The following is a 144,179-nucleotide window of genomic DNA, read 5'->3' on the forward strand; positions in this document are numbered from 1 at the left end:
GGCATGAGTGCTGAGCGTGTCTTTACCCTAAGAGCTGGGAGGTCATACAATGTGCATAATGGGCTGTAATTTCGGACTGATTGCCGGAATTTATATGGACACTCTTAAATGTCTGCACGGAATATAATTCATGCGATTTATTCACATAGTTGTTCGTGGCCGCGCCTCTGTGTACTAACGCGAGCACTCCAGGTGAATGTGATCAATGCCTTACATGCTGTATCTGTGCATTCACCAGGTTTTGAAATTGGTAATGTCGAAAGTGGGTAGCACGTATGGTCTTGGAATTCAAAATTTGAACCATTATAGGATGCAATAGGCGAAGAGATGAAGAGATTACAGATGGTTTCATGTACTTCTTTCTCGATGCTGGAGATGGGATCCGCAGGTTGGTGCATGGTCTCTGCCCGCATGACACAGCCTGTTTAAGGCGACGTTTTGGGTTGATTTCAGCTACTATGTGACATGATTGTGTGGGGGTTGCTGGTAGAATGAGTTTGCCGGCATTTTATTACACATGGCAACCTCAAGGAGGGAGAAAGGGCGGCATGTTTTTTGTTTTGTCGCTCAGAACACAGTAACGCGTGTCGCTTAATAATTTAAGAAATGTACAAATTACTTTGAATTGGTGCAGTGTTTTCCGGCATACCAGATGCTCCCAATGGTATGCCGAGTGTTTAAAGGGAGCGTTAATTTGTTCTCATACTTGCTTTACAAATAGCGAGAATTCAATGTGAACTTCGATTCGGCGCGAAAAAGTAACAGATCGGCCGTTTTGAACCTGCAATTTTCCAATGGGGCTGTTGATGGCCGACGTCCCCTTTTGTTGTTGATACGTAATTTAAACAAGTGGATGTTCGGAATTATGAGTAAATTGGTTCATGGCCTCGGTGCCGCACGTTCCCTTTATGGTTCATGGGAAGGTAAGCGCATCTGGGCTTTCAGAGGAACAAGCAGGTTTGTTCACGGCGCCACACCTGTCGGTGCATAATTTGAGGCGTTGTTCCAGAACAGGTGTATTTAATTTGAATTCTACGCCCAACTGTTCATGGCCCTGTGGCGCAGTAATTGAGGTAATACTGTGGGATTAAGTGATTTAAGGAATGATGAATCAAGGGGCGCATGTATGCTTGCGCCATGAATTAATGGCCGCAGTTTTTAACCAGCGGATATGTGCAAGGAGAAGTCCATGTCCCTTAAGGCAACAGGGCAGCATATGGTGCTTGAGAAATAAACATGGAGGCCGTGATTACATAAGGAACGGACAACCCCTAAGGTTGGTGTGGCAATGTTGTGCCTTTACAAGTGAGGTCTAGGTACGGCCGATGCTTTAAAGAAGTGCTGCAATACTGGCGGGCGGAAATGAAAGGGGGTCAGTGGCCGTGTTTAGGAGTTTGCGTTTAATGTTTCGAGCCAATTTTGGTGTATTATGGGAATTGTAGTTGGGCACAGGATTGATATCAGATTGTTTTTTTATTCTGTAGATTCAATTTATTCCAGACGCAGTCATGCCCCTGGCCGGGGTTTAGTTCCCCGTATACCTGCAAGACTATAAGTCCCAGAATGCGTTTAGGCATTTGCCACGTGCATTTCTAAATAATGCGGCTTTCATGTAGCTGCTACGCATTGGTTAAAGTGCTCTCTATTGTTAAAAAAGGGTTTGGAAATGGAAAAATGGCGGCTTTACAGTGAAGACATTTTCTTTCATTACACATGAATGGGATTGGTTTTTCCAAAAAACGAAAGTAATCAGAGTTGGTTTCCAGTAACGTCCACACGAATAATAGGGAATACTTTCTACGAATAGGGATTTTCTGACCATTGATGTTAGTAGGTGCAAACATGGTGTAAGTGCATGGCCATGGGATATGGTTTCCTGTGGTATTACTGTACATTGATGGTAACAGGTGTAAGTGCATGGCCATGGAATATTGTTTTCTGGGGTATTTACTAGCCATCGATGGTAGCAGGTGCAAGAAGGGTGCATGGCCATGGAATTGTGCCAGGCGTATCCCTTAGGCTTATACACAGCCCAAAACTGTTGGGTTTGAGAGATGGGTGCGTGCATATCTCCTGGGGTGATCGCCTTGCCTCGGGCAGGGGGGCAGGTGCCCAAGGCATTTGGCGGGACAGCCCCGGGTAGTGTTGCGTGGGAGGGGCACTGCTGTGCGTAGTGAGTCACTGGTCCATCCCGCGGGAGGTGAATAGTTAAGTACATTTGCCATAGCACAGCAACGTGCAGAACTCGCGTGTCTGGACTTTTATGAAACATCCAAGGAAAATGTTAGGATGCATCTGGACCGAGTAATGGTTTCTTAAAGTGGGTTTCTACGTCTTTAGGACAGGATAGCGTGCCACAAGACTTAACATTCTTTTAAGAGGCACAATTACTGAAAGATTAGCGGAAACATTGCTGGTGGATAATAAAATTATGGCTAATAGTTTCGGTTGTATGGATACAAATAAGCCCCACTTCTGGATAACGAGACTACAAATATCAGAATGCAATTCGGCAGAAGGCGGTAGCATGGCCTGAAGTTGTTTAGATATTGAGGAATGTTGATGGATAATATGCTGGTTGTTTTTCAGGAGCCATTAGAAAGGGTTTTCCAGGAGGCATTACTTGGGGGAGATGATCCATACGGACAGGTAGCGATTGCACCGACCAAGATTTCTCGGAAATGGCAGGGTGGTTAATTATTCACTCAGCTGATGAATGAATTTATGTATCGGGGAAGGTACCTATCCACAAGGCAATGCTTTTGGGACACAACCTACAAGTCCAAAAAAGGTGTCCACGTTATGCCTCATGTCTGCATTGGGTGGATAACAAATTGTTTTCTGTTCAAATACAGGCCGGGGTGTCTGGTGTGGCAACGTGGGCTCCGCTTCCCCAAACAAATGGCGCTCTCTCAGCCCAAAAACACCTGCAAGGGCAGGGGGTATCAGGCACGCAGGGTTGAGAGAGTCGTGCCTACGAAGGAGATGGTTGGACAAGGCAAGGAACAGAGTCGGACCAGCGCCCCTTGGGAGCCTGAAACAGCAGGGGCGTCTGGTGGTGGCAACGAGGGCTCCGCTTCCTCGAACAAATGGTGCTCTCTCAGCCCAAAAACACCTGCAGGGGCAGGGTGGTATCAGGCATGGAGGGTTCAGAGAGTTGTGTCTACGAAGGAGACGGTTGGGCAAGGAAAGGAGTCGGAACGGCGCCTCTTGGGAGCCTAAAACGGCAGGGGCGTCTGGTGGGGGCAGCGAGGGCTTCGCTTCTCGAGCAAATTGCGCTCTCTCCGTCCAAAACACCTGCAGGGGCAGGTGGGTATCAGGCATGGAGGGTTGAGAGAGTGGTGTCTATGAAGGAGATGGTTGGACTATGCAAGAAATAGAGTCGGGCCAGCGCCCCTTGGGAGCCGAAAACGGCAGGGGCGTCTGGTGGTGGCAACGAGGGCTCCGCTTCTTCGAACAATTGGTGCTCTCTCAGCCCAGAAACACCTGCAGGGGCAGGGGGATAGCAGGCACGGAGGGTTGAGAGAGTTGGGGCTACCAAGGGATGGTTGGAAGAAAGGGGAGGCAGTTGGCCTCAAAGCGGTGGTCGAACCGGGAGCAGGTTGTGCGAGAGCAGGTCAAGGTATGACGGAAAGATGGAGGGGACTGAAGTATGCCTAGATCAGGCACAACCGGCAAAGGTGAAATCCCTGGTTATGGAGGATAGACGGAGCTGCACTGGGCAGCAAGGTGTACTCAGAACTGCTAGAACTACAAAATAGGAAAAGGGGGATCCACGGTGGGCGGTAACCCACCTTTGGCGTGGCGGTGTTGTGGCGACCAATGAGAAGAGAAAGACTCCGAATGTGTCAAAGGTTTCCCCCCGGCTCACCTGAGTTCTCTTCTTGTGGCGTTCCGCGGAGGACTCCTTCTCCCGGCCGGACCGGGACTTGTATAAGTGCGCGTGAGTCGAGTCTGACTCCAGGGCGAGCGTTCAAAGTTCCAGGAAGTCGAGAGTTCCAGGACGTCCAGGAAGAGGATCGAAGAAAGGTAAGAGATACTGGAAACAGGGGAAAAGGGAAGAAAGAATAAGGGAGTTGGCCAGGAACTTGGAAGGGTAACGCTGAGCAGCACACACACGACCAGACACTACCTAGAGATAGCGTTGAGAGGTGCGGGGGTGCGGGGGCGTGGCCCATTTATAGAACGTGCCGTGTCCGACGTACAGGCTAGTATGGAACACGGCACTGGGCACGGCCATGTTGGAAGTATCAAGGAGCACACTCTCCGTCTGTACCAGGACCAGGAAGACCAGAAGGGGCTATGTCCAAGGTTCATGACAGCATGTCTCCTCCGAAATCCCATCCCACCAGGCTTGCCAGGGTGTATGAGATGGAATCTTCTCAGCAATCGAGGGGTGTTTAGGTTGGATAGTGGTTCCCATGTTCTCTCGCTAGGAGGATAGCCTTTCCACTCGACCAGGTATTGAAGCCAACCCCGTTTGTACCTGGAGTCACATATTCTGGATACTTCATATTCCAGCTGATTGTCCACAATCACAGGACTGAGTCTGCCGGTTTTCCGGGTGGAGTGGATGTAGGGTTTGAGTAGAGAAGTGTGAAAAACTGGATGTATTCTCTTCCAGGAGTCTGGTAGCTTGAGCCGATAAGAAACAGGATTGATGATTTCTTTTATGGAAAATGGACCATAATATCGGGGGGCTAACTTGTTAGGGTGTAGATGTTGTGGTAATAGTTTCGAGGAGAACCAGACCTGGTCACCAATAGAATAGGAGGGTGCTGGTCTTCTTTTGGAATCAGCATATCGCTTAGTGCGAATCTGGGCCTTTTCCAATTGTTCCTTGGCGTCCTTGTGGATGTTGAGGAGAGTTTCAATCCAGGAATCAAGTGAAGGTACTGGAGTCGGATGTGGTAGAACTGAAGGTAACACGGAGGGATGAAAACCTTGACTGCAATAGAAGGGGCTAACGTTGATCGCTGAGTGATCTGAATTGTTATAGGCAAATTCGGCCAAGGGTATAAGGAGGGACCAATCATCCTGTACCTTGGTTTGCGAAACAACGAAGATATTGCTCCAGGGTTTGATTAACACGTTCTGTGGCCCCGTTGGTCTGTGAGTGATATCAAGATGAAAGAGCGCGTTGAATCCCTAGAACACGACAGAGATGTTTCCAGAATTGTGAAATATATTGCGGTCTTCGGTCCGATATGATCTTGGAAGGGAGTCCATGAAGACGGAAAATGTGTTCTAGGAAAATTCCTGCGAGCTCTGAAGAGGAAGGAAGTTTATAGAGAGGCGTGAAATGTGCCATATCAGTAAACAAGTCTATGGTTGCCATGTGTAACGCTCACCTGATTCCCGTAGAGGCGCCGGTCTTGACTGGGCGTATACCGTATCTTCAAAGGTGATGTGTAACACACGGCTGGCTCTTTGGGCTGGACCTCTGTGCACTGTATGTTTGACTCGAAGGGTAAGATGTCTTAGGTAAGTGAACGCCGTGCTCTCCATCTGCCTCGGGGCAGGGTGCTGTAACCAGTTTCTTCACTGGATAAGGGGAGCAGGCCTCTTGACTTCAGAGGACTGCTGTCCGTTGTTTACTGCACGAACGGTAAGTTTCGAGTAATTCTAATGTCTTTAAAGTCTTTAGTAATGATGTCTCTTGTTTTGCAGGGTTCCGGCGATGGTGGATGACGGGCTGAAGTGAGTTGAAGATGGAGCCCGTGTGATGAATAGAAGCGCCTGGAAGCACGTAAGTAAGCGCTTGTTGCCTGCTTCACAATGCGCTCTAACTGTCTTTTTATTTTGCAGGTACAAGTTCGGAGCGGCTGCAGGGTGCCGGAATACCCACTGGGTTAGATGTGGAAAGGAGTAATGGCACGTGAGTATTAAAGTTCCCCAATGTCTTTAAACGCACCTTGTTTTGTCTTTCAGATGCGGGATGCAGCGCCGAAGGCCTCCGGAGCGTGCGAAGAGTTGGTAAGCTTTTGTCTTTCAGATGCCGGAATGCAGTGTGAAGACCTCCGGAGCGCACGAAGAGTAGGTAAGCCTTTGTCTTTCAGAATGCAGCGCGAGGCGTTGGTGACAGCCGATGGCCCAGGTAAGTGAAGAGCTGTCACTGAAGACCGTAATGCTAACCTGTTCTTTCTTGTCTTTATAGGTGTTGCTGAAGACTGGATTCAGGATGGTAAGCCTTTTTCCTTAGGCCCAGAATCAGATGCAGAAGACACGATGAGCGTTCTGCTGCAGAGGATGCAGAATAACACAAAGCAAGATTCATCCATCGGGTGTGGTTTAAATAGCCTCCTGTAGTGCTTAGGTGTCTCCTTCCACAGCCACGCCTAGGTAAGAAAAGAGTTCCTGCTTTCCAGAAGAGTTCCAGTGTTCTGAACCTAGGGAGTGGCTCCTGCCCCACCCAACAGGAAAAGTAGTTCCAAACAGAAGAGGATCAGAGGCTCAACTGGCAGGCAAGTAAGCAGCATGGTCTGCTGCAGGTAAGTCCACCCAAGCATTATGAGCCCGGCACTTCCAGCGCTGGGACTGGGCATATTTATGAGCCTGGTGCCACTGGCGCCAGGACTGGGTCCAAAAGGTCCCAATTGGGACTGGTTGGCACTCGGAACCTGGGTTATGAATCTGCTTCCAAGGGAGTTGGGAAAACCCTGATCTTTTGGAAGCAGAGATCATGACAGTACCCCCCCTCAAGGCCCCTCCCAAACCGGGCTTCTCCGGGGGTTTTGGTTTGTCAGGAAATGTTCGGTGAAATCTTTTGATTAGGCGAGGAGCGTGGACATATTCAGCAGGTTCCCAGGATCTCTCTTGGGGGCCGTAGCCTTTGCAGTCAATTAGGTAAAATAGTTTAGATTTGGAGATCTTAGAGTCCAGAATGCTTTTGACTTCAAACTCGAGTTCCCCATCAACTAGGATAGGTTTTGGAGATTTAGTTAGTCGGGTTTGAGGTTGCACGGGTTTTAATAGAGAGACGTGGAAGACCGGATGTATCTTCATGTGCGGGGGCAAGTCCAACTTGACCGCTACTGGGTTTACTATGGTAGTGATGGAATAGGGACCAAGGTATCTTGGGTTGAATGTGCGTGGCCCTTTTAGAGGTAGATATTTGGTGGATAACCAGACTTGATCCCCTACTCGATATTGAGGGGCTTCCTTCCGATGTTGATCTGCTCCTTTCTTGTATAGTTCTTTAGCCCTTTGAAGGTGAGAAACAGCTTCCTTAAAGGCTTGGGTGATTGTAGAATGCAGGTAGTCTACTGCTGGTGTTTCAAGATCTTGGAGGGGATCCAACTCCGAGGTTCGAGGGTGACTGCCGTACAAAAGAAAAAACGGGGTTTTCCCAGTTCCCGAATGGACAGAGTTATTGTAGGCATATTCGGCTATCCAAAGGATGTCTTTCCAAGTTTTTTCAGTTTGTTGCAGCATGCAGCGTAAATACTGTTCCAGAGTTTGATTGGTCCTCTCGGTTTGTCCGTCGGTCTGAGGGTGGTGACTGGTCGATAGTCTCACATCAATTTGAGCCGACCGACAGCAACTTCGCCAAAAATGAGAAATAAATTGACTACCTCGATCCGAAATTAGAACCGAAGGAAAACCGTGCAGTCGGACGATGTTTTCGAGAAATTCTCGGGCCAGAGTTGCTGCTGTTGGCAAGCCTTTGAGCGGAATGAAATGCGCCATCTTGGAGAATAAGTCCACGATTACTAGAATCGTATTGTATCCGGAGCATGGAGGTAGATCGGTGATGAAGTCCATAGAAAGCGTATGCCAAGGGCGAGGTGGGATGTCAATAGGGCGTAAGAGGCCTGCTGGTCTGACCTTTTGACTCTTGTTTTGGGCGCATACTCCACAGGACATTATAAAGTCTCTGATATCTTTTTTCCAAGACGGCCACCAGACGTAGCGCTTGATCTTTTCTGAGGTCTTGGCTATACCGGGATGTCTTTCCATTAAAAAATCATGATAACAAGAGATTACTTCTTTCTGTAAATCTGTGCTGGGTAGGTATAATCGTTCTTGGAAATACAATAAGTTGTCCTTTACTGCAAAGTCCTTTCCTTGCAGATGCCAATTCTGTATGTCTGCTGGAGTTACAAGTTGCCTGGCTTTATCCTTAACTTCCTCTATGGATTGTGTGGCGATTACACCCAGAATTCTTTGTTCGGGAATGATTGGTACAGGTTTAGGGTTGATCAAGTGTTCTTCCACTCCCATCCGAGAAAGGGCATCAGCTTTACCGTTTTTTGTACCAGGTCGGTAGGTAATTATGAAGTCAAACTCGGCAAAGAATAATGCCCAACGGAGTTGTCTAGAGGATTGGGCTTTTCCGGTTTTCAAATATTGCAGGTTTCGGTGATCCGTAATCACAGTAACGGTGTGTCGGGCCCCCAGCAGATAATGCCGCCAAGCCTTAAAGGCAGACTTGATAGCCAGAAGTTCCTTGTCAGTAATCGTGTAATTGATTTCAGGAGGCGAGAATTTGCGGGACCAAAATGCCACGGGATGCAACTGATTGGTTACCGGGTCCTTTTGTGATAGAACTGCCCCCATGGCAAGGCTTGAAGCATCAGTTTCCACGATGTAGGGGAGTTCGGGGCGAGGGTGTTTTAAGATTGGTGCAGAGATAAATTTAGTCTTCAAATCCTGGAAAGCTTGTTCCGCCTCGGTAGACCATTCAAAACATTTGTTTTTCTTTAACAAGGCAGTGATGGGCTGGACTATTCGAGAGAATTCGGGGATAAACCTGCGGTAAAAGTTAGCGAAGCCTAACATGCTTTGCACACCTTTTACGGAGGATGGTGATGGCCAATTGAGAACTGCATCGACCTTCTTTGAATCCATACGCACTCCGCCAGGTGATAATATGAATCCCAAGAATTCAACTTCAGTCACGTTGAAAACACATTTTTCCAACTTAGCGAAAAGTTTGTGTTGACGCAATCTTTCGAGGACCATTTTCACGTGTTTCCGATGTTCAGATTCCGATGAAGAATAAACGAGGATGTCGTCAATGTAAACAACAACACACACATCTATGAGCTCTCTGAGGACATCGTTCATAAAATATTGAAAGGCGGCCGGGGCATTGCAAAGTCCGAAGGGCATGACCTGATATTCAAATAGCCCATACTTGGTGCGGAAGGCCGTCTTCCATTCATCGCCCTCTTTTACTCGTACCAAGTGGTAAGTTCCTCTAAGATCCAGCTTTGTATATATGCATGCTTTTCTGACTTGGTCCAGGAGTTCAGGGATCAAAGGTAACGGATATCTATTCTTAACGGTGATCTGGTTCAGGGAGCGATAATCTATACAAGTTCTAAGGTCTCCTTCCTTTTTTGGAACGAAGAACAAAGCTGAAGAAGCAGGGGACTTGGAGGGACGAATAAACCCATTTGCCAGGTATTGATCCAGGTATTGTCGAAGGTGAAGGTTCTCAGGCTCGGTGAGGGCATAAATTCTACTACAAGGAGGAGTAGATCCAGGTATCAGGTCTATCTGGCAGTCATAAGACCTATGAGGAGGTAGAGAGTTAGCCTGATCCTTCCGGAAAACATCTTGGTATTCTAGGTATTCGGGAGGTAACTGGGGAGTCTCTGAAGAAATTGCTGCCAGTGCAACACCAGGTGGAGGGTGACAAGTAGAGACACATTCTGGAAACTGGACCGTTCTTGCTCGCCAATCGATCAGAGGATTGTGTTTTTCTAACCAAGGTATTCCTAGAATAATCTGAAACTGAGGGGCCTTGATCACATCGAACACGATCTTCTCATGGTGTCCATCTTGACTTATTAGCGTCACTTCTTGAGTGGTATGCGTTACTGGCCCGGAGGCTATCTCCGTACCATCCACCGTAGTAATGACGTCCTTTACAGCCTTGGGACAAAGAGTTAGATTCATCCTCAAAACCATTTCATGATCCACATAATTGCCGATGGCACCGCTGTCGATGTAAGCTTCAATTGCATGTAATCGATCCGGATTATCAGGGCTAATGAGGACCATAGGTATCACGAAATGCGAGGTCACGGAACTGGTTTTCACGCTCGGCAAGAGGACCTCTTTTCTTGTCGGGCGAGGTCGTTTCCCTGCTCAGAGTTTGTAACTTTGGTAACTGCAGCTCCTACTGCCTTCTTAGCAGGTTTCACCGGACAGTCTCGAAGAAAGTGCCCTGAGTTTCTGCAATAGAGGCATAATTGCAACTGTTTTCTCCTTTCTCGCTCCTTTTGTGTTAGAGGACCTTTCAGACCCCCTATTTGCATGGGTTCCCCGGAGTCTACTCCTTTGGAAGGAGTTGGCGGTTTGGAAAATACTCGAGCATCAAACTTGGAACGATCGGCCTTCCTGTTCTGCAGTCTGTGATCTATTTGAACAACTAAGTCTATATAGTCCGAACAATCTTGTGGGGGATTCACTACTTGGGCTAACACATCTTTGAGCTCTCCACGTAGACCTCTATAAAACAGCGTAATCCTTTTGTCCTCAGGCCATTGAGTTTCCACTATCAGTCTGTTGAAAGACGCAATATAAGCCAAAAGGTCCTGATTACCTTGTCGCAACGAAAGAAGCTCATTGTCCAAGGCCTGCCCCTGTGAATGTCTTGCGAACAGTTTTTCCATACTGAGCTGAAAAGCTTGAAAATCATGGAGGACCGGATCATCTTGATTTACTAGAGGGATCGACCAGTCTGCCGCATTACCACTAAGGTACGAAAGCACGAAAGCTACTTTAGCTTGATCAGTTGGAAAGGCTGCTGGCCGGCATAAGAAATGCAACCGGCACTGATTGATAAATACTGCAAACCTCTTTGGGGCACCAGAAAATCGTTCGGGCGGAGCCAGAGGTACATTTCCAGGTAGGTTGATCTGCACTGGATTCATAGAGGATGTAGAAGGAAGATTTCCCCCAGAGGCGGGTAACGGGGTCTGTCCGGCTTGTGACTGTAGCAATTGTCTAGCGAGATCATCTGTTCGCTCCTTGGAAATAATCAGTTCCCTTCTTAGAGCGTTCGTTTCCTGACGGGCTGCATGCACTTCTGCCCTTAGTTCCCCAAGTAACTGGGCTAGTTGGTCGGTATCCGAGGTTTCCATAGCGCCTGGACGGGAGTTTTGTGGTAGGCTTTGTGTTCTGTAACGCTCACCTGATTCCCGTAGAGGCGCCGGTCTTGACTGGGCGTATACCGTATCTTCAAAGGTGATGTGTAACACACGGCTGGCTCTTTGGGCTGGACCTCTGTGCACTGTATGTTTGACTCGAAGGGTAAGATGTCTTAGGTAAGTGAACGCCGTGCTCTCCATCTGCCTCGGGGCAGGGTGCTGTAACCAGTTTCTTCACTGGATAAGGGGAGCAGGCCTCTTGACTTCAGAGGACTGCTGTCTGTTGTTTACTGCACGAACGGTAAGTTTCGAGTAATTCTAATGTCTTTAAAGTCTTTAGTAATGATGTCTCTTGTTTTGCAGGGTTCCGGCGATGGTGGATGACGGGCTGAAGTGAGTTGAAGATGGAGCCCGTGTGATGAATAGAAGCGCCTGGAAGCACGTAAGTAAGCGCTTGTTGCCTGCTTCACAATGCGCTCTAACTGTCTTTTTATTTTGCAGGTACAAGTTCAGAGCGGCTGCAGGGTGCCGGAATACCCACTGGGTTAGATGTGGAAAGGAGTAATGGCACGTGAGTATTAAAGTTCCCCAATGTCTTTAAACGCACCTTGTTTTGTCTTTCAGATGCGGGATGCAGCGCCGAAGGCCTCCGGAGCGTGCGAAGAGTTGGTAAGCTTTTGTCTTTCAGATGCCGGAATGCAGTGTGAAGACCTCCGGAGCGCACGAAGAGTAGGTAAGCCTTTGTCTTTCAGAATGCAGCGCGAGGCGTTGGTGACAGCCGATGGCCCAGGTAAGTGAAGAGCTGTCACTGAAGACCGTAATGCTAACCTGTTCTTTCTTGTCTTTATAGGTGTTGCTGAAGACTGGATTCAGGATGGTAAGCCTTTTTCCTTAGGCCCAGGATCAGATGCAGAAGACACGATGAGCGTTCTGCTGCAGAGGATGCAGAATAACACAAAGCAAGATTCATCCATCGGGTGTGGTTTAAATAGCCTCCTGTAGTGCTTAGGTGTCTCCTTCCACAGCCACGCCTAGGTAAGAAAAGAGTTCCTGCTTTCCAGAAGAGTTCCAGTGTTCTGAACCTAGGGAGTGGCTCCTGCCCCACCCAACAGGAAAAGTAGTTCCAAACAGAAGAGGATCAGAGGCTCAACTGGCAGGCAAGTAAGCAGCATGGTCTGCTGCAGGTAAATCCACCCAAGCATTATGAGCCCGGCGCTTCCAGCGCTGGGACTGGGCATATTTATGAGCCTGGTGCCACTGGCGCCAGGACTGGGTCCAAAAGGTCCCAATTGGGACTGGTTGGCACTCAGAACCTGGGTTATGAATCTGCTTCCAAGGGAGTTGGGAAAACCCTGACCTTTTGGAAGCAGAGATCATGACACCATGATGGTTGTGTAACCCCGGGAAGGTGGTAATTCCACGATGAAGTCTGTAGCCATACATTGCCATGTTCTTGTTGGCAGTGTAGGTTGCAATAGAAGGCCCGCCGGTCTCTTATTGTCGAGCTTATTCTGACTGCAGACAGTACAGGTCTTGATGTCCTCTTGTACCTTGCATTTCATTTCCGGCCACCAAAACTGTCTTTGTATAAAACGGAGCGTGTTGGTTACACCACGATGTCCAGAATGAAAAGTATCATGGCAGAGAGTTATTATTTTATGTTGAAGTTTCGGTGTGGGAATGACCAAGGCATTGTCCTTGAATAAGTATCCTTCCTTGATTCTTAAGTTCCAGGGATTCTTCCTAGAGACGTCCTTCCAGAGGTCAGAGGACTGGGTTTTGGCTCGAATCTCTTCCAAGAGGTTGATCGCTTGAGCTATAAAGATTGTGTTGGGAAACATTGTAGGATAGGTCCTATCTTCAGTGGTTAAATAGTCAGGACATCGGGACAAGGCGTCCGCAATCACGTTTTGTGATCCAGGAACATGAGTGATTTGGAATTGGTACTGGGTGAAGAAGTAGGCCCAACGCGCCTGACGACTGTTCCTGCACTCCATAGATTGGAGAATTTGTAGATTTCGATGGTCCGTACGGACCTGGACTGGATATCTAGCACCCAGGAGTAAATGTCGCCATTCTGTGAAGGCTTGGCGGATTGCCAACAGCTCCTTTTCCAGGACGGAGTAATGGGTTTCGCTGGTTGTTAGGGTTCTAGAGAGGTAAGCCACTGGGTGGTCCATTTTGTCCTCAAGCACCTGTTTCAAGACTGCTCCTATGGCATGGTTGGAGGCATCCGTTTCCACTATGAAAGGGCGATCTAAGTCAGGCTGAGCCAGGAGGGGGGCTTGCGTGAATCTTGTCTTCAAGCGTTGAAAAGCCTTCTCTTGCGAGGAAGACCAGATGAAGGGAACATCCTTCTTCAGCAGAGCAACGATCGGTTGGACGAGCTCAGAAAAGGTAGGAATGAACTTTCGATAAAAGTTAGCAAGTCCCAAGAAAGACTGAACCTGTTTCACTGATGTAGGAGCAGGCCAGGCCAGTATGGCCTTTACCTTTGAAGGGTCCATTCCAACTCCTTCTGGGCTGAGGATGAATCCAAGGTAATGAACTGAAGTCACGTGAAAAAGACATTTCTCAGGTTTGACCAAGAGCTTGTTTTCACGGAGCCGTTGTAGTACCGCCATGACATGTTCTTCATGTTTCAAGGGATCCTTGGAATAAATCAAAATGTCGTCTAGATAGACAATAACAAAGAGAAAAAGCATGTCAGAAAACACTCTATCCATGAAACATTGAAAAACTGTAGGGGCATTAGCTAATCCAAAGGGCATGACTAGATATTCAAAGTGACCAAAGGGCGTTCTAAAGGCGGTCTTCCATTCGTCCCCTTCCCGGATACGGATTAAGTGATAGGCACCCTGCAGGTCCAACTTTATGAATATTACGGTGCCTCTGACAGCTTCCAGGATATCTAAAATCAGAGGCAGAGGGTACCGATCTTTGAGGGTGCATTGATTTAGACCACAATAGTCGAGGCAGGGTCTGAGTTCCTTGGAATCCTTCTTAGGAACGAAGAACAATGAGGCACCCGCTGGAGATTTTGAGGGTCTTATGGTGCCATTTTCCAAATTGATGTCCAGGTATTCTTGGAGGGCCTTTTTCTCAAGTTCTGAAAGGATAAACATTCTGCCAAAGGGAATTACTGCCGAGGGATCTGTCTTAATGGCACAATCTTCGGGTCTGTGAGGGGGTAAAGCCTGGACTATGGCAGTCGAAAAAACATCAGTATATCCTTGGTAGACCTCTGGGATTTGTACAATGTTGGAAACCATGAGTGAGGTTTTTTGCTCTCCTGAATGTTCAATAGCTGGTGTTAAGGAGAGATCCAGGGATAAACAGTGCGACATACAAAACTCAGAGCCCAGAAACAATGACCCTGCTGTCCAATTAATGTACGGATTATGTCTTTGAAGACAGGGCATACCCAGAACCATAGGGTAATGGGCTGATTTGATGATGTTGAATGTAATCTGCTCTTGGTGGTCGTTTATCGAGAGACGGACCTCTTTTGTCTGTAGGGTTATGGGTCCTGAAGAGAGAGGTCTCCCATCAATTGCTTCTACCGGCTGTTTAATGTTCCGTGACTCTTATGGTATTTTATGTCTGATAACCCAGTCTTGATCAATGAAAATTCCCATAGCTCCACAGTCCACCAGGGCCAGTATGGGATAGGTCTTGTGCTTGGAGGGCGATAGAAAGGCCTGTAGAACCACCAGGTTATTCTGTCCAGGAGAGTTCAAGGATGTGATTGATGTGGAGCAGACATCTTTCTCCCGAAACCTCGCTCCATCTAGGGCCAGGAGCTGGCGTTTCCCGAACGCCGTGGAGGGGCTAAAGGACATTCTCTAACGAGATGCTTGTCTGAGGCACAATACATACACAGGCCGTTGTGAATTCTTCTCATCCTTTCTTGTGGAGTAATTGGCCCACGAAAGGCGCCTATTTGCATTGGTTCGGAGTCGTTATCAGGGGTTGAGACAGGATCGGATTTCACAGTCGACTCCGGAGGGGTTCGTTGAAAGGCAGTCTTAGCCTTTTTCCTTTCAGCCCTTCTTTCCTGGATACGAAAGTCTATTTGTAAGGCTAGATCTACCAAAGCCTGAAACGAACTGGGGCGAGCCACTCTGGCTAATTCATCCTTGATATCGTCATTTAGACCCCTGCGAAATAAGGTGAAACTCGCTTCAGGGCCCCAATCAGCCTCTTTTACCAGCTGTTTGAATCTGGTAACAAACGTTAGCATATCCTGGGATCCTTGCCGAAAATCATGTAGGCGTTCCTGGGCGCTGAACACTTGTTCGGGGCGGTCAAATATAGACTTGAGCACCTGGATAAATGCATCATAATCGTCCAGGAGGACGTCTCCAGAGTTCACTAGGGGAGTGGCCCAAGATAACGCATTCCCTGTAAGGTGGGAGATTATGAAGCCCACCTTGGCCCTGGAAGTTGAAAAATAATAGGGCTTGAATGTAAAATGCACCAAGCAGGAATCCAGAAATCCACGTAAGGATTTTGGCGAACCATCGTATTTGTCTACCACTCCACCCAGTATCACGCTTTCCTTATTGGCAGAGTCACGTGAGAGCACTAATTGTTTCAAGGCTGCGTTCTCTGCCTTTAAGTTCTGTACCTCGGTTGTTAGCTCCTGCATGCCGCGCATGAGGTCCTGGACCGCTTTCTCCATAGTGGTATCAGTGTTGATCGTTTGGCGTCTCAATCTGTCAAAGGCTTCCCCCCGGCTCACCTGAGTTCTCTTCTTGTGGCGTTCCGCGGAGGACTCCTTCTCCCGGCCGGACCGGGACTTGTATAAGTGCGCGCGAGTCGAGTCTGACTCCAGCGCGAGCGTTCAAAGTTCCAGGAAGTCGAGAGTTCCAGGACGTCCAGGAAGAGGATCGAAGAAAGGTAAGAGATACTGGAAAAAGGGGAAAAGGGAAGAAAGAATAAGGGAGTTGGCCAGGAACTTGGAAGGGTAACGCCGAGCAGCACACACACGTCGAGACACTACCTAGAGATAGCGTTGAGACGCGTGGAGGCGCGGGGACGTGGCCCATTTATAGAACGTGCCGTGTCCGACGTACAGGCTAGTACGGAACACGGCACTGGGCACGGCCATGTTGGAAGTATCAAGGAGCACACTCTCCGTCTGGACCAGGACCAGGAAGACCAGAAGGGGCTATGTCCAAGGTTCATGACCGAATGAGCCATTGCTAAACCGGAAGGGGCTTCGCCCAGTCTGGACAGCGCCTCATGGGAGCCTAAATGGAGGGGGTGTCTGGCGGTAGCAATTGGGGCTCAGCTTCCCTCCAACAAACAGTGCTCCCCCAGTCCGCAAATATCTGCAGGGCAGGCGGTTCTCAGACTCGAAGGTCTTGGGGGAGTTGGGCCTGCAATGGACATGGATAAAAAGGGGGAAGCAGGACAAGGAGCAGTCGCTACATCTTTGGAACTATTTTCAAGATCTGTTTGCTGTGGTTGTTTATATGTGAAAATAAATCTGTGGCCTTGTTACGCCAAACTAAAAGAAAATGACTCATTCAACACCTTACTAGAGGGGAAAGGAAAGGGGCTGGGAAGAATGAGAAATGGGTGATACACTGGCCTAACTAATGGACAAATGCCCAGGTTATGAAGGTGACGACGGAAATACAGAAAGAAAATGGAGGAGGCACCCCGATAACCGGGGCAGGGGCCTTCCTCCTTCCGCTCTCTCGTCCACCCTCGCTCCCCTCGGGGCAGGGGAGAGGGCGGCAAGAGTCCAAAAGAGCGCCAAGCGCAACAGTAAGCCCGCGAAGGGCAACAATGGAAAGGGGAGGAGCAAGGGCTTCATATGCAGCGGGCGCCCGGCACAGGAGCACTTGCAGCTCTTCCAGCAGCCGGGTGCCCGTCAACCAGGAGAGGATTTCGTTTCCCCACCCACCCACCCTACAGCTATGGCAGAGCCTGGACGTCATTGTCGCAGGACGACAGTGCGGTGTTGTGGCGACCAATGAGAAGAGAAAGACTCTGAATGAGCCATTGCTAAACCGGAAGGGGCTTCGCCCCGTCTGGACAGCGCCTCCTGGGAGCCTAAACGGCGGGGGTGTCTGGCGGTAGCAATTGGGGCTCAGCTTCCCTCCAACAAACGGCGCTCCCCCAGTCCGCAAATACCTGCAGGGCAGGAGGTTCTCAGACTCGAAGGTCTTGGGGGAGTTGGGCCTGCAATGGACATGGATAAAAAGGGGGAAGCAGGACAAGGAGCAGTCGCTACATCTTTGGAACTATTTTCAAGATCTGTTTGCTGTGGTTGTATATATGTGAAAATAAATCTGCGGCCTTGTTACTCCAAACCAAAAGAAAATGTCTCATTCAGCACCTTACTAGAGGGGAAAGGAAATGGGCTTGCAAGAATGAGAAATGGGTGATACACTGGCCTAACTAATGGACAAATGCCCAGGTTATGCTCGTCGATGTTCATGTCTTCAAACTTCTGGAGTTGAATACATTTCATGAGCGGTTTCACTCTTGAACCAGGGCATGGGTACAGCATGTCCACGCCTCAAGATTGTCCTCACATGTTGGCCTGTGCCAGTGTGCATCCCAGGTACCTCACACTGTGTGCCTTGGCCCCAGGGCTATGGAGAGAAGTTTTGATAAGAGCTGCTAGGCAAGGGTGTGCGTGGTTGGCGAGTTTGTAGATCGTGGGGGATATTTATTTTCTACTGTATGCAGCCAGATACAAAATGGTTTACCTTAAGAACTATCAATGCATACGGAAGGCATCCCACTGATGAGCGGTACAAAAGAATAATTCAATGCTAATAGCTATTCTATGCTAATAATATAACAAAGAAGGAGGCAGGAGATAGTGTAAGAGCACACTTTCTCATACCAATGACGAGAATGTACAGAAAACATGGGGGAAGTGGGTGAATAACAGAGCATTCACAGACATCTTTTCCAATTAGTTTTGCCTATTAGATGGTGATACTGTGACACCTATAAGTTAAAACTATTGCATTAGAGTACAGCTGGGGAGAAATGGCAGATGAGGAGAGACACACAATTTGCGGCAGTTGTTTGGTTATTTATCCCCCCATTTACTGGCCATGGACATGCTAATTCCTAAGGCCAATCCAACCCCCTTATTTTCCCTCCCCTTCTAGAGCACATCCTTCGGAGATCTCTTTGAACTTGCTTTATCAAGCCTTACCATCAAACTGTGTACCTACCAATGTTTTTCAAAGCAGTATTCTGAGAGTTTATGATTTAATTGAAGCTGTAGACCTGATACTGGTGTAAAACAAATGTCTTAACGAGGTCTGCCTTCAGAGACTTGATTTATATGCACTATTTATTTATTTATGTATTTATTTATTGTTTGCTTGTTAGGCGCTTATACAGGAAATACATTATATTTCCAAGCTCCCACAGGGCAGCAAAGAGGGCGCATAGGATAGCAGTACAATTAGTTACAAAGAAAATACAGTGGGGGAAGGTATGGCCGATCCTACTATGCCTTGTGAGTATTCAGAACATGCAAGTGCTGCAAGGAAGAGGGTAGTGGGGTGGGTGCTGTTGTGTCCGTGCTCGAGGGTGAGCCACAGATGAAGTGCAAGATATGGTAAGTGCTATGCGGCCAGGAGCCGCCTTGGGTGGAAAGTGCAAATCTCCATTGCAGAGGGTGTGCCGAGGCAAGTGCTGAAGGAAAACAGAAGCTGAGGAGATTGGGTGCGAATGGTCAGAGGCCCCGAGGATGCATAAGGGTCCAAGACACCTATCTCAGCAACTGTGAGATTAGCAGAGAAAGGAAGAAGGAAAGGAAGAGGAAAAGAGGAGAGTATCAAGGTGCTTTTGGAACTTAAGAAAGTCCTGCTCAAGACGCAGAGGGAGGGAGAGGCTGTTCCAAAGGAGGGAATCAGCTGAGGAAAGCGAGTGGCCTCCTGCTCTCTGTTTAGCGAAACACTTTACACACAGAGTTGGTGCCAGAGGAGAGGAGAGGTCTAGATGCAGGGTGTTTGGTAAGAGTTGCAGATAGTGTGGTCCCCAGCCCCAGACAGCCTTGTGGATGATGCGGGGGGATTTGAATTTGATCTGTGCAGTAACCGAGAGCCAGTGGAGGCTTTTTGTGGCAGGAGAGATGCGGTCCCCGGGCTTATAACCAAGGATACGTTTTGCTGCCCTATTCTGGATTAGTTGAAGGGTTCGCAGAGTGGAAGAAGGTAGATTGAAAAGGAGTCTGTTGCAATAGTCAAGCCTGGAGCGAACCAGGGCTCGGGAAACATTGAGCTTCCGGTGGAAGGTGAGAAATGGGAGGATTTGTTTGAGATGGAAGATTTTGAAGTGGGACTACTTGGTAATGTCCTGCGTGTGAGGGAGGAAGGATAAAGAGGGGTCAAAGATGACGCCAAGGTTTCTGGCTTCAGAAGAAGGAGCAGAGGGAGAGCCCAAGGTGGGAGGCCAGAGAGAAGGAAAGAAGTGGGGAGTAGGGGTCCCAATCGGAAGGATCTCAGTTGGTTTGTATGTCTTTCAACAAAGTTCTGTTTAACAACAAGCATTGACGAAACCAACCGTTTTGGCTTGTGTGTACGTATTAGGCATTTGCCAGATACTGCTATTATATACGCGGGTGCTGGCACCATTATACAACTACTACCATGGATGGCCAGTTAATAACATTATGGCAGTGCCTGGCAAATGCCTTTCCCATGCCCGCACAAAGCCAGAACTGTTGCCATTATCAATTCTTGTTTTTCTACTGTTGCCTAAACTCACGTGCATTTAAACACATCACATATACCATTATGTTATGAAACTTGGGTGGACGCCATGGGTAATATTTGAATGGATATAGCTCTATTTTGGTAATTTGATCCAGACATTGCCTCTTGCCCAACTAAACACACTTGGCACCTGGGGGCAGAAATGCACTTGCCACTACTTTTCTGCTTAGGTAATACGGGATGGGGGAAATATGTTTTGTTCCAGTCCCTATTATCTAAAAAAAAATAAACTTGTTCAGTAGGCCAAAAATTAACTGGTTTATGTTTTTGTACTATGAATGCTGCACACAATAAAACACATTTGTTATTTAAATGTCCTTTTATGTTACAGTTGAAATGTAGTACACATATCAGTCTACTTCATGTTTGTCTTAATGAAAACACTTTTAGTTATTATTGATAGGGGCGGCACTAGTTTCCTTCTTTCAATTTCATCTAAGTGGCAACACTTGTGGTAAAGTTATTTCCTCCATCGTTTGTGCACAAGGGTTGGCTTTAGATAATCTCACCACGGGTGTGAAATCTCGTGGCTCATTCTTGACGCTTGTCTGAAAATTAACCCCCTCAGAAGCGTTTTCCGCATTGTGTTTTCCGCTATCATTAAAAGTGCCTGCACCTTGTGGAGATGGCATCAACTTTATTTGTGCACGATTGGGAGTTCATTTTCTGCCTGCCTTTTCATCCGCTTTCTAGAGTGATTAAGACAGAAAACGGAAATGTGTCCCCTTCTGCTCACCATTAAACGAGTCATTCTGCTTTAAAATGTAGGCATCAAAATGGCGGACAGTGACTGACGTGTAACTAGCACCGCATTGCCTGACAGAACTAGAACACGAGATGAGTGTTCAAATAAAAAAAATAAAAAAAAACAAATCGTGGTTTTAGCGGGCACTCGTCCACCCACAACGTATTCACCGCGAACCCAGTGCACTGCAAATACTTGCGGCGCATTGGCTCCATTTGTTTTGTGGGATAAGGCGGAGATAAGGGGGTCATTTGTAACACCGCCTCTAGACAAGAACTATCTTATCGTTCCTTTGAAAAATTGCACGTCAGAGCGAGTTATCAGGCATCAAAAGACACCTGTCTGCTCCAGTCACGCGTCCCCCCCGCCTTGGGGTCATGGGGAGAGTGAAGGAAAAGCTACAGGAGGATGGGTAAAGAGCGGGCATTTCATCACCCAATATCTGGCGTTAAAGAAACACGCCCATAAAGCTTACCCTGGTCGGTTGTTCATTGTTGCGTTCATGTTTGAGATGAAAGCAAACGCGAAGAATAACAGCGCAAATAGCAAACAAAAGTAGTAGGTCACGTAGGAGTCAAAAGTTGGGAATTATGATTTTCCACAACCTTAAAATCAGCACCTGGGAAATGCTCCTCTCCATCCCTTTCATGGCCACCGTATTGCATGCTTCTCGCATCTTCCTTACAGTTCAAACTATTCCCCCTTGTATCTTAAACTGGGCGCAAGAGAGGGCTCACCGATTATTGTTATTATCAGTATTATTATTTATTTATTGTAAAGCGCAACACGCCCATAGGCCTCAGCTCACTAAATCCATTCAGACGCACCACAACCACACCTGCATTAGTGTTACTATCATTTTGGGCACGATTTGTATCACCTGTGCCTGCTGCGATTGCAGTGCACAGGGTCTGCACTGCATGACAAGTTAATGTGCTACAGCTGCCAGACTATTGTGACTTGCACACAGTTTGTGACACGCCATAGCAGTCAGAGTGACAGGTAGCGGCTCCCCTAAAACCCTTGAGGGGGTCAGAAACGCGATGACAGCATAATATATACTGACGCCACACTGCCTCCCCAATGCTCTTGCATTGTGTCACACTGGTGTTGGGGGTTTGTCCTTGGCCCCATGCGTGCCCGCATGCCCCCACCCTGAAAGGACCACACTGCTCACACGTCCTTCCAGTTCGGGCTTCCCGGTCGCTCTGCGGCGGCCGGGAACGCCCCGTTTATTTATACAGCACGCGGAGGCGTGCAACGTCACGCCGCCGCGTGCGCATCCCAATCAATGTCACTCATGGGCTTGAGCGCACAGGTACCCCCACCTAGTGTCCTGAGGGCGCAACTCAACCACCCACCACCACCATGCAGACAAAAAGCCTCCCCCCCTATTCCAGGCACAGCAACAGTCCAACCTGGGGAGAGGCGGTGGTGACTTGTCCCTCGCTCACCTGGGACAGCTTCCAGCCACAAGACCACCGGAGGAGAAGAAGACACTCACTGCAGCCAACCTTGTGATGATGAAGGGGTCAAAGAAGAAGCCACAGCGTCCTGATGATGAAGGGGACAAAGAAAAATGCTGTGTTTCCACCTTGCCGTAGTCCACAGGGGTGTGGATGTTCCAAAAATTAGGCTACAATTGTGGAGTGGACTAGAAAGGCCCTGCCATGTTAGTCCTTCCCCTAGCTTTCACTCGACGTAGGAGTCCCAAAACTGGAGTAAAATTCACAAACCAGGCATGGGCGTGCAGGTTAGTCTGCCTGCAAGCATAATCTCAAAAAATTAGACCTGGATCACCTTCACCCTCCAAACCGGAGCCTGATGAAGTTCCGCGGCCTCAGAGACAAAATGGCCGCCAGCCGCGTGTACGATCCGCAGCCACGGCGTGAAACGAAACATCCGAATGTTCCGTTTCAGGGAAAAATTCCAGAATGCCTTCACCGCCGGGCCAGGGCATCTGTTGACACTCATCACCACTGTTGGGGGTTTGTCCTTGGCCCCATGCGTGCCCGCAAGCCCCCACCCTGAAAGGACCACACTGCTCACACGTCCTTCCAGTTTGGGCTTCCCGGTCGCTCTGCGGCGTCCGGGAACGCCCCGTTTATTTATAGAGCATGCGGCGGCGTGCAACGTCACGCCGCCGCGTGCACGTCCCACACGGCGCAGCGCCACAACTGTTATGGGACCCCATTAAGCCCCATAGCTAATGTACGACAGGGAGTACGGGCAGCCAGGGATTTGATGGGCAGGGCCGAGCCTGGGGGTCGGGCCTGGCTCTAGGAGCCCATCACGGGCCGAACCCTTGAAATCCCTGCCCCCCCCCCAGAAAAAAGGAAAACAAATAACACGGCTCAGGCGAGCCACCGTCAGGGCCACACTTTTTTTTTCTTCCTGTGTTGCACATGTCTTTCCATATTGGCCGCGCCACAGGCAAAATGGAAAGAAATGCAGAAAAAGGAAAAAAATAAAAATAAACGCGGCCCGGGTGCCCTTTCGGCACCCAAGCCGCCATCAGGGGCATATTTTTTTTCCTTTAAATATTTGGTCACTTCTTTCCATTTTGGCGCCGCACTGGCAAAATGGAATGAAATATCCAAATATGAAAAAAAATGTACGCGGCCCTGGTGCCCTCTTGGCACCCAAGCCGCCACCACAGCCGTTTTATTTTCTTCATATTTGGGCGTTTCCCCACCATAAAGATATGGTGGGGAGTGGGGGGTACGGGCCTACCTCGCTCGTGGGTCTTTGCTGCTGCAGAGTGACTCCCTGTTCTACCCCGAGCCAATCGTGGTGTCACATATATGAAAGGCATGCTCTATGCGATGTAACTGCAGCGTTAAAGTCTGAGGTTACAAAATCAATGCCGCCGACACACACACATACATGATGCCCATCAACAAGAGGTCCATGGTGGGTATTCCTGCGCTGCACCTCTGCAACCACTTTACATACCACCAATGCACCCTAGCACCACGAGGACGCAAGACTCCCACCTGGTTGCAAATGCTATTAGGGCGAACTTCATGCAGCAGCGCAGCAGGAAAGCTTACTTGCATTTTTCCACTCTTCCCACTAACCCTAACATCTGCTTCATCCTTTCCGATTCGCTAGAGCACACGGAAAAAGCACTGGTGTGCGTAGTATACATGTGAGTAACCAGGGCTTTAAGTGGGCCGGGGCCTGCCGGGGCTGGGCCCCGGCAGGCTCCGAAATTTCGTTTTGAGGCGGGGCCCTGCCGGGGCCCACTAATCTCCCCGGGCAGCCCCGGCCACTACACGAAAAGGCATTTTTTTCTACAGCCTGAAGCTCTCGCTCGTGTGCGAGAGCTTCAGGCTCCAGAAAAAAATGCCTTTCAGCTATAATGGTGGCGCCGCACCTGCGAGGCATCCCTTTAATCAAGGGATGCAACCCTTTAATCAAGGGATGCACGTGGGCCGGCGCCACCATTATGGAGAAACGTGAGGCCGCTGGAAGCAGAGGCCTTGCTTTCTAAATACTGAAGCTCCCGCGGATTCACGGGAGTTTCAGTCTTTAGGAAAAAGGCCTCTGCTTCCAGTGGCCTCACCCTGTCAGCCTTAATGGTGACGCTGCCCCTCCCCAGCTGGCGAGGGGCAGCAACACCATTAAGGCTGAATAGGCGAGGCGCTGTCCCCTGCCAGGCAAGCCTATACAAAATAAATACCGAGATCAGCACCCTCTGCCCCATAGGGGAGAGGGTGCTAATCTCTACAAAAGGCTGCCTGGCAGGGGTGCCAGTAGCCCATTGAGCCGGGGCTCGTCAAGGGGGCGTGGCCTAACGGCCCATCAAGACCCCGTTGTTAGGCCACGCCCCCTCGATGGGCCCCGGCTCGATTTGTAGTGCCACTTAAGGCACTGTGAGTAACCAGTGCCTTAAGTGGCACTGCTAAATGAGCTGGGGCTCATCAGTGGGGCGTGGCCTAATGGGGGGTCGCCTGCTTGTCCGTTGGGCCACGCCCCCTCGACGAGTCCGGCTCAATGGGCTACTGGCACCCCTGCCAGGCAGCCTTTTGTAGAGATAAGCACCCTCTCCTGGTAGGGTAGAGAGTGCTGATCTTTGCATTTATGTTCTATATGCTTGCCTGGCAGGGGATAGCGCCTCCCCTGTTTAGCCTTAATGGTGGTGCTGCCCCTCGCCATGTGGGGAGGGGCAGCGTCACCATTAAGGCTGGAAGCGAAGTCCCATTTCCTAAAGACTGAAATTCCCGCAAATGCGCAGGAGCTTCATGATTTAGAAAACAAGGCCTCTACTTCCAGTGGCCTCAAGATTCTCTCATAATGATGGTGGCGGCCCACGGGCATCTCTTGCTTGAAGGGATGCCTTGCAGGTGCAGCGCCACTATTATGGATGAAAGGCATTTTTTTCTCAAGCGTGAAGCTCTCGCACACGAGCGAGAGCTTCAGGCTTTAGAAAAGAAAATCCTTGTCATGTAGTTGCCAGGGATGCAAGGGGAGACTAGTGAGCCCTGGCAGGGCCCCGCCTTAAAATGAGATTTCAGAGCCTGCCGGGGCTCGGCCCCAGCTGGCCCTGGCCCACTTAAAGCCCTCTGAGTAACATAGCACAACCTTAGAAGGGATAGGAATAGCGCTAGGAAGAGATGAAGCAGCGGAAATGGGCTCCCCTTAAGAATCAGGGGGAAAAGGCCCTGATTTACAAAGCGATGTTCAAAGGGATTGCGCCAACGTAAAACACTTTTGTAAATTAGGCCCGCTGTCTATGGAGTTTAGCGTTACATTTGCAATTAATTCACTTGTTCTGGGATTTTCATCATCATCTGTGGTTCCTGCACCTCTAGTGAAAGGTCTAGGCTGCTTCTAGGGAAGGCAGTGTTGCTAAGGAAAGTGGCAGCGCTTAGATGTTTCCACTGGCAGGAAGTTGTGAGCAACAAGAGACGCGAAGGAAGGAGTGCATGATTCTGCATTGTAATTACATGCCCAGGGAACATGCAGTAGAGTGCTCAGTAGATTACATACACAGGGAGCCAGCAGTAGAGTGCTCAAGAGAGTACATGCCCAGGGAGCCAGCAGAAGAGTGCTCAATAGATTACATACACAGGGAGCCAGCAGTAGAGTGCTCAAGAGATTACATGCCCCGGGAACCAGCAGTAGAGTGCTCAGTAGATTACATACCCAGGGAGCCAGCAGCAGAGTGTTCAATAGATTACAATCCCAGGGTGTCAGCAGTAGAGTGCTCAGTAGATTGCATGCCCGTGGAGCCAGCAGCAAAGTGCTCAATAGATTACATGCCCAGGTAGTCAGTGACAGAGAGCTCAATAGATCACATGCACATGGCGCCAGAAGAAGAGAGCTCAATAGATTACATACCCAGGCAGCCAGCAGTACAGTGCTCAATAGATTGCATGCCCAAGGAGCCAGACTTAGAGTGCTCAATAGATTGCATGACCATGGAGCAAGCATTAGAGTCCTACACAGATTACACACCGATGAAGCCATCAGTAGAGTGTTCAATATGTTATATACCCAGGTAGCCATCAGTAGAATCGTCAATAGATTGCATTCCCAGGCAGCCAGCAGTAGCGTGCTCAATAGATAAAATCCCCAACAAACCAGCAGTAGAGTGATCAATAGATTACATGCCCAGGGAGCCAGCAGCAGAATGCTCAATAGAATACATGTCCAGGAAACCAGCAGGAGAGTGCTCAATAGATTACATTCCCACAGAGCCAGCAGTAGAGTGCTCAATATTATGCATGCCCAGGGAGCCCACATTAGAGTGCTCAACAGAATACATGCCCAGAGAGGTAGCAGTAGAGTGCTCAATAGATTGCATACCCAGTGAGCCAGCAGTAGAGTGCTCAATAGAATGCATAACCAGGGAGCCAGCAGTAGAGTGCTCAATATAGTGCATGTCCAGGGACCCAGCAGCAGAGTGCTCAATAGATTACATTCCCACAAGCCAGCAGTAGAGTGTTCAATAGATTACATGCCCATGGAACCAGCATTTGATTGCTCAGTAGAACCCACTGAGCCATCACTAGACTCCTCAATAGATTGCATTTCAAGGGAGCCAGCAGTCGAGTGCTCTATAGAATGCATACCCAGGGAGCCAGCAGTAGAGTGCTCTATAGACTGCAAACCCAGGGAGCCAGCAGTATAGTGCTCAAAAGATTACATGCCCAGGGTGCCAGCAGCAGAGTGCCTAATAGATGACATTCCCAGGGTGCCAGCATCAGAGTGCTCAATTGATTACATGCCAATGGAACCAGCATTTGATTGCTCAGCAGACCCCAATAAGCCAGCACTACAGTGCTCAATATAATGCATACCCAGGGAGCCAGCAGTAGAGTGCTCTATAGACTGCATACCCAGGCAGCCAGCAGTATAGTGCTCAATAAAATGCGTACCCAGGGAGCCAGCAGTCGGATGATCAAGAAATTACATGCCCAAGGAACCAGCAGTAGAGTGCTCAATAGATTACATACCGACTGAGCCAGCAGTAGAGTGCTCAAAAGATTACATGCCCAGAGATCCAGCAGTAGAGTCCTCAATAGATTGCATACCCAGGGAGCCAGCAGTAGGGTGCTCAAAAGAGTAAATGCCCAGGGTGCCAGCCGCAGAGTGCTCAATAGATTACATGCCCAGGGAGCCAGCAGCAGAGTGCCCAATAGATTACATTCCAGGGAGAGAGCAGCAGAGTGCTCAATAGATTACATGCCCATGGAGCCAGCATCCGATTGCTCAGTAGACCACACTGAACCTGCACTAGAGTGCTCAATAGATTGCATTTCCAGGGAGCCAGTAGTAGAGTGCTCAATAGACTGCATACCCAGGGAGCCAGCAGTAGAGCGCTCAAAAGATTACATGCCCAGGGTGCCAGCAGCAGAGTGCCTAATAGATGACATTCTCAGGGTGCCAGCATCAGAGTGCTCAATTGATTACCTGCCAATGGAACCAGCATTTGATTGCTCAGTAGACCCCAATTAGCCAGCACTACAGTGCTCAATAGAATGCATACCCAGGGAGCCAGCAGTAGAGTGCTCTATAGACTGCATACCCAGGGAGCCAGCAGTATAGTGCTCAATAAAATGCGTACCCAGGGAGCCAGCAGTCGGATGATCAAGAAATTACATGCCCAAGGAACCAGCAGTAGAGTGCTCAATAGATTACATTCCAACAGAGCCAGCAGTAGAGTGCTCAATATAGTGCATGCCCAGGGAGCTAGCAGCAGAGTGCTCAATAGATTACATTCCAACAGAGACAGCAGTAGAGTGCTCAATAGAATGCATGCCAAGGGAGGCAGCATTAGAGTGCTCAATAGAGTACATACCCACTGAGGCAGCAGTAGAGTGCTCAATAGATTACATACCCACTGAGCCAGCAGTAGAGTGCTCAAAGATTACATGCCCAGAGAACCAGCAGTAGAGTCCTCAATAGATTGCATACCCAGGGAGCCAGCAGTAGAGTGCTCAAAAGAGTAAATGCCCAGGGTGTCAGCCGCAGAGTGCTCAATAGATTACATGCCCAGGGAGCTAGCAGCAGAGTGCCCAATAGATTACATTCCAGGGAGAGATCAGCAGAGTGCTCAATAGATTACATGCCCATGGAGCCAGCATCTGATTGCTCAGTAGACCACACTGAGCCTGCACTAGAGTGCTCAATAGATTGCATTTCCAGGGAGCCAGTAGTAGAGTGCTCAATAGACTGCATACCCAGGGAGCCAGCAGTAGAGTGCTCAAAAGATTACATGCCCAGGGTGCCAGCAGCAGTGTGCCTAATAGATGACATTCTCAGGGTGCCAGCATCAGAGTGCTCAATTGATTACCTGCCAATGGAACCAGCATTTGATTGCTCAGTAGACCCCAATAAGCCAGCACTACAGTGCTCAATAGAATGCATACCCAGGGAGCCAGCAGTAGAGTGCTCTATAGACTGCATTCCCAGGGAGCCAGCAGTATAGTGCTCAATAAAATGCGTACCCAGGGAGCCAGCAGTCGGATTATCAAGAAATGACATGCCCAAGGAACCAGCAGTAGAGTGCTCAATAGATTACATTCCAACAGAGCCAGCAGTAGAGTGCTCAATATAGTGCATGCCCAGGGAGCTAGCAGCAGAGTGCTCAATAGATTACATTCCAACAGAGACAGCAGTAGAGTGCTCAATAGAATGCATGCCAAGGGAGGCAGCATTAGAGTGCTCAATAGAGTACATACCCACTGAGGCAGCAGTAGAGTGCTCAATAGATTACATACCCACTGAGCCAGCAGTAGAGTGCTCAAAAGATGACATGCCCAGAGAACCAGCAGTAGAGTCCTCAATAGATTGCATACCCAGGGAGCCAGCAGTAGAGTGCTCAAAAGAGTAAATGACCAGAGTGTCAGCCGTAGAGTGCTCAATAGATTACATGCCCAGGGAGCCAGCAGCACAGTGCCCAATAGATTACATTCCAGGGAGAGAGCAGCAGAGTGCTCAATAGATTACATGCCCATGGAGCCAGCATCTGATTTCTCAGTAGACCACACTGAGCCTGCACTAGAGTGCTCAATAGATTGCATTTCCAGGGAGCCAGTAGTAGAGTGCTCAATAGACTGCATACCGAGGGAGCCAGCACTAGAGTGCTCAATAGATTACATGCCCATGGAGCAGGCAATAGAGTGCTCTATTGTTCACCCACAGCGACTTGAATCTGCCAGTTTTCTGCAAACGGGTTCGCGTGACCGAACTCTGCCACTAGGCTTGACTTGTATTATTGAGGGGAAACATGGCCCTTTGTGTTGCTGTGAGGCTTGGTGCTGCATCTATTACCGTGCCACTACAAATCGGCCTCGAAACCAGCTATGAAAAGAGGTTGCATAAACTCGGGCTCGTTGTTAATAACATCCGCATTGCCTTACAGGGTTGTGTGTTCCACTGATTAATCTGAAATACATCTTTAAAACATCTTTGATAGTAATGAATTGGCAGCGAGTGTAAACATTGACTACAGAATGGTTGTCACGGTGTTGCCCTGCATTGTAGTCTTCTAGTCTTCTGGCGCCTAGTAGGATGCAGGCCACATTATTAAAATAGGGAACAGCCTCGGACCATGATTCAGGGGTTTATGATGCAAGGCGGTGATTGGTCTCTTATTACCCGCTGTTGGAAGGTGCACTTCTATTGGATGATTTCAAGGTAGGAGCGAGAATACTCCATTAATGATCAGATTGGTAGCAAAGGTATATTCTTTACTTCAGAATCCTCACACACCTATGCAGTGGGTGGCGTCTGTACTTGTCAATCAGATGTTTTATGTCGGCTGACATACAATGCACCTTTTATTATACCTTACCTTGTATTACAAACCAGACCCACTGCCTCGTTGAGTGTCCTCCCATCGTGGATGTATTATCGAGAGAGAGAAAAGACCTACTCCCTACTGCCCAGCAATGACCTGCTAGGTTTTAAAGACAGGACCGATGGCAGGACCTATGGGCATTCCTAAATGCTGTGGAGGTGGAAGCAAGGACCTGGATTGGGCTCAGATATGGCTGGTAACGGTGGTCTGGGAGTTTGCAATGCTCGTGGGCTGAGGCTGGGCTCTTCTGGGAGTTAGTCTGAACAATGCAACCTTGTCTCGCCCTCTGAATTTAGGCTGCAGTCACCTACTCCTGTAATGAGAGGGCAGCAGAGGAGTCATAGATTCATTAAAGGTTGTAAAGTCTCCATGCCAGCCTTAATTTGCAGGTTTACTTTGGGTGTTGTGGTCATGTTTCTGAACTAAATGACTTTAATGTGTATTATTTATTTACTGCAGAGTGTGTGGAGTGCTACATGTCACCTGCCTTCAACTTCGCATCCCTTGTCGATTTTCTACAAAGGAACATGTTATTGCTGTGAAACGACACAACAAAACATGACATATTAACATCCTGGCGGGGGAGTCGGGTGCCCTCCCAGCCAATCAGGAAGCTCAGGAACGGGGTCTTTACCTCATGTTAAAGCACCCGTTTTGAGCCTCCTCAGGAGGCCACCATCTTACTCAGTGGGACAGGAGGTAAGTGCACCCCATGCGCCCCCGGCGTCTGCTTACCCATATGCCCAATTTCCACATACCTCAGCAACCTCCACCTGCCCCACTTACCTGTCGCTTCTTTGTCCATCCCCAGTGCTGGGACCACTCAATGTTTACGGCGCATCTCTGTCACGGTAATGACCACCATGGAAAGGTTGAAGTGTCTATGGGGCTCATTCCGAGGTGGGCGCAAAGGGATACCAGGCACCGTTAAGGACAGCGGTGCCGGTAATCCCTTTGCGCCGTATTCCGAGGTCCCTTTTCAGCCTTAGCGGGAGCCGCAAAGGGTCCAGGGAGCAAATAACGGTACCTATGGGGGCTCAAATGGGAATGGTATTTTCAATGGGGATTATTATTATTAGCGCCATGGCTGCCTCCAATCTCGGAATGAGGCCCAATGTGTAGTTCCCTTCTCCCTTATCCATGGTGGCTGTCTTGCTTTGTAGTCCTTTCAAGTTAATAAAAGGAACACACGCTGTTTCTCAACTTAAAAAAATAACTATTAGACCCCTCCGGGCGGGGTCATTACCGGAACTGATAATGCCCGGAGTAGTTTATTGCTTACATGTAGCATGACATAACACAAAGCATAATAGCATGCTACTGTAATAGTACTGCCATTGTGTCAAATACAATTAAGGAAGAAAGATAAATAAATATAGAAATACTTAACATGAAAGAGCAAAAAAACCTGATAAATGAAAAACAGCCTTCAGTAACACAATCGAAATTTGGAAGGAAGAATTGAAATAAAACACAACAAAGGAAAGAAGTGAAAATCCAGCAGGAGCATGTGCGGAAGGAGAGAGCAAATAGGGGACGACCCCATCAATGCAAAAGGAAGCTATACATTAAAAAGCAGAACTTCATGGTAACGTTTAAGACTAAGGTGGATTTGGGAACACAGCACTGCACTACATGTCGCAGCCGACACACACACAAAGATACGGGAGAGGTGATAAATAAGTAAGTAATACATCCATAAAAACAAAAAGAACAAAATGCCCTAGAAAATAAAAAATAAGTCCTTTGGTAATAAAATCGAAATCATTTTTTTTTGTTGCCTGTCAGCCACAATCTTGGCAATAATTTTGTTATATGTGTGTATAAGTGAAACTGGCCACTATGCAGAGCACTCTAAAGGGTCAGTTGCTGGCTTGAGAGGCAGAGTGACGACTGCCTCCCTCATTGAGTCTGGGAGCAAGCGCCCCTCTAACATATGGTGATAAACTAAAAGTAGGCGTGGTGCAAGCTTTGTGGCATATGCTTTGTAAAAGTCTACCGAGAACCCATCAGGCCCCCGGACTTCCCCCACGCAGGGCCTGGATGTCTAGCCGAACCGCCTGAAGCTTAATGGGAGCATTCCGGACCTCCCTCCCTTCAGGGGAGAACCAGTATTGCACCACTTGATCAGGTAACCCTCAATCTGTTGTGAGGAGGCATCCAGAACAGAGGCATATTAATGTGTGTAGTATTCAGTTAGTGCTTTAATAATGCCTGCATCTGTACTCTGTAGACCACCCCGCAATCTCTTACAGTATGTATGTGAATCTTGGGGGCTTTATCATGATACGTTTTCCAGCAAAGACTAACACACTAATAGCTTTAAATAACAACACTGTATAATGAGACACTGTACAAACACAAACAGCGCGTGCACACACACAACCACCCCCCTCCCGACTCACCCTTCCCAAATGTAAAGGTATGCTCCTTTGCAGCTAGGCTGAATGTGTCCATTTTGCATTATTTAAGCACTATGACCCGAGCGGCAGGGTCATTACTGACTCAGGTAATGCCCCGGGGCCCATAGTTATAGGCCTGAGCAAAGCAGGCGCCTTAACGAAGGCTCCTTTCGCTCGGGCCTATAACTATGGGCCCCACGGCATTACCTGAGTCGGTAATGCCCCCGCTGCGAGGGTCATATTGCTTTTAGTACCCCGGCCCGCAAGATCTGCATGACCGGGGCACTAAAAGCATTTTTATCTGTCCCGGGAAAAAAAACGACCAAGAAAATGGCCGCCGGGAAAGGGAAACAGAGTCCATTTTCCCTTTCCATGGCGGCCATCGGGAGTGGACCCACTGGGAACACTCTGTTCCCAGCGCGTACGCTCCTGAAAAAAAGACAAGAATGTAAGTGGGGTTGGGAGGGCGGAAGGGAGGGAGGAGGAAGAAAATAAAATCTACCTGGGTCCCCGCCGGGGAATGAAGGGAGCCTCCATCCGTGTGGGGGCTCGGAGCGGGGATGGCCCCGCTCGAGACGCTCCGCATGGCTGGAGGCTGCCATCGTCCCCCACCAGTGACAAAGCAGGCTAAAGGTAATTGGGGTGGGAAGGCGGGAGGGGGGAGGAGAAACAAAAAATCTAAATTTAAAAAACGTACCCGAGTCCCCGGCGGGGAGCGAAGGCAGCTTCTCAGCTGTGGAGGCTCAGAGTGGGGATGGCCCCGCTTCGAGTCCCATCCTTGGTTGAGGGGCTGCCACGCCCCCGCCAGAAACAATGGCCGTGGAATCCAGTCGAGGGATTCCCGGCCGGGTAATGCCTCGGCAAGAGCCAATCAGAATGGTTCTCTCATTCTGATTGCGCCCTCGCTGGGTACTAATTAGCCTTATTTTATTGCTTTTGTAACAGTGAGTCTTGCATAGTACAGAGCAATGTGATTATAACTTAGTGTAATGTGTCAAGGCTCAATTTGTGGGAGGATGTCTGTATATGACTTTTGTTTATGTCCACTCCTACAGTATCGCTCATTCATTTCCGCCTTTCAATTTTGGGTTTGGGTTTCTGCGATGTGAGGGTGCTCCGTTGATATGGAAATGTTAAACTACTGCAGAGCACCCGGCAGAGGCATAGACAGGGTAGTGCCTGAGGGGGCAAGGCCCAACCACAATCTGTAAATGCCCACTCAGCAGTGTTATGTGGTCATTTATAGATGTTAATTGGGCTATGGTCCGCCCAACTACATTAGCTTCAGGTGGCACTTGTTAGACAATCCTTGCTACGCCTCGGGCACCCAGTACCACATTTGGCCTATTGTAAGGTGTTCATACTGTTTCAAATGGGTGATTTCTGTCTGCCTGGGGCAAAACATGTCAATAGGCACTGATTAAGGCACTATGCCTTCGTAAATTTACACAAGACAGTACTCCATGATACATGAAACTGCAGACTTTTGGCAGGCGTGTGTAGCGCTTCGTCAACCATTCTACAACATTTAAAGCACCCCATTTGGAAGAGGGACATTTAGTTATTAATTGTGCATTGCATCTTGTGAGCTACTTCGCCTGCCATAGATGCAATACCTGCTGTCCCTGCAAAGCCTACAGTAAATGCATCATCCCGGAGATGAATGCAAAGATGGGGTAACTTCTTGGCATGGGGCATTCCATTATGGATATCGAGCAATGGCTTGTCTTAGGTGTTCCCTTTTGTGGTTGGGCATCGCCCATCAAACCAGTGTGAAATTGCACACTGAAGAGGATAATTAAGCATCAGGGTGGATCATTGCTGTCCAGTGTTCTATACTGTAGCATTCGTGGGTACTGTGTGGTGTTGCACTCAGATTTGTTTTTGCATTTAGACAACATTTTTGGGCTTAGAAATGGCGGGAGAGTGACTGTCTAGTAGGGCATACTGTGGGAGGTGGGGGCATACATGGCAACCATTCCTATTTAGGGGGTATAGTCTTGATTTTTGACACTGACATGTTGCTACAGTGACTTTTTTTTGCATGCGCTTCTTATACAGCTGTGCAAGATAACAGATGGGCTTCTGCAACAAGCAGGCAAGAGGTCTGTGTGGCATCTAAAGGTGTTCCTGTTGTGAGATCCCTGGATGGAGGACAGCATTGGGTCAATTAACTTGCTCTGCAGGACTGAAAGTGGAGGAGTGCAAGGCAGTTATGTTTGGGTGGTAATCAGAAGAGAGTTAATTTCCTTTATTGAAAACATGCCTTATTCAAACTCCTATCGATTCTTCCCCCTTACATTACATTTGGGTGGTAATCAGGACTGTGTTCAATTCTTGCATTTCACCATACCTTATTCTGACTGGATCTGGGTTGTTTGACCAAGTAAAATGATTTGCGGCAGAATTGACCGTAGTCAATTTCGCTGTGAATAACTTTTTACTTTGGGCAAACAAATCAAATTTGGCTTTACTCCACCCCCTTTCCCCCCTTCTCCTACTTATCTGTTTTACTCACGGCAGCTTCTACTGCACCCTTGTGGCATCAGATCTGTCCCTCTAACATGGGTCGGATCTGATGCCGCAGGGTCCTTTTTCTTTTTGTTTAGTTTTTTTGTTTTTGGGTCCCCTGCTTCCATTGCCAAGGAACCCCTCCGCCCCTCTGCACCTTCCAAAGCCCAAAAATACCAAAAATGTGCAGCGGGGGACACCCCGCAACCCCTGCTCCACATGTTCGGTATTTTGGCGCTTTGAATTGTTTGTACTGGCCAAAATCGGTCAAATGGTCTGTACGACCATTTTATTATGAGCAATTTGGGTGTTTCATTCTGACCCTTTAGGCTTCCCCCTGCCCCTGTGCATTATGTCTGGTTGGTAACAGGTCATTGTTCAATCCTTTTATTATTCGGTAACCATACCCTATCCTACCTTTTCAGGCTATGCCCTATGATCTGCATTATTGTCAAAAGAAAAGTGGATGGCCTGCATGAAAGTCTGGATGGATACAGGTTACGCTTCAAGGGCATTCGTTTTTTTGATAAGAGTGTGGTTGCTCAAGCCTAGTTTAACATAATGGGCTTCAGGAGGAAGGGACACCATTCAAGCAACCTTCCCTGAATAATCCAGTTAAAATACATGTCTCGAGCAACATCTTCAAAAAGGGCCCATGACCCTTGATTTATTTTCAGGGAATAATGGACAAAGTCTTCTTTAAAGAATACACGATAATGCAGGGGCTGTTGCCATTTGAATTTTGCGAATTGGCGTGATGCCATATTGAGATTTTACATGTTGTTGCCTTTCAACTCACTATCAATATTTGATAAGGTAATTGGATCAAGGCTAAACATTACATGGAAGGCACGCAAATGTAGACTATGGGCCTCATTACGACCCAGGCGTTAACCATGGCGCTATTAGCGCCATGGTTGACGCTGGATTCCGCCATGGTGAATGGCGGAATTACCGCCCTATTCCACGGTTGGTGGGGCGGTAATTCCCCATTCACCATTGGCCCTTCCCCATTCCCATTTTTGCCCCATAGGGCTCAATGGGAATGGGGAAGGCGGCAATTACGGCACCGCAAATTGCGGTACTGTAATTACCTCCAAGGTCCCTTTGCGGGTCCTTCCTTAACGGCTGGTAAAACCAGCCATTATGGTAGGGACCCGCAAAGGGACCTCGTAATTGGGCAGTAAGGGATTACCGGCACCAGTGCCCTTACCGGTACCGGTAATCCCTTACCGCCCGGGTCATTATGAGGCCCTATGTAAATCAGTTTTGGAAACAACACACCATCTGGTATTGGAATGTACACAACTGAATTACTTTTACAGAAGCAATTATCCGGATGATCTGACGAACATGGGATTGCCTGATGTCCAAGGGCTATGGGAAAATATTGTCTTGGGACATTCAAAAAACCTTATTCTTACAGTTTGCAAACTGTGGGACGTTATTAGCATCATTTCTGTGTCAGACCTGAGATTATTCTTAGGTCTCTCAAGTTACTACTCCCAATATCTGGAGAACTATGCCACAATGAGTGCCCCACTCCATGTGCTGACGGGAGACAACCAGGAGTTCATCTGGTCTCTAAAGTGCAAATCCAGTTTTGTGTCCATTCGGACAAATATAGCATCTGCCACTGACATGGCATATTTCAGTTCATCCAAAGAAATGGAAGTCACTGTTGATGCCAGCCCGGTGGGTCTTGGCGCAGTACTGGCCCAATATGACCCCAAGATGCTGCATATCAAAAGGGTTGTGTCCTATGCCAGCTGCCGACTGACCACCACGGAACAGAAATATTTGCAGGCTGAAAAGGAGAGCCTGGCAGTCATCTGAGCCTGCTGGCATTTTCATCTTTTCCATTTCGGGAAGGCCTTTAGAGTCGCCACGGAAAACCAAGCCCTTCTTACCATCTACGCGAATCCAAACACCTACATGCCATCTTGCATTGCAAGATGGGGTATCCGACTACAGTACTACAAATTCACCATCTGCCACAGACCAGGGAAGGGCAAACACCCAGCTGACTATCTCTCATGCCATCCAGCAGAGATCCAACATCCCAAATATTCCATTGCTGACACTTATCTACACTATGTCATTCACCAAATGAAGCTGTTCCCTGTGGCATGGAAAATGCTCCAACAAGAATCAACAGATGACGTGGCCATAGCCACCATCACACAGTGCACCGACCAAGGAAGAATGAAGCATGCCAAGGACATGGCCAAACACCTTGATGCTGAAACCAAGATGACCTCAAAAGCATGTTACCGTCACAAAAGACCACATTGTCATGAAGGGGTGCAAGATTGTTCTACCCAAGCCACTGCAACAGCAGGTTGTGGACCTGGCACATGAGGTACATTGCTGGGTGGTGTCCACAAAGAAGCCGCTTCATCAAAATATATGGTTCCCAGGTTTTGACAAGCTGGTTGATGGAGCCTTGCAGAACTATACCATTTGCTGTGTACTAGCGCCACCCCTGCGACCAAACCCTCTGCAAATGTACCCTTTGCCGGAAGTAGTCTGGGAAGGGTTGGTGGTTGACTTCTTTGGGGCCCTCTGAGATGGCACATATGCTCTGGTGGTGATGGACGAGCATTCAAGATTCCCAGAGATACAGATCATATTGTCCACATGGGTGGAGGCTGTTATACCAGCCCTGGACCGCATACTGACGGCATACAGCATTCCAAAGGTCATTAAATCTGACAACGGCCTCCCATTCGCCAGCGTGGACTATGCCAACTTTGCACAATATATGGGCTTCAAACACCAGAGGATCACACCATTTGGACCCCAGGATAATGACATGGTTGAGCTGTTCATTGGAAATGTCAAGAGGGCCCTGCAAGTCACCCATGTGTCTCATATTCCTTTTGAACAAACATTAAACCAACTCCTGAGAGCCTACTGACACATGCCTTAAAGCACCCCAGGTGGATCTTATGTTTGGTCGGAAGCTGAGGACTCTACTGCCTAACGGTCCCCCCACTGTAGGGCCTGCATTTTCCGACCAAGAAATCAGGGAGAAGGACGCGAGAGAGAAAATGAAGATGAAAGCGGAAGCCGATATGAGAAGGTGTGCTCGAGAAGGGATTAGGAGACAGAGTAGTGAATAGCCAGACACAATGGCGGAAAGAAGATTCCAGATTTGCACCAGGATCCCTCACTGTCACACAAGTGAAAGGCTCTATGACCTCTGCTGAGGACATTGATGGACGTGAAATCACTTGAAATATTTCCCACTTTAGGGATTACAGAGGAGACCTGGAGGAGCATGATGGGCCATGGGAGGAGCCCACTGAAACCTGGTCTCAGGGAGAGTCAGATGATTCTTACTTGGAAGATGGGGAGGCATCTGATGAAGACTGGAGGGATGTGGGGTTCAGTCCCCCGAGAGCCAGCCCAGCTCAACCGCGAGAAGGAAGGCCAGTCAGGGCCAAGATAAAACCTGTAAGACTTATTCAGGAAATGGGTTAACCTGTTTAACTATTTATTTAAGAAGGGGGAAGGTGTCATCTTGTGGATATCTAGATTGTTATGTTGGCGGCAGGATTAGGGAGGGGGCAAAGGGAAAAGGGAGTGACATGTGGAGGCAGGAGGCTCAAGGGACAACTTACAATAAAGACTGAGTTGATGTCAGTTACACCATGTGGGCTTCCATTCTGTTTGCATACGCTGCATGCTATTTTGGCTGCGCTTTGGTGCTCGCCAGCCCCAAACAGTGGAACTGACAGTATCAATAAGTTATAAGCCAAAATCTGTAAGTAATTAACCATAGGTCCTATCATGATAAAAATTGCAACAAATGATTCATGCCACAGAGAAGAACTTGGTGAGCAAATTAGTAAACTCGTCATATGTGTGGAAATTTAGGATGCGGTAATATAGCAAGAAATCCCTGAGATGACCTCACATTAAATGGGTGGGAAGCTTGGTGCATTAATATGACCAATGACTGTGGAGGGTTATGTCTACTGTGATGTCACTTTTGGAACACTGTCCAATCACATACATTAACCAATTAAGTTGGGGAAAGCATACACACCTCAAAAAGGTGGGGTTACTATTCTATGTAAGTGTCATGATTCCTGCCCCTCATGTCCCCAGCCCTCCAAGATGTCAGGCTGGAGCCAGGCCACGATCACCTACATGGCCCTCAAGGGCCTCTCCATCCCTCCAAAGACCCACTTGGAGTCAGACTTGGCGCTTGTGGCACCAGACTCACTCACTCCCAGAGGATAACATTGGGGATTGGACTTGTAGTGCATTGATGGGGACAAGATGGATGCCCCCACATATTTCAGTTCCCTGAACTGCATGTGCAGTCTAGTCTTTTGGGTGTGGTTCAGCCCAGAGACACCTGGGATACCCAGAGACTATTTAAGCCATGCCCAGGCTGAGAGACATGCTTTGTGTTTTCTGCGCCTGCAGCATGACACTCCCCGTGTTCGGATAGGTCTCCAGTAGGACTGCCTCTTTCTTCTAAGCTCAGCTCCTGCAAGAACAAGAACACCGTTAGGAACAGCCTTACCTTGCGGCGCTTCTGCCCATCATTCATCGCTCCTTCTGTTCTGCGGGCATCTTCAGCGGTGTAATTCCCATCCTGGCACGCCGCTTCCTAAGGAAAAGGGAAAAGAACAGAAAAAAGGCATTAGTAAGCATTCTGCAAATCTTCGCTTATTTTTAAATACTGTACGAGCTTCAAACGCTTACCTGAATCACAGCCGCTCTGGGGGAACTCTGTCTCCGGAACTTCTCATCCATCTGCAAGAGGGAAAAGACACTCCAGGTTAGTATGGAAACATCTAGAGGCCCTGCATACCGTGCTTACTCACCGCATTTGTTCTTCATAACCAGCATCCATGCTGAAAACGTCGCGGCACCTAAAAGACACAGGAAAAGTACTCAGTTCAATACAAATACGAAAGGTGTGCATCGCGCATCGCGCTCTCACTCAGCTTCAGTGCTACTCATCTCAGCAGCATGCCGCCATCCCTGGATGCCGGCCATCATCTAAGGAAGGAAAGGAACAAAGTTAGAGAACTGTTCAAAAGACTCATTATACTTACCTGTCGGACTCTTGCCAGTGAAGTAACTAGGCACCAACGACCCTGCATCAATCAACGTGCCCCTGCGCTGAAAGCAGGACGGAGAGCACACTATCCAAGAAAACAAGGCCCAGTCTCCAGTCGAATAGCCTCCAGGGAAGGGTTTGAGGTCGTAAGAGGTCAAAACAGGCTGAGTGACGTCCCTGTGGATACCAGGGGAGCGTTACAATAAGATTCAACACAAACTCACTCAATAAAAGGCACTGACAGGCTCACTGGCTCACTTACTGACCGACGGAGAGAAAGAAGGATTGATAACAACAGGATGGAGGAGGAATAGATTGCTCTTCTTTTAGACCAGTTTTGGATTATCACCAGCACCCTGAAAGTGAGCTGTAGCATGACTTAAAGCCCTCAACAGGTTATGGAGGAAAGCTGATCCCAACTTGCTGACCGATGTCCATCTGATCCTAGAGTTGTATAATTGAACCAGTGCTTATGAGGGGTCCCACCCAGCTGTGATACAGCCAAAAAGAAAGTCATATGTCAGGATGCTCTAAAGAGGAAACCATCATTAGGGGAGTGATACTATAAAGGGAATCAGAATAAATCCTGCCCCTGATATTTTTGTGTATTTAGGGGTGGGAGTATCGAAACTGACTGTACATCCTGGGAAATTAGTAAATATTTAATACGCATATATGCTTCTGGAATTTAGATCCATGAAATAGTGAGATCCCCAGAATCCTTCTCTGTGCATTGTGCATGCAGAGAAGAGCAAAGGACATCTCACAGTGTGCATGCCTAGAAAAATAAAGTAAAGTCGCTTCCCGGAAACACGATTGAGTAGTATACTGTTGTTAAAGTGTTCGACACCAAAGGGAAAGGGTGATTATTTCCTACCCTTTCTCTCGTTTTTCCAAGTTGCCCATTGAAAGTCAGAACGGTACACTTTTACACAGTGAAATATAAATATCATGGAATGGAATCTAGCCTACATACATGTTGAACATATTTACCTTTCTACAAACCACCTACATACATGAAGGTCTAGTAGTCTGTTGTTGCAAATGAGTCTAAAATTCTGTTGAAATTCTGACCTGTCTAATGAGTAAGGTGGTGGTGTCTATTTCGAATAAAGGGGAAGTAGCAACAGTTGGATAGGTAGGGATACTTTAAGTTAATGTGCATTTCAACAAATGCAAGATTCATCTTGAACTCTTGTGCGTTCTTTCCATGGTGCATGCACACTCAGGGTCAGTTAAATACATAGATACATATGGTGATGTGTGTGTGTTACAAAGTCTCTATTTCCATAACTGTAGCATTGAAAAGCGTAGAGACTAGTGTGTTGATTATTTCTTATCATTGGCTTTTTATGAAGAAACAGTTCGTTTATCTTTAATCTTTTTCAATTATTTCTATTTTGTTAATAGATAGACCTTCTGTGCAACACTGTATGTTTCATGTCCCACAAGGGGAGGGAAGTTGTAAGGAATTAATGTTATTAAATAGCTCAGCTGAATTAGATGTTAATACATTCTCCAGGGTATAATCGTGGGTTATGTCTGCCAATGGCCCTGACACTGATCTGGGGGAGAAATTGAGAGGACTGTGACAGGAGAGGGGAGAGGGATACATAGGACCTCATTACGAGTTTGGAGGTAGCCATGCCCTTAATAAGGTCCCTTAATAAGGGCATGGCTACCCCCAAACCCGGGTCTGGGTCCAGGTTCCCTGAATGGGGAAATACCGGGCCATTCTGACCTTGGAGGGCCTGGTATTTCCCCATTCAGGCAACCCAGACCCGGTCCATCCCCATTCCCATTTGAGCCCCAATAGGGCTCAATGGGAATGGGGAGCATGCTAACAACGGGCCCGTTAATGTCGGGCCCGTTGTTAGCATGCTGGGCCGCTCGTGGGACCCGCTAAGGACGTCTGGTAAAACCAGGTGTCCTGAGCGGGTCCCACGAGCGGACCTCGTAATGGGGTGGTAAGGGGTTAACGGTTCCGGCACCTTTACCGTCACCGTTAACCCCTTACTGCCCGCCTCGTAATGAGGCCCACAGTCTCTGCCAATGCAGATTCAATAATTCATTCATTTTTGGCTTACAAAGCTGGGCGTCTTTACCCATGAAATGTGCATGCACAAAGGTAATGATTGTGGGCCTCAGAATAACAATAAGGTCAGCATTGCTGTCTGATCCATCAATTGATCTGTTTGTACAACCACTTATACTACACAAAAGTTAGCAAAGGTTTGAGCAGTACGCGGACCCTATCTTTCAAGGGTATTACTTAAAAATACTAATGATCACCTGCTCGTTTATCACGTAAATTGATTTCGAAAGATAATTGGGGAACATGGTACCGAGATTCTTCTTCCTCACAGCCATGGGGAGGGGCTGGTAAGCCGGTGGCAATTAGGCTATAGAACATCAACGGGGATGGAAGTTATTGGCGCTAAAATTCTGATGATGGAGCCATGAGCCCTTGAGGTCCACATGGGTGTTGATGATGAGAAACTATAACCCAAATGACGCCATGGGTAAGTGGGTGGGCATGGGTGGGAGGAAGGAGGGGGCCAGTATGGGTTCTTTTGGACATGGCATCAGGTCTGCTACAGCTCCCGCTCTGACATCACCTTCCTGAACCTTTAAGCAAATTCTAATTCAAACTTCAGTGCAAGCCCCATCCTGCAGTCCACCGCCAGTCCTGGGTTCAAGTTGTAAAATGAATACATTTTGCAACCCCTTTGTGCAGGTATATCACCCACCTCGCTGTTCCTCGCCTGCATATTTGGGGGAAACAGCCAGAACCGTCACCCTTTCTTTTACCCTTCCTCCCCACTTGCCAAATCCTGGGATGCCCTCAGAACACTGAACTCTCCTCTCCCACCTCTGCCCTCCACTCCCACGCTGCTCCCACCACTCTATGACCCATATCTCCCCAGCCACCACTTACCTAAGCCCTGCCTCCATTGTCCCAGCCAGACATGTCCTTTTCTAACTCTCCATGCATTCCACAATGGATGTTTCACACTGGATTACATGACACCCCCTTCAGAATACATGGTGTCTGTCCCAACCGCATGTCCACAGTTGTACTCAGTTGGTATACTCGATGGATGAGAGAGAGCTAGAGAGAGAGAGAGGGGGGGGCAAAGAAAAATAGAAAGCGAGGAAAAGAGTGAGAGAAAAAAGAGATACATAGAGTGATTTAGAGGGAGAGACAAGAAGAGAGATATTGCAGAGAAAAAGACAGAGGCAGAACTAAATAAAGCATGAGGGATTGAAGGAGAGAGATTGTAGAGAGAGGGGCAGGAATGAAGAAAGCTTTAAAAAGGGAAAGAGAGAGAGAGAGAGGGAGAAATAATAGCATCTTGATAGCAAGGTACGTACCAATACCCCAGAGGCTAGTGGTGCTGTCAGTGTCCTCCCAATGGTGCTGCCAATGCTCTTCTCTATATAAAAGCTATAGTCAAATTAGCCAGCAACCTAGTAAAACACATTGGAGGAGTTTCAACACAGAAGGAAAAAAGAGAGTTTAGTTAGATAGAGAGATAGACAGACCTACATAGATGACAACTACCAGAGAGAAAAAGAGAAAGAGATAGACAGAGAGAAAGCGACATAGGGAGTGAGGGAACATAAGATAATAGAATGAATACAGTGTACATGAAGAACACACTAAGAAAGACAGAAAGAGAGAGAGAGAGAGAGAGACAGACAGACACAGACAGATAGACACAGATAAAAAGAGCTGACAAATACAAAACTGAGAGAGAGGCGGCATAGGATTTGTGGCAGTTTGTGTACTAATATGTATAGTGATATGTGTAGCATGCCAACGTTCGAAAAGGGACTATATCTGTGAGAGTCTGTTTCTCATAAGAACATCAAATTAAAAACACATTATAGCTATTGCGAGAACTGTAACATGGAACACTGGGAAAACCTGCGCAAGTGCATGAGACACATCTGTTTAATATTCTGTATGTACTGTAAGGGAACACACCACGAATTCATTAAAACATTGTCCCCAACTGTCACTTTTTTATCAGCATTTCACAAATAATTTGGTCTACCACTCCCATCAGCTCGGCACAGGAAATTCAAGAGGGAGGACTAAGAGGAGGTAAAGGTCAAATCATCTGACTCCATGTTCGAACCTTGGTCACCATTCTATCACGACATACCAGGTACGCTTAAGTACCACAGCCACCACTGCTACAGAGAGTAATTGACACATAAATGCCTATGTGCTTGAAGGGATGCCTATGTCACACTCTCCTCCCCCTGGAAGTGCACTTACATTTCAAGCCAGCACATGAAAGTGCTGCTTCCTGTTAGATAGCAAGCAACCATCTATTGGTGAAACGCTAAGCAGTGCCTCAAAAGGATGTTATCCTTTGAAAGGAGAATGGGTGCCGTGGCAAGTTGTCAGATAAGTTTGATAGTCCGAAGGGTCAGATTATGTGAACGACTGGTCTGAATTTTTGCCTGGGTATCAGCTGTATTCTGCAGGATAGCATAATGTGTGTTATGGGTGTGTGCAATCAAGTAGAGTTAAAGCCCGTCGTTGAGTCAAGGGCGCTGTACAGACACTGTTTGCTGCTGCTGCTGAGCTCCTGTGTTCCCCTGAACATTTTTACTGCCTTTTTGCCTTCCAACCACGCTCCAACTCGCGTTAGACTGCGGCGGGCGCCATAGCAGTTGTAGTGAGCATGGTTAGCAACAGACTCGAATCGCGAGTCACGTGATCACAACAAGCCACACCCCCAGGAAGTCGGAATAAAATCACGACCCGACTGCCCTTGCGGCGTTAAGCCCATCGTGGAGTCAAGGGTGCTGTACAGACACTGTTTGCTGCTGTTTACGGCTGGTTACGCAGTAAGCCCTCCTGTTTGACTTAGCAATCGGTTGTAGGGCATAGAGTCCCTTAATTTCAAAAATAATTGTCATATCCTTTGACAATGGAAGAGACACTAGCTAACGTGCCAAAAAACCCTATCCCTCCAGATTCAGTTGCAAGTTCCCTTCAAGATACATCCAGCACTCTAATTAAAACAACAACCAAGACTGTCCAACCGCCCATTGCTGAGCCGAAGAATGAAGACAAATTGACCACAGCACTCCCACCTAACTCTATAGGAAATCACAAACAACCTACCTTGAAACCATCATTGAAGTTAGAAAAGAAAAAAATTAAACAACCCGTTCTAGCACTACACCTGTACAATCTGTAAATAACAATCTGTAAATAACCATTCAAAGGTTCAGATGGATCTCCCCTGCACCCCATCCTTACAACAAAGAGTGCGAACAGCAAAACAACAATGGCAAACATCATATTACCTCCTAGATTCCCCACAACGAAACACAAATAAACAACTGGAAAACCGTGTAGCCCGCCTGTCTCTTGACATCACAGAAATATGGACTTGCAGGAATGAAGAAAAGACATTTTCGGTGGCCCAAAGAAGAGCAAATCTGTGGCAACAAATAACACATCCACGCCAATCGTTAATAAAGAAAAACCTGTGGCCATTAAAACCTCTCCTAGCCATGCCCCCCTATCAAAATCCCCACCAGTCAACATTAACCAACCTGTGTTAGAATCCTCTTTTCAGCCCACAAAGGATGTAATAACGAACATCCCCACCGAGATCCCAGAAAGAATTCCAACCACGATGCTGGATCTCCAGAACACGTTAGTTGCTGTTCTCTCATTAGCTATGGTACCTTTGCTTAAGATCCAAAAAGCAATGGCAGACTCCACAAAAGACCAAGCAACCCTATTGGCTATGATTCTGACAAAACAAACTAATATTGAAGGTTTCATACGTAAACAAGGCGGAAACAACTAGGACATGGCAAAGTCATTTGGCAGAAATTGCAAGAATTGATTGGGTCGACAAACAAAATTTAACAGATACTCTGACAACAATCACAAAGAAACTGATGGATGACAAATCCAAAAAACATCTTGAAACAGGCACCAAACCAGATTAGCCTACGCTGCAACCTCAAATTGAAAAAACTACACCCCATGTCATACCTAAAATAAATAAATCTACCCAATACGAAACTCAAGTAGACCCCTTAAAGGTACCTCCAAACCTTGCAAATGGCGAACCTTCCTTATGTGCCCCTTTTGATATCTTTGAGCTAACCAAACAAGGTCATTTGGGAAATCAATCGTTGCCAAAGAAAAAACCTTCAAAAAACACCAGCCAGGGTCTCGAGCCTTTCTAAGAAAACTTCAGGTGTATCAAAAACAACAAACTCGACCTATAATAACAACCTTAAAAAATCTTGAGAATAAGAAAGATCACGCTCTCCTCGACCCGAATAAAGCTTCTGTGACATTGAGGCCAGAACCTAAAGAAGCATTGATTGGTTCGAAACAAGGGCAAGAAATATCCATGCAATGAGAGGATGAATTACTTGACGCTCTATTAGCCGTGATTGAACAACACACAGCAACCCAATAGACAATGAACTGTCCTGACAAACCCACAGGACCAAGTATTCCAACTGAATCGAATGACACGCTACTTGACTCTCAAGACGAGCCATTGATAGTTCTAGATGAATGTTCTTAGACTTCATCTGCCAATTCGATCTCAATCAATACATCCACTAACATTTCTTTTACATACTCTACAGTATCAAATGAGGAAATCTGGACTTCAGTAGAAGCTGAGAATTCCTATATGAGCGCTGAAATGATTACGGGCCAAGGTGAGATTCCACTCATCCGGCCAACCTTTGTTGACACCGGAAAGTAACTCATATTTTCCGATTATCTCTGTCTGCAACTAGCTTAATTCCTGCCGAATCATTAATTATGAACAGATGAAACATTCTACGTCTATTCACAGTTATTCCATGTCACGACTCGCAGGGATCACAACAGGTTTCCCAGTCCCCCCTCTACGGTGCCTAACTCCTCCCGATCTCATGCCCAGCTCCGGGATTTACCAGCATCCTCCTCGTTTAGGTTGCCACCACATGGTCCCCAGCGTTTTGCAACCCACTCGTTACGGCACCCACTTCACTGGCGTCTCCCATGGAGATTGAGGGATCGACTCTGTGCAGCCGCACTTCCGCATTCCAGGAATGCTTCACGTTCCCAAGACATGGCTGTTGGTCATGTGACCCGGAAGGTACGCACGCGTGCGGCAGCAGATCACGTGACCGGAGGCTGCGGGTCACGTGTCCAGATGGGGAGCGAAGCGCCAGTATTTAAACAGCCCCATCGGTGCAACCGGCGCTTCACAGCTGTTTAAATCCTTGGACAATGTTTGGCGCTACGTACCTGATCTCTTGAATACCCGGATACCGACCATGGACTGCTTCACGGAATTGCTTTTGGATCTCCTTGGCTTTGTCTTTTTGGAACTACTGGCCACGAACCACGGACTGCTTTTGGACCTCGTCTTCTTTATCCCTGGCACTACGATCATTGGTCCTTGTTCTGAACTTTGACAACGGGTGGGCCCGTTCCATCTCAAGTACGTTGGACCTTCTGGCAATACTTCCCTGATAGGGAGGGTTCTGGAGAATCCCAGAAAAACCCCATAGGTATACCGGAGTACCTGACCGCTCCACTGGGTAAGACTGTTCCAACTTGTTATTGTATTGACTAGTGGTGGTTGTTGGGCGCATAACTTAACCGGTGCTTTCTTTGCAGTGGTCTGGGGTTTCTGAGGGTCTGCGGTTCCGGAGGAAGAAGATCTCCCACCTGTGGCCTCAAGGGTTGCACAGGGAGTCTTTTTGCTCCTCCCTGTGCGGCACTTGTGGACAGAGGTCTCTCCAGACTACACGACAGTCAAGTCACAACATTCCACAATTGGCTCAAACCAGCTCGAGAGATATTGATGTCCAACATTTCCCCAATAAGAACTGGATGGACATAGTTCAAATCGACTTCTACAATCAAAAATGATGATACATGTTATGTCAACAAATAATCACCTAATGAAATTGGGATTTATAACAGAAGAAGTCTGTGTAACTAAATCCATGGCATCAACAAAATTAAAAATAACTACCGCTCATGAGCATTCGGACCAAAACAAACAGAAGAAATTTGATAGCCTACAGAATATAGAGTGTCTAGTACCATACAAAGATCTGCGCAACAGAACAAACCCAAACAAAAATACTCAATCAAACTCTCACCTGGTTTGCAGGATGGAAGATCTACAGTGTGATATGATCTACAATTCTCAATACAAACGGAAACTAACACAACAAGGCGATCTTAAAAATTCACGAATTAAGACCTACTTGTAACAACCAAACTGCAAGGAAACACAACCAGATGAGATAACATTATGCTCCTGGAATACTAGAGGCTCAAAACACCTTTTCGATGAAGGATCCTTAAATCAAAAAGAAATGGCCATAATTTGCCTTCAGGAAACATGGCTTTCTGAAGAGGTAAACTGCGAAGGATTTTTGACCTTCACGAACCCGACGATTACTTCGCACCAAGGCAGACCTTCATTGGGCATGCTGATTCTGACCAAAATAAACCCAACTTGGTCAATCATAGCAAAGAAAAATCTTCACCCCTGGGCTCAATACATCATCATTTGTATGCAAACCTCAAAAAAGGAGTCCAGCTATTTAACAATCTTCAATATTTACTGGAACCAACAACAATGAATGAGAATATATTCTTGGATTCAATCTTTGGCAAATTTGACACAATTGCCAGCACATACAATTCAACAGATTTCATAATTGTCGGTGAACTGAACGTTCATCTATACAGCCCAGAAGGTATGAGACTAAACTCCTCGAATTTATCTCCAAGAGCGAAAAAATGGTCTAAAGAAATTCTCATTCGAAATTTAACATTGACGCAGCAACCACGAAATGAGCAAGGCTGACCACCTCCAACATGGTCACGAGAACAATCTAACTTAATCATAGACTATATTTTCATCTCAGAAGGGATACTAAAAACCTTAACGGCAAGTGCAAATTATTCGCAATTAAATAGTGATCACCACCAAATTCTAATAACATGGAATATTGCTCAAACACAATTTCCACATCTAATTCTCCCAGAGTTTGAACTAAATAATGGTCTAAATAAGCTCTGAATAAACCAAGACCAAATGGCTGACCTTCTTACAAATTTCGAGGCCTCAAACTTGCCAGACCACTCAAAACTCAACTATTAATGGATTGTGCATAAATACCAATGGCCCAAAATAATTTGTGGTACCCTGCAAAGCAATCACAAACATCAATTTAATTACGACATTAAATCGATGAAAAAGGAACGATACAAAAAAATGCGACACCTCAAAAAACAGAATACAACAACCTCTGCGGCAGAAATAAAAAAGGAAAAACAGAAATACTCCAACTTCATAAAATCACATAAATCTCTAATGAAGCAAGCTGATGCAGAAGCAATTTTAGCGGCTTTAAAACAGAAGAATACCAGACAGCTGTGGTCGCTCTTAAATGAAAGATCCAACGTAGCAACCATGATCCAAGAAGGAGAATCCTGGGAATGGTCTCAACACTTTACCAACCTATACAAAAGGAAAGCAGACATTCTAGCAACAGGAAGTTCGAATAACCATCTTGCTTGGGACTTAAAATGGGAAAGAGACGATATCATAAAAACTATTATGTCCTTGAATCCATCTCAAGCACCTGGTCCAGATGGCCTCTCCAACGCCAACTTAAAATCCGCCCCCGAAGATGTGCTACCTTTTTTTCAAATCTTCTTAATCTTATAGAGAAAACACAACAAATCCCACGCAGCTGGACCTTAGCAATTTTGATTCCGATCTATAAAGCTGGCGATTGGAAAATTCCAGAGAACTACAGACCCATAGCCCTCCTGGACCCTCTGGGAAAGCTGTTCGCGGGATTCCCAATGAAAAAACTCTATACATGGGCAGCGGAAAATGGCATCCAAGAAAAGAGACAAACTGGATTTGCTAACAAAATCGGTACAAACGTTAATCTGCTGCTTCTGAACATGATTAAGTACGAAGCAACGATAAGGAAACAACAAGTATATGCTGTCTTTATAGACTTAAAAACAGCATTCGATTCTGTGAATAGAGAAACCCTATGGATGAAATTAACATCATGGGGCTGCCCCCATCCATTCTTAATCCAGTCAATAACTTTACTCTAACACATCGATCAAAGTCAGATTAACAAAAGACGGTACAGCAACAAAAGCAATTACCACCTGGAATAGACTAAAGCAAGGGTTGCCCCTGGCTGCTTGTCTATACAACCTGTATACTTTTGGTTTTGTACAAATGATTCACGATCCACTCTCAAATCCACTGAAGATAAACAACGAACCAACAAAAACCTTAATGTATGCAGATGACAACATTGCCATGGATAAAACACTATCAGGTCTACAAAACACTTGACAAAGTTGGCATTTTTATGAAAGAGAATGAGCTAGAAATTAACATTACCAAAACCAAGTTAATGAGACTAAGAATTCTGAAAAGTACCAGGCGACAAAATGTGAAACCACAGCTAGAAGATAAAGAGATTGAAGCGACAAAAGCATTCAAATATCTAGGCGCCATGATAAACCCCTCTCCAGTTGAACAAGAATGGAAAGATCACGTTCAGAGGAAAGCAAGATCCTTAGCTCGCCAAGGTCGTTTCTTCCATTGCAAATTTGGGACTTATACAATAAAATCAACAATCTTATTATATAGAAAAAAGGTGGTCCCTATTTTAACCTACACTGGAGAAACAATAATCAACCAACAAACGATAAAATAGCACCATTATGAGGCCATTATTTGGAGGAAAACATTGGCATTACCTAAAGCATTTCCAATGCCAAGCATTTGCTTCAAATTGGCACTTCAATCTCTAGAATCAATAATTGTTTGGAAAAAAATGATCTCTTCAGAAAAATAATTTGTCAGGATAAAATCCCATCTTTAGAAATACTCAAAGAATAAAAGAACCCTGTACATGCTACAGCTCTTCAATATTGGACCAACGAGATAAAGAAGAGAATGAAAGTTGAAGAAATCAGTGAAGATATGCTAGTAAATAGACCGCAGTATGCTAAACGAAGAGTTCAGCAAAACGATTGGATTAAAACAATAGAGGAAAAATCGAAATATAAACGATCTTTGAATTGTGCAATAGAATCAAGAGCTCTCCAGCGTACTTAGCATGTTTCCCGGAACGCTCTACACGAGACCTGTTTCTAGTCTTTTGTTTAAATATATTACTGACTCGCGATTATCTAACCAACATAAAGCATCCAAAAACAATGACTGCAGATTGTCGATTTTGCAAGAATGAGAACACCAGAGAGACACTCTTTCATGTAATCATGATTTGCCATGCTTTAACAGAAAAAAGAAATTTGTTCAAGGAATTTTTCAAAATTTCCCAAAAACAGATGAACACACAAGAACGATGGGCCTATCTCTTAAAAGGTCATGACAAAATTTTTATTTTAACAATAATCACATTTTGGACTGCGATTCTCAATGACAGCAATCTCCAAGAACTGGAAACATAGATGTCAACTCTTTTCATTTTTCTGTGCCTTCTTTTTTTTCTTGTCTTTAAATGTAAATGACATAATGAAAAGTTTGTTTTACCAAACATATCATTAAAAAAAAAAAAAGTAGAGTTTATTGATAGGTATGCAAGTGAATGGGCAGAGGCCGTGCATATGTGGTTATCTTCTGTTGTGGATGCATGCTTCCCGTTCCGTAAATTGGTGACTGATACCTGTTTGGAGGATATCTTACTGAGCCTGTCGTAAAGGCTTGACTGGGTTTCTTCAGCAAGGGGGAGATGTGTCCCCCCTTGTCGACTCCTCAGGTGCCCTGGCACTGCCTTTAAGGTGTGAGAAAGATTCTTCCAGGAGAAATACTGAGTTTGTCAGGCTGTTGAAGAGATGAGCCAGCTTTTGATAGCCTTTCTAAAGGCTAGGTGATTTTCTATGCTATGGATGGTTAAATGGGTCGAGTTCCAGATGGTGGATGCTTGGACTGAAAAAGAAGAGCCCCCTCTTCTTGTTGATTTTGTCACAGGTATAACGAGGTGAAGTGCTGTGCCTGATCAAGGTTTCTGTTAGGCCTGTATTTTGTGAGTTTGTGCTGCAGGTATTCCGGTTGTGTGTTGTGGTGTGCCTGGTAGATGATGCACGTTGCCTTGAAGCTGGATAGTCGCCCGTAGGCAGCCAGTGAAGGATGTGGAGGGTGGGTGAGATGTGTTGTCTGGGGCTTATGGTCAGGAGGAGCCTAGCAGCAGTGTTTTGTACCTGTTTGAGTTTGTTTAGCTCTGATGTGGTGGCTCCCAGGTATAGGTTGTTGTCATAGTCCAAGCATGAACTGATGATAGCCATTGTTGCGGAGGGAAGGTCAGGTAGGGAAATAAGCAGCAGAGACTGTGAATGTGTAACTAGCAGCTTTTAGTCACAGTGTTGTTGTGATGTATGAGGGTCAGTTCCATGTCCATGATGCTTTCAAGGTTTTCATTGGGTTGGAGGAGGTGTGCGGAGGGCCAAGAGAGACGTGCCATGGGTTGGGTTGGTGAAAGAGGATGGTATTCCCACAGAACATGATCTCAGTTTTGCCTAGGTTGACTATGAGGAGGATGGCAGTCATCCAGTGCTCAATTTCTGAGAGGCATGTTGCAAGATCGGGCGATGAGGCAGAGGGAGATTTTGAAGACGACTTGTGTGTAATCTGCATAGCTGTAGAAGGTTAGGTCATGTGGTAGAATGAACGTGGGAAGGGGTCTCAGATAGAGGTTAAAAAGTAGTGCATGAGAGAAGCCCTCTGCGGAACACCATGGGTGACTGGGCGGGAGGTAGAGGAGAAATGAGGTAGGTGTATTAATTGGGATATGTTGATCGGAAAGAGGATATCCACTTCAGAGCTGAGTCCCTGATGGCGAGAGAGTGGAGTCTGTCCATGAGGGTGGGGTGGTTAATGGTGTCGAAGACTGCTGGGAGTTCGAGTAGTATTAGGATGGCAGAGCCTTCTGAGTCTGAGTGTCTTTGAAGATCCCTGCAGATGAAAACTAGGCAAGATTCAGCTCCTCATTGGAGACTGAAGCCAGTTTGGGTGGGGTTGAGGATCTGGTTCAGTTCTGTGAACTGTCATAGTTGAGAATATGCCTCTCGGTCAGTATGTTTCGATATGAATCAGTTGTTTGAGATGGATTTGTAATTGGTCAGGATTAGGGGGTCAAGAGTGGTCGTTTTGAGGAGAGGCTTGATGTAGGAGGTTTTTCAGTTTGATGGAAAAAATGCTGGTGATGGGAGATGTGTTGAGTATGGATTTTGCACAGGTGGATGTTAGGATTTCTTTGAGTTTGAGTAGAGAGTGAGAGCAGGGCCTCCGGGGGATCATGAAGGCCGGCTGTTAGTAGCTTGGTAAATTAGGTGGGAGAGAGGAGTGAAGGATGAGAAGAGAGGTGGGTGGGTGGAAGGCTTTACAGATGTCCATGTTGAGGTTGGGAGTGAGGGAGGTGTGAGCAAGCTATTTTCGAACGATGGTGTTGTTTCTTTCTAGAGCTATGTTAAGGAAGTGGTCTGAGAGGGAGTCTCAGTGTGGAAGCTGTGGCTAATTCACCCATGCAAAATCAATGTATATAATTGTTTCTCTGCTGTATTGTACCACACAGTAGTGCCCACTGGGGCAGGCTCTAACACTTCATTAAAAAAGTATCTTGTCAACTTTAACCATTGTTATATCACTTCACATCCGCAAGAACCAGTAACCAGAATCAAATAACTGCAGAGCAGGAGTCCATGATTCTGCATCCGTAGGAGTCTCCACTTTATACAGAGTACATTTGCTTGCAAATGATGCAGGCTACCATGTTCCCCAGGATTATAATGTGCGCATGGTCCATACGCAGACGGCATAGTATTAGTGTGGACCAGAGAGAAATAGGTACCCTCAGAAAGGGATGTATTTGGAGGTTGATCTTTGGTGCAGTTAAGTCAGTGGCACAACTTATTAGCTCCAAAGGGGGGTTTTGAAGTTGGGATAGATATGCAATGCCTCTGACTATGCCCACCATTATTAGTGTCTTCAGCACCTGCCCCCTTTCCCTGCAGAGACAGTGGGCTGGGTGTGCCAGGGCAAATCCTCAGAGTGTGACTCTGACTGCTTTGCCTGGATGTGCGCTTGAAAGACACCTGGCCTTTCTTTGGTTAGGGAACAGAGTCCACTGATACTGTCCAAGAAGGATGAAATGCATATTTGTATCTTCTCCTAGGGTGACGCTGGATAGTTTGTGAAACTCTATTTGCCTATTATGAACGGGACCACCATAGAGCAGTGTGTACACAATATAAACCAAACCTTGAGTGACACACAATCTGGGCCTTGCTCAGGTGTAGGTTCCTTGTGAATGCTTCCGATGGAAAACCTGCCCTGGGACAATGCACATTTCCACATTAGCACAGCGAGATCCTCATTCAGTTGAGGGTACCTGCAGTTGGTATTCAATCAATGCTTCATCAACACAGGCCCATTCACTAATACAGAAGAGGTCTGAGAAGGCACTTCAGTGGTACCAAACGCAATGATCACAATAGCATTTCAATCAGTTTGAATTTTAAAATATTGTAGGAAAACATGTTGTAGAGGAGCAGCTGCATGTCTCTGCAGGAAATCCCCCACCCCCTGCCTCCTATATGGGGGAAGTCAGAGACTGTGACACCAGCAGTTGTGGTATCCTCTGAGAAAACCCTATCGAATGTATCCCCGGTGAGATGACAATCTGTGAAGGAACTCCCTGAAGGAATATGAAAAAGAGTGAAAGAGAAGCTAGTGACGTCACAAGAGACGAGCGTGACTCACTAAGAATACTGACTGTGGAGAATGTATGGATCTTGCGGAAACTGATGATGAAGTTAAGAATCGAGTATAACTTTCATATGCAGAAAAGAAGATTGCACGCATGAAAAGTGCTATAGAAATGCAAACGTTCAATTGTACAAATGCTGAAACTCAAGTGAAATTAGTGATTGTAGAAGCTGGCTATATGTAATGAATAGACTGCAGGCGAAGCCACCATTGTATAAAAGCTGGACATCAATGTCATGAATTTTACTAAGCTGAAACCCATGGAGAGGAAAGGCTGTGAATTGTGTCGCAGCACGAATAAGCTAAGATCGTGGAAGAGCCTGGCAGAGCTGTCTGGCCTGACATCAAAACAGAAGTAGCCAAGGTCGATTATCTATTCTTGAAAGCAATAAATGTTAGAAGCATGAATCATCCCGTTTTGAGGGGCAAAGAAAGAACACCAAGACTGGCAAGTTATATTAATTTAAGACAAATAAATGCTGCTGCATGGATCAGAATCATGGTCTCCTGTCACGTGTGCTGAGGATGGAAATAGAGTTGAGCTTGTAGTCCTCGAACAATGATAGTGAAAGCCTGTTCTCCCATATATTCCCACAGACAAGGATACTGGCATGGGTGATGAGAGATGTTGTGCTAATTGGGTGGGGAGGTAAAGTCAAGTCCACCTCCTGGCACCTGGTAATAATCTTACGTGCTGCTAAGTGAACCGAATGTTCCAGCCATGGCACAAGCATGCCAACCAATTGTAGAGGTCCGTATAACGAAGGGCCTCATAGTTTGAGAGCCAATGATATACCATGTACTAAATAGTGTTGGAGATGACATGTTTTAGGGGTAGGCATAAGTTGTCTGCCTGACAGTAGACAGAGAATCACAATCCCAGCCCTTATAGAAAGTATACTTAGATGTTCCCCTTGAACATATCACAATCCCTCGTAGGTTTTTCTTATTTGCCACATAGCATGATGTACTGCTTACATATTATTTGCATATAAGGATGTTTTTATGTAAAATGCGTCGACAACTGGCCGAACGTCCGTTGATGTCCATTGTAACCTCCCTGTTTTAGATAATTGTTAATAAAACAGCAAACTTTGCCATCTTCCTGAGTTAGTTTGATTATTTAGACTCAGAGTTATTCTGCAAACCCCATCAATTGCATGAATGATGCTAAAGAACCATAAGTTCAACGTCATGTTATTTTTGGAATGTCCCAAAATCATCTGATTGGGAAAAATCAGAATTACCAGAGAATTTACAAGTCACATGCTATTGGGCTCAAGTTTAAACACTTTAATTTCTTTGTTGTTATACTGTGATTTGTCACAGGCGGTTACTTGATTATTTTTTTCTCCTCAAAAGATTACATGAAAATATTATCTGCTTATCCTTTGGACCAAGTTCTGCATTTCTTTAAGGGGACTGGTAGCCTTCTTGTCCTTTTTCATAGAGATTATTTTAGTACAGTTCTGGTTCCTTCTCTCTTCCCTTTTAGGACTCCAGACCACCTTGTGTATAGTTCTCTTCTCTGGAATTTTGGTTGCTCAATGCCCAATTATAGTTCATATCTTCATCGGTTGCTCTTTCAGGTATGATATTTATCTTCATGGGTCTTGACTCACCAAATGTCTCTCTTTGGGTTCTGTTCTTTCTTATCTTCGGGATATGAGTTGACTTTTCCCTTTTGCCAAAGCAATAAGATTCCAACTCTGTTTCTCTCCCACTCTGTTGTTTGTGTGTTTCTCTTTATCTCATTAGTGTAGTCCTGATTCCTCTGCTTATTTCCAATTCTTTTCCCATTAGTACTGGGACGAGTTTCATTTCACTTATACAGAGTCTCTTTTAACGTTCTGGTATTCCCGTTCCCTGTGTTACCTTCTGTCTTCAGGGTTATGTTGCTGGTACCTGTAGGACTCTGGACTCTCTCTCGGTTTCTTGGTCACTCCATTGTTCACCTTCCACAGTGTCTGGTTCATATGCATCCCAATATCGTCTTTCGGATCGAGCTGTTGCTGGGCCTTGATCTGGAAGTTGCTTCCTCCCCTGGTGGTGTTTGGCGTCAACATGGAGGCTGGCTGCCGACCACCATCGCTGCATGGTCACACCACCATCGGACTCTCAATTCCAACTTGTTTGGATTTCCTCTGTTCTCGCATGCCAGTCTCTTATCACTTCTCGTTTCGTGAGGGAGCAGCTCTGGCTTTGGGGTGCTTTTAATTCTTTAACAGTTGCACCTGCTTCCACTCTTTCACATACAGGGGGCTCCCACTGTTCTTCTGAACTTTCCACCTCCTCTCGCTGGTTCTTTGGGTTGTCATCCCTTTTCAGTCTCCTCGGCGCAGTCCGTTGGAGACTATGGTTTAAAGGGATATCCTCAGTTTTTGTTGTTGATAATATATGTTCACTTTATCTTCATGAAACTGATAATGTTCTAGCATATTAGATAAGTCCATGTAAACCATCACTGGGAGGGCATCAGGGAGTTCCTTACAGGAATGGGAGTTCTTGTCCCCAAGGGGGAGTCTCAACCGGTGAGGTCCCACTTGACTGGACCCCTAGGGAGGGTGTTTTGCCAAGCGGGCTCACCTCCCTAGCCCCACAGGGGGCTTCCCCTATTGGGAGAAGGGACACATTCCCTCAATTCATCACAGTAATTAATATTATTTTGATCAACTGAGACAAATATGTCTTAATACATTCAATTTAGAAGGAATATAATACTTAAAGGAGTGGTTCGCCCAAACGTTTTATTGGCCAAAAAGATGGGCAATAATAAAAAATATATACTGGCACTTTTTTTTTTTAAGTTCCTATGTAACATTTTGAGCAATTGAAGCTCAAAATTTACAAAAGCAAGCACATGGGGGCATCCATTTTGTAAAATGGATGCCCGCCTGTGCTCGCTTTTGCTTTTGCGGCACTAATGAAGGAAAAGCCAGCCAGCTGTAGTAAACAAAAGCTACCACTTGGTGGCTTTTCCTTCATTGGTGCCGGGACTCGCAGGATGGAGACCGGAGACTACAGGCAGAAAAGCTGCAGCTGCATCTCGGTAAGTGCTAGGTCATACCGGTGCCAGTAATTCAGGTAATTCCCCCCATGGAGTCCTAAGGGACTCCGTGGAATGGGGAATTACTGGTATTCCTTCCACCTATAATATCCCGGAAATACCAGGATATCAAGAGGCGGGAATGCTAATTCTGGTTTGTGGTATCCTGCTAGAATTACCTGCGTGACACCACCAAACTCGTAATGAGGACTAATGCTTTTTTACAGGTATCTTAATGGAGCCATACTAGTAAGTCCAGCTAGTGGGGGTATACCAACTTTCATTCTAATCACAGACATTGGCATACATTATGGAACACATAGAATGAACATTAAAAACCTATTTTGATTAGCTTGCAGAAATCCCACCCATGTACGTCTTCACACTTCCATCCCGTAATGTGCTACTGTGGCTATCTTTGCCATAAAAACTTCAACACATTTTAAAAGAACCTGTGTTCAGTATCTAAAATAGTAAGCCTAACAATTCTCATAACTTATAATTGTTCGAGTCTTGGCTTGTGAGCAGACGAGAATCATTTTTATGAATGTGATCTCCAAACAATTATAGTGGGGCAGTTCTTTGACCTGAGAGCTGGCCAGATGCTACTTATACTTAGAACTTTTCCCACCAAAAGAGACCATATTATTTTTTCCTAAAATCACCTCTAACTTAGGTTTTTTCAAATAGTCTCTGAAAGCAGCTAGATTTGCTTTTAATACTTGTGGGGTTAGATCCATCAATATAGTGTCATCTACATAAAGCAGAGATTGGTATGTCAGGCCATTGAAACTATAGGGGACCAAACATATTTACCACCAAGCAGATTTAGAAATCTGACCCCATTAAAATAAAAAGTAATGGGGTCAATGGACATCCCTGTCTAACTCTTTGATTGACTATGAAAGGACCAGAGACCTCGGCCGCACATTTATCAGCAATTACAATTGGTCCATTGAACGTAGCCGTTGTGGTTGCTTTGAGCATATTAAATATGCTTATAAGCATAAAACTAAGCTTCGTGATTGGGAAAGGAATTTTGTAAGAATGAGTGAACTTCATAATTATAAATACATGGAGGGGATGGTTCATACATATCTACGGCCTCAAATGTATTTAATTCGCTGCCCAGCACCTCTTGTACGTAAATTCCAGCTGTGTATGCGAACGAACCAAATACCAGTGAAAGCCACCCATGGAACACAATGGAAATTATCTGCTGAGGATCGTGGTTGCCAAATGTGTATGGTGTCGAAAAATGTAGAAACTGTAAGACATGTCTGGACAGGTTGCTCTATGCTGCACTCCCAGTATTTGTTGAACTATGAACGTTATGTACACGATATGTCCTTCATATCGACTGTTCATTTCTGGAACTGGTGTATGAATTCCCAATCTGAGTCTTTGCATATTGCTATGTATCGAGTGTGGACCTTTTTGCCTTCATTATTGGAAGTAGAGACTTGAGAGTGTAGTTCTCATAATCACCAATGTATGTATGAGATACATTTCAGTGGGAAAAAGGGTGCAGGAAACCCTATTTCATGTAATTGAAGATTGATGTGTTGTAGATGTTCAAATAACTTCATGAAATGTTAATGCAAAAGTGACCAGTAATTGATATTGGTACCACGTTAAATTTTGTGTTTCTCTCTTCTTTGTTTTATTTTATATTTTATGTAAATTGGTTGTAATAGTTCTGTGAACTAAAAGACAACTAATAAATAAATAAATACATACATTTATCAGCAGCAGGGGTGTTACTATATACCAGTTGAGTGGGTTTATTAATCCATATGGAACCCCGAACCAATTCAGTTCATGCCATAGGATATTTGTTTTTCATTGTTTTCCAAATTTCTTTGTTGAAATTTTCATAACACATAAAAGACAAAAAATACAACATCATATTATAACAGCTAAACAATCTTTAGAAAAATAACCATGTATTTACAAAACGATTACAGTAAATATAAAGAGCAAGAGAAGAGAAGTTAGAGTCAGAGAAAAAGGAGAGAAAAGAAAGAACAGACAGGGAGAATTAGAGGGAAAGATGGAAAAAAATACAAAATAAGCACATATTAAATATAATAAGTAGGTTCACAAAACGGATTTATTTTTTCAGATATATTTTTATCAACTGAGTCAAAAGCCTGCCACAAGTCCAGAAAGACCACTGAGAGGACCCATGTGGCCACTACTCTACTCTGAGTAACATGTATTTTGAATAATAAACACGTCAAACTGCAGTTCACGTGTCCACACTAGTATGAATCTATATAAAACGATTATCTTCTGAAAGACTGAGCTATTCTGTTTACAAACATGCATTTGGCTTGGCAGTGTCTTTTATGTCTGAACAGTTATGGACAATCCTACAAGCCAATAGTACTCAGTTTTAAACATCTGTTGTAAATAGTTAATTTAATTTCTTTCAGCACATGACACTTTCATGGCTGCATGTATTTAGCGAGGAGTATTTTCCTTAAATAGGCTGTCAACCAAAGCACTGCATTTATTCGTTCCTTGGATAACAATATTTCTAAGGAAACATTAATATCCCGGCGTGGATAAGTCCCCAGGTCCCGCTGGCTATGGCCAATAGGGCACATCTAAAAGGGACCTGCAGCAAAGGCACTGCACCGAAACGGTTGGCGCCATAAGGGATGCACCGAAAGAGGGTGTACCGGGGCCAGCTGCCTTCTTTGGAGTACCTATGCAGCTGGTGTTATGGCCCTCTGAGCCAATGCCCTTGATTATGGCATCCTATGCGTAACACGTTACAGGCCCTACACGAACCTTTCCTGCACTCTTGTTGCTGTTCTGAGGCATCTATGTTTAGACACCCCCTGCAGAGGAAGGGAGGGGTTTGAACAGGGGAACGTGTTTTTACACGTTAGCGAAAGCATAATAGAATTGAGTGTTTGGCTGGCCTTGCAAGATTTTTCGCACAGTCTACACTATTGAACTTTAGACCAACCATTTTTAGCTAGTTTGATAAGGAAAATTAGTGCAAATGTTTTTTTGTGATAAAATTGTGTGTTTATTGACTATATGTAAAGATGGGTATTGTGGCAAATTCTCTTTATATATGCGAAGTTAAACAGTGTCATAATGAAGTGTTTTAATGGCTTCTGCTAAATATACTATTTTTGGATTGGATTGGTAATATGAGCAAGTGTCGTCCTGCTAGGTCTGAATTTGCTACTCATTGTTGGTAGGAGTGAATATCCATGTTGACTAGAGAATTGTGTTGTAGAGTGAATCAGAACTGCTAGTGCTTAAGCCATATGGAAAGTTTAGATTTTAGTCTGGCTGGAAAGTTATTTTTGTAGACTGTTAGTTCTCTGCGTGCTTTCTACCTCTAGCTCCTTGTTTGTGAAAAGGGGGCGATATGTGCTGTCTTGCGTACCAGGTCTGGTAACAGTGTCGGTGCAGGTGTGTACTGTATACAGGGTGGAAGGGACCTGTTTTGCTATATTGTTGCAATTATGCAGTTTCTAGAGCTTGGAGGATGGGCGTTTTGGGAGAGGGCAGATGAAGGAGAGAATTAGGCTGTAGCGGTCAGCGTTCGGCGCTGCCACCAAACGAAGTACTTAACTTTATTTAGCACGTACCACTTCTGCGCTGACCATGACACATATGCTTCAACGCTGATGCATGCATGTGTTCTTTGCACACACCACACTATAAACTCTTTACTGTTCTTTGCTTGTATGCTATATTCTTTAAAAAGAACATGTTTTTTGTGTTCTTCATTTCCAACACAAGTGCATTGGAAATTGAAAAAACAATGTGTACCATGCCCCACAGACTTACGGGGCCATGCCAGGTCCCAGTAGGGCAGCAGGGAGCAGGGGAGTTGCTAGGTCAGGAAAAGACCCGGGGCTAAGTTGATGTCGGAACTGTTGGGACTGGGGGCTAGCTAGTCTTTTGGCTGTAGCTCCTGAGATTCTATCCGGGGCTACAACCAAAAGATCAGGGGCTATAGCCTCCTAAACCCCCCCCCCTAGCAACGCCCCTGGCAGGGAGTATTAGGGCACTATGGGTATCAGCCTGCCCGTCCTCCCTGGGCCTTCATTAGTAAATAATATGTGAATTGTTACATTTTCCACACGAATTTCTTGAACATTTTGAAAGTTTACAGGACCTCTAAAATTCGGGTGCTTGAGTCATCCCTGAACTAATTCGCCCCAGTCCTATTGGTCTTTCAATGACACACATTCCAAGGAGCCCGCGAGACATGACTTCGGTTGATGATAGAATGTTGTGTCCGCGCCTGTGAGCTTGCTATTTTCTCCACTGCAACCCAGTCTTTTTACCACTACTTCTGAGGCGTTTTTAACTGTCAGAGGATTGACAATGCTCTCCTGACAGCGTTTACAATATTAAATCTGGCGTAAATGCTAGCATTGAACACCTGCCTTCATCAACTTTATACATTGTTTTAAATCTGCCATTATTCACATCTTGCCGAACCGTCCAATGGACGCACGCAGTTACACAAACCAACTAACTGACCGAGTTCAAAAGGAACCCGAATTCTTTTTTTGAAAATCCTCAAGTTCATATTGTCACTCATTTACAAGATGTTGCATCTAATAAAGCAGAGTCTGAAACCTACCTGCGCTAAGGATGCCCATCGGTGACTATTTCGTTATAAAACACTCCGCCCCCTCATCGGTTTACATGTTCTAAATTAACTTCTTTACACCTTAATCGTATAGATGACATTGAAGAGAAAATGCTTAGGGCCTGTTATTCCTGCAGCTTTGTGGGGTACCATTGATATATATATGACACTTGTATATAGCATATCATTTCTCCCGCTTCTAAGCACTGTAAAAGAAGGTTTCACTACAGCCACATTGATGGCACTCAATTTTTCGACTCCATAACGATGGGAAAAAAGGCTAAGCCTGCCGGTCTTTCAACCAGTGAATATAGGTTGCACGCAGAGCCAAAATATCTTACTGACTTAATCACAATATACTAGCAGCATAACGAATGCATTTCCCACACACCATGCGTGGGTTCGATAAAATAAGCATTTCAAGCATAGGAATTGGGTTATCGAGAACATTCCATTGCGATGTACATACCTTAGAGCATAATAGTGGCAAGACAACCCGCTGATGTATGGCTATGCAAATCAAACAGCATGTAGGGGGGCAAATGAAGGATGAGGAGGGACAAAAAGAGCTCACGTCATCATATTACAGCCAGCAGCATGTTTCGAATACCACAACATACCTTTCAACAAAACGTCAACATTACATATAAGCGGGTGAGTTTGTTACCTGAAAATGCCTTCGCGTTAACGTCTTGTACAATAAAGGCTCATAAACTATTTGGGAAGGTGCCAAACATCTCACAGTGGTCACACACCTGCACCAAACCATCACCCACTCAGCCCACACCTTCTCTTCTTGCAGCATAGTCCAAGTACAAGCGGGCTTAGACCAGTGCCCGTAAAGCAACATTGGGTCACATATGAGCCACCATTTGCCATACCACCCACTAACCCTATGCTCAAATCTCTGCATACCTAACTCACAGGAAAATCCACACAACCATCGTCTCGCTCAGCAAACCGCACGCACTTCACCTCACCACAACAACAAACAAACAGCACATAAACCGCACCAACAGCACATGAGGTCTCGCATCGGTCCGATATTCACACCAAAGCTCAGCGCACAGTACAAACCGAACTGAAGCTGTCAACAGCACACCACTTTTCTCACTTTCCTACTCCCTCTTCACCTTACTAACCCACGCCCGCCTTTGTGTTTGCAGATCCGCCAAAACGCCTGGGGACCAATTCCGTTGGTGGCGGTGCGCGGTACAAATACCTTTAACATTAACATTAAAATTAACATAGATGCCACTGGTTCCAGATCCTCCGAATATGAAACTAGGCTAACCATACCTGGTTATTCATGCGGCCATCTTGTTTCCAGAACATGTCATCATAAAGCCTGAACACCTGCTCTAAGAAGCAGAAGTGCTTGACCAGCGCCTGGCCTATGCACTCATAATGTGTGTCATGTTTGCTCCAAGGTTTCAATTTAATTGGTGTGTCACCCACCAGGATTGACTTATTACATGATATAGAGTCCTAGTAAGTAGAAGTCCCAAGTGGGCCTCCAAGGGACCACCAGGTTTTTAAAGGTTTACAATGAAAATCTCATTACCTGCAGAGTGGCCCTAGTCTGGATGTGCCACAAAGCACCTGTAGAGGTAACGGATAAACCAGGGCTTCTTCTACTTTGTGCAATGGTGTTGCAGCCTGATTTTTACTTCCGTGGGCCCCATTGCGTCACTTTACACAGTGTAAAGGTTAAGTTACAGTCAACAAAAACTGGGAGAATAGCCATGCCTAGCACTTCAACAATTTAGAGTGTAGTACACTTGTAGCATGACCTTAGGCCCCGCCATACACAGTTAGACAAAGTGCCGTCAAGATGCTAAAAGAATGAGCATGCAGGGCTTCCGTTAAGTAGCATGAACTTGGTGGATTATGATCTGAACTACCGCAAACGGTGGAGGTGTCTCGTTTGGCGCTTTAGCCTTCAAGTGGGCAGTGCCCTCAACTAAGGGGTGGACTGGCATAACCAAGTACATGTAGCCGCCTGCCTTCCATGGCATGGTGACCTGGCTGAGTAATGTGGAAAGGCATTATATGTTTAATGGCAGGACCTCACTCTTATCCCACTTCATGTTGTAGGTAGAGATGGATGCACAATTCCCTATCAAGGACATTGGTGCAGGAATCCAATGCTCAGCTTTGTGATATGTAACAAGGCAACATGTGCATAAGCACTTAGATTGATACGTGTGTTCTTCACTTTTATACCTTGACTATCAGGACCAATCCACAATCCACTTAAGCATAGGGGCGGGTACCTAGGAAAGGACCAAGAGTATCAAGTCTAGAGGGCAGTCTTGCAGGGCGGCTTAGGTTAGACTGATGATGAAGTGGAAGCTGGTCCCATTAACCTAAACTCAGGAACAGGTGTCTAAGTATAAAAATGATGTATGTGATGCCAATGTAAGACCATAATGGGCCTCATTACAAGGTTGGTGCTCCGGTAATAATGGGACCGGTAAGGCAATACCGGCATCCATTACGGGGCCGTTGTATTAGGACCCTAGATGCCGGTCCTACCAGCATCGACAGGGACCCGCTTCGGCCGTGCACCACCGCACCGGCATGCGCACACACACGTGGGAGCCGTGCCCGTAATACTGGAATGCCGCAAGGAAGAGGACATCACGAGTTGCACGGCGCACGGATATGAACATACCGGCATCGAGATGCCGGTAAGAAGGGCCACCATGATGCCGGCAATACCGGCATCGCGGATCACCCATTAAAAGCAATCTGCTGTACAACCAACTGCCACAGGTGCACACAATCAGCGCAGGTGGAGGCAATGGAGTCCGTCCCAGCACAAAAGGCGCACACCCTAACACCACACCCCTTCCCACACCAAAATGATACCACTTGCACTTGCCATACTGGGGCTGGAGGACATGCCTGCACTGCTACTCCTTGAGCAGACAGTACAACAGGCAACACAGAGGAGACGCAGGAGGAGAAGGAGGGTGAGACCGGGCCAGCAAATCCCACCAGTGCAGGCAGTTGTTCCCTGCAGAGAGCCTTCAATTCCATGTATAAGGGCCAATCCATTCGACTTAACCTCAGCACAGATCCACACCCTGTACCGCCTGGACAGGGACACCATCACCACCATAGTGGAATTAATACAGGAAGACTTGGTCAGCCTGATCAACATCCGCACAGCCATCCCCCCTCTGCTGAAGGTGGCATCTGTGCTCCACTTCCTGGCCACAGGCACCTACCAACACACAGTGGGCCAAATGCATTGCATGTTGCAACCATGCTTCTCTGTTGTGCTTAACCAAGTGCTGGATGCACTACTAAAAGCACGCAAGGGCCTACATATCCCTACCACGGACACCACAGGAGGCAAATGCCACCAAAATAGCATTTCATGCACTGGCAGGCATGCCCAATGTAATTGGTGTCCTCGACTGCACCCACGTAGAGTTGGTAGTCCCACATGCCGTGGAGGTGGTGTACCGCAATCGTAAGCTATACCACTCCATCAATGTGCAGATGGTGTGTGATGCCAGCCAGATCATAACACATTTCTGTGCCAGATACCCAGGATCCACGCATGATGCCATGGTGCTGCGGAACTCCTCACTACCCCGCTACATGGAAGGAGACGTCGTACGATGTGACTGGCTGTTGGGTGAGTCTGCCCACTGGGCCATGGGAGGAGAGGGTTGGGGAGGGGGACCCACATGCATATGCAAGGTGAATGCCCTCTGGGACATGGGAGGAGAAGGTTGGGGGGGACCTACATGCATGTGGAGTAATCCTCTGCCACACATCCCTCACATGTGCGTACATAATGGACCTTGACAATGCATCTGGGTGGCTGGTGGTTCCAATGTCTAGGCCCCTAAGTCATGTACATCACCCAAGGCTACCACCATGGATTGGCAAGTACCGTACATGGCAGATAGTTATGTAGATGTGGCTGCCATCGACGGGATAGTGCATGTGAACATGAAAGATGTATAGGCTGAGCACATATGGTAACTGAGCAGTATCCTCACACATACTTCCTTCTGCTCCCATGCAGGTGATGCTGGCTATCCCCTGAGGGCTGTGCTGGATGCCTGAGGTCACTGCAGAAAACAACATCTGCATTCTCTACTAGGGTATCGGCTAGCATGTTCAGCTCCTCGTCCTTAAATCGTGGTTTCCGCAGGCGGCAGTGCCTTTCTGGATAGCCTTTGACATTTTGTCTGTGGTGTGCTTGGAGTTTTTGCTGTGAAGGTCCAGTCTGTGGAGGCTGGCAATGGATTGTGTTTTTGAATATGGCCACCAATGATTTTCCCATTCCGGCGCGATGACGTTACTTCCGGGTCCGGTAATAACAGGCCCGTTCTTACCACTATGTTAATACCGGTACCGCTATTAAGGAGTTGCCGATGGTGGAGGTGTTATGTGCGGATTCGATGATGCCGCTATCTGGGGGTTTGAGGGTCGTTACCGGCATGCCGGTACGGCCGTTACTGGCATGCAGGTGTGCGGGTGCTCACGCACTCGTGATCAACCGCTGTTTGCGGGATCAAGACTACACGGACATGTTATTACCGGCATGCCGCTAGAGGGAGATTTTTAGCACCATTCTCGTAATGAAGCCCAATGTATTCATTTAATCACCTGCAACATGTATTCCACTTTACTCCTTCAAAGGCTTTTTGCCTTCAAGGGAAATCACTTCTGCTGGAGTGCTGAAAACAAAGCGCCACATGTCTGTCCCCCATCACAGTCACCTCTGATCTGGTCCACTGTGGCCTGGCCTGCATGTCTCTCAGACAGATCTCTGTGCATGCAGCTCAGGGCTCAAAGCAGCTCTCAAGTCACTGCTGGACTTTTTTCTGGCCTGCACACCACTGTGGTTTTATCCATCCCTACCGCTGCAGGAGGGTGAGCTTTCATGGAAAATGCTGCAGTTAGGGTGGGGTTCTGCAAAGTTGGTCCCCGAGGGCCAAGGAAGGGCAGGCAGCTTAGGCTGCACCTGTATATGCAGGAGATATAAATGAATGTGTGACAAGAATTCGGAAGTATTGTGTGTGCGTTATAAGATGCAGAGGACAGCAGATCAGATTCAGTCTTCAGGTAGCTTTAATCTCTGCAGATATTCCAGAACATCTGGTGGGTAAATACTAGCAAGTGAGCATATGGCCCTTAGAAACGTGCATCTTTTACTGGACGGGATTATACCAGAATAATTCTGAGTCCAAATAACGAGACAAAATTAAGAAAATGGCAAGTTGCTGTTTTATTAGCAATTATCTAAAACAGGGAGGTTACAACAAACATCAACGGATGTACGCGCATTCTCTCTGCGATTTCCGCATAAAATACAATTATATACTTCTTTGTGCGTCCGAATGAAGTCATGCTATTTGGCAATAGTTAAACACCTATCAAGGTTTGGGATTGGTTAAGGGACACATCTAGATATACAGTCATATAGGAGCTAGGTTTGTTATTGGCTGTCAAATATCAGGTGGACAACTTGTGATTACCTCTTCATACATGTAATTTTGAGAAAAATCAGTTACACAGTGTTTCATTGGTTTCTCAAGCGATAAGGTTCTTCGTTATATGGACTAATACAATTGGTTTGGCATGATTGTGCCATGCCTGGAGCATTCGGTTAAATTAGCGGCACTTAAGCCAAGTCCCAAGGGCCAGTAGATAGGACATGAAGCTGCCCTACCACCGAATAAGCCCAACATCTCTCATCAGCCATGCCTTCAGCCATGAAATTCTCTTTGTACTTGGCCTTGCAGAGTATTCTTGTCCTGGGAATGCAACAGGAGTGAGGGCACTTGCTATTGTGTCTGGAACCCCAAGTTGAAGCCCTATTTTCATCCTTGACTCACGTGACATGAGACCCTGATTCTGTTCATTCTGCAAGTTTTTAAATGCTTAAATGAATTTAGACTTGGCATCCTCTGTGTTCTTTCTTGCACCTGAACGTGAGAGGATTTGTAATGGTTTCATGACAAGACACAATCCGGCCAGAGATCCTTCCCCCTGACAATGAATGTGGCGCACAATAAAAACGCTTTCTATCTTTATTCAACCATGGGTTCTTTTCTTTGAGTAGGCCCCCAACCCGTCTCGCACCCAACCTTCACAAACACCCTTTGTCACAATGAACTAGGAACCAGGCCGGTGTGCAGCAATAGGATATTCATTTTATGGTTTAATGAAAATGAATGCAAAATCAAACAATTTGACAGCAGCCACCAATGCTGTCGCAATACAATGCAAAGATTCCTACAACACAGTTAGTTCAAAATCTCCACAATTCACATGAATCTTTAATGGCAAAACAGGAAATGATTTTAAAGGATGTGATGGTACTAAGGTTAAGCATTTCCCCTGCAAATCTCACCCCCAAACATCTGCTAACTTAATTATTTTTTAATGCAGCCCACCACCCCAAGAGGGGAGGCCAGAAAAGAAATTGAAAACCTGTTTTATGAGCAAAACGGCACGGCATAATCAGATATTACTTGTTCCTCGCACAGCAGCTCACAACCACGGTGGGATAGCTAGAAAAGGAATTTGTGTTCCTACACTCGAGAGATAAGGAAGCTTACAGACTACTAAGCAGGGCACCAAGGCAACATGAACACAAGGTAAGAAAATCGATTTTGGGAAAGAAAATAAATGCAAAAAGAAAAGTATATGCGGCAAAGGGGAATTTCGTTTTTTTTACACGGGACTTGTGATGACGGCAGCCAAAGAAAAGGGCTTAGCTTTCACAATCGGAAATAGTTTTTAAAGATAAGCACAAAGGCACATAATGAATAGGATTCTAACAGAAAGGGGTGGTTCTGAATGGAACTATGGTTTGGGTTTTTAAAGAACACAAGACATGGTCAAATTCGGTTTTTGTTACACAGAGACTGATTCTATTTAGGCTATATTTTAATGGGTATAGTTGGTAAAAAAACTCGACAAAATTGTTGATTTCGAATGGCAACAATAATGAACGTGAATTTCAATGGGGAAATGAATTGATTTACTTAAAAATAATACTAAGGACTTATACAGACTACTGAAAGATATCTCAAAGGAACACGCTAACATACACAGGCTAATATGGATTCTACTAAGGAAAGGTTAATGAATGATATTGGGAACTTGGGATTTTCAATGGGATGCAAGATTCAAAAGAGAGGTGTATGCAATTTGGGACTTTCAATGGGATTTCCATTGGGATGCAAGATTCAAAAGCGAGGGGTATGCAATTTGGACTGGGGTTATTTGCTACTTACAATGTAAGCTTGAGTTAGGGATTCTGGAAAGCCAGCAAGGTCTCTGGTCACTCTGGACAGCTAGGCCTAGCAATCTGGTCACTCTGGACAGCTATGCCAAGGGATCCGGTCACTGTGCTCTCCTGGATGGGATTCTGGACAGCTAGACCAATGTCTGGTCACTGTGCTCTCCTAGATGGGGTCAGCTAGGCAAGGGTCTGGTATCTGCTCTCTCTTGGATCGGATCAGCTGCCTCCTCTCCTATCTTCCTGGAATCTTATGTGTGTCTGGATCTGGAATCTGTGTGTCTTGCTGTGGATGGATGGATGGATGGATCCCTTGTGTCTCTCTGTATCCCCCTTATATAGCCCAAATTATATCATTAATTTTACAACCTGGGGGGAAGTACTCTGGAATTACTCCTATGCTGGGTTAGGACAGCCTACCATTCCTCTCTCCTCCCCTGTGCTTATTGGTTCAGGAGAAAGGGCATCATTTGTGGGTTTGCATTTATGACCTTTCTTTGTCTCTCAAGTCTACTTTTTTAACAAAAATTAGTTATGCATCAAAACTTCAAACTTATACTAGCCACCGCCATAAGAAGTAGATATGCGGATTCAATGGGTCAGAGGGAAGTAGACAAGCCGATCGCTGACCCTTTAGCACGTTTTGGCCCACAAAAATTCTGCCAATGATTAAACATGTTCATAATTACATTTTGTATCTTCCCCCTAAGTTTCCTATCCGTCCCATTTATGAATCAGCCAGAAACATGTCTTTCCTGGCCATTTCAGTTCACAAAGTGCAAGAAACATGCACTGAGTCTCATTACATCCACCTAAAAATCACATGAAAGACTAGCATAATACAAAAGTATTACTTATTTAGAGTGCTGGGAAAAATATCTTAAAATGAACAAGTCCTTTAATGTCAATGGGGAGGATTTGTCCCATGTTGGGTGGTGCTGCAAACCCCCACAGCAAACTGTCTCCACCTGGCTCGACTTGCAACAAAGGACTTTTATGATGCCCTTTGAAGTTTGACAGTTCCTCCTTCAGAGTGGGTGCTGGAGGAAATCGCACTGGCTTCCTTTGTCCCCTCCTCCAGTACTGCCTGCTAGACTGGCAAGGCAGAGAATCCTCACATTCTCGGCCACCTCACATGCCATTGTGGACTGTCTCACTTGCTGGTGCGACATTTCAGTGGGAGGCAAAGCTTGCAATTGAATTCTGTGCCTGAGCCAAAAACCAGTTTGACTGGTTTCTGAGCCTTTTTCCAAGGTAACTAAATCTTGCGGGGCAAACATAATGTACATTGTGTTTGCCAACACCTCACCACCACATATTCACAAACATTTCTGTGGAAGAAAAACTATCATTTGACGTTGGATTTTAAACTTAATTTTTCCTCATTTTCCAAAGAAAAGATTCACACCTGTGCAAGCATTTCATTTAAAGTTTCAAATGCGGTTCTGTAGGTCATGGGATTTTCCTTTAATTAATCCTTTGGAGGGGTTCTGCATGTACTTTTGGTTTATGGGTACAGTGGGATACTGCACAGGGTTGCTTTGATTTTGACACAGAAAAGAGGAAAACCACGATGTTTCTTTCATTTGCAGTACTTTGAGCGTGGTGGTTCACATCAAAGGGAAACAAACACTGTGTCGGGTTGCAATGTAGAAACCCTTTGCCCCTCATGTGATTTATCAATAAGACAAGTCTGTTTTGGATGCTGTGCATGCTTTATGTTTTCCAGATGTAAGAAAAACAGATGCAGTGCCGTTCTGAATGCAAGGCATAACTTCAGGTTATGTAAACGAAAATGAGGCAAACGCAGGGCAGTTTTTAAATGCAGTGTTCAACTGCTTGCCACACATGTGCCAGGAAGACAAAAGCACAGCCGTTTTGGTGGCACTGTTTCAATGCGGTTTTCAGGTGAAGGGGATTTCTGCTTAGGGTCATAAATGCACCCCACAGATTCATCCTCCTCACACATGTTCCTCTTCATCGTAGATAGCTGACCTCGACTTCTCAGTTCTTGACTTCAGGCCAGACAGCCTCTCAACGCAGCTCCAACAGCCTCCTATTCTACTGATACACATCATTCCATTTTCTCTTCATGATTCTTTGGCTTACCTATTTCAGGATACCAATGTCCAGTTTCTGTACAATGGCGGCTCTGACTGCATTCAATTCACTACTTGTAGCTAACCTATACGATGACTTGATCTATCTTGCGTTTCAGCGTATGTACATTCATCAGACTTCTGCTTTCTTCAGCACATCCTAATGTGTAATCTTATTTTACATTTTTAAGATTCTCTCAGCAACTGATCATCAATTGAAGGGTACTCACAAGTCTTCTTTGTTCTTAACCTCCAGTATAGATGTATATAGGAACGTCCCCCCAGTCGTCCAGAGGCCAGAAAACTGGGCTCTGTGCAACTCAGGGGGGAGCCCCCTGGGAAACCCTCTTGGGGAATAAAACCCAAATGATAAGGTTGAAGATTGCGTAGAAAAAGTCCAGCAGAGATGATCACAAGCAATCCAATGACACAGGAGGAAGTGAAGCAGCCAAAGGAAGTCTTTAGTATCAGGAATCCAACGTAGGCGGTGCAACCCCCAAGTAACTGCAGTGGTAGCAGAGGTTGGACGTAATCCTAGTGTAGTATACTCAACTGTACAAGCGGTTTGAAAGGGAGCAAGGTAAAGAGGCAAACTGGACCGGAAACGCAGAGGAAGAAAGTGGCAGAAAGGAGGAGAGAAAGACAGAAGGTAAGAAACGGTCGAAGCGCCGTACACAGGAGAAAGGTGAGCCGTAGGAGAATGGCGAAGGAAGCAGGGATACGGTAAGTAGAAGGCAGAAATGGAGAATAAATAGAAAGGCGAGCCACGGAAGGACGGCGAAGGGAGGAGGAAAGGATCTAGCAGATGTGCCGTGAATTATAAGGTGAGCCGCGAAAAGGAATAGCGCAGGCAGAAGGCAGGAAAGAAAAAGAACGTCAGTAAGGTTCCGACGAATGAACACGAAAAAGAAGGTTGAAGACTTGGGATAAGGAATTCCAAACAGAGCTGCAAACGCGAAGGAGAGCAGGAGCAATGCTAAAGCAAATAGGATGGAGTAGCAACGCAATTACCTGTCTTCCTCCACTGCATATGTAGAATGAAGGAAGTTGTGGATCTGACTCCTCCATCTTGGATGGAAGACTAGACTGGTAACAGTAGTTGATGGTGATCGAACTGAGTAGCCGCCATCTTGGATTCCATTGTGCATAACGAGGATGGTGAATCTTCCACTGTCGCCAGAAGGACCTGGGTGTACTTTTGACAGTATGCCCTCCATGAGGGGTGGAAGGACCGGGTTTCCAGAGATGGAATCGATGGAATTTACGCACCAATGCTGGCGCATGTACTGCGGAAGCTGGTTCCCATGTTCGATCGGAAGGACCATAACCTTTCCAATCAATGAGATACTGTAAGGATCCTCTGTGGTATCTTGAGTCGGCGATGGCTGCCACTTCGTATTCCGGACCGTCGAGAGTGTCCACAGGTGGGGGTGTCATTGACATTTGCCTTTGAAATCTGTCGGGTATGTGAGTCTTCAATTGTGACACATGAAATACATTATGGATTCGTGACCAGGATGTAGGTAATTGTATTCGGTATGCCACAGCTCCAATAGCCTTGAGGACCTGAAAAGGATCAAAGTATTTAGGAGACAGTTTGGAGGGTATCAGTCTCTTGGGAAGGTATCTGGAGGAGAGCCATGTGAGATCTCCTTGATGATATGTAGGTTCTGGGGATCGTTTCTTGTCCGCTTGTACCTTGGTTCTTTGTCTGGTATCCTTCAGTGTCGTAAGGGCTAGATTATGACTGGCTTGGATGTCAGATACCAGAGTATCAACTGCAGGAGAATGGGTAGGCCTGGGTGATGCTTTAGGAAATACTGAAGGATGGAATCGATAGGAGCAGTAGAAAGGAGTCATCTTTATAGCTGAATGCAGGGAATTATTGTAAGCAAATTCGGCGTAAGGGAGTAGGGTGCTCCAGTTGTCTTGAGCTGCTGAAAGAAAAAAACTGCAATATTGTTCCAATGACTGATTAAGTCTTTCGGTCTGCCCATTAGATTGCTGATGATAACCTGAAGTAAGGTCCCGATGGATTCCTAAGGAATGGCATAGGTGTCAGACAAATTAACTGCTTCCCCACCCTCCTCCTCACCTGGGCCTTCAGACAAGCTGTCCTTGTACTCTCTTACAGTCTTCCTTCTTGATCTCTTGTGAGCAAGCCTTCCTTGGATTAATTTTTCTTCTTGTTATGCAAGTAGGGTCTAGCTTCCCCAGTGGCCACCTTGACAGGGAATGGAACCTGACTAAGGCAATCCCCGGGGAGCTGGACCCCAAAGAACAGGGAAAAAGCCTCTGGGCAATATAAAACCCTGATTGAAGTAAACTGAGATTTGGTCCTTTTATAGGTGCTCCTGTGATGATATAAGGTAGTATGTAAATAGCCCACAGAAAAGTTTATAAGGATTCCGATCTGGGCAATGAACTGGGCAAAAGAACAGGATGATGAAGAGGCCTCCCGAGCTGAAGAGGTCTGGATGTTGGAAAGTCCTTGATGGCGAAGTAAGGACAGAAAGACGCCCCCAGACAGAATCCTAAGGTCTTGGTGACTGAGAAATACAGGACAGAGAGAACCAAACTACAGAGTCCAGAATGCAGTGCGGAGAAGGGAAGAATAATATAAGATGGGAGACCTGCAGAAAGCTGCTGAATAAAGAAGTCCACCTACCGGAGAGAAAGAAATAACACTGCGAGTGAAAAGGTAAGTAGAAAGGGAAGTGAATAAAAGGGAAACAAAGCACAAAACGTGCCGAATAAACGGCACAAACCGAGTCAGTGAGCGAGAGTGAAATTAGAGCTAGATGGGGACATAATCAAGAAAAGATAAGGAGAGACTGTAAGGGAGCAAAGAGGAGTAGACGATAGACAGATAGGACAGAAGGTAGGCAGAGAGTAGAACACACCGGCAAGGAACCAGAGAGAGAGGGTACAGACAATAGAACAAGCGAAGGCAACAAAAAATAGCACGAGAGGAAATCAAGCAGCTGGTGACCTAAAGAGAAAGGTACCGTGAAGGCAAGGAAGAAAGTACGGATCAAAGCTGTAGAAAATACAGCAGAGTATCGAAGGGTTGGAAGTTTAGGGAAAAACAAACAACAGATACAACGCATCAAGAGGTGGGCGTGGTAAATCTTTATAATCTCTGCCGCCATGTAGGATGAGGACTAGACTGTGGAGTCTATTCCTTGTAACACTGTACACGCCAGGCATTCCATAACTTTCATGGACGGCGAATCCTGACAGTATACTCCCTTCCCCTTGGGGGTCTTCCAGGTTTCCCTGGGTGTAGAAGATGAAATCTTCTCAATAGTTGGGCGGCATGTATATTACTGTTGGGTTCCCATGTCCTTTCTTTCACAGAATAGCCCTTCCAATGTACCAAATATTGAACTCTTACTCTTGTAACGAGAGTCCACTAAATAAGCAACTTTATATTCTTCCTGCATGGGAGGATTGAGAGGTCTTAGGCTTCATGATTTCTGTTGATACGGATCTTCCTTGTGTTCCTTCAGTAAGGATATATGGAAGATTGGATGGATCCGTCGAAGACTCTGAGGAAGGTGGAGTTTAAATGCTACAGGATTTATCCTGGAAGCTACAGGGAAAGGCCCCAAGTAGCGAGGGGCATACTTGCCTGCATGGACCCATTTGGGTAGAAACTTCGTGGATAGCCAAACCAATTGCCCCGACTTCCAGTCTGGATTAGCTCTTCTCGCACAATCTGCCCACTTCTTGTGTGTCGGAAACCAATGCCTTCTGGGCAGCCTTCTGTATGGCAATAAATTCAGTCGACAGACTGTCTATAGCGGGTGTGCTCGTGGGTGACACTCCTGTCCAAGGTAAGGGTTGGGGGTGGTAGCCGTACATACAATAAAACGGACGTATCTGAATTGAGGTGTGAAGAGAGTTATTGTATGCAAACTCTGCCTGCGGGAGATAGGAGGCCCATTCATCTTGCCTGTTGCTGCAAAACACTGTCGGAGATACTGTTCAAAATTGGCATTGAGTCTTTCGATCTGGCCATTACTTTGCGGGTGGTACCCCGAGGAAAGGGCCCGATTAATACCTAACTGTTGACATAGAGTTGACCAGAATTTGAATGTAAATTGCGATCCTCTGTCTGCTATAATCGTCCTAGGCAGCCCATGTAAACGGACTATATCACCTAAAAAGACCGCCAAAGTCTCAGGAGCCGATGGAAGATGTGACAGAGCGGAAAACTGAGCCAATTTACTGAATGAGTCCACCGTTACCATGACAGTATACATACCATGGGAAAGAGGTAGTTCTACAGTAAAGTCTTTAGAAATGTGCTCCCGGGGCGACCAGGTAACAAGGGTTGGTGAAGAAGACCAATGGGCTTACCCGTGGCATACTTGTTACAGGCACAGACCGGGCAAGAGGAGACATAATTCTTAACTTCCTGGGATATGGTGGGCCACCAAAATCAACAACAGATCAATTCCTAGGTCTTTCGTCTACCTGGATGTCCAGCCAAGGGCGTGTCGTGACACCACATGAGGATCTGATCCTGCAGTGTCTTGGAGGGAATATATAGGGCTGTATCATGATAGAAAAGTCCACCCTTACCCAGTGAGGCTGAGTCTGGAATCTCTGTCTTCTGTTTGTACTGTTCCACTAAATCTCATAAAAACAGAGCTACAGCAGCAATGGTTCGCAGCCCTGGTAAAACAAGGTCATGACCTTGATAAGTACCTGCCTCTTCACCTTGGCATCTAGATAAGGCATCTGCTACTTGGTTTTCTGTTCCAGGAATGTAGGTTATACAGAAATCAAACTGCAAAAAGAAATAGGCCCACCTGTAATGACGAGCGTTGGTACACTCCATCTGTTGCAGTACTCAAAGGTTTCTGTGATCAGTATGTATAAAGAAGCTGTGTTTAGCTCCTTGTAGAAGGTGACGCCATTCCTGACAAGCCAATTTAATGGCCAACAGTTCCTTTTTAAGAACGGAATAATTGCGCTCACTGCTGCTCAGGGTCTTACAGTAATAGGCTACGGCATGTTCCATACTGTCCTCAGCCTTTTGCAGGAGTACAGTTCCAACTGCTCCCGCAGAGGCATCAGTCTCTAGGATGAATGGTCTGTCTTGATTAGGTTGCACAAGAATAGGAGCTGATGTAAAATGTTCCTTCGGTTGGTGAAAGGCTTCCCTTTGTTCTTGGTTAAAGGCAAAAACCACACACTTTTTTAGAAGAGCGTTGATGGGTTGGACAAACTTTGAGAAATTTGGAATGAACTGTCTGTAAACATTTGCTAACCCAAGGAATCTTTGTATGTCCTTCACATTCTGTGCTTCCTTCCAGTTCAATACCGCCTGTATCTTGCTGGGGTCCATCTGTATTCCCTCTTTGGGGAGGATGAAACCCAGATATGATACAGATTCAGCCTCAAAAATACACTTTTCGGGTTTGACCAGGAGTTGGTTTACGTGGAGATAGTGTAAAACGTCTCTAACCTGTCTTCAATGTTCCTGTAGTGTGCGGGAGAAGACTAAAATGTCACCCAAATATACCACTACAGAAATAAACAGTATATCTGAAAACATCTTGTCCATAAATCGTTGAAATATGGCTGGGGCGTTAACCCGCCCAAACGGCATCACCCTGTACTCAAAGAGTCCTAAGGGTGTTCAAAACGCCGTCTTCCACTCATCGCCCTTGCGGACCCTCAGGAGATGGTAGGCTCCTCTGAGGTCTAGCTTGGTCAAAATTCTTGATCCTTGTACCGCTTCTAAAATGTCTCTGATCAAAGGCATGGGATAACGGTCTCTAATAGTGATTTGATTGAGACCTCAATAGTCGATACAGGGTCTCAATTCAGAGGACTCCTTCTTGGGAATAAAGATCTGGATTCTTGAATAAGCCTGTTCTGTAAGTGAGCATCCAGGTACTATCTAAATGCCTTCCTTTCGGGCAAGGATAAAGGATACGTACGACCATAAGGTATTTGTTCCTCTGGTATCAATTCGATGGCACAGTCTTCTGCCCTGTGCAGTGGTAAATATCGTGGCAACACGTCTTTGAATACCTCTGTGTAATCCTGATACTGGAGGGGAATCGAGGATACAGTCTTCTTCTGGGGTGTCAATGCTTCTTCCAACTAATTCTTACAACAAGACACTTCCATACAGTGAGTTTCGCAGTAGGAAGTGTTGAAACTCACTCTATTTGAGGCCCAATCTATTAGAGGGTTAAGTCTCCTCAACCAAGGAATGCCAATGACGACCAGGAAGTGTGTCACTCTAAGGAGGTCAAATATAATGAGTTCTTGATGCTGTCCCAACTGCATCCTTAGAAGAATGGATTCCTTGATAATAGGACCAGAAGAAAGCGGATGGCCGTCTACTCCTTCAACTGGTGTACAGGAGGGCAGAACATCCTCTGACAGGCCCATAGGTCAGAACTCACCCTCTAGTACCTGTAAGACAAGATAGCTGCACCTTGAGGAGGTTGGGGTGCAGGATTCATTTACTCCGACACACTTCAATAAGGACAACTCAATGGTTTGGCAAAGGGAAGTCTGTTTAATGACAAGTACAAAAAATGGGGAAACAAATGGTAATCATCAATGATGCGATCTCCTGTCTCGCTTCAACTCCCAACTTCTTCATTCAGACAGCAACTTTTATGGGCAAAATTCATCATCATTTGACGTGCAAAACTCATAAGTTTGTCATGCAATTTCTATTGGTCGGAAAGGTAACTTAAGTATCGGTGCTATATTTGTATATGGTAACAGAGCATGCAGATTGGATAATTCTTATCGGGTGGGCGTCTACGCCCATCCCACTACATCACTCATGATAGACGTCACTACAACTATGACGTCTTATTGGTTCTACAAGCTATAGGGCCCTAGATTATTTGGTACATTGTGATTGGGTGGGTTATACCCCTAGACATAAATCTCCACTTTAATTAGCAGTATGCAGAATAGACACCCAGATGCGGAGTGCCCCAAGATTCACCCTGCCTCCCTTTCATCAAGCAGCACCTTTAGGGCTATGTGTCAATTAGTTGGTTGGGGATGGCCTCGAAACTGTAGTTCTTATCAGGAAAAGTTATGGCATCCTCGGGTTCTGGGTGACATCAGACGTTGGTACCTCTTTGCCCTTGGCTGGTCATGTGTCTGTTCACTGTGAATCTGCTTCATTTTCCTTCTTTTTGTATATTTGATTCTTTGTTCAGCCTAGCCACCTGCCTGGGGCCGCTTATCTTGACCTTCACTGGCTGGCAGTCATGCTCTGACGTTTTGAGTCTTCAGAGTAGCTGCTCTCCTCCCTTCCTGGAGTTGACCTCGAATTCCCAAGCATGAGCTACTTCTTGCTGAGTTTCGATTCCGCTCTTCCCTTCTGGCTTTAGCTGGATTGGAATTTGGGCATTGGTGGCCCCCTTGCAGCCTGGGCTTCACAAAATGGAGTCGCACCCATATAGAGTGCTTCTTTGAGGTAGAGATATAATTGGCACATGCCGCTCTATTCTTCTACTAAGCATTGCAAGCAGTGTTGTTTACTTAGCTTCTTGCGTTCCAAGCCTATTTACATGCAGTCAGTCAGTTGCACGATTCGATCCTGTGTATGTTCTTTGTGCTGCAACTTGGTATCTTCTTACACGTTTGTCACATCATTATTCTTTTACAGTTCGTCCTTGTGTACTTTCTTTTGCTTGTCATTTTATGCTTGTCTGTACGTCACGTCTAGGCTCTTATATCGTCACCAATTGCCTTCCATTAAGGCTCTGTGGGCCTCTTTGGGGACAGTCTGTAAGTAGTCTTCGTATCGTGTCGTCTGCTGGTATGGTTGTCTCAGTGGATACCTTGCAGCCCACGGTTGTCTGGTTATTGGTGCTTCAATAGGTATACATGTCCCTCTGATGGGTACTGGACAGAGCCCCACCGTGGCTCTCTGTTGATTTATTTGCTCCTTATATGTCACATATCTTGGCGAGTATGCTTCTGGCATTTCGACATGAGTGGCTGGAGTGCAGGCCATATTTGGGACCTCCTCTACACTGGAATTGGCTTTGGCTTGAGTCGTTCTGGCACTTGCTGTTCATGAGCCCATTCAACATCAATGAAGTTGCCCGCAGCACCACAGTCTAACATAGCCAGTACTTCCAATGGTTCTGGTTCCGACAGCCACAATTGTATCTTGGATACCATGAGACGATTGTCTTTGCTGTCTTCTATTGATCTTATGACGTAGCAAGGGCTACTGGCTGTTCCCCCGACACTTCCCTTGCATAAGTTCGGGGGCTGGCATTTTCCTTCCGACAAGGTGGAACCTCTGGGCAATTCTTAAGGAGATGTTTAGATGAGCCACAATACATGCACAGTCCTGAATCTCTGCGCCTCTTTCGTTCCTCTGGTGTCAATGGACCACGGTTTTTACCTATCTGCATGGGTTCTTCATTGACTGGAACTTCCTTGGGAGGAGGATGGGGGAAACTTGAAGAAAGCACAGGCCTTGGTCTTCTCTTCTCTTGACGTCTCTCGAATAATCGAAACTCGATCTGTAGTGCTAAAGTCATGAGCTCTTGGAAAGAAGCTGGTCGAGCCACCCGAGCCAACTCATATTTTAGGTCTTCGTGTAACCCTCTTCTAAAGATAGTCTGTTTGGCCGAGTCTGGCCAATCCGCCTTTGTTGCCAGTCTCAAGAACTGGGAGATGTAGGTCTGGACGTCTGTAGTGCCTTGTCTGACATCCAAAATAGCTTTGAACGAGGTGTACAACACTTCAGAACGATCAAACCGCTCTCGTAATAGTCCTATAAAGCGGTCAAAATCATTCAAAGCTTGATCACTGTTAGTCACAAGTGGGGTGGCCCAAGCTAATGCATTCCCTATCAAATTTGCTATGATGAAACCTACTCTGGATCTGGCCGTGTCATAGGTGTGTGTCCTGAAGGCAAAATGAACTTGGCAAGCGTCTAGGAAGTCCTTCAATCCTCCTGGATGACCAACATATTTCCCATAAAACAGGGCCATAGGTTGTAAGTCACCTCTATCGTCTCTGTGCAAGACCACCTGTTGGCGTAGCACCACATTTTCACTTTTAAGGGCTTGTACCTCAGCTGTGAGATTCTGCATTGCTGCTACCAGTTCCTGGTACTGCTCCAAGGACGCCATTGGATTTGGGGGACGTTGTATTCTGTCAGACAAATTAACTGCTTCCCCACCCTCCTCCTCACCTGGACCTTCAGACGAGCTGTCCTTGGACTCTGTTAAAGTCTTCCTTCTTGATCCATTGTGGTCTGTGAGCAAGCCTTCCTTGGATTTCTTTTTCTTCTTGTCATGCAAGTAGGGTCTAGCTTCCCCAGAGGCCACCTTGACAGGGAATGGAACCTGCCTAAGGGGAACCCTGGGGAGCTAGACCCCAAAGAACAGGCAAAAAGCCTCTGGGCAATAAAAAACCCTGATTGAAGTAAACTGAGATTTGGTCCTTTTACAGGTGCTCCTGTGATGATGTAAGGTAGTATGTAAATAGTCCACGGAAAAGTTTATAAGGATTCCGATCTGGGCGATGAACTGGGCAAAAGAACAGGATGATGAAGAGGACTCCCGGGCTGAAGAGGTATGGATGCTGGAAAGTCCTTGATGGCGAAGTAAGGACAGAAAGACACCCCCAGACAGTATCCTAAGGTCTTGGTGACCGAGAAATACAGGACGGAGAGAACCGAACTACAGAGTCCAGAATGGAGTGCGGAGAAGGTAAGAATAATATAAGATGGAAGACCTGCGGAAAGCCGCTGAATAAAGAAGTCCACCTACTGGAGGGAAAGAAATAACACCGCAAGTGAAAAGGTACGTAGAAAGTGAAGTGAATAAAAGGGAAACAAAGCACAAAATGTGCCGAATAAACGGCACGAGCCGAGTCAGTGAGCGAGAGTGAAATTAGAGCTAGAGGGGGACAGAACCAAGAAAAGATAAGGATAGACCGTAAGGGAGCAAAGAGGAGTAAATGATAGACAGATAGGATAGAAGGAAGGCAGATCATAGAACACACTGGCAAGGAATCAGATAGATAGGGTACAGACAATAGAACAAGCGAAGGCAACGAAAAATAACACGAGGGGAAAGCAAGCAGCTGGTGACCTAAAGAGAAAGGTACCGTGAAGGCAAGGAAGAAAGTACAGATCAAAGCTGTAGAAAATACGGCAGAGTATCGAAGCGCTGGGAGTTTAGGGAAAAACAAACAACAGATACAAAGCAACAAGAGGTGGGCATGGTTAAACTTTATAATCTCTGCCGCCATGTTGGATGAGGACTAGACCGTGGAGTCTATTCCTTGTAACACTGTACACGCCAGGCATTCCATAACTTCTATGGATGGCGAATCCTGACAATAGGTTCTTCTAGAAGGCAGAGATGTATTGCGGCCCTCTGTCAGAGAGAATACTTTTGGGTAAACCATGAAGACGAAAAATGGTTTGTAAGAAACAAGAAGCCATTTGAGCAGCAGTTGGAAGTTTCGTCATGGGAATAAAGTGGGCCATTTTTGTGAAAGAGTCAATGGTTACCATAATAGTGGTGTTTAGATTTGAAGGAGGAAGTTCTACGATATAATCAGTAGAAATCTTTTCCCAAGGATGATTGGGTAACGTGGGTTGTATGAGCTTCCCAACAGGTAACTTTCTTGGTGTCTTTTCTTGGAGACATACAGTACAGGACGATACATAGACCCTCATTCTGAGTTGGGCGCAAAGGGATACCGGGCACCGTTAAGGACATTGGTGCCGGTAATCCTTTGCGCCCTATTCCGAGGTCCCTGAGCGGGTCCCTTCCTTAACGCCTGGTTTTACCAGGCGTTATGGACGGAGCCCGTTAAGGGACTTCAGAGCTAATAACGGTACCGCAATTTGTGGTACCGTTATTGACGCCTTCCCCGTTCCCATTGAGCCCTATGGGGGATGAAATGGGAATGGGGAATGGCTTTTTCAATGGGGACCTACCGGTCCCGCAAAGTTCGGAATAGACCGGTAAGTGTCCATTGAACCAGGGCGGACTCTGTACCGGTATTGGAGGTAGTCATGGCACAAATAGCACCATGATTACCTCCAAACTCAGAATGAGGGCCAAAGTATTTGACATCCGCTAGCAGTAACGGCCACCAGAAATGGCGACTGATCAATTCATGAGTGTTAGTTATACCCTGGTGACCTGCCACTTTGTGATCATGGCACATGTATAGAACCTGTTGTCTGAGAGTATTTGAAGGTACGTACAATTTTGTATTTTGGTAATACAATCCTTGTTCTTCCTTGAGTTGATATTTCTGAATGTCTGCATTGTCTATACCCTGGTTTTGCGTTTTGACATCCTGAAGAAAGGTTGAGACAATGAAAACAAAAGTGGCCTGTGGTAAAATATTCTCTGATATATGTACTTCTTCTTGTTGGAGACTGCGTGATAATGCATCGGCTAGTTGGTTGTATGTTCCTGGAATATGGGTGAGAACAAAGTCGTAAGAGGTAAAGAAGTAAGCCCATCTGGCTTGACGGCTGTTCTGACACTTGAAATTTTGTAGTACTTTCAAATTTCTGTGATCCGTTCTGATGGTGATAGGGTATTTGGCTCTGAGCAAAAGATGTCTCCACTCCTGACAGGCTTTCTTAATAGCTAACAATTCTTTCTCCAGAACTGTGTAGTTCTGTTCTGAAGGGGAAGGAGTCTTTGACATATATGCAATTAGATGTTCAAAACCTACTGAAGAAGCTTGTGTGAGTACTCCTCCAATAGCCAATTGAGAGGCATCTGTTTCTAAAATAAATGGTTTAGTCTGGTCTGGTAACCTCAATATGGGAGCAGCGGAAAATTTTCTTTTGAGCGTTTCAAAAGCTTGTTGGGCGTCTGTAGACCAAATAAATGTCTTTACTTTTTGTAACAAGGTGGTCAAAGGTTTGATGACATTAGAAAAGTTTGGGATACATTTTCGATAAAATTTTGAAAAACCCACAAATCGTTGTATGTCTTTTACCCCTTTTGGTAGTTTCCATTGTAGAACGGCTTGGACTTTTCTGGGGTCCATAGCTGCTCCTTCAGCAGAGAGGATGAATCCCAAATATGGGATACTGGATTAATGAAAGGAGCATTTCTCCAATTTGGCGAATAGATGATGGATTTGAAGACGATGTAGTACTTCTGCTACATGTTTGATGTGTTCTTGCAGATTCTTGGAAAAAATAAGGATGTTGTCTAAATAGACGATTAACGAGTGTAGTATCAAATCCGAGAATATATGATCCACGAATCTCTGAAAAACCGAAGGAGAATTGGCCAGTCCGAAGGGCATCACGCGATATTCGTAATGCCCAAAGGGCGTACAAAATGCGGTTTTCCATTCATTTCCGCTCTTGATCTGGACTAAATGATATGCTCCTCTGCTTCGAGGATGTCCTGAATAAGAGGTAAAGGGTATCGATCTTTGTGGGTGACTTTATTTAGACCCCTGTAGTCGATGCAGGGCCTGAACTCTTTGCAATCCTTTTTTGGTATAAAAAACAAGGATGCCTCGGCTGGGCTTTTGGATTCGGTTATGACCCTGTGTTGCAAGTTGGTCTGAAGGTACTGTCGTAATGCTTCTTTTTCTGGACCAGATAATGTATACATCCTTCCAAAGGGAATCTGGGCATGCGGTAGCAGAACAATTGATCAGTCATCACTTCTATGCAGAGGCAATTCCTTGAATTCTTCGTTAGAGAACACTTTATGATAGTCCTGATAGCATTCAGGTAATAGATTAAGGTTCAATATAGAATGAGAAGAAATAGAAGACTTTTCACAGTGAGTTGTGGTGTCTACTCCTGTTGCTCCCTGCTGGAGGCAGGAAGAAATACTGAATTCTGATCCCAAATACAATGTTCCAGCCTTCCAGTTGATATATGGATTATGTTTGGTAAGCCACGGAGGCCCCAAAATGATAGGGTAATGTGCTGCTACTATTAAATCAAAGGTAATCTCTTCTTCATGAGTAGAGATCTTCATTGTATGGACTGATGTGTTTTCCTTGAAGGGCCCTGAAGTTAATGGAGTTCTGTCTACGCCTTCTACTGGTACAGCAGTTGCCTTAGTTATGCGAGGTATCTTGTTTTTAAGAGCCCATTCGGTGTCCTTAAAGAGTCCTGCAGCACCACAATCCACAAGAACAGAGATTCTTTCAATAGTGGTTTCCTGAATTTGAAGAGTTATCGGTAGTATCACCATCTGAGGTGAATTAGCAATGCAATCTAGGGAACGCTTAACAATGGACTTGTTCACGGCTCCCCTCATGAACGGGTGTAGGCATTTCCCGAACGTCGTGGAGGTACCAGGTACAGTCTTTTAGTACATGTTTGTCCGATCCACAATACATGCACTACCCCAAGTTGCGTCTCTGATTCCTTTCTTCAGGGGTAAGAGGCCCTCTGGTGATTCCCACTTGCATAGGTTCGTCCTCAGTTGTTCGGGATGTCATGACTCTTTCATCTTTTTGAAACCATAGGAGTAATCCTGGCACGTCTTTTCCTTTTTTCGAGGTTTCTTTCTTGGATTCTGTAGTCCATTTGTAGGACGAGAGTGATCATCTCTGCAAAATTTGGAGGACAGGGAACTCTTGATCGTTCATCCTTCAAGTCTTCATTCAAATTCCTTCGAAATATGGTGAGAAGAGCGTCATCAGACCAGGCTGTCTCTGTAGCCAATTGTTTCAATTGACTGCTGAAAGCCAACAGTTGCATGTTTCCTTGTTTTAAGTCAAGGATATTTTTGGGCTGTAATCACTAATTCTCTGCGTCCAAACATAGCCTGCAAGCTGTTTGTGAAGCCAGCTAATGTGTCCAAGAGTTGATTGTCTGTGGTTACTAGCGGGGTTGCCCAAGCCAGCGCGCCCCCAGACAGGTTAGATATCATGAAGCTAACCTTGGATCAGTCTGTGGGAAAGAATGCTGGTTTTAGGGTGAATTGCACGGTACAGGAGTCCAGGAATTCTTTTAATCCCTTAGGGTTACCTTCGTATTTCCCCATAGGTAAAGGTCCGGGAGGTATTTCCGTCCTGAGGGTAATTATTTGTCGGAGCAGGGTGTTTTCATTACGCAGTGTCTGTAGCTCTGTATATAGATTTTGGACTGCAGCAACGAGTTGTTGAATTTGTTGATCCATGCTAATCTCTTATTTTTGGGCGTTGCTATCTCTCAGCAACTGATCATCAATTGAAGGGTACTCACAAGTCTTCTTTGTTCTTAACCTCCAGTATAGATGTATATAGGAACGTCGCCACAGTCGTCCAGAGGCCAGAAAACTGGGCTTTGTGCAACCCAGGGAGCCGCCTCCTGGGAATCCCTCTCAGGGAATAAAACCCAGATAATAAGGTTGAAGATTGTGTAGAAAAAGTCCAGTAGAGATGATCAAAGCAATCCAATGATGCAGAAAGAAGTGAAGCAGTCAAAGGAAGTATTTAGTATCAGGAATCCAAAGCAGGTGGTGCAACCCCCAAGTAACTGCAGGGGAAGCAGAGGTTGGACGTAATCCTAGTGCAGTATACTCAGCTGTACAAGCGGGTTGAAAGAGAGCAAGGTAAAGAGGCAAACTGGACCGGAAGAGCAGAGGAAGAAAGTGGCAGAAAGGAGGAGAGAAAGACAAAAGGTAAGAAACGGTTGAAGCGCCGTACACAGGAGAAAGATGAGCCATAGGAGAACAGCAAAGGAAGGAGGGATACGGTAAGTAGTAGGCAGAAATGCAGAGTAAATAGAAAGGCGAGCTGTGGAAGGACAGCGAAGGGAGGATGAAAGGAGCTTGCAGATGTGCCGTGAATTATAAGGTGAGCCGCGGAAAAACGGCAAAGTGAGGAAAAGGAATAGCGCAGGCGGATGGCAGGACAGAAAAAGAAACTCTGTAAGGTTCTGACGAATGAACACGAAAAAGAAGGTTGAAGACTTGGAATAAGGAATTCCAAACAGAGTTGCAAAAGCGAAGGAGAGAAAGAGCAATGCTAAGGCAAATAGGACGGAGTAGCAACGCAATTACCTGTCTTTCTTGACTGCATATGTAGAAGTGAAGGGAGTTGTGGATCTGACTTCTCCATCTTGGATGAAAGACTAGACTGGTAACAGTAGTTGATGGTGATAGAACTGAGTAGCCGCCATCTTGGATTCCATTGTGCATATCGAGGATGGTGAATCTTCCACTGTCGCCAGAAGGACCTGGATGCACTTCTGACAGATTCACTTGATTCTTTACTTCGTCACTTCGCCTCTAGGATTCATACATTGTCTTCATTCAGTATTTCAGGACTTTGTGCACACTTTCTTATGATGTCATCTCTCTATGTACTTAGCACTTTCTCATTCCTTCAGGAATCTCCTCCTGCAGGTTGTCATCATCTCAAGGGTAAATTCGATATGGTTGTCTCCATGGAAACCCTCTTCCAAATACTTGCTGCAGTGTTGGTACAATAGCTGGTGTTAGACAGGGCACGGTCTCATGTCTCCAATACAGGGGAGAAAGGGGGTAGGATCTCCTGCAGATGTGCATGTCTTCTCCTGTAAACAAGGAAATAGGAACAACAGACAATTAGCCATCCGTCACACCCTGCAGCCTAAGCTCTACCTCTCAATCCCAGCATCCCTGCCTACATTTGCTGATGAAAAACCGGGAGAATGACGTAATTGGACGCCTCACCCTCTTTCCTCCTCGAGCCCGCCCATGTCGCCCACATTTGTTTTTAAACAAAAATCAACATCAAATGATGCCAATCTGCGAGATTTAAACTCATCTGCCTATACCTCAATGTGATTGGCTACCAGAGGGCTGTTTGTAGCCAATCACATCGAGGTGTGGGCAGATTTACTGGAAGCGCAGGAAATTGCAGAGATTCCACTCTCTTCCCCGAGACCCAGAAAAGAGCGTAAAAACCCAGAGTCTCCGGGATAAACCCGGAGACTAAGCAGGTATGCTGAGTCCCTGGAACACACACTCCTCACACACAACAATCCACTATGACATCGAAGGCTCACTGATATCACAGATCTTACATGCTGCATCATGGCTACCAGAAACATGAAACTGCAACCGATTTACAACTATTACCTCTTTTAGCATCTAAAGCGGATTTCTCTTCACAAGTTATTGGCATTTTGATGGTTGAATGTAAATCGTACACAATGCTCACGAAAGTGAGGTTACCTTAATCTCCAGAATGTTGTAATGTCTTTACAAGGTTGATGGCTGCACGTCCAAGCGGCACTGGAGTAGAGGTAGGCTTCCTTTAGCAACACACTCGTTTTCTTGATCCCACCTGTACCACTCAATAAATCGGTATCTCGAGAGACAGGGTCAATCCCAGCTTTTCTCTGCTCGCGCTGAGGTTCTTCCAGTGCCTTCCCTTTGTGGAATTCTCGGGCCAGGCCCAGATTCCATCAAAGAGACGAAGAGAGTAAACAGCGTTAGTCTGCGCCGCGAAAAGCAGGGGAATAAATAACACGGAGCAAATAAGCGAAATGCTTCTGGACAGACAGTGCCTTTGTTTTCTGAGTTACGAGGTAATGGCACCAGCAGGAAAATAACTCGCGGCAAACTTACAATAACTTATAAAGACAAACGGAAGGTCGAGCAAACAAGAGCAGACAGGTACAAAATGTCCGGGCTCTTTCTTTTTCTTCTTGGCTAAATTGTTCCTTATTTACCCCCTCTGGATTTAATTGAGTGCAGAGCGCAGAAGACTTTTGGAAAATCACGCAGCTCGGAAACGCAGTTTGTTTGGAAGCCCCCCTTGTTCAACTTGGGGGAGTCGGCGGCCCAGATCACTCTATTACCTTGATAAAAAGAATACAAAAACACTAATTTTGTTTTGAGGCAAGTTTAATTCTACATGAAAAGCTCTTAAATATAGAGCAGTGAAGACAAAGTTAACTTTTGGACTTTTTTTTTTAAGTGTTAAGTTTGCTAGAAATAAAAAGGTGAATCCTACAAAGGATGGGAATGTCACGGGTCACGTGCAAGTACTTATTGAAAGGTTAAAAAAGCAAAGTCTACAAGTGTTCGGAACTCCATTGCTAAGGTGCAAACTCTCAGTCCAAACGTCATGCAATGGGCATTTGTATTGCACATTTCACTATTGCTGTGGTGTCAACGTGATGATGAACTATTTTCCTTTTACAGTCAATCATGGCAAAAATTAAACCATAACGCACAGTACACCAGTACGGCACAACAAGTCCTGCAGATATGAGGTGGCATACAGCGCCATCTGTAGCCTTGCTAGGTAGGGCTACATGCTTGTCCGCTGAGAGAAATAAAGACACTGCGCCTCATTATAAGTTTGCCGGTACAGTATCAACGGTACCGGTAAGCTTGCCGGTACCGTTGTTACCGTACCTGCAAACTACGAGTTCTGCTTGCGGGTGCCTTTTTGCCCGCCAGATCTGACCTGGCGGGCGGACCTGCACCCGCGAGCATAGCATGCCAGATGCACGGGAAGCATTCTGCATGGTGCCCGTGCATCCGGCCTCCCCATTCCCATTGAGGCCTATGGGGCTCGAATGTTAATGGGGAGCATTTTTTTCAGCGCCCAGGAATGGGCAATTACTGGGTCCGGCATGCCGTAATGACTGGTAATTGCCCATTCCTGAGCACCGGAAAAAAAATTATACCGGCGGCAGCCATGCCTGTTTTACCGGCATGGCTACCAGTATCATAATGAGGCCCACAGGGTGGAGGAAAGCATACTATATTAAATGTTTTTAGTGTTTGGGTGTGTGTTTTACATTGACCTACCTTTTCCGTGCTGGACCATACCATTCAGCCCACCATTGGGCTGGATGGAATGCTGAAAAGAGAAGAAAATGAACAATGCCTTCCCTACCCAGGTGTGGACTAGTCAGGGAATGGAATGTGGAGAGGAAAAAAAAAAGAATTGTTGCTAAAGGTTGAGAGAGGGGAGAAAGAAGGAGGAACAGACCAACATCTCTCTTGGGGCCATGGCCTAGAGCAGCTGCCAGGGCCTATCAACTCTCCTAAACCAAGCCACTTATGTTAGGTGTGGCCCAGCATCTACCTTGAGCCCAGAATGCGTGCCCAGAAAAGCCTGGTCACTCAAAGGGCCACGTGAGCTATCAGCCTGCCTGGGGTCAAAGACCACAGGGACTCATGTGCTGGGTAGCCAAGGTAGAAGTCAAGAGCAGCCCAAATCAAGCTGCGTTTGCAAGGCGGCTGGGACTGGGTGATACGGCCATGCTACCTGTCTGCCAACCCCAGGGCTAGATGAGATGGACCATGAAGATAAGCCTTCCAGGGTCGTTTCTGCTAACGTTAACAGGAGGTGACGAGGGTGCGGACGTCCTAGTCCACCCACCCCACCCATAGGGCGGTAAGATATGTCCTAGGCCGCTGAAGTCCTTGTGGCCCGGCAGTCGAGTGGAGCGTTGGCATGCCGATTGGAGAACCAAACAGTGTGCGACCCACACCTTGCATTGTGTTGGTTCAGGGAAGGAAGGGGGGCAGGCCCGGCGCCCAACTGAAGCATGCACCAGGGAGCAGGAGTGATGCCCCCTAGCAATGGGGATACCACCAGAAGGAATAATGTTTTGTGTTGTGTGAAGGTGAGTGCTGTGGTCCCCTCTAGGGCATGGCACCGCCACAAAGAAGAAAGAGTGTTCCACGGGGCTCAGTGGTGAAATTGGCCACGTCATGTGGTGAAATTGGCCACGTCATGTGGTGGACGGGGTGAACAAGAAGATCTGTTGGTCAAGGGCTACACAGCAGTGATTCTGGCATGACCCCCAGGGCATGGGGGTCACCTTAGAAAGTTCACCATGTACGTGCTAGGCATCAGTGAATTGGCAGCCACACTTGGTGAATGGGGACATCATGAGGCATAAAATAAGCATGGACCATGTGCCCCATGCATGGGTTGGCACCACCATAACAGAGACAGTGCCTGAGTGAAGCCCCATTTACCAACCTGGAGCAAACTCTGACCACTCTACCAGGAACAACACAAGAAAGGTGCTATAAGGACGTGGTGAAGTTCTGGTGCCCTTAAAGAAACATCCCGGCAGCTACAGATGGGCCAGTGCTGGGATACTTATTACTACTATGACCAGTGTGCGGTGTGCGCTCTGTAAAATGGCTGCCACCATGACCAAAGACCGCATGGACCTGCTTTCACCAGGAGCCCGCCTCTGCAGATTGCGGATTGGCTAGGCCTAGAATATCCTTCCTGAGGCCTGCAAGTCGGCAGGCGATGCTGGCCCCCTTCAAGAGCCACCTATAAGGGATTGGCACATCCTGTCTGGGCCTATCCGGGCACATACATCGTATCAGTGTTGTATCTTCTTGCACCCACAATTGCTCTCTAAGAACCTCTTCATCCTGACTACTTAAATCCTGCAACTCTTATCTGATGTGCCTTATCGTCCCCCCCCGCCCAACCTCTGCAGCGGAAGGTAAGGTTATTGATGCCTTCATCCTGTTCGTTCGTTTGGCATATTTTACTCTCCTAATTCTTATCTGCCTCCCCCTTCATTGTTGCAACCTCATCGATCTACATCTTCCCCTGCAACAAGTGGCAGTCTCTCACCTTCGCTCTTCGTTCACTCCCTCCACTCTTCACAATGCAGTATTTAGGAAACACTGCTTGTTTGCTGACCCTCGCTGGCAGCGATACGGCCTCAGACCACTTACCACTACCTCCAACAGCCGCACCATCTTATGAGATTCCATCATCCGCCTCCAAGGGCAGACGCTCACTTTGCAGCTTATGCGCTGCAATACTGCATCCGAAATTCATGATGAAACCTACCGACACTAAACCTTTGGCTAAGCCATCCAACCATTGCTGAATCTTGCAGCTTGTACCGCACCTGAACTGTCATACTTATTTTTTTTTTATTTTTTTTTTTATTGTTGCATGATTAGTTTACATAAAACCTTATACAACATAAAGTACATTCCAAAATAGAAAAATATATTTCATTTTATGAACAGAAAATTTTTTAACACATTTATCAACTTTTAAAATCGTTCCCAGACATAAAATCAAATTCCATATGTATTATATACAGATTACATTTCATATGCCGTATATCATTTCATATACCATTGGATCAATCTAGTCTCTACTCATTGAATTCCTTATTTTTAGCTTCCAGTTCCTCCTGAATATTAAGTAGGAGTGAATTCAATGCGAGGATTAGGGAGATATTTGCACCCCACATGCAGCGACTCCAGAACAGATTCTTCGACATTTCCCAATCCCCCTCAAATCTATCTGTCAAGTAGAGAGATCTTTTATTCCCAAAATGGGTGCATGTCAGGAGAAGGTGCCTAAGTGTTTCTGTCATGTCAGTCGCTCCACAAAATCGACATGCGAGATTTTTAGAATTATCCTTCGATCCTTTTTCTATATGGTTCCAATGGTAAATTCTTTCTAGAGTGGGCATCTGATTTAGTCTGAAACGCATAAATGTAGTTCTCGCCTTCTGGCAAGGAAATCTTTGAATATATAGAGGAATCGATTCCCTTGCATGCAAAAATTTAGCATACTCCTTGTAGGTAACATGGGACTCAATATCATTTACTGTGTCTACCCAGTCTGACCTAAATAAAGATTTTTTGACTAGTCCCGGTCGTTGAATCAGATCGTCTAAGCAAAGTCCCAGCGATTCCAACAAAAAGAACATTCTATCGCTAAAACTCTTAATAGATAGTACCGTCCCCGTTTTGACAACCTTATTCAACAACTCATATAAAGTGTTTATCGGAGGATCATATATTTTTCTAAAAGAGGAGAGTTGCCTCCACAAGTATCTGGCTTTAAGTGATATGAGACATAACTCGTGCCGAATAATGGAATTGGGGATTGCCCTAGAAAGGCCCATTGCTTCCTTCCACAATTTCCCCTGGATCACATTAAGGTATGAAGTCAAGTCTTTTGTACAAATGTCCAAACCGTACAAAAGAACCGGTTCACATTTCGCCAGGTAGAATCGTCTAATAGGCAGAAGCGAAAATTTACAGACCTTTCCCCTCAGAAACTTCATCTGATTCTTTAGTTTAGCTGTTTTATCCCCAAGATTCAGTTTCCACATCTTTAAGCTAGATTGGTTGGAAAAATTATAACCTAGATAGGTTATGGCCTGAACCTGTTCCACCGAGTTATCTCCCATCTTCCAGATACAAGGTTTGGCAACTCTTTTCCTAGAAATTACAATCGTTTGGGATTTCGAAGCGTTGGGGGAGAGATTATTCGCCAGTGCATATTGGTAAAAAATATCCATCCTTCTGCGAAGGCCTCACGGGGTACGATCAAAGAGGATAAAGTCATCTGCGAAGGCCATCCACTCGATAGCCAAGCTACCCAACCTGACCGGAGCAATGGAAGGGCCCTGCCACATGTCCTCCACATCGCTAACGTACAGGTTAAAGAGCGTGGGTGCAAGGGAGCAGCCCTGCTTGACCCCAACCTCAGTATCAACTGCCTCGGATAGGGAACCTTCTTGAGATAAGCATACCCTAACAGTGGTATTCCTATGTAGAAGAGCCAAGATTTGGACAATCTTGCGTGGAACATTCATAGCTAACATTTTTGTCCACAATCTTGCTCTAATAACCCCATCAAAGGCATTAGAGAGGTCCAGGGAAGCCATGTATACATCTCCCATTTTAGTTTGGTGAACTGTATCTCTTAGATGAGCCAAAATCATCCCATTTAGGTCGGTTCCCAAGCCCTCTCTGAAACCAACCTGGAATTTACTATAGCAGGCCTTCCCTCTAATAACCTTATTAAGGTCCCTCAAAAGCAAAATGCCAAAGACTTTGCTCGCTGCATCTAACAGTGCAATAGGCCTGTAGTTCTGTGGATTTAGGACATCCCCTTTTTTGTAGATAGGAATTATAATGCTCTGCGACCAGGTTTTAGGGATGGAATGATATTTAAATACATCATCAAATATGGGTTTGAGTAACTTAGCCCACATTTCTGGGGCCGCCTTTATAACAAATGGGGGAATACCATCGGGGCCCGGTGCTCTAGAAGGTTTGAGCTTGTTGATGGCCCATTTGATATCCTCTATATCCCACAATCACTCACTTACAACCGGAGAATGCTACGTATATGAACGCATTCCTTTATGCACTAATTAGCACTTGATATTTATTCTAATGATCCTTGACTCTTTTTGGTCAACATTATAATAAGAACACCTTCTACAGAGTTTTCATTCAAAGTAAATGTACATGTGATGTCATCAGTGATGTCATCAATGATATTTCTGATGTCATCTTTGATGTCCTGGGTGTTAGTCTTAGCAGTGCATGGTGGTGGGACAAGTTATTGTTGCTTAGCTGGTGTTAGTGTTAGCAGTGCACAGTGGTGCAGGCAGTTATGGTTGCTTACCATAACTGGTGAATTTCACAGGTTTTTCTGTTTTACCGCGAACCATAATGTCATGATTATAACGTTTTTTTAAGGGAATTTCACAGGTTTTTAATAGCGCAACTTAACCATAACGTCCCCTTAACAAAGTTTTTTTTTAGTGAATATATATATATATTCAATGAAAAAACCTTGTTAAAGGGATGTTATGGTTAAGTTGTACTAATAAAAACCTATGAATTTCAATGAAAAAACTTTGTTAAAGGGACATTATGGTTACAAGTAAAACCGAAAAACCTCAGAAATTCGCCAGTTATGGTAAGCTAAGCAACCATAACTCGCACCAACACTGTGCACTGCTAAGACTAACACCCATGACCTGCAAAAGCCTTTTTCCTGTGTTTCATTTTTCCTATAACGACAATAACCACGGCTATCTCTTGCATTGAGGAAAAAATATGACGGCTGTTTCAATTATAAACACCTGGTTTCTTGGCACTTTACTCTGGATATAGGTATCTATTTTGGAGAGGGGGCACCCCGTTTTTCATCAAATTTTTTAAAAACTATTGGACGGATTAACCCCAAACCACAAAAGGATTGTGAGTCAACACTGGGTGCCTAAGTTGTTTCGGACCTGTTCCAAATCAGTCCAGTTGCTTAGGCTCTGCGGTCTGGCAAATATTCACTTGTTTTTGTCTATGGGAAAATAAATGGGGAAAAAGCTAAAACTGCAGGTATTTTTTTGGTTTGTTTTCTTAGTAACCTTTTTTATTTTTTTTACAAATCTTTCCCAAAATCTGCAGGGGGGCAGTGGCAGGGGAGGAGGGGGGGTGGCATACCTAGCTGTCTTCAGAATTTCAATCAACTCCGTCATGCAAGTCAAATGTTATTAGCAATTCATATATGTAGATACATATGTGCATGTATTTATTTAGAGTGTTCTCTCTTTTTAGTCATTTAGGCGTATAGAGGGTTTAATAAAGTTATTTATGTATTCTTTTTTGAGAAAGAGGATTTATGTATGGGCTGTGCGGTGGAGAGAATGGGAATGGAGGCTTTCCAAAGGCTGTCTTGGGAATATAACCACCCATTATGGCCATTACTGTTCCCTACTCTACAGTGGTTGTTCCAGGAAAGGAGTAGAGGTCTGATCTGTATGTCTCGCAGTAAAGGCCTGCCAATCACCCCTCCTGGGGAGGGGGCGTCAGCCAACAGGAGAAATCCCTCAGAGGGAAATCACCCCAGGGGAACCAAGAACGGAAGTGCTGTCAGGGGTATGTTGAATTCTGTAATGTTTAGATAGTTCCCGTGTGTTGTGTAAAATAAAATGGGGAGCCGTTAATATCCCTAAGAAAAATCCACCTTGGTGTCTGTGTCACATTGTACAGAATAAGTGAGAATGCAGGGCATATCCAGTCTGGTGTTCCTACATCGTTTATTTGTTGCATAGCACTCCTTCCTGTCCAGCTGGTCTTGGGGGGGGGGGTGGTTGGTTCGAGTGTGATTCATCCCTGGCCTGAGGTATGGAAGGGCCACCCTTGCCCTGGACCAGGGCCATAAAAGGCAAAGGTGAAACATAGTTAAAGGGAATATTGTGAAGTTGTGATGTAGTGTGAGTTAAGATTTCATTTGTAGTGTGATGGTCGTCTTTTGCACTACGAACATTTGGCTTAGTGGTTATAACTTAACAGTGGCATTTCCAACCTTTATGGACTTACTTTGCTTGACCTTTGGACTAAGTGTTTGCACCTTTACACTAGCATTCCTACCTTTCCCAGCCTGCATCTTATTATTAGCAGTCGCCTTAACTCTTTATCATTGATATCTGCTTTTCTTTTGTGTATTTGACTGTTTACATGTGTGTGTTTGAATGAGTGTGTTCCTGCGATGATGTATATCTGTGTGTATGCTATGTGTTTGTCTATGTGTGTGTATGTTTGGTGTGGATGTGTGGGGAGTGGGTTAGTGTGTGTATGCTGTGTGTTTGTTTATGTGTGTATGTTTGGTGTGTATGTGTGGGAAGTGGGGCAGTGTGGGTATGCATGTGTGTTTATGTGTGGGCGTGTATGCATGCTCATTTAGAACAAATTCTTTGTGCGCACGTTTATTTAGGGTATATTGTCTGTGCTTTTGTACGTTCCAAGCTTATGGTACGCACGTGTCACGCATATCGATTGTGGACCGGCAGATTTCGAGCAAAATTTCTGTGCTCATTCATATTCCAAGGATTTACTATATGCATAATTTCCTACTTATATTACTGGTTTATTGTGTGTATCTTTCTATCTATCTTATTGTCCATCTATGTACGTTTGCTTTGGGCAGATGCGAGTGGCAGGGAATGGTGTGTTGTCAACTGACTTCATTATCTACAAACATATGTGTTTCGTTCTACACTGTGTAAGACTCTGTTTCATCTACTTCTCTTTGCTCTGCTCAGCTATCAGAAGACTGAAACGGGCGACTAATGTGTTGACATCAATGAAAGGGTTTTGTGTATTTTTAGCAGTGTTTTTTCAATTAAGTGCAGACCTAAAATATAAACACATTTAGAAAAATTGAAAACGTGAATTGCTCGTGTTTGATTGGTCCATGTATTGAAATGATTATGATATGCATAATTCCAAGGTAAGAGCCAGGGGTGTGTCAAATATCCCAAACATTGAAGCAGCCGATGTATCTAAAAGCCAATGCAAAAAAAGTATTGTTCATTATAACCCGGCGCGACGCAAAAATAACGCAAAAATAAACAAATCTATGCACCAATTGTTGCATTTATGAGCCTTACCTTAAGGTAATCCTGCTCACATTGCATCGTGTCCCTAATGCCGGTCCCCAGCATTGTTACGTATTTCAGATTTTTTCTTCAGGCCCCCATGGAAAGGGAGAAGGGACTACATATGGCCGCCACTTTCTATTTTCTTTGTTTACCATGGCCATCACAGAAAGGAAGAACAAACTACATTTCCCAGTCCACAGTGGCTTTTTTTTCCACCTGCAAAACGCAATGTGTCTCTCAACTGAAAAGAAAAAACACCATTAGTTAGACCAGGGTACTAATGACAATAAGCCCGTCACTGGGATAATATCCCCCGGCCCGGCTCTTTTTGCCTAAACATTGTTTATGTGAAAATTGACCAAATTTGGTATGAGAATCCAGATGCAGCTAGAGAAGTTGCTTGGTGCAGAGAGGAACATTTTCCCATCTTCCTTAGTAAAATGGCATGTTACCTTGAATATACTGCCACTATTGTGGCAGGTACAATGCTTATCCTTGCACACGTCCCTCACAAAATTAGCAGCTTCACTCATCCCTGGTTGTCATTGCAGCCACCTGTCCCTGACCTTCAAGCTACTTTTCATCTTTCCACCTGCTACTAAATTCCGAAACATGCCTGTTGCCCTGCCTGCTGGCTTAGAACCCACACTGAGCTCGATCGTTCGTACCAGTCTTCCTTTCTGCACCTTCTTTTCCTCAGGCTTATTTACACCCTCTGGAACCAGGGAAGCCATTTTTTACTGAAAGCTATGTTTTTAAACTCCAAACTGCTTTGAAATAAGATCTAATGTGTGGGCCTTCTAGCGATGTCCTCTCCCTAAATGCAGCTATTCCCCAAAGGGCTCCATAGAAAATTCCCTATTGAAAGACTATGGACCTAATTCAGAGAAGCGTTTTATAATGGCAAAACCCCATTGCCAAACGCTCTGTGAATAAGGAATCCCCAAAGTAGGACCACCACCTTCTCTCCTCTGAAACTGATATGAAAAGTAAGGGTGGGCAGGCCATGTTGGCTTGATGAAGAGCTGCAAGAGCATGATGACTCAGCAAACAGCTGATCCTTGCTTCTAGCCAATTGACTACTGGTGGCAGCCCCAATATGTCTTTGGGTTCTGCCCCCAGCCCAATAGCCATTTGGGGACAAGGGAAGAGGAGGAAATATACCCTCTGACAAAGTCCACTTTCTGCTATGTGAGTGAAGGAAATCAGCAGATCTTTCCGTACTAATTTCATTGGCTGCTAGGTTTCACGTACACTATGCATATGTGCGCATTAATGAGGTCTGTTGTAGTTAGTTATTTCACTTAATCTATCCTCTTATATTTGTATGCCTTCTTTTGTCCTCAGTGTCTATAGCAGATGGACTGTCCGGGTGTATGAAGCTCCTATTACTGTGTTGGTGAAATTGAAAATGACAGCCAAAGAAGAGGCTCCTTTATTATGTGAAAAACTATTTTCTGGAAAGAGACTCTCACAAAACATCTTCTGCGTTCCTTCCCAAAAGGATATGGCCTGTGATATACGTTTGTTTACTTTAAACATCATCTCTTATATCTATCTGTGATAGGTACGGAAACAATTCCACGCCTTAAGTAGCTCAACTGTCAGGTAAAAGAAAAACAAAATCCAATCCGTTAAATATACCCGAGCATCATACCCATTGGCCATCCTAAAGCATAAAACGCCTCCAGATGTGTTTTTAGTATATTGGCTGTGTAATGTTTTTCTCCCAAGCCATAGCCCGGAACATGAACCTATAGTATAGATTCCAAACGTTACTGGCAAAGTGGCGGGGTTGCTCTACTTAAGGTCTTCACTTTTGCTTAACTCCCAACTCCATTTATGACAATACACATTACCATAAACTCGTAAGTACACATGCAACTTTTATCTTATTAAAGCAATAAAACCTGAGGAGGAAGGGCATTACGGGTTGGCTAGTGCCCCTGGGGCAATAGTTACAAGCCCGAGCAAAGTGAGGCATTACCCGACTGGCAATGCCCCCATCTGGGGGTTCTATTGCTATTAGTAAACAGGCACGTGTTACAGGGGCACTAATTAAGTAATATGACCCGAGCAGCGGGGGCATTACCTTAGTGGGTAATGCCCCCGCTGCAAGGGTCATAATGATTTTAGTACTCTGGCCCGCAGGATTTGCATGACCGTGGCACTAAAAGCAGTTTTTTCTGCCCCGAAACGTGTTTCGGGACAGAAAAACAAAAAAAAAAAAACGACCAAGGAAATGGCCGCTGGCAAAGGGAAAACGGAGTCTGATTTCCCTTTCCATGGAGGCCATCGGGAGCTGACGCACTGGAAACAGAAGTGTTCCCAGTGCGTCCTCTCCCGAAAAAAAGGAGAAGAGGTACGTGGTGTTGGGAGGGAGTAAGGGAAGGAGGGAAAAAAACAAGAAAAAAAACGTATTTGCGTCCCCGGTGGGGGACGATGGAGGCCTCCAGCTGTGTGGAGGCGCGGAGCCGGGATAGCCCCACTCCGAGCCTCCAAACGGCTGGAGGCTGCCATCATCCCCCACCAGGGACAAAAGAGGCAGAAGGTAAATGGGGTGGGGAGCCTTACCTGAGTCCCCGGCAGTGGGCGAAGGCAGCCTCTCAGCCGTGGGGAGGCTCGGAGCAGGGATGGCCCCAACTCATTGGCTGAGGGGCTGCCACGCCCCCCCACCCCCGTTGGGTACATTGGCCATGGAATCCCATCCGAGGGATTCCCGGCTGGGTAATGACTCAGCGAGGGCCAATCACAATGCTTGTTTCATTCTGATTGCGCCCTCGCCGGGCACTAATAGTATTTATTCTTGAGTTGAGAAACAGTGTGTAAACTGTTTCTCAAATCTAGAAAAAATTATATGGCCGCCATGGATCAGAGGGAAGGGACTACACCTAGTGCCTCTTCCCTTTCCATGATGGCCATTAAAAAAATATTGTGGTAAGGACCCTGTTTCGTGCTTCCTCATTGGCTGTTAGGATGCCACCCCCCCTCCTTAGGTACTAATATATTGTACAACCTGAAGCAATTACCAGAGTGCTAACCTGGAGAACACCACTAAAAACTATTGACAACTGTGATTTATTTCCATATCAAGCTGGGTGCAGGGCCTGCCGACCCCAACATGTACAAGTTATGCAAGTTGGCTTGCTGGTGGCATATTACATACACTGTGCAAGTGCAATTTTGCATGGTATTAGAACTATATCAAAAACTAGCAAGTTTACTCTGGTGTTCATACCATTCCGTATTAGCGCTTGTGAAAACGTTGCCCCTGTCCAATAATTCATTGCAAGACTAGGTTATTGCTCTAAGGCAAATGTTGTCCTAGTGTTCATACCATTCTATGATAGCACTAGGGCAAACTTTGCTCTGTCCAAAAAATTAATTATAAGAATAGTTTTTGCCCTAGTGCTAATACAGTGCAATGTTTCTGTAATCTTGCCCCTGTTGCTAATATGTAAGTGGAGGAGGGGAGCGTCACTGGGGTCAGTGCTGAATTTTCTATTTGGTTTGTGATGTCCTGGCAATACACGAAGACCCTAGTTGACTGGGGATATGTGCAATCCATGGTTCCAACAGCACCTCATGGAGAGCTTTGCACTGTGAATAAAGGAATTCACCCCAATCCACCTAAACAACGCCAGCCTGGTGTAGATTCATACAATATGGAAATACCCACAATTTCCATATCTGCTGCACTGGTCCACCGGCCATCACTTGCTGTCACGTCCTCGGTTCATGTCTCAGGCCAGGCCCCATTTCCCAGTACTCACTCCCCTCCACATGTCCCCCAGGGCTCTCACAGGCAACCCGGTGCGGCTAGCGCGCTGGCAAAGCAATCGCCGCACGCTGTTCAGTCGCGCTTGCGGCCGTTTCTCCATTGGCAGTTGCCATGGAGATTAGGTAGCCGCTCAACTCCTCGTACCGGGTTGACCCGGTCACGTGACTCCAGTCATCATCACGTGACCAGGAAGTGAACGCATTTAAGCCAGGCAATACCGGTACTCCGCGCTTCACAGCTGACTTCATCGGAGACCTTGTTTGGCGAACTTTCTTGTGCTACGTACCCGGCTTCTTGAAACCTTGCTCTTGTATATCGGACTTCCTACGGATCACGTTCTGGTTACGGCGACATCGGCTCCCCAGTTTAGCACGATACTTTGACCTCGGACTGCCTCACGGACTCCCTCTGGATCTTGTTCTTTGTTCTTCCTTCGGACGGCTCTCCTGGCTTTAGACCCTTCCTTGATTCTGCCAACGGACTTCTATTGGATTCCCCATATCACCTCGCTGCACGCTGGGCCAGATCTCACTGGTGACGCTTACCATCCAGTTGTGGGGATCCTCCGGTACTACACTCTCCAGGTGGAGACCGACAAACTACCTCTGGTCCTATCCGGTCCGTTGCCTGAGTGAGTCCTGGAGCCTTCCAGGTCCTGCATCCTTTCCATCCCCGGTAAGACCCTGAGGGTTCTTTTATTTATGTTACTCGTTGTGCCCTGCTTGCTTGGATTGTAACCATTGCTTTCTTTCACAGCCGCCTTGGGGTTCCTAACACTTCGGTTCAGACGTCGGATCTTCTCCACCTGTGGCCTCAAAGGTCGCCTAGGGAGTGTATTAAGTTTCTCCCTGCGCGGCACTTGGGGACGGAGGTCTCTTATATCTCCACGACTTCCAACGCACAACAGACTGTGAAGCCTGGTCGTGTGAGATATGGAGGGCGCAGCTGAAGACCCCCTGGCTGCTATAATCCAGGCAATTACGGTACTACGGGCCGACATGGTTGCTGCTAATACAACCATCCATCAGCGTCTCGACCTATTGCAGAGCGCCCAGCACCCCTTGCCCGCAGACCCAGAACTGGTGGACATCCCCCCAGTTTCTGTACCCCTTGCACAACCACTCCCGGCTCCTGTTCCATTAGTTCTGCCCTCTCCCTTTCCTTTGGCTGCCCCTGAAAAATTCCAGGGGGACCCGAGGAAATTTAGAACCTTCCTCAACCAGTGTAAATTACACTTCTTGTGTCGACCCCTTGCTTTCCCTGACCCCACCACCAAGGCAGCATTTACTCTATCTCACTTAGCTGGCACGGCTGCTGCTTGGGCAAACCCACTGCTAGAAAACAATCATCCTGCCCTCTATGATTTTGATCTGTTAATAACGGAAATGTCCAGGGTGTTTGACACCAGATACAGAGCACAGTCCCATGATCTGGAATTACTGGATTTGTCACAGGATAAGAGCTCCCTAATTGAATACATCACTCGGTTCAATCAGCTAGCAGCTGAGACCTCATGGCCCGAAAGCAAAAAATCGGTAGTATTCTATAGGGGGCTAAACAACACTATGAAGGACGCTCTGGCCATGGTTCCATCCTTACCTGTTCAGTTCCCGGCTTTGGTGGATCTGGCACTCCAAGTGGACGCACGACGCTCTGAACGTAGGGCTGAGGCCGGCTACCTTCACTCCTCCGGCTCTGCCTCCTCATCGTCTTGCCCCGAATCCACCATTGAGCCCATGCAGATAGGGGGTATTAGGAGTCCCATCACTTCTAGGGAAAGGGAGCGCAGGAGGGCTGAGAACGCCTGCTTTTACTGTGGACTGGGGGGGCATTTAATCAGGGAGTGTCCTCGAAAACCCAAATCCAAGAAACCGGATTTTCGCATAGCTCGATCCTAGATACGGGGGTAGGATCGAGTCCTCCATGCCCTTCCCCGAGTCCCACTCCATCGTTTGGTCGAATCAGGCCCATCCAGGTAGAAGCTACCATACAGCCTGCCCCTGGTATCCTTCATCCCGTACAGATCACCATAGATTCTGGGGCCTCCGGGAACTATATCGATATCACCTTAGCCCAGACTCTGAATCTGCCTTTGCTCAACAAACTCCGACCCGAACCGGTTCAAACTGTTGACGGGTCTGAGCTTGTTTCTGGTCCCATCAAACAACAGACAGGTCCCCTTATCCTAACCATCCAATCAACCCATAAAGAAACCCTCCGTTTCGATCTGATATCCACGCCCCAGTTCGGTATCATCGTAGGCATACCATGGTTGCGAGAGCACAACCCTCATATCGACTGGGGAACAGGGCAGATATATTTCGAATCCGAGCTCTGCCAGAATTTCTGCCTTCCTACAGACTCAGAGACTGACACCCCGGCATTGGCTCTTGGGGCAGTTGCCCATTTATCAATCCTGGACGATGATGTTCCCCCTGCCTCTCACATAGTGGGTCTAGTCTCTGGTCACATTCCTGAGGAGTATCGGGAGTACAGCATGTTATTCGATCAGGGCTCCTCCGAAGTACTCCCTCCTCACCGCCCATATGATTGCCCGATCGACCTGGTTCCCGGGACCGAAGTACCTTCGGGCCGCATTTATTCCCTATCCGCCTCGGAAGATTTGACGCTTAAAAGGTACATTGATAAGGCGCTGCACTTAGGTCACATACGACCATCTAGGTCCTCTGCGGCTAGCCCCATATTTTTTGTGCCCAAAAAAGAGGGCGATCTCCGCCCCTGTGTGGATTATCGTCGACTTAATGCCATCACTATCAAGAACCGGTACCCGATTCCACTCATCACTCCCCTCCTAGACCGGTTAACCCATGCTTCCGTGTATACCAAGTTGGACTTGCGGGGGGCCTATAATCTCGTCCGCATCCGAAAGGGAGACGAGTGGAAAACCGCCTTCTGTACGCGGTATGGCCTTTATGAATATACAGTTATGCCCTTTGGCCTATGCAACGCCCCAGCCACCTTTCAACACTTCATGAACGACATCTTCTCGGACATCTTGGATAATTATGTGGTGGTGTACCTTGATGACATTCTCATTTTTTCGCACACATTGAAGGAACACGTCCAACACGTACTAGAAGTGTTGTCCCGGCTGCGACTCCACTCGTTATTTGTGAAACCCGATAAATGTTTGTTCCATGTAGCTAACGTGGAGTTTCTGGGGTTCAACATTACACCTGGTGGGTTGGCCATGAATCGTGCCAAAGTACGAGCGGTCCTTGATTGGCCAACGCCAAAAACCCTGAAATCCCTACAATCATTCTTGGGTTTCGCCAATTATTATCGGCGCTTTATTTCTGGGTTCTCTTCTTTAGTGTCTCCTCTCACTTCCCTTACCAGTCCTCTTGTCCCGTTCAAATGGGAGACGTTACACCAGCAGGCTTTTGACGCATTAAAGGACGCCTTCACCACTGCCCCAGTGTTACAACACCCCGACCCTGACCAGCCGTACATAGTTGAGGCTGACGCCTCTTCCTTCGCATTGGGAGCTATCCTATCCCAAGTATGCCCCAATACGGGTCGGCTTCATCCTGTGGCTTTTCACTCGCGTAAATTTAATCCTGCAGAAACCCATTACACTGTAACAGAAAAGGAGTTACTGGCGGTGATGGACGCTTTTCGCACCTGGCGTCATCATCTATTGGGGGCCAAACACATGGTCACGGTATACACCGACCACAGGAACTTACAGGACCTAGCAGCCTTGAAATGCGTGAACAGCAGGCAGGTCAGATGGCACCTATTCTTCGCCGCTTTCAATTTCCAAATCAAACACCGCTCTGGTTCTGAGCATAGCAAGGCAGACGCTTTGTCTCGCTCCCCTGGGGGGGTTTCGTTGCCTGTATATCCTGACACACTTTTGCCCAGGGGACATGTTGTTTGTACTTGTACTCCTCCTCTGCCTCTGCTCGAGGAGATCCGTTCTTGGGTAAAAAACCATCCCGATCACTTGTCAGAATGGGACCCCTCCTTCCATAACGGTTTACCATATGTACAGGACCGCTTGGTTCTCCCTACCGCCAATACCAGAAACCTGGCCCTGGAGTGGTCACATGATGCCCCGATCAATGGTCATCCGGGCCAGGCCCGCACCTTGGATCTCCTAAAGCGCTGGTGCTGGTGGCCCTCCATGAGACGGGATGTGGGCTGTTACGTTGCTTCGTGTTCAGTCTGTGCGCAGGGCAAGCATCGTAGGGGCCGTCCGTTGGGACTTTTACGCCCGTTACCCGTGCCCCCTAAGCCCTGGCACACCCTGAGCATGGACTTCGTGACCGATTTACCCAGGATCAAGGGTTATGACACCGTATGGGTGGTAGTAGATGTCTTCACAAAAATGGCTCGCTTTATCCCCTGTCATGGTGTCCCTTCTGCCCCTGCCTTGGCCAAATTGTTCTTTGACTCCGTTTTCTGCCTTTATGGCCTTCCATCTGTCCTGGTATCCGATCGTGGTTCTCAATTCACCTCCCGGTTCTGGCGTGCATTGACCACTTTGCTAGGTATCGATGCGCGTTTTTCCTCCGCCTACCACCCAGAAACCGATGGGCAGACGGAAAGAACCAACCAGTCTATGGAGCAGTACCTACGTTGTCTGATGTTACAGCAGCAGACATCCTGGTTACAAAACATCCGTTATGCGGAATTTGCCTACAATAACGCTACACACTCTTCCACTGGTTTCTCTCCGTTCTATGCCATGTATGGTCAGCATCCCCGGTTTCTTCCTGTCCCTGCCATAACGCCCTCTGACAACCCGGCCGCCGCCACCTGTATTCGGGATATGACGTCCCTTCATGCCCGGGTCCTTGTCCATCTGCAAGAAGCACAGGCTTCCATGAAGGCCTCCTCTGACGCTAGGCGTACTGTGGCGCCCTTATATCCTGTTGGTTCCCGGGTTTGGTTGTCCTCCCGTCATCTCCACTTGAAAGGTTGTCGCAAGTTGATGCCCCGCTTCGTGGGTCCTTATGTTGTTTCCCGGGTCATCAACCCTGTGGCCTATCGCCTGGTACTCCCTTCTTCTTGGCGGGTTCATCCTGTTTTTCATACCTCCCTTCTCAAGCCCTGTCCCTCCTCGACCCGTCTCCGCCCCTCTCCAGCCCCTGTTTCCCTGGGGGTGCCTGATGTTTTCGAGGTCTCGGGAATACTGAGTTCCCGTTTCCTTAGGGGTCGCCTGCAATACCTGGTCGATTGGTTGGGTTATGGTCCGGAGGAACGTTCCTGGGTCTCTGCCTCGGATGTCCAAGCCCCCCGGCTGGTTGCACTGTTTCACCGGGAGCATCCCTCGTGCCCACGTGGTCGTGGGCCTTTGGGGAAGGGCTCTGTCACGTCCTCGGTTCATGTCTCAGGCCAGGCCCCATTTCCCAGTACTCACTCCCCTCCACATGTCCCCCAGGGCTCTCACAGGCAACCCGGTGCGGCTAGCGCGCTGGCAAAGCAATCGCCGCACGCTGTTCAGTCGCGCTTGCGGCCGTTTCTCCATTGGCAGTTGCCATGGAGATTAGGTAGCCGCTCAACTCCTCGTACCGGGTTGACCCGGTCACGTGACTCCAGTCATCATCACGTGACCAGGAAGTGAACGCATTTAAGCCAGGCAATACCGGTACTCCGCGCTTCACAGCTGACTTCATCGGAGACCTTGTTTGGCGAACTTTCTTGTGCTACGTACCCGGCTTCTTGAAACCTTGCTCTTGTATATCGGACTTCCTACGGATCACGTTCTGGTTACGGCGACATCGGCTCCCCAGTTTAGCACGATACTTTGACCTCGGACTGCCTCACGGACTCCCTCTGGATCTTGTTCTTTGTTCTTCCTTCGGACGGCTCTCCTGGCTTTAGACCCTTCCTTGATTCTGCCAACGGACTTCTATTGGATTCCCCATATCACCTCGCTGCACGCTGGGCCAGATCTCACTGGTGACGCTTACCATCCAGTTGTGGGGATCCTCCGGTACTACACTCTCCAGGTGGAGACCGACAAACTACCTCTGGTCCTATCCGGTCCGTTGCCTGAGTGAGTCCTGGAGCCTTCCAGGTCCTGCATCCTTTCCATCCCCGGTAAGACCCTGAGGGTTCTTTTATTTATGTTACTCGTTGTGCCCTGCTTGCTTGGATTGTAACCATTGCTTTCTTTCACAGCCGCCTTGGGGTTCCTAACACTTCGGTTCAGACGTCGGATCTTCTCCACCTGTGGCCTCAAAGGTCGCCTAGGGAGTGTATTAAGTTTCTCCCTGCGCGGCACTTGGGGACGGAGGTCTCTTATATCTCCACGACTTCCAACGCACAACACTTGCCTATTCCACTCCTCCACCTCAATGTGAAGTTCTCTGTTCTTCTAGCTCTGGGTCCTTTGGTGATCACTGTAGGGTGTGGTGAGGTCATTGCTGCAGGGCGTTTGGCAAGCATTGTGGTGTCTACAACAGCATTGTGGTGTCTACAGCCTAATCTTGATCTATGTCCTGGCGGATGGATCTGCTTTGACTACATCACTGCCCTGCTCTGGACGTTCTCCTGTGATACACATTTGTTGAGTTGATTTTAAAGCAAAGAGGGTCATATGCAACATGCCAATGCAAACAATATTCATGATGTGTACTAGCTGTAAAAGAGTGACAAGTTATTAAGACATCTTGCATTGCAGGCTACACTGCAGCAAGCATCAGCACCGAATATTTAGGAAGTGTTGCACAATGCCTTCTTCATAACTTTACTTGACTTTCATGAGAAATATTGCTTGCATAATTGTGCTTTACACTTTGGTAATTCAGGATGTACCCCTGACACATCCATGGCACTCCAACCTGTAAGAAAGCCAGAGGATTTATTTGGGAGCAAGAGTTTCCTGCTTCATGTTGCCAACAATTGTGGTGGTCTCATAATTTTCAATGATATTGGAAATGCTGTAGTTGTTGCTATTTTGCTCTAGAAGTTTGACAAATCAACTTACGCGACACGAGTGGTACTCGGATGAATATCAGTTTCTAAACCATCAATCAGCCCACACCTCTAGTACACAAGAAGGCATCTGAAAAGATTGGAAAAACGAACAAATGATAAACCTCCTTGTCCAAATTTGGTAACGTGGGAGGAACAGCAGGCCTATCCCCGAAAGGTTGTGGATCGTTGGTTAGTTGCAAAACAGCGAAAATAAAATTATTACCCAATGATAAAAGGGATAGTCAAGGTGCATACATATATCTATTTTATTGTTATCACAACAGACAGTTCTAGCAACACTACGAAATACAACCCAGGCTGTAAAGGAATGCAGAGGACAGACAGTTTCAAAGAAGGAAAAGGGATGCTCTCTGGATATTTACAGGAGGGTAGTTGGTATAGTAAATAATCACAATAGTCCTGCCTGGACAGTGCCAGAGCTCTGGAGACATAAGCTTCTGGGGAAAAGTGAGGAAAGGGGGGTGCCTCTGAGGAGGTAGGGTTGAAAATGGGCCTTCTGGCAAGGTCCAAGATGCGGGGAGTCGATGATAACTCGCAGGTTTCTGGTTTCAGAGGAAGGACGGCGTGGGGGGGGGGCACCCATAGAGGATGACCACAGTGAAGGGAGAAAAGAGGGAACAGGAGCCCTGATCAGAAGAATCTCAGTCTTGCTGACATTGAGACAGAGATCATTGGAGGTCCACCAAGACTGGATGATGGACAGGCAATCAGAAATGACAGGGGAAGTCGGAAGAGATGCAGAGGGTAGTTTTAAGAAGAGTTGGGTGTTGTCTGCATAACACTGGAAGTGTGAGGAGAAAGTGGAGATGAGGTGAGCAAGAGGGGCGAGATAGATGTTGAAGAGCCAAGGCAAAGGGTTAGACCCCTGGGAAACGTCACAAGTCTAGATAGAGGTGGGTGATTAGAAAGAACCCAGGATAACCTGGGAGGGGTGGTCAGTGAGGAAGGAGGTCAGCCAGTCCAGTGCCCACTCCGAGATACCAAGGGTATGATGGGGCCGCTTTATGAGGATGGAGCGGTTGACCATGTCAAAAGCAGAGGAGAGAAGTAGAACAGCCAGTGAGTTGGAGTCAAGACATGTGAACAGTTCTTCACAGTGTTCAGGAGAGCAGTTTCCATGCCTCTGGATGCTTAGAATCCAATTTGATGGTCGTGCAGGCAACCAACAAGCTCAGTATGCTGGGTCAGTTGAGGGAAGACCAACTTCTCCAGAGGTTTCTCAAGGAAGGGGGTGATAGAGATGGGGGTAGTTAGCCAGACACGAGGGGTCGGCAGAAGGCTTTTTCAGAAGGGGGCGCACAAGGGAGTGCTTGAGGGAAGAGAGGAAAGGCCCAGTGGCAAGAGAGTGATTACAGAAATCATTGAGAGCAGGGGCAAGGGAGTCGATGTTGTCCTTAATAGTTCTGGAAGAACAGGGGGAGACCCGTTTCAAAGAGACCTTCATAGAGCAGACAACTCTAGTGACCTTGTCCGGTATAATAGGAGACAAGGAGGAGAGAGTAGATGGGAGATGAGAGGCAGAGGATGGCAATGGGATAGGACGAGGGTGGAAGAGAGAGAACTCAGAATGTCCTGAGTTTTAGCAATTAAGTGGGTGGCCAGTGCAGTTCAGAGGTCCTGACAGGGAAGAGGCGAGGTAGAGACTGCAGGTGGATTGGCTAGTTCCTTGTAGATTTTAAAGAGTTCAGCCGTGTTGTTAAGAACCTCCAGAGATGTGAACCTGGATGTAAGACCTCTTCTTGGAGTGAATGGAGAGACAATATTGCCTTTGGCGGAGGCGACAGGACAGTTTATCAGAGGATGAACTTGAGGTCTGCCACTTCCGTTCAGCAGCTCTGCGCTTGCGTTACATGGCTGCTAGATAGTGGCATTGGTCAAAGAGATAGTAGGTGAGATGCCAAACTTGCAGACCAAGCTTTCAAAGGAGCAGTAGGGCTGAAGTGAGAGAGGGAGGATAGGTGATAGAATAGCAATTAGAGTACACAGGAGAGATGGAGAGAGCCATAGAGGAAAGTAGAGTGGGCAGTAAAGGGATAGGAGTAGATATTGCACAGTGACGAGCCAACTCACCAGGTGGCCTATCAGCCGGTATTAGTGGGTAATTTAAAAACACACCTAGATTTGACTATGCCAAAGAGCACTAGAATAGCACAAAATGGAGAAATGTTCTCAACACCTTGATTTATATCCCATCTTAAAGCCTCATCTCTCAGGATTTCGAAAGTGCTTTGGTACAGAACCGGCCCTACTAGAATTAAAATCACGACTCTTGGAAAGAATGGATAAGGGTGCAGCCTTCATGCTCATGTTCCTAGACTTGTCAGCTGCATTTGATCTGGTTGATCATGCAATCATGGCTGACAGGCTAGGGGAAGTAGCCAGCTTTTTGCCTGAGGCAATTCAATGGACCATCTTGTTTCTTGGCAACCGAATCAGCCGTGTCTTCATAGAGGAGGCAGCAGCTGACCCTGTGACTGTATCATTTGGAGTGCCCCAGGGGGCCTGCCTGTCACCTTGTATCTATAATATCTTTACCGCCCGTTCTCTGACACCTTAGAACAAGAGGGAGTGTTGTTCACCAATTACGCCGACTACACCCAGTGTGTCGTCCCTTTGACAGGCTCCCATTCTCGTGACGAGGAGTAACTCAAGAGTCTATTCCCTAGTAGAAGAGTGGATGATAGAAAACAACCTTGCCCTCAATAGGGATACAACTGAGTTAATGTTGGTTGGCACACAATCTATGATTAAGAAGCTGGGATCACGTTACTCAGAATTTCACCTTGGTGAAGTTATCATCAAACCAAAGAAGAAAGTAAAAACTCTAGTTGTAGTGTTTTATCAACATCTGGATATGCAAGCTCACGTGAGAAGTCTGGTCTCCTCAGCAATTTATTTCATTAAATTGCTTGCTCATTTGCACCCTTTTATTACTCAAGCAAACGCTGAGACCCTAGCTAGAGCCATTATGGGATCAAAGCTGGACTATTGTTGCAGCCTTCTTGCTATCAATAGACTTCAAGTGGTGCAAAACGGGGCTGTTAGAATAGTAGTCTGCCGCGATCATGTGTCTCAAGCGAGAAGGTCCTTGCACTGGCTCCCTGTAGCGTCCAGAATCTGCTTTTGGTTATTAACAATAACCATGAAATGTAGACTTGCCTTAATGCCAAATTATCTGCAAGGTCTGATCTTTAATAAATCAAATAGCCACCCCCTTAGATCTAGCTTTCAGAACCTAATGACCATTCCCAGAAGCAAATCTAAGAAGATGGAAAAAGGAGCCTTCTCTACAGCAGCCCTAGCGGCCTGGAATGCTCTTCCCCCAGATCTACAGGATCAAGCATTGCTTACTAGCTTCAAGAAAAAACCGAAGACCTGGCTTTTCTCAAAATCAGCATGCAAGCCTGACTCTCACTTAAGCTGGCCTCAGGATTCCCAGCTCCACCTTTCTCCTCCTCTCAGGTGTCACACAATTTCACAAGTCTCATCTACGTATTCGAAAGATTCACACTGACTGATGTGCTACTAACATCACTAAATCACTGCTGTTCCTTCTCAGCAAAATCAGGATAGATTGACTGCCACAAACAGCCCTCTGGGACTTCCTGCTCCTCCCGCCCTCCTCTCACGTGTCACCTGATGCCACATATCTTATCCACTCACTTCAAAAGGCAGGCACTAAATGGTGTATCACCCCACCTCCTATAATTGCTGGTGCTCCCTGCCAGCAAAATATGTTCATTCTCCCACAAGCAACCCTCAGGGATTCCACACTCATCCTGGTCCTCCTCCAATGGCACGTGTCTCGTTCATTCACTTCAAGATATAGACACTGATTGGTGTGTAACCCTTCTCCTTGAATCTCTGATGCTCTCTCCCAGAAAAATCAGATTAGTGTCACTCTCTGTGAGAAACCGGAAGGTGTCCTACCCGCTAGTCCCCGTTGATCTGTCATCCAGGTGGCCAGGACATGGCTTTCACTTTTGGATTAAGTTCCTGGGGGTGGACCAGTGAAGGGAGGATCACCTGGATGAGGGGTCTCTGGGGAGAGGGAGTGGGATACCGGATGGTGAGACGCGCTTTCCCCTTCCCTCCTGTAACACCTTTTCCCCTTCCTTCCAGGTAGGATAATTAGAAACTCAACCCCTGCGCCCCCTTTTGCGACATGAACACTTTCTCATGGACAGCTCACTTTGAGCGAACAAAACGGACTAACACCAGAGCCATAAAACTGACATGTCCCAGTACCATGGTCAGGCAAGGTCATGCAATTACTAATCATTACGCACACCTGACTTCCATCGCACTTCCCCACCCGGATAAAAGGCCGAGCCCGAAAGCACACTGTGAGCAATGCAAAGCACACAAAAAAGCAGCAGTTCCAAGATGGCAGGTTAATACAAGGAGAAAGGCGGCAAGACCAGAGAGAGTTGCAAGGTGGGAAGTGCCCTTGATCTTTTCGCACCATTACTTTTGTGAACCTTGGAAAATAAGAAACCTAAGACCGGGGACTAAATCTGAATAAACCTGCATTGTGTGTCGGAGGTAGCCGGGGTTCTCCTGCGTTGATGGCCCAGGCAGGGTCGGAACGGTTGCCGCTATGGTACTGTCCTTGGTTCCTAAAACAAAGCAGCGCCAGTAAAGACAGCAGAGCTTTTGAGTCGGAGAGACTGATACCAGACCAGCCCGTGTTAGAACCAAGGATGCAAGTGGCAACATTGTATGATGAAATCTAAAGGGAACGGTATGTGAATTAACTTTTGGAAGCCAAGAAAGACATTGCAGACAGAAATTTCCAGGACCACGTGGGTGCCCATTCGAAGGTCTATGTTAGGTATCCAAAAGGTTGGCAACTGTGTGAAAAGGGAAATTGGAGATCGAAGTGGTCCTACACTGGGTCAAGCTAAACCCTGTGCACATTCGAAAGTCTTTGATAGTTTAATGTGAACTGAAATTGGTCCGAGCCCGCCTGAGGGAGACTAATTGTGTTAGAAAAAGGATCTGAGTCTGGCTATGGGTTATCCGGGATGAATCATGAGTCACCCGAGAAAGAATATTCTCTGAATATTGTGGAAAAGGGAGATGTGAGTCCACAAGAGCGGGATCCATGATAACAATCGTAATACAAAAGAGATCTGAGCCTAGCTGCGGGGGATCCATAGTGAATCGCAAGAATTGAGTATGTATCAGAGGAAAGGAACTTTTGTTTTTGTTTTTGTACATCAGGCCCCCTGAATCAAGAGACTTTGAAGTAAGGAGACTTGTGTAATGAAGGCCCTGATGCTGGTAATGGAACTGTATCCTCGTGACGAGGAAGACAGAGTGTGTGCTTTGCTCGAGTGAGCCACCTTGTCCTGCCCTCTGCTGAAAATATAGGGAAGGGAGACCAATGACCTGAACATCCTAACATATCATTTGGCAAACACTTCTTTCTTTTACATGAACACTACCCCACACTATTTTGTATTTAACCGTAAGGATTGTCAGTAGTTTTTTAAATAGCATAGGCCTTTTTACTTTGACGAGACTCCACTAGGACTGCATTATTATTATTTGATGGTCGTAGCTTGCTCCCATCTGTAGATGTGGTGTAAGATAGGCATTTATCACACCCTTGTTGAAGTTCAATAAACACCCTTGAACTGTGATCACTTGTGTCTGTCTTACTATTGATACCATGCCTTCCTTACATCTCCCACAAAATGCTGTCAGGGATGCCCTCAGGAAACCTTTGATCTTTTGAATCCTCCTGCCAGGTTTCACCGAGTGGCACATGTCTTGTCCACTCCCTTCAAGAGACAGACACTTCCTGGTGTATGACCCACCTCCCCAAATCTCTGCTTGTCCATCCCAGCAAAATCAAGCAAGCACGACTGTTCAACAAACTGCCCTCCGGATTTCTCCACTCCACCCGCAGCTCCTTATGAAAGTCACCCAATGGCACATGTCTCATCCACTCACTTCAAGAGACGGACACTGGTTTGTGTATCACCTGCCTCCCTAACTCTGGAAAGGGCACTTGTTCACCCATTTCCAATCGCTGAATGTATCACTGAGCAGCGTATATGTAAAATCTACCCTAAATGTCAATCTCTGACTGGGTCCCCAGTAACTCACTCCATCTCCCTCCTCAACTACTCTAATTTCACTGTGACTTACTATCCTTCCCCAAATTTCCTACGCCTGACTCAAGCAATGATGTCCTGCCTCTCTGAAAGCTGTCTGAGACTGAATGGGAATATCAGCCATGTGTCCCCATTTTAGCCTTGTGGACGAACTTCGAGTACATTTTTCAAAAGGTTCCTCTGAAGTTCGACCTGGACAAATCACCTGAAATGTGGGTGATTATAGTGGTTTGTGTGGGGCGCATCGACATCAGGACCTGCGTGCCCTGCCGCTCTGCTTGTCACCACCAGCACCTCCTCCAATGGCCCACCTCCTCTCCCACTGCCGAGGTCTCTGCCAATGCTTCCACTTCCCCACCGACTCAGGGGATCAGTGGTGCTCTGAAGCTAGGGCCTGCACACCGGTGCTCAGAATGAACACAAAGTTCACCCCTTGTTATGCAATCCTTGTCCTGCGAGGAGAAATGCAACCCTACACCTCCTTCTCAGCCTTCTTCCCCTCACTCTCCTAGTGTGGCAGTGGATCATGACTGCTATTCAACCCAAGAACCCAAAAATATGTATCCTTAGAACCATAGACGACCAGCAATCCCATGTGTCCCAAGTGGACAAACAAAACAATTTGACTACTACTCCTACCACTACAACTAATACAATACTCTTCCTACAATACATAAAAGTGAAAAATACACAGAGAGGAAAGTATAGTATACATATTTGTTTTGTATGGGTTTTGGGGGATTTAAAAGGTGTGTGGAACTTGTTTTGCCTTTTTAACGTTTATAAAGGGATACACAATGGGAAGGCGTAAGGGGAAACTAACACGAGACAATATCACACACTGAACAAACACATACACAAAGGGAGACAAAAAATGACTTCAAAAACACACTAAACAGCAAGAAACTACCCACAGGACAAACTACAGATAAAACTCCGCCAAACTCTACAATAAACTGCTACTCAAATGCTCAGAAATGCTCTAAAGACCTTGAAAGTGTGAACCTGCTGCCGGTAATACATTCTTCCACAGGTTAGTAAAACCCACAAAGGCACAGGAAATGAGTTGGCATGACATAGTGGGACAAAATTACTTTATTGGATTTGTGGCCTTTGATTGGCTGGACAATCTCGGACAACCTCATCGAATCAGCCGAGATTGCTCTGATTGGCTAGACAAACTCCATGAATAAATTTGAAATCTTACAATCCTGATTGGATAACTTCATTTTGCGAGACATGGAAGCCTGCCACGAGTTTGTTGGCAATTATTTAACGCTCAAAAACCTGTCCCGTTCTCATGGCTGCGACAAATCGTCATAAAGAAATGAATCTGCCACCGCTGGCCAGTTTAGAGAAGTTGACCCAGCAACCTGCCACATTCTGCAGTCCGCTAAACTTCCATATGAATGAATGTATCTTTAAAAGGGATTTATAAAGCCCAAACCTGGCTGAGAACGAATGAAACACTGTACATAGTCGACACAATCGGGGGTTTAAAGGCAGAGTGCGGAGGGTTCTTGGGATTGCCTGAGAAAGAGAAGTAGGGTTGAGTGGAGTGATCAGCTAATGGTCAGATGTTCTTTGAAGAGTGGGATCACAGGTCCTCCCTGTGGACGGAATGGGCCATCCTAGTCCACAGGTGCATATGTGTGAGATGTATTTTGCATGAATGCATTTACACAAATACTAATGATGGAGTTTTAATCTGTAGTGCTCTGCTTATAATTTTTAGCATTTATGAGCACGCTGCGTGCAGGCAAACATACAAATCTGTGCACGTCTCATTTTTCTGCAGCACATTATTTAAACTTGTTATATGGCAGCAACTTGGCGGGCAAACTTACATTTATTCTGTGTTTTTTTTTGTTTTGTTACTAGCCTACAGGTCTATTTATTGTGTGGGGGCAGTGATCCTAGCATTACATGTATGAAACATTTCAGCAGGGTTTGGACTAATTGGCCCTCATTACAACTCAGGCGGTAAGGGGTTTACGGCGCCGTAAACAGCGCCGACCCTTACCGCCTGAGTACAAGGTCCCTTAGCGCCATGGCGGATTTAACACCTGCTTTTAGCAGGTGTTAAAATCCATGGCGCTAAGGGACCATGGAGTTAATTACGCCACCGTAATTTACGGTGGCGTAATTAACGCCTTCCCCACTCCCATTATGCTCCATGGGGCAAAAATGGGAATGGGGAAGGGTAAATGGGGATTGGGGACTTACCGCCCCGCCAAGGTCGGAATGGGGCGGTAAGTCCGCCAACCACCATGGCGTAAACGTAGTTTACGCCATGGTGGTAAAGTCACGGCCCAGGCGGTAACTTACCGCCTGGGTCGTAATGAGGCCCATTGTGTTCATTTTGTTGTATCAGTATATGCCTCAAAGATATTTTTATTTATTTATTTATTTATGTATTTATTTAGCATTTGTAAAGCACTCCCAGCCCACGGGCATCTGTGCGCTGGTTGCATGGAATGATGTGAGAAGAAAGCAGTCGGTCAACTTACATTTTGCATGAGGCTGGACACTGGTTACAATAGGGCGCAGTCCAGCCCTGTAGTGTTGTTACTTTGAGAAAGAGCTATTGGCCTACCTGTAGGGTCGAGGTGGCTTCAGGGGATTTAGGAGTCCAGCGTGAATAGCCAGGCTTTGAGGTTTTTTCGGACGGACCAAAGGGGGGATTGTGAAATGAGAGCAGGCGGGCGTGCGTTCCAGTATTTAGCTACCACCATTGGGACGCTGTGGCCTCCTGTCTTAGCTTGCTTGAATCTGGGGGGGTAAGGAGGTGTGAGGAGGCTGCAGGAGTGGGTCTATTAAGTTATTTAATTCATGTCACGCTTGATTCAAGATTTTATGTGCATCCATTTACACAACGTAACTTCCTGTGGTGTTATGGGGCCAGAGAATGTGTGATCTCTCTTGATCTCTTGGTGTGGTGGTGCCAGTGTGCAGGAGGGGCCACTATAGCAATCGTCACAGCCAGGTGGCAGAACAGTTATGAGAACTTCTTAACTTTTAAAAGGATTGTAAATGTTTTGGATTGGTTATAAAATGAATGTTTAACATGTATTAACTGTGTTCACGAATTATGAAGACATGATTTAGTTGTGTTTTAATTCAATACTGTTATTGTAAAGGTTTTCTTTAGAGAACCATGTACAATAATTTATTTTTTTTAAGTTCTGAGAAGGAGCATTATCAAAGCGGAGTAAATGAAGGCTGCAACTCGGTCTGAGTTTTGGGGTGCAGCCCTCGCTGGGCGCTGTAATCTGAACACCGGCTGTGATTAGTGTGTGGGCAATACTTCTGCACAGGCCGCGGCGGTTCGGTTTGATCGATCACGCTTATCTTTTAGTCAAGAATCATTGTTTCTGTTCCACCTGAAGCATTGTGTACATTCAGTCTTTGGGAATGAAGCCTTTTTATCAACAGGCCCATAAACACATACCAGATCATGACACCCGTGTTCACAAGCCTACCATTTATCAGTGACTAACTGGAGCAACCTTGTAGAGAGCGGTGTGCATTACCGACAGATTCGTGCATGTGCCCCCTCCCTCCCTCCAGCCCCCCACTCTCCTCTCCCCGAGACAGTTTGCAGTTTTTTGTGGAATCTGCTTTAGCACGCAGGCGCAACTGACAGCACGCGGCCATGGCGAGTTCCAGCGAGTACCTGCACGGTAACGGGATTTCCAAAATGTACATTCATATAGTTGTGTTAAATTGCAGTTCTGTGTTATTTTACTAGGGCTACATTGCACGGGGGACGAACAGCACACATTGCAGACCGACGCTGAATTGCGCCAGGTAAAATGTTCCACTCGTCATGTGTGTTTAGTCGGCGTGTGTACTAGTGTAGCTGACATGAAGCGTTATTTTCACACCCACTGCGAATGAGTGAATGAATATGCTAATCACGCAGCACACCTGCTCAAAACATGTATGTAAAAATATATACTTACAACCGTCAGATTTCAGTCACCGAGCACAGTTTTTCCCCCTGATCAAAGAATGGGGCATATTACGGAAACGGTGCATCTGTGCAAGTGCAGCACTCGGGTAACAATTGTCCTAGGGCATACAATATAGTATTTTAATGCATTTGTGCTCCAAAAACATCTGCCCTAGTGCTAGGACTTGGGCAAAAAAGGCATTGAAAAACTATTTTTTTTGCACTAGGGAAATGTAAGCTCCAGTTTTCATTGCCAGGGCCTACCCCAGCATATGTGGGGCCAAGTGATTCAAATTAAGTGTCGGGGTACCTAATTTGCATATGGGGTCAACACAGGCAATGTCAATATCGGAAGAATAAAAATCGTGTATGTAAACACAGCTCTTCGCAGCAAACACTGACTATTGCCAATCCTCAGGATGGGAAGTTCCAGAAACTTAAAATAAACCTGTGCAGAATTTAGACTCCCGTGTAAAATAGGGTTTGGTTGTAAACTGCATGTACAGACTTAGAGCCCAGACACTGCTGGGGAAGTACAGAACTAACCAATCAGTGCTGGACATTTAAGCTCCACCTCAGAGGCCTCTCTTCGGATTCATCAGTTTTGCATTAAAAGGCATAACATAGGACTAAAATCATCATAGGTGAGGAAAGTGTTCTTATGTCACTCTATAAAAGACAGCAGAACTTGAGGACTTCCGTTGCAGGTAAGTAACCTATTTTGTTTCACTATTGCGTCTTTCATAGGTTGACATATTGTATATTCACATCAGAATCCCACTCAAGAAGCAACTCACGCGCAATAATATTCCAATCAAAAATATACACCTTCCAACAGTCCCTGGGTATCGGGTAGGAGTCCTCGTCAGCATTATGCTGGCTGTAGAACCAACGAGGCATTTGGCCATCCTCACAGAGATTGCAACACCCGGCACAGAAAAAGCTGTTTCAGTTTGACACACTTGCATGCAATTGTAAAAGGTGGCTGCTCCGACTGACACGCTTGCTTGGTAATCTTTTTGCAACTGCACATCTTACGACCCAACTCAAATAGTGACTGTACATAGCCCCCGTGGCAGTTGTACGAGTGCTCTCCTACGTTAAGGAAATATCACTGAACATAAAGGCAAATGTGTTTTCGCAAAAAGTCGGGTAACACGTCAAGCCTCCTCTTAACGTTGAAGAGATGTGATTGTAAATTTCATAGATACGGGGCTCGCACATTGAGGCTGCCCAATGTTATGCCAAAAATCAAATAGTCTTAGAGTCACCTGCGTCTTGCGCCTCAATACATTTTTTGGAAGTAGTACGATTCAGAAATAACCACTTGATTTGCACATTTGGATTAAGTGTTATTTACCAGCGTGCCGCGCCATCACGGCATCATAAATAGGCGGCCATCTTTAATCTAAAATAGGTCGCGGTTAACACGCCGCATTATCCGAAAGGAACGCAAACAAACTAAAATAATGTAAGCTGGCATCTCATCTAAGTGATCAGTAGCTTATAAGTGAACAGACCTGACTGATTTCCAATTTAGAAACTCACAAAATTGTTGTTGTGAAATTGACAGGCAAAACAAGATTGTTGACATCAAGATACCCAATCAAAAAATAGTACATAGGCCCCTCTGCGAGAACGAACACGGCTAAATGACCTGTTCTTTGGGAAGGTGCCCACTTGAGATTCCGCAGCCACACTTTAGCTCACTCTACCTTTCACAAAAGTGAAATATCCATTTGCATATCAGTCTTTGTCCCGCCCACATGGGCAGTCCAGCACCAACATGTGATGGAATTCTCTTCTGGACAAGAGTACCAACAGCAACCCCATAAACGTGTTTCAGCCCTGTTGGGCCTCATCAGTGAGGTGGAGCTGTGCCTCTCTGAGCACAGCGAGCAAGGGGTCCACGTCTGGATGACCCTAGGGTGACTAAACCTAAGTCCCTTAAACAATCAAAAAATAGTCCATCGGCACCCCTCTGCGAGAACGAACACGGCACAGCTCCACCTCACTGATGAGGCCCAACAAGGCTGAAACACGTGTATAGGGTTGCTGTTGGTACTCTTGTTCAGAAGGGATTTGCCATAGCATTTCAGACTGATATGCAACTGGATATTTCCCATCTGTGAAAGGTACAGTGAGCTAAAATGTGGCTGCGGACTCTCATGTGGGTTCTTCCCAAAGAACAGGTCAATGGGCCGTGTTCGTTCTCGCAGAGTGGCGCCTGTGGACCGTTTTTTGACACCAAGATGCCACTTACTGATATGTACCACCCTGCCATTCACAAGCAAGTAGACAGCATAAAGCTCGCAGAAAATTATTGATTCTTCAAATATTGTGAAAGGGCAAGGACGCAATCAGTGAGTATCCACATAACAAATATCATTTTTTGTAGGTTTGACTGCCTTTCAGAAAAGTCTAGCATTCATTTACAAGAACATAACAATTTCTAGCCACCTCTTCTTTATAATGAGAAGTAATGGTTTTGTTTTGCAACTCAAGGACAATCAGTGATTTATATCTATTTCAAAAAAATGTTTACCATATTCAGATTCATTTAAGACCAACCATCCTGATGAACCATTTGATTGAAATGGAGAAACACGAGTCGAGGGAGTTGTAAAATTATTGAAGATACAAATTAAATAACACTTAATCCAAATGTGCAAATCAAGTGGTTATTTTTTAATCACACTACTTACAAAAAATGTATTGAGCCGCAAGAACGCAGGTGACTCTAAGACTATTTGCATAATGTCATGTGATGTTTTGCTAAGTTGCTGGTCATTATTTTGCACTCCACTGCAATTGTAACAAAGCGGAAGAGTTTTGGTAGAGGGAGGATATGGAAGATGCAAGATAGCGATGCTGTTGTGTTGATGCACAAAAACTGAAATTACACCAATCTCAGTGTGTGGGTCAGTTATTCAGTGTTATGTGTCTGGAGAATAGAGTTGCTTGTTTCCAGCCAGAAATCTCTTGCCATTGTGGCGCTATGATTAATTGGCCGGGGGTGTGGTTTGTAAGTTGGTTGCAGATATGTAGTGTTGTACTGTTTGACATCTGATGGAAGGAATTGTTAACATGACATGTGCAGGCCGCATATTTAGTCTGTGCAGTGGTGAATGGTTACTTAGGGCTCTGGGAGCTGCCCTCCCACCCACACAGAGAGTGCACACTAGGCACTCCTCAGCACATACATGATGGGGGATTGTGAGCCCTCGTTACATTTAATGCAATAAATAAATGCATCTTTCTGCTGGTGTGGCCCTTGCATGGTGGCAGCCATGATATGCAAGCACATGGGCAGATCCATGTGCCATGCGACGTTCTTTTGGATTTTCTGCACAGAGCATCGTGCTCTGTGCAGAAAGAGTAGGTGGGGAGGTTAGGCTGCTGGCAGGGCAGCAGGGGTGTGGCCCCGCCAGTATGATTTAATGCACAATCAGCACAGTTTGTATCAGTCACCTCCTTGTTAAATTTCATGGACTGTTGACAGCCAAAGAAATTTGATATTAATTCATTCATCTTTTTTAGAGCAAATAATACCTGCGACCAGTCTCTAACTGATTGACTATGATTTGAACCAATGTTGCTCTGCGTTGTCTTGCTTCCAAGACAAGCACAATGCCCCAGAGCTACCCTCCCGGCCCTGCCTTTTTAGGGGTGGGCAGGCCTAGGGACTCAGAGGAACTGTAGAAAGGAGCTTCAAGCAGCTGAGCTGGTACATGCTGTACACACTTCATCCTCGATGTAAGTTGAACTGTGCCTCACTTCCTGGTCATGCCCTCCACTGCCCTGGTCCTCCATTCTCATATCTGTACCCAAAAGTCTCGTCAGAGCCAGGCCTTTGCAAGCCAGGCAGGGCACGACAAAAAACAGAGGTCCCGAGAGGGACTTGGAGACATGCAGAGGCCTGGCTGCCCGCCTTTATCCATTCCTTGATTTAGGTCTCAGCACAAACATGGGGACTTGGACGCCCGGCTGTTAGTGTGTGCGATCCGAATGTAATTGCTGCCAACAGTGAATACGTACATTAACTTTTCTGGGCTACAGGAGACAGTCACTGGGCCTCATTCCGAGATTGGAGGTAGTCATGGCGCTATTAGCACCATGACTGCCTCCAATAACGGTTCCGAGTACGCCCTGGTTCAATGGGGACTTACCGGTCTATTCTGACCTTTGCGGTACCAGTAAGTCCCCATTGAAAATGGAAATCCCCATTCCCATTTGAGCCCGCATAGGGCTCAATGGAAATGGGGAGGGCGCAAATAACGGCCCGGCGCATGCCAAGGCTGTTATTTGCGCCCTGGTCCCCTAACGGGAACCGTAAGGTACGTTTGGTCTGACCAAACGTACCTTACGGGTCCCGTTGGGGGGTCTCGGAATAAGGCGCAAAGGGATTACCGGCACCGGTGTCCTTACCGGTGCCCGGTATCCCTTTGCACCCAGGTCGGAATGAGGCCCACTGTGTCCATCTCCCACTGAAAGAGTAACATATGCCTGGGCACCACATGCCTTGTTTTATTAGACACTATGGGCATGGCCATGGCATCAACTATATATTTGTAACAAGGCCCATAAACCATAGAAAGAAGCTCTGTTATGCATACAAAAAACCAACCTTGAGTTTTCCAATGCATTAGTGGTAGCGGAGGTGTTTGTGTGGCTCTTGCCGCTGCACAAAAAATCTATTTAGCTTATCTGAATACAGACAATGCCCTCATGTTGCCCTTGTTAGAGCTAGAGATAGCCAGGCAGATCAGCAGACTCATAGACAGAAAGATAGGTGAATAGAGAGGAATTCACAACATTTCAAGTAGAAATAAGTGAAAATTAGTAGTTACAGAAGAGGAGAGCAATTAGATAAGTATGGTATGGTCCATAATGACCGGAGGTGCTTTCCCATGTCAGGCAAAATGAGAACACGAAATTCTTGAACATTAGTATGAAATCCTAGCGCGGTGTACAGAGTAATAACGGACTCATGCATTAGCAAAGTGACAGGTTCAAGACTCCACCAGTATTTGGCATCAGGAGTTGGTCTGTGAAAGACATCCAGAGAATTAAGATTGTGTACCTGATGTGCAAATATTCGAACACTGTGATATGAATTTTGCATCTCCAATGAATTCTCTCCTTGCCCTGAGGAAGGCTAGGCCTTCAAATTGTTGGGCATTTCCAGCCGAAACTCGAGTAGGTAGTAAGCAATATTGGAACAAATTTGGATACCTCCGCGTACATCAGGATTGGGATAGATTTGCATTTGTATGTTGTTTCTACCTGTCCTTAGAGTGAATTTGACACATGTCAAGTCAATAGGTGTGGAGCTGACATTCAATTGCAGCTTCAAGTGTATTTTGTAGGCATTTCTGTATTATTAGTTTTTGTCTGATAACTTTATTGTATGGTGTGTTACCTTTGGGGGTGAGCATGTCTGATGGTGTTTTCTGTTTGGAGATGGGCACAGTGGTGACATAGAGTGCATTTCATCATAGAGCTACCTTGTGTTGCTATATTGCCTTCTTGAAGTGTATTTCTCTGTGGATTTATGTTGTGTTGTCTATTTTAATGCTTGCAATGTTTCTATTATTTTGATTACGTTTCATAAAATAATTTTTTTCATAAAATTCCTTTTGCAAGTTTACATTATTTGGTATGAAATAATATTATGAATCAAAATGGACCCCTTTGCTTGCTTGCATGCTCCATGATCCCACCCATGGGTCCTTGTTTTTGAAACAAGTAATGTGGGTTACCTCCTTTGTATGTGTGACTCTAGTTATAGTGAACATGGGACCTCTGAGAGGTTAGCCAAAGCTCAATCAAGGTAAACATGAAGAGTAATGAAGGCTATTCTCAGGAGAGTGTGTGTGGGGCTGAAAGAGAGGCAACCCACAAATTGGGGAGTAAAAACAATCCAAATGACAAACTAATCAATGCACCTCTTTGCAAAGGGAAAACAAGGTTTATTACATGCAAAAAGGGTCTCAGACGGAATTTATTGGCATCACCCCTGCTCCTTCTGTCCCAAATCACAAGATGTTCTAGACACAGCTCCCCCACTATCTCTTCCCAGCCCCAGGTGCCCCATGATGATGTGACCAGGACACTGCTCTCGAGTCTGAATTTCGCGGATTTGTTTGCTTAAGTTGTGTGTCTAGGTGTAATTCATATGAGCCGCCCTGGGGTGAGGGCAGTAGAGTGTTCTAAATCTTCCCCTGGCTCTTTGGCATCACAGAGCCTCATGCCCTATTCTCATGAATGTGTTCTTCAAAGGGCACATCCCTTCCTGCTCTTCAATCAACTACCATTCCATTCCCATTATGTTCAGGCCCCCCTGCAGCTGAATACAATTAGTGCTTATCTGCACACCATGGGTACCTCTGACCTTGGCTTCTCTCCTGGGGAATGGGAAAGGGGATTTGTTTTTGGAGCTGAACTGCCAGAGCCGCAGCTCCACTCCAAGGAAGGGCTGTGCTCTCTTCTGTTCATCCTGTACTAGGCCTTAACATAAAAGATTGTGACACATTTGACATGTTAATACACCAACCTCGCTTCTACCATGCTAACTTTCTGACTCCATCTTCTGCTTATTTCAATCCTTCCGGCACATCACACTATCCTACGTCACTTAAATAGATCAACTAAATACCAGGCCTACAATACTGCCCTATCTATAACCTCTGCAACCAAAACATTAATACATTTGTTGATCTTTCTGTGTTGCTACATGTGAGTATCTAATATGTGTTAAACCTCACTAAAACAACATATGCACTGTCTGTTGCACAAGCTTCGCTCAGCTCCTCTGATGTTACTTTCTAATAGGTTTTCCTCAACCTGAAACCTTTTGCCTGGCTGGGAAACTGCACTTGTATCCCAACAGTGTCATGGGTCCACAATGAGTCCACACAGTGAAGTACACAATAATTCAATTTAGACAGGAATGTATAAAAATACTATATTTATTCTAGGCCTTAAACACACACTAAAAAATTAAATAAGCAGGTGATCCTATCGCACAAGACCCAATAATAGAAACATACACATTCACCAAACAAGGAGGTGATACGATCGCACAAGATCCAATAATAGAAACATATACATTCACCATAGGTTCGTAAAATGCATTCAATTACTTATATCAGCACAAGCGATAAGTAAAATGATGCAGTAAAGATGGACTCAAGTCACAAGTGTTATTCCCTAACTTTAGCAGACCAATCCCTAAGAAGAATTGGGCCTTATACCCAAACATCACAAGAGCCACAATGCTTCACCCCAGAATGTATCTGTAGCGGGTAATTTACTTGTGTTGGTGATTGTTCAAAAGAAGAGATGCAACAAAGTTACTAGATAAGTAAATAGGCCTTCTTATCTTTCAGATGGCACTACCCTGGTTCGACAACCAAAAGGCAGTGGAATGGAATGACGACCACCAAAGTTACCGGAGCAAACGTTGAATGATGATGGGTCTAGCAAGGTAGCCCACTGGAGAGCTGGACAGTCCATTATGTGGTCCAGGGACACTTCTGTGGGCAACGGATGGCTGGATCCTTGAGAACTTGTCAAGACTACTTAGTCCCACCAGTCCAGGGGTTGAGGCTCTGCACAGGGCCTTCACGGATCAGGTAGTCCAACAGGGTTTCACAGGGCCACACACAGAAAGGGATGCCAGGCCTGTTTTGGGTCATATTCGATCTTCAGCCGGTTGTTTGTGCTAAGGGGATTCTTGACTCCAACGCTGATCTGAAGAAATGACTGTCGGAGACCTTCTTATTCAAAATCCAGCCTGGTAGCAAGTCCAAGAACACCAATGTTAAGGATCTGAACCATTCAAACAGACAGTAGTTGTCCAATCAGGAAGAACTAATTGTGTCACTCATGACCCACACCCACACTCTCTGGCACCAAAGATGTGGAGTGGGACCAGACAGTAACACCCCCTTCCTGGGCCACACACACGCACACAAAGGCACACACACACGCACACAAAGGCAGTTCTAGCCCATGAAAGCAGCAACTTTTCAGGCCAATTGCAGGAACCAATATGGAATTTCCTGACCTTGTAAGGCAGGAAGAAGGCCAAACAACATCATGGCCACAGAACAAGCGAAAATCTTGTTACATGGACATTTTAGGGCACTAGCCACTTTTAGTAGCCATACACGGTAAAGGCAAATGTGCAACCTTGAAATAACAATACAATTGTAAAAATATAATCACTGCCGCCAGCTTGTCTTTATGCACATACAAAAGTAACCAAAAATCTCAAGTGCAAAAGGCTACGGTGGTACAAAAATATCCCCATGGCACTCCATTGTAAGATGATGTGTAGAATGTTAACAATTTACAAAAATTTTAAAGTTAAAAGGGAAACAGTTTCCCAGTACTGATTTATTTATTTATGTATTGTTTGCTTGTTAGGCACTAGTACAATAAGAATATACTGTTCAAAGAACCTACAGGGCGGGGGGAGGAGATATTACAACAAAATATTAAGATCAGAGGGGGAGGGGAGAGAGGGACAGGCCTGCTATGCCTTTTGAGTATTCAGAACGTGCAAGTGCGGAAAGGAAGAGAGGGGGTAAGTGCTGGGGAGTCCAAGCTCGTGGGTGAGCCATGGATGAAGTGCTAGGAATGTTGAGTGCTACACGGCCTGGGTGTAAGTGCGAGTCTCCCGAACAGAGGGTGTGCAGATGCAAGTGCTGTGGATAGACAGGAGTTGGGAAGAATTGGTGTGGGAGGTCAAGGCCCGGAAGGTGCATAAGGGCCAAGGACACCAATTCAGCAACTGTGGGAATAGCAGAGGAGAGAAGGAGTGAAGAAGGAGGAAAAAAGGAAAGTCTTAAGGAGCTTTCGGACTTTGAGAAGATCCTGCTCAAGGCACAGGGATAGGGGGAGGCTATTCCAAAGCAGGGCACCCACAGAGAAAATTGAGCGACCCAGTGCTCTCTGTTTAGAAAAACGCCTTATACACAAAGAGTTGGTGCCAGAGGAGTTAAGTGGTCTAGACGGAGAGTATTTAGTGAGATAAAGTTGAAGATAGTGTGGTGCTTTGGCACAACAGCATTGTGGATGCTGCAGGGGGATATGAGTTTAATCTGTGCAGCAACTGGGAGACAGTGAAGACTTTTTAGTGCAAGAGAGATGCGGTCCCTGGGCCTAAGGCCAAGGATAAGTCTTGCTGCCCTATTCTGGATAAGCTGAAGGGGTCACAGAGTGGAAGAAGGCAGATTCTGGAGGAGGCTGTTACAGTAGTCAAGTCTAGAGAGCAACAGGCCTTGAGTCACATTGAGCCTCTGAGGGAAAGTGAGAAAAGTTTGAATTCCTTTGAAAAGGAAGAGCTGATAGTTGGCAATGTCTTTGAGTGTGGGGGAGGAAGGAGAGAGAGGAGTTGAAGATGACTCCAAGGTTTTTGGCTTCAGTTGAAGGTGCAGGGGGAGAGCCCAAGGAGGAAGGCCACAGTGAGGGGAAGAAGGAGGGAGCAGAGGTCCTAATGGGAAGCACCTAATTTTTACAGGCATTGAGGCAGAGATCATTGGAGGCACACCGGGACTGGGTGGCAGATAGGCAGTCAGGGATGATGGAGGGTGCAAGAGGATCAGCAGGGAGTCTGAAGAAGAGCTGTGTGACATCTGCGTAATACTGGAAGTTGGAGAAGGTGGAGATGAAGCATGCAGAGAGAGCATAGTAGATGTTAAAGAGCCAGAGGGGGCGTATAGAGCCATTGGGGACACTCCAAGAGGAAACGGAAGTAGGAGAGGAGAAGGGCTCCAGGATGACTTGGGAGGAGCGGGTAGTGAGGAACACGGATAGTCAATCCAGTGCCCATTCCGAGATACCAAGCGTATCGAGGAGCATTTGTATGAGGATGGAATAGTTAACTGTTTCAAATGCAGAGGAGAGAGTGAGAAGGATAAGCACAGATGCGAAGTTGGAATCCACAGATGCAAGCAGTTCTTCACGGGTGTTCAGAAGAGCAGTTTTCGTGCCTCTGGATGCTTGTATTCCAGATTGATGGTGGTGGAGGCCAACAACAAGTTCAGTGTGAGATTTAAGTTGGGGCAAAGCCAACTTCTCAAGTAGCTTCCCCAGGAAGGACAATATCTGGCAGGGCAGGTAGGGCCAGAGGAAGGTTTTTTCAGGAGTTGGTGCACAAGGGAGTACTTAAGGTGGGAGGGGAAAGATCCAGTGAAAAAAGAGTGATTGCAGAAATCAGCGAGAGCAGGGGCAAGAGAGCCAATGTTATCATTGATGATCCTGGATGAGCAACGGGAGACTGGTTTAGAAGAGACCTTCATGGAGCAGACACCTCTGGTAACTTCCTCAGGTGTGCAGGTGTGACAGGAGAGAAAGAGGAAAAGGAGGAAGGAGGGGTAAGGGGGAGTGTGGACGGTGTGTGGGATGGGTTGTGAGGGAATGTAGCAATGTATAAAGTGTGGTCAGAATGGCCTGAGTTTTGTTGGAAAAAGTGTAAGGCCAATGCATTGCAGAGGGCCTGGGAAGGGGAGGAGGAGACTGCAGAGGGATTGGATGCAACGGAGACCCATGTCTGATGTGGGCTCTTTTCTTTGCACAGATGGTGAGTCTGTATTGCCATTGGAGCAGGCAGCAGGCCAGTTTGTCAGAGGGAAAGCCAGCGGTTAGCCACTTCCATTCTGCTGCCCTGCACTTTCCTTTCAGGGATGCAAGTTCGGTGTCATACCAAGTGTTACGCTTTGAGGCAGGTTTCAGACGGATCCTCCTGACTGGGGCAAGAATGTCAAGAGTGCTGGTGATGGCAAGATGGAGATTGCTGAGGGCAGAGTCAGAGGTAGATTCAGAGGTGGGGGTTCTGGGGTGATGGTGGAGGCGTTTCATCTAGTGTGTGTTAGGGAATGAGGTTGGGGTGACTTTTAGGGGGGCGGTCAGTGGGAGCCAGATGGGCAGATGGGTGGTTTGGCCAGGAGAGAGGGGTGACTAATGGGGGGAGAGAGAGAGGTCAGGGTATATGAAGGCATCCAGAGTGTATCCAGCTGTGTGGGTTGGCCCAGAAGGAAGAATGGAGAGGGAACGTGAGGAGCAGAGGTCCTGTAATAGAGTGGATGCAGAGCCAGGGGAGTCCAGTTGCATGTTGAAATCACCCAGGAGGAGAAGGTTAGAAGTGGAAGAAAGTAAAGAAGAGCAGAAGCCAGCCCATTCAGAGAGGAATCGGGAGGTGGCGTCTGGAGGCCGGTAGATGATAGTCAGGGTTAGGGTAGAGGTGGGAGAGGTGACCAACTGTAGCGCGTGTGCAAAAATGAGCTAAACAACATGGCACCGATGCGCTGCCATATTGGACATTCACTTCCATTACCACAATGAAAGCCTTCGTTTTCGTGGGCCTAGTAAGCTAACGAGAATTCTACAATGTTTTCAAGGTCACATAATGATGTTAGATGAGCTAACTGTGGAGAAGAGTTGTATTGTCTGCTGAAGGATGAGTCAAAAAGGCAGTCAGAGTGAAAGATTGAAGAAATATCAAGGCTTAATACCACTTAATTAAAATACGCCAGGCACAAGTGCAATGGTACAAGTACACTTTTATTTTGCAGAACAGCTGTCTGGTCTCTCAACACCTCGCAATGTGTGGTAGCGGACACCATGAGATGAGAGAGTGTTGGACATTACAAAGCATGCTTATTTATACATTTTTCTCACAATCCCGGACACATCGTCCAGCTCGTCTTCATGTTATCCATTCACTAGGTTGCGTGGCCAGTTCACATTACTAATACAGATTCAAACAACTATACATTGTTCAATGTTTTCCTCAAACACTAGACATGTTTTTATGCACATAAAGCACAATGGTAACAGTCCTTGTTTTATTTACTCATGTTTGTCTAGCGTTTGTTCTTACATTTAAAGTCAGCTTAGTTTCAAGGAGCAAAAACACAGATTTCTGCAAAAGCACATATTCAGCTATTCAACATTATGTTTTGCTGTTTGAACGGAGAAGACATGATTGATACAGATGGTCTCTAGATTACTGTTTAAATACGCTCTTGTTTAGCTCCAAGGTTTCTTAGTGCAGGACAAACAATTCCACCTTAGAAGCTTCAACATGCTTATCTACGTTGACATAGTACAAAGTTCATTTTGCTGTACTGGAGCCAAAAACACAAATTCTAGCATGGGGCAGAAAGTAGGAGTTAATCAAAATGGCAGATGACTTTAAGATGGCGGCGTAGACAACTTATTGCAAGTTTATTTAAATGCCATTTTCAGTACGATGTGAATGCGCTTAGGCTAAATTTCATTATCAGGCAGTATTATGCGAAATATGCTTTTACAAGAGCTTTGTAGCTGCAGTGATAAGGAGTGCTGGGAACGGAGGCGAAGGAGAGAAGCTGGGTTTTCCACTTCTAGCTGTATTTTTCCACTCTTTGCTCCCAATGCTTGCTGTCTGCCCTTTGGCCGAGGGCAGTGGTAACCATGAAGGGGCAGGGATTTTTCCCCATAAAGAGCTGAATCATTCCTCAGGGAAATCAGAGAGCATTGGACCCCGGGTGATGAAGTCTTGCTGAGAGGGAGGAAACTCCACTCCAGATCCCGTTAGCACGAGTGATCTCTCTGCCTACCTGCTCTGGCACTAAGCAGTGTTCTGGAGGCCGAGATGAACTATCAACTATTCATGCAACAATGCAACTATTCTAACGGTGCTGCTGATTTTCTATGTTTGTGTATAATCTATTATATTGCATGCTTTAGTTAGGCGTTTGTGTGTTGACTGTGAATAAAGAGCCTGTAACAAGACATTTTCTTTGTTTTATAACCAATAGTCTATGTGTGGTTTATTGCCTCTGTGAGTCTAAGTATTTGCTTTTTAGTCCCGGTAAGAGGGTGCGGGTATCTGAGGCCCCTGTATGTAACCCGAGAAGCAAACCACAAACTTACAAACAGGCTTTCCAAAGAGGAATAGGTCTGGGTAGGTAATATGGAAGCAGGAACACATTTAGGAAAGATTAAGGCAACCCCCCCGCCAGTGCGGTGAGGTCGAGGCTTGGAGATGATCTTGAAAGCATCAGGGAGGAGGGAGTCAAAGGCAGTGACTGAGCTGGCATTGAACCAGGTTGCGGTAAGCATGAGAATGTCAAGGTAAATGTCTTCAAGAAGGAGACAGATTTCAGAGGAGTGTTTCTTGGCAAAGCGGGCGTTGAGAGTCACCAGGTGGAGGCGGTCAGTGCTTTTGAAGGTTTTCTGAGGTGGGGTACAGGGCGGTGTGCAACATTCAGAGGAGGGAGACAGAGAAGAAGGACGTTAATGAGAGAAGGCAAGATGCAGTCCAAAACAAGGCGGTTGGGTTGTGGACCCTGTACCAGAATGGTGCCAGTGTGATAGACATTAACGTAGCAATGAGAGGATGCAAAGCCAGCCAAGAGAACTTCCCATTTGGTGCCACAGCTCATAGAGGAGTGTGAGGAAGGAGAGAGAGTGGAGATGAGATGGGGTGTCCAGAGATCAGGAGAGGGGACAGAGAAAAGTATATCAGTGGAAGCACTGACATAGGTGTTTGCAATGGGAAGTGCATGATTTGCACTCAGGATGTGTTTTTGTGCTTTTTCCTCCAGACCTGGATAGAGAAGTGGGATAGGTGATAGTGTAGCAGTTAGAGAATGCAGGCAAGATGGAGAGAGCCATAGGAGGGCAGTGGTTTTAGTCAAGGAATGAGGGAGGAATGGCAGCACTGCACAGTTATGGCTAAACTCACTAGAAGGCCTAGTAGATTGAGTTGGAGAGAGTAAGTGAATCAAAGAAGGAAAGGAATTACATTAGAAAAGTGGCACAGAGATGTAAAAAGCTATACACACATAAAATTGATTTTGAAAATGGAGGAAGCAAACAAGCAATGCAGATGGTGCACAGGAATGCAAAAACACCCAAATTAAACGTTTGAAGCACAGCCCAAAATCGGCTTGAAATGAAGGCAGCAAACACAGCAGTGCAGATGGTTCCCAAGTAATGCTAAACACAAATGAGAGTAATAAATGCAGTGAAAGAAATGAAGTTAGTTAAGATGATGATGGGGAGGTGAAAAGCACTGAAAATGCCTCTGGAAAGTCAGTTGTGGAGGTCAGCCAAACTCACCTTCATGACTGCAAGGATTGTGGATGGCCTTTGAACAAGTAGCAGTGTAGCAGTTCAGGAATTAGTCAGGGGGACGGATCATAGCTAGAGTTGTCAATTTGTGAGTCTCCAGGCCTTCCTCAGCCCAGACAGGCAAAGACGGGGCCTTTGAGTCGGGGCGGCTTATGCCTTCCGGCTACCGATTGGCCAACAAATGCAGGGCACAGACCAATCCGGAAGTAGCTGCAGTCAGGCAGCCCAGCACTGCAGCAGGCCAGAGACCAGGGCGGTCATCATGGAAGGTGCGATTTGCATCACACCTCGTGGTAGAGGCCCAGTCAGCGGGAATATCAGGGGACTTAGTTGCACACTTATCACACAGCAGCAGATGCACAAAGCCCAACAGGGCAAAAGATGAAAACAATTGGGCGCAGAACGCAGCAGTCGGAAATTCTTTTTCTAAATATGCTGGCACAGTAGGGCTTACCTCATCAGATAGACAGTGTGATTGAGGGCTTTTTATGAAGCCATAGAAGCCACAAGTGGGAGAAGCACGGTGAAGCCACGGCTCAGATGCAAGAAGAGAAGGGAAAGCTACTGAAAGGACTGATCAGTTTCCCCATAACAGAAGAATGAGCAAAATGCAAGGGAAGTGAAGCTGAAGGCTTTACTTCTCATCAAAAAGTGAGAACAGGTGTAGAAACAAAGGAAAAAGATTGGGGTCCATAGAAACTATTGGGTTGGGGGGGGGCGGGTGAGTTGCCAAAAAAGAAATCTTTCCTAACAACCGCCAAGCAAAACATTTACTATAAATCTTTGGCTATGTTATTTCTCAAACTTACCAAATGTTTTAGATCTTTTTTAATCATGTTTAACTACTATTTAATGCCTATGTCGGGGCACATCTGCCTTAAAACTCACTATTTGGATCAATTTTTCCAAAATGTATTAGGTATAGAACCACCAAATGCTGCTTAGTGGTGTTGGGATTTCTCACATAGTGTAATCTAAATCCACTTCAAAAAACATGTCCAGGGTCACATTTGGTTTCCAGTCCACCCCTGCCACCCACCCAGAGATGACAGGTCCATTGATCTGGGAGAATGCGGGAGGTGGGCTATAGCCCTCTTATGGGTCCCTCCAAGGGGAGCAGCCATGGGAGAGCAGCAGATGTGGAAAGAAAGAAGCTCAACTCTTAAAAAACGGTTCTGTCATGAGGTGAAGGATATGTATGGAAAAAGCGAAAAATGTGATGCAGGTTCAGGTTTAAGTATTGGGGATTACCATTTATTCTGACATCACACAGTGAGACAAGGTAATACCAAAGGAAGATGTGTGCAATACAAATACTGTTAACATAACAGCGTGGGAGAATAGCTCAGGGGCAACGGATTTGTCTTGGAAGCAAGATAACGGATAGCATCACAGGTTTGAATATCGGGTTCACGCTTAGAAACTGGTCTCTGGTATTAAGCGTGTTATAAAAAAAAATATATATTATTTAGTAATTTATATTTTTTTCCACCCTGTTATGCTAAAATAATTAGGGTGACTGAGGCGTGTTTTCCAAAACACAGATTTATGTCTACACAAACGCAAAGCATATACTCCGCCTACATTTCATTAATTATTTATATTGGCGAGTGGGTGCGTGCAGCAAAACACAGGCCACATTATAAGAGCCCATTGAATGCAAGGTGTCTGCTATAAAAAGTTGAGGTTTCTGAATACTCAGGTGAAATTAATTCTGAATTGTTTCTCCACATCCTAGCTCTGGTGTCTCTTGGTTGTCGAGTGTTTATCAAACCACAAGTGCTAATTGACTTCTGCCTTTTTCCAAATGTCAACTTTAATTGCTTTGCAAATATTTCTCGAATCCCAGGTGTCAGTCGTCTCGCAGGATCAGCAGATGTCAGATGTTGTGCAGGAAACACGGTGTCATGCATTGCATTATCTTGTGATCACTTTATAACACGGTGCAGTAATGATGCGTTAATCATAGTATAATTAATACGTAATAAGAGACAAACAGCATTTTCTTTCTAACCATCATGTAATGTGCACGCCACTATTGGCTCTTGAGTCATTCCGCACATAATGAGTAATTCCCCTGTGTTCAAGAGGGAACCCCCTTTTTGCTGACTATAAACTTCTGAGACCCCCAATTATTATGAGTGACTCCATTTGTAGTGTACATTATGTACAGCTCTGAAAATCATGAAATCGGTGTCACGGGTGCATGTCTCAGAGGGGAAAAATGTTACATTTAACAAACACAATGAAAGGGGACCCTGGGGGTGGGGGATGTTAAAGGTTTGCAGTAGACGTCATTAAGTGTGATTGCCTCTTCAACACTGCTGACTCCCAGGTGAATAAATCATGATGACTAGAATGACCACAGAGCAAGCAATCATTCTGTGCTAGGCCGCTTTCATACTGCGTCAGTCGCCACCGTAGTGGGCTTAAAGTGGCAATTCCTTGTCCCAGGAAATGGCATATTTTGCCCCAACCTTGGGTAATCAGATTGTAGTCTGTTGAAGAAGAAGAAAGGAAAACAGGACAAAAAGAGAGGACAAACAGAAGCAGGGACAGGATAGGGCTGAGCAGAACTAACCAACTAGGAAGATACAATGGAGTTGTGGCAGAGGCAACTTGAGCACATGAAAAGGGGGGTGTGTGTAATAGTAGTCCGTGGATCAGATGGAATGCTGATTTACAAAGATCGCAACAAGACAAGTCATGCTAATGAGCATTTTCCACTGATGGTGTTCTCTGGTATTGTAGTAATGAGTATTTTCCACTGTTGGTGTTCTCTGGTATTGTAGTGTTCTTTCAGACGTCCATTGCAGACCTAGGCATATAATCTGGGAATGCCAAGCTTAATGTCAGAACTGTAGCGACAGGAATAGGTTGTGTAAAAAGGTGAATGCGGTCAACTATCGTGGGAGGAAGGGAAAAGCAAAGTAGACACTACTGTACAAGCATGAGGGCAATGTCACTGCTGCGAGATGTGCGAGATGTGGAGATGATGGCCCTCATTCCAAGGTCGGCGGTTAGGGATACCGGGCACCGGTAAGTAGACCGGTGCCGGTAATCCCTTACCGCCCTACTACAAGGTCCCTTAGTGGGTCCCACCATTAAAGGCTGGTCTGACCAGCCGTTGTGGACTGGACCCGTTAAGGGACCAGGGCGCAAATAACGAGCTCGCAAGTCGTGAGCCCATTATTAGGCCCCTCCCCATTCCGATTGAGCCCTATGAGGGCTCAAATGGGAATGGGGAATGGCATTTTCAATGGGGATTTACCGGTCACGCAAAAGTCGGACTACACCGGTAAATCCCCATTGAATCATACCGTTGCCGGGCCCGTTATTGGTGGCAGTCTTGGCGCAAATTGCACCATGACTACCATCAACCTCGGAATGAGGGCCATCGATGAGTTTGTGTGAGCACACCTCCCCTATCACAGGCCTAGTGCCTTATGAAAGTGAGTATGCTATGCTGAGAGCTAAGACGTGCAATTGAGCTCAAGACATTCAGGAAAGGTATATTATATAAGAGCTTATGCAAAACAAAGTAGGCACCTGTGGCCATTAACTGAACATAAGAGCTGGCATGAGACTCCTTGATCCGTGTGTGTGATTCACATCGCCTCCTGGCAAGCAATGAGAATGTGGTTTGTATTTTGGAATCAGTATTAAATTCCCTTTGCTCATTAATGATATAATGTATCTGACCCACTTAGAGGAATTTGATATTCTTTTTGAATGGCTCTGCCTTCTCATTAATTATGCACATTTCACACCACCAAATCACATCTGTGTGGTATAAAACGTCATTTGGGTACTCTGCTGATTGATAGTGAGGGGGCTAACTTTGGACCTCTAAAATGTCCTCTTGCAGAGCTTTATGAGTTGTTCATGCCATGCAGTTTTACATTTTCCGTCTTCTAATGCATGTGATGTTGGATTTTGGGAGGCAGACGGGGCGGTGGGAGGAGTTGTGAGTTTATGTAAGCTAAGTAATGATTGGTGGGTCCGGTGCACATCATCCTTTAGGATGGGGAAGCGCCTGCGTGGGTCCGCCCACGCCTCCGATAATAAAAAGAAAGAAAGAAAGAAAGAAAGAAAGAAAGAAAGAAGGAAAGAAAGAAAGAAAGAAAGAAAGAAAGAAAGAAAGAAAGAAAGAAAGAAAGAAAGAAAGAAAGAAAGAAAGAAAGAAAGAGAAAGAAAGAAAGAGAGAAAGAAAGAAATTCAGAGAATCCAACTTTTAATGTATCATCAGTATACTCTACTGATACTGAGCTGCTACCCTTTGGACCTTGAAAATGTCCTCTTACAGAATTATTTGTGATATTTATGTTATGCTGTGTTCCACTGCAGTAGTGATGTGTGTGTCACATAATATTAAGTCTTTAGTTGTTCATTGCTAAGGTGTTGCTACACTTGTGTTGCTATGGATCTCATTCTATCTATGCCGGTCCAGTAACAAAGCTGCCGGTAAGCCTACCTGCACCGTTTTTTGCCGGTCTGGCACAGTACAACTCTGCGAGTGGGTGCCGTTCCGCCTGCCAGGGTCAGACGTGCCGAGCGGAATGGCACCCACCCGCAGAGTTTCACGGAAGCACCGTCACCGTTATTAATGGTGCCAGTGCTTCCATGGTCCCCATTCCTATTGGGTCCTATGAAACTCAATGGGAATGGGGATTTACAATTACCGGCGCCTGACTTCCCGGAACGCCCGGGTTGTAATCCCCCTGTGTTTCCGGAAAGCCAGGTGCCAGTAAAATTGGCAAGTCCGGCGGCATCCTGCCGGTTTTACCAGCACAGTTACCGGCAGGCTTATGATGAGGCCCAATGTTTATTAAAAATTCATTAATGCAAGGTTACTGCTTGTAATATCTTCTCTGGGTAAATGATTGGCACGTTGCACGTCATTAGTGAAGCTTACGTCCTTTGGCAGAATCAGAAAGCAGTTCCAGACAGAAATATGCTACCAAGAGTGAACAATTACTAATACAAATGTGATGAAAATGCTTTAGCTCACACTTCTAAGCTGGTGTGATTGCCTTGAAGCAGCAGCTATTCATTTATAAAAGATGTTTGCTTTGTTCACCCTTGCAAGAGCGGGTTAACAATGTGCAAATCAGTCCAAACCCATGATAAAAAGAGGAGCCCCGCCCAAATTACTGCCTGCCTGTGTTCTGCGCAGCACGAGAAGCAACATCACCTTCACATTTCTCTCATTGGACGGTATCAATGCAATGTTTGAGTATCATTAATTGAAGCTCAACAATCTTCCTTATTGCAAACAGTTGGAAGTGCACAATGGGAATTTCAGGGGATATATGGAAGGATAGCTCTTGGGCAATGTGGACTCTCAGTCAATCAAAATAGTTTCATTCTTGGTGTAACCAAACCATATAGATAAATAGTTTCCAAATGTATACAATCAATTGCATTTCCCTAAAAACACAACCTTATATTAAATTACATTATATCTAATGCATTATTTATAGCTCAAAAAACATAAATTCTGTCACACAAATAATATACTCAGTGTATAGATATTTTTGATATATGTTGATCTTTTCACTTAATGGTCAACACTAATTTAACAACCCCTGGCATACACCCCACAATTCTGTGAGGACAATAAACAGGCTACACAATCTCTTTGTGATCAAAACTCGAATGTGTTTAAATGAAATAATATCAAAGATGGTTCCCTTCCTGTATACAGGGGACCTCACCCCAAGACATCATATATACATTACATGGTCTTATTTACCCAATTAAACTTGGCCTGCCTGTGACAATCCTGATGAATGCAAATACTCACGCTTAGCCACACAACAGAACTATTAATAACTAGCTGTCCCATGTCTGGTTAGGTTAAATGGAAAAGAAAGAAAAGAGAAAGCACATGTTTCTAATATGTTTAATTTGACAATGCTTTTGGGTAGTTTTTAATGGCTGTGGCGGTTCTCCAAGTTGAGGCAGTTTAATTTGCCTGGTGGTGCAACACATTCCTTTTGTTTCTCCATTAAATTTCAGAGCCTTGCAATAAGGACACACTTCAGTCATGGTGCTGATGAGAACATGCCGGCTCAAACTATAATCATCAGATGGGTTGTACCGGAATGCAAGGCGAGTGTAATCGCGTGATTGCTGAGCACGGAGTCATGTTTGACGCTGATCTGCTGTTTCTCGTTGACGTCTTTCAGCCACTCTCAGCCTGTCGTGTTCATTCTGTTGAGAACGAAGCAGATCTGAAGCTGAAGAACATGATCACTGTGCTCGCAACTGTGCATCCTAAAGTCGGGCTGCAAGTCGCTCTGCTGCTTCCTCGGCATGTATTTGAGCCATTCTAAATCAGAAACATTGAAATGGAATCGTAAAATAGTGTTTGTTGCTTTAACGTCCTACAGATGGCGCTGTTTTGCAGTAGAATGTTCAGTATAGCATGTGTTGCTTTTACGTCCACCAGATGGCGCAGTTTTTCAGAAAAAGCATGTTTTTACCTGTCACACGTGTGACATCTATGTATAGTAGGTATATAGTAGGTTTATAAAAACATGCGCCTATTCGAATGCAACGTTGTGTCAAAATTTCAAAGCAATCTGCACGTTCGGAGATTTAAGATTTTGAACAAAAGAACATTTACATTTTTATTTATATAGATATGTCTAACAAAGCTAATCCTAAATAATGCAATGCCGCCAATAAACAGTACTTAATTCTAAGACCATAATGCCACTTATTTTCTCCAGTACTAAAAGCAAGTATTGGTGCTAGAAAAAGGTTTCATAGAAAAATTACATTTATATAAACATATCGACATCACTTTGCCTGCTACCCTATTGTGAATGCGGGGTTGTTCCATTGTAACCCGTGTGCATGCAATATTAAATGCCGTCAAAAATCAAATATGTTACACTTCTGCTGGTTTGTGTCTGAAAAGCAATGCTATCAGTTTTGAATGCACAGTATGTCAGTCCACCCACCCAAGCTAAGAACATGTTTTTTTACTTCTAACACAGCATAAGTATCCCTCCCGAGAATTGGGTCCCACTGGTGTGTAGCCCTTTCCCTGCTCTGCAACGTCAACAGAAAGAAGATGGTCTTTTTTTATTGGGAGTATTTTACATGGGAATGGAATTAGGATGGGGTACTCACTTTCACTTCGCATTCACTTTTAGGGGGTAATTCATAGAATCCAGCGCACAAGTGGCGCACGCAGCTGGCGCACAGTGTGCGCGTGCGAATCCCTGCGGCAGCCGCGTGCGCTAAAATCCATTTCCACGCACAGCGTATTCATGGATTCCAGCCACCAAAACCAGCCGTGGCGCACAGTGGCGCAGCGACCCTGCAGCAGCGCCAGTTACTCCCCCAAGAATGCCTCCCGCGCAGGGAAAAGCCATCAATATACCCAATCCAGAGCAAAGGGCTGCGCTAACCCTGTACCAGCACAGCAAGCGGGCTACGTGTATCACTGGGGTGCGCGGGAAGTACCTCACGCGATTGGCCCCGTGCGAGCAGGGTACGCGTATTTCAGGGGTGCGCTGGAAGTTCCACACACGATTTCATCATGGTACATGTATTTCAGGGGTGCGCGGGAATTTCCACACGCGATTGGGCCCGTGCGAGCAGGGTATGCGTATCTCAGGGGTGCGCGGGAAGTTCCACACGCGATTCCATCAGGGTACGTGTATTTCGGGGTGCGCGTGAATTTCCACACGCGATATCAGCAGGGTACGTGTATTTCAGGGTGCAGGGGAAGTTACACATGTGATTTCCGCAGGGTACGTGTATTTCAGGGGTGCGCGTGAAGTTCCACACGCGATATCAGCAGGGTACGTGTATTTCAGGGTGCAGGGGAAGTTACACACGCGATTCCAGCAGGGTATGTGTATTTCAGGGGTGCGCGGGAATTTCCACACGCGATTGGGCCCGTGCGAGCAGGGTACGCGTATCTCAGGGGTGCGCGGGAAGTTCCACACGCGATTCCATCAGGGTACGTGTATTTCGGGGTGCGCGTGAAGTTCCACACGCGATATCAGCAGGGTACGTGTATTTCAGGGTGCAGGGGAAGTTACACACGCGATTTCCGCAGGGTACGTGTATTTCAGGGGTGCGCGTGACGTTCCACACGCAATATCAGCAGGGTACGTGGCCCAGCCACTCTCCACTTGCACTGCCTCCCTGGCAACCCCTGCACTGCAGTACTGTCTCTCTATCCCTACAGCCCTCCCTTCCCAGCACTTGTCTGCACTTACCTTTGTAGTTGCCACCAGGCGACCTATGTATTATTTTTTTGGGCTACTTCCCCTGTACTGGACTCCCCCCACCCTTCCCCTTGCACGTTTCCCATTCCCCCTACCCCTGCACTTGCACGATCCCAATGACACCTGGCCTAGTAGTACCGTTCTCTGTGTTCCCTTGTTCCCCCCTCCCTGCCTCATTGCGCCTTGGAATACTTGTGTATGGCCCATATCATGTCATATGTCATATGTGTGCCTTTTGGTCACACAGGATAGCTTGTGTTTAAGTAGCTAGGGATGCAGACGATGTGGCACTTCCATGGCAACTTTCTCAGGGTGGTAGGGTTGTGACAGTTAACTGTCTCTTTGTCATCATCGATTGTCACCTGGTATGTGCCAGGCCTGTGTGCACTCCGCAGGGGTGGGAGTTTAGGTGAAAAATGTGGCCAAAGCTGGGTCCGGGCTTCCTCGCCACGTGCCCTGTCCCCTCCCATGGGCAGCGCCTGTGCCTGTGGTTGGGGATGTGGGGGCACCACCATGTCCACCGGGACGCCCTGCCGTGTTGCAACATTGTGCAGGACACATGCTGCCACTACGATCCTGCACACTGCTGGTGGTGCATAGAGTAGTTGCCCACCAGAGCGGTCAAGGGAGCGGAAACGTGACTTGAGCACTCCGAATGTGCGCTCCACTATGCCCCTGGTTGCAATATGGGCGGCGTTGTATCTTACCTGGGGTGGTGTGGTGGGGTTCCGGATTGGCGTCATCATGTGGTTGCTCAGAGGGTAGGCACTGTCCCCTGGGGAGGTGATAATAGTTGAGATTATTAGGGTTTGGATATTTGTCTGTGTGTGACTTGCATGCATGTGCAAGGGCATTTGTACTGACCTAGGAGCCATGTGTCGCCATGCTGCCCAGCTTCCAGGGCCCGGCTCAGGGCGGACATTCTGTATATGAAACTGTCATGGGTGGAGCCAGGGTAGTTTGCATAGACAGAGGTGATGATTCCCTTTGCATCACATACCACCTGTACATTGATGGAATGCCAGTGCTTGCGGTTTCGGTAGATGTACTCAATGGCCCTAGGTGGACGTAGGGCCACATGGGTGCAATCTATGGCACCAAGCACTTTGGGGAAGTGTGCCACCCTGAAAAAATCCAGGAAAACGGCCTGCCTTTCTGCGGGTGTTCTGGGCATGTATATGTGCCTGCGGACTGAGGGGCGCGCTGTCATGATTGCCAGTACCTGGTGTAGGCAGCGTGACTGCGTGGCCTGTGAGACCCCCCCCAGTATGGCAGTGGTCCGCTGAAATGACCCAGTGGCCAAAAAATGCAGGACATTGAGCAGCTTCTCCAAGGGGCTCAATGCTTGGGAGCAAAGGGTGGGGGATGTGAGGTCATCTTCCCACTCCCTGACCAGGTCTAGGATGATATGGGGTGGAAACCTATACCTGCCATAGACCTGGTCGTCAGGCATCCCAAAAAGGCTTGTCCGTGGTGCGAAAATGCATGCCCTGGCTATTCTCCTCCTCCTGCGGTGTCCCACGATCAGTGCAGCGACAAATGGGGCATTCATCGTAGCTGTATATACGCGTTTGTTGTTTGCGCGCACTTTTATGCTGTGCGCGGGGACGCTTTCGCCTGCCTTCGTGTGGCAGACGCGTTGACGCCTGTGCACGTCTTTTGCCGTGCGCGGGTTTCCCGTATTCGGATACGGTCCGAGTGTCATCGTGTGTGATCGGAGGGGAGTGAGCGTACACGCAACTGGCCTGGGTACGTGTGTTTCGGGGTGCACGGGAAGTTCCACATGCGATTAGCCTGGGTACGTGTATTCCGGGGTGCCGGGAACTTTCACACGCGATTGGTGGAAATCCACGTGTGTTCTGTCATCACGTGCAATGAGGGAAACACCTGCGTGCGTCACATCACAGACGCGCTCACGCGCTAAGGGCCTTTGGTCCAATGAAATCGCATATGCGTGCTGCTGTGCATACGCGCTAAGGGCCTTTCCTCATATTACATGCGGACGTGCAGTTTCCACGCGCGCTTACGCGCATGGCCCCTTCCTCGTATTACACGCGGACGTGCAGTTTTTCACGCGTGCTGAAATGCCCATGCACGTCTGTACGCATCATGTCACAGGGGCGCTTGCGCTTGAGGGGCCGTCTGTCCAATGAAAATGCGTAGGCATGCAGACGCGCTTACGCGCTAAGGGCCTTTCCTCGAATTACACGCTGACGTGCAGATTTTTCACCTGCCAAATCACTCCGTATCAAGCTGGCCACGCGTAAGCACACGGAAGACCACGTTCCTGCCCAGAAGGCCGAACTACTGCCCCCCAGAGCCCCGAGCACGCTCCCACCTGCCATCTGCTGCTGCCTGACTGCCTGCTGCTGCCTGACTGCCTGCTGCCCACGTGCACTGCCATTTGCTGCCTGCACATCAGCCAGGGGTGCTGTTGCTGTGACCACCCCTGCTGGAACCGAAGACTCCCGACTGGGATTCCATCGCTCCACAGCCCAGCCCCAGGACCCAGTTGCCCACCCACTCCTGCCTCTGGGGTTGTCATGTCAGGGCAAACACCATCTGTGACCACTGACAACCCCCGGCCAGAGAGGCAGAGGGGCACCAGCTTCAGTGCCACCGAAGTTGGTGTCCTGGTGGAGCAAGTCCTGGGGCAGTATGATGCCCTCTTCGGAAGTTCCCGCGCCGACAAGGAAGGACGGACTCGGATCTGGACTGACATCGTGACTGCCATCAATGCGGAGGGGGTGGCAGTCCGCGACTTACAACATGTCAGGAAGCGCTGGGAGGACTTCAGGTCCAGGACCCTGAACAAGGCCCGGTGCCTCTTGAAGGCAGCGGATGCCAAGGGGCGCCGGGCCCACTTGTCGAAAGAACAGATGAGGGTCCTGGAACGCATATCCCCAGCGCTCCACGTCCAGGTCCTAGAGAAGCAGACCCATCTGGAGTCGAGCGGTGAGTGTACATGCATCCTGATTGTGAGCAGTGCGTGTGGTGATTATTCAGTATTGTGCAGGTTGCACATCTGTTTGTATGGGGTCGAGTATGGGTGGGGGTGTACAGGGCCGTGGGGCTGACACATGCGAGGGCTGTAATGTGTGAGAAATGGATGGTGCTTGTGTGTGTAGGCTTGCATGCCAAATGCAGTTGTGTGGGCACACATGTTTGGATGAATGTGTATGTAAGTAGACATGTCCGTGATGTCACACATGTATGTTGTTTTCGGCTGCATGTATCAGCACTGTGTGCATGTGTGTGTTTTTGACAAGGGTGCAACAGTGATGAAACATGGATGCATGTGACAGCGGTATGTGGAAGCCTGATTGGCAGATGTGACATGGATGCCCGTCTGAACAGTGCGACACTTGGCAGAGGTGTACACATGCATGCAAGTGTGGTGGTGTGTGTACATGTGTGGTGCACTTCCTGTGTTGCATGTGATGTCTGGCTCGCCTTTGGCTGAACATGCTGTTGTATGTGTATGGATGGTGGTGGCAGTTGCGATATGGCTGTGGTATGGCTAATGTGTGCGAGTTGTAATGACATGTGTGTTGGGGATTGTGATGACATCTCTGAGGTTTGCCAATGCCACTCATGTACAACTGTCATGTGTGTATGTGTCCATTGTACAGTGCCCTGATGCCTGTGTTTTGTTTCTCCCTGTCTGCAGCGGCAACTTATGAAGAGGGCGGAGAAGGTGCTGTGGAGCACAGCGGCGGGGATCCGACCGCCAGCCGGAGACGCAAGGCCCGGCTCCCCTCCCAGGTTGTCATCTCGTCGGGGAGTGAGGGGTCCGGTGCCACGTCCCAGGCCGCAGCTGCCGGGGGGACGTCCAAGAGGCGGAGGTTGGAGTTGGACTCCTCGGCAGCAGAAGGGGCAGCTGGGACCCCACAGGGCCCAACAGGGGAAGATGGCACGGAGTCATCCAGGTTGGTGGGGGGTTTGGTGGAGGAGGAGGCCGTGCAAGCACCAGAGACGGGGTCTGGAGTTGGGGATCCC

The sequence above is a fragment of the Ambystoma mexicanum genome, chromosome 6q, assembly GCF_040938575.1.
Source record: "Ambystoma mexicanum isolate Mex_15411 chromosome 6q, UKY_AmexF1_1, whole genome shotgun sequence".
NCBI lineage: Eukaryota > Metazoa > Chordata > Amphibia > Caudata > Ambystomatidae > Ambystoma > Ambystoma mexicanum.